At 37.1% G+C, this 144,179-nt stretch overlaps 2 long non-coding RNA genes across 4 annotated transcripts; both read left to right on the top strand.

Annotated features, from left to right (window-relative positions):
• Positions 1-47,090: 47,090 nt before the first annotated feature.
• LOC129145940 (uncharacterized) lies at positions 47,091-82,327 on the top strand. Of its 2 annotated transcripts, XR_008552160.1 has the most exons (9): positions 47,091-47,169; positions 47,475-47,620; positions 49,967-50,027; positions 50,742-50,772; positions 75,351-75,450; positions 76,030-76,137; positions 76,643-76,827; positions 77,347-77,533; positions 78,589-82,327. It is a non-coding gene; the product is annotated as an uncharacterized LOC129145940 (long non-coding RNA). The 2 variants fall into 2 exon arrangements; XR_008552161.1 differs by lacking the exons at positions 49,967-50,027; positions 50,742-50,772.
• A 14,801-nt stretch (positions 82,328-97,128) lies between these two features.
• LOC119247403 (uncharacterized) lies at positions 97,129-137,840 on the top strand. 2 transcript variants are annotated; one of them, XR_005125740.2, is made up of 6 exons: positions 97,129-97,362; positions 107,782-107,983; positions 115,011-115,109; positions 127,434-127,644; positions 135,958-136,119; positions 136,218-137,840. It is a non-coding gene; the product is annotated as an uncharacterized LOC119247403 (long non-coding RNA). The 2 variants fall into 2 exon arrangements; XR_008552159.1 differs by lacking the exon at positions 115,011-115,109.
• Positions 137,841-144,179: the final 6,339 nt, after the last annotated feature.

The raw sequence follows: 144,179 nt of genomic DNA, 5'->3' as shown, positions 1-144,179 counted from the left end.
TGCAGATGTAACCACAGCTGTCACAATGACATTAGCTTAGTAGTCACCCCACAAGGCCTTCATCCTTTTCTTTACAAAATGTACTAGTCAAGCTGGATACTTTTTTTTTTTTTTTTTTTGAGGCTGCGATTCTATTATCTGAGGCTTAAAGGGAATTCAGTCAATGAAGGGCCTCAGGAAATGTGAACAGATTAAGGCAATAGAAACACAAATCTTATCCAAAACACCACCTTCTTTCTACCTTTGATAAGTTATCAGAATCAAGCTCACTTAATGGACACAAGCAAAAAAAAAAAAAAGAAAAAAAGAAAAAGGTCGAGGGAACCATCGAGATTGCTCATGATGCTGTTCATCTGCTGCTGGTCACTTTTTCGCCTTCCTTCCTCTCCCTGTCCGTCTTTCTTATACACATCTGTACAGGAAGGCTTCACTTCAAAAGGGGAGGGAAGGTAGGGGCTGGGGTTACTGAAGAGAAAGCACACTAACTGTTGCTAGCTTTGGGTTTTCTTTCTGACAGGTGTGCACAGACACCACTGTCACTGTCAAGGGTACATTTCTATAGAAAAGAGATAGAAGAGGGACAGGATAGGGATATTATTTGTTAGGGATATTCTAAAACGAACCTGCACTAGAGTCCACTGGAGTTCACCCTTTATGAAGAAAGTCTATTTTCAACTGTTTTCAAGCAAGAACTTTTATGAAAACCAAGCCATATAAGATATCGTCCTATTTCTTGCTCATTTATAATTGATATATTCAAGCATTGTCCCTTATTTGGACAAGAGTGTCAAAGTAAAAACGTTATGTATTTGAGATTGTAGCTACCGTGGAATTATTCAGAGAAGACTTACCATGAGCCCACAGCATCCCTCCTATACCAAGGCAAACGATGCTGTGGTCTTTTAAGTCAGCCAAATCCTTTTAATTAAGGGGGGGAAATGTCTTGTGATTTATCCATTCCCAATTCTGTATTTCTTTGTATGACTTATTCATTTATTTATAAACATCATTTGCAACCATGTGTTCTGCTCCACTTGGGGAGGCCGCGTGACCGTCATCTGTTTCGCAGCTCCCTAGAAGTCATTGTTTTGATAAAATAGGACATTCTGCATATATGAGTGTCAAAAGGGACTTCAGCAAGGACTTAAAATTATACTTGCCAGCTGTGTGCTATGGGCAATAGGAACTTATGGGCCTGCCTCACTGTCCCTGAACTCGGAGAGTCTTTGCCTATGCCAGACAAGGAATTTCAATGTCTAAGTCTCTTGTTTATTGGTTTGGAAAACAGCTCTTGTGGCTCTCCAGATCAGCCATTTTTCTAAGTGGATTCCATAGCTATGTGAAGTAAAGAAGAGATATTTGGGATGAAGTGCATGCTTAGAAGCCTTTTCTGAAGGGAATACTAGGTTGCAGATCAGGGGGAAGTTGTATAACTAATCACTATTCTGGCTACCATTTCCTGTATAACTACTGTGTGCCAGACACTTGGCCAGCCATTTCCTTCATACACATGAACTAATTTGATCAGTCTCACAACTGGATACACATGCTATTGGTTCCCAGAAATGAATGACTTGGCCCGTGGGTATGTGGACTAAAAAGTTGAGTCAGAGATAGAAACCGAGTGAAAGACCATAACTTTTCTATTCTAAGACTGTGCAAATTGGAAAAAAGGTGCTCAAGGGCATGTGGCTTGGTAAGTAGACTGTGCATACCTACTAATTAGTACAAGATGTTCTTCCTGCTAGGAGAAGCAGTCCTCGTCTAGGGCACATAGCTTGGGAGTAGCACATTGACTGTAATTAAGTGTCCACTCACTACTTCAGCATAGTGCCTTTAAGAAAGGCATGCATTGAACAAATCTTCATGGCATCCCTCATGCAGACCAGATAGGCCTAACCATAGTGTGATGCTTAATTTTACATACTAGTGTGGCTGGGCCACTGTGCCTGGACATTTGGCCAAATAGTATTCTGGGTATTTCTATTAAGGTGTTTTTGTATGAGTTAACATGTAAGTCAGTAGACATTGAGTAAAGTGGATTACCCCCTATAATGTGGGTGGGCCTCATCCAATCAGTTGAAGGTATACTTGTGTATGTAAGGTTGATTCTATTTTTCTGAAGAACTCTGACTAATAATATCAGAATCTAGAATCTAGGCTCTCCTCACAGCTCAAGAGAAGTTTTTTTCTTGATATCCATGTGAAAAGATTGCCAGAGTGCAAATAAGAAAATTCTTAGCTGGTTTAACTGCTTTCCCGAAAGACTACCAATTAATAAAACTATGTCAGTGTAGAAGGAACTGTTTTGGGGACATGTTTCAGGGCTCCATACTTGGTTCTACCCTGTTCAACACTTCTGCCAGTGGCTTGTGATATAGGATCATGCAAATCCAATTTGAGAATGAAATGAAGCTGAGGGATAACTAACATGACAGATGACAGGATCAAGATTTTGACAGGCTGGGTTACTGTGCTGAAACTAACAAGAAGGATAATGGTTAAACCCTACATTTTAGATTAAAAAAATCAAGTTACACTACAGCTATAGATTTAGCTTTAGAAAGGAATATTTTAAATGGTATAGTTGAATTTTATTTTTCTTAAGTTCAGAATGAGGCAACAATATTACATGGCTCCTTTACAATAAAAATAAATAAAATTAAGATTAAAAATATAATGCATGCTATATTTCAGTCTTTCTATAATCCGCATAAGTCTAAAATCATCAGAAATACACAGTCAACTCTAAGAGGCTCCACATTTCAGCAGGAACATGGCAAAATAAAGCATTGAAGAGTAAAGGACAACTGGATAGTTTAGAAATTATTTTAACTGACAGAGTGAGTAACTGAGGATTGATATAGCAGAGGAAAATAGTATCTCAGGAAGACAACAGAAGAATCTGCAAGTCCTGGAAGGGAAAAGAAACAGTTTTCTTTTTGTGCATTTCCAAACAGAGGAACTAATGCAAAGATGGACATTTCAGATCAATAAAAGGAAGGGCTTTTGAAAAATCAGACAAGGCTGGTGAGAAATCTAGGAAAAGGGAGATCCCTGTCTGAAAGTATCCATGTCAATCTGTATGATCACTTTAACCAGTGCATTCTGAAAGGACAGAACATGTCAATAACATTCCCCTGCTCCCTCTACCTTATAGAACTAACAAAAGAATCGGGAGGTCTATCTGGGCATCACCTGTTCTTGGTGAGCTATTGCTCACTTTATGAGTCACCTGTTTCCTTTCTAACTCATCACAATTTGGTTAATTTTTCTGACTTTCTATAGATTGGTGTCAATTATTCCAATTCTTAATTTGGAACTAAATAATTGTGTTTTTTAAGCATTATTTTCCAATAAACGTGAGCACCAGTAACCATCATTGCTATTTTTGTTATCATTTCTATTGCTTTTTCAGTCCCTACAATGTTTGAAATACTTGATCTCAGTGAAACCTCACCACAGTTATCTGTAGCTCAGAGACCTTGCCTCTCTACCTTGGGACATGAGCTTGTAAACCACAAAGCTAAGATTTCATCCCAAATACATCTGATTTCAAAGTCCCTGCTCTGAATTGCTGTACTCTGAAGGCCTATCTCCACAAAGCCATACATATCCTTATTTTCCACTGTGTTTTCTTTACCTTGTCACCTACAGTGCTTTTCTACCTCTCTGTGTACCCTATAAGATTCAGTTCACTCTCATTTCAGAAATAGTCTGCCCACACTGATTAGCTCAGCCTACAATGACCTTTTCTTTCTCTATTAGATATTTCAGTTACAAGTAAGAGAAACTCAAACTGAACTACCTTATGAAAAATGAAGAATTTATTAGCTCACAAAATCAAATAGCAGAAAAGAGAGGGGTAGAAGCGCTCTCAGAAACAAAAGGAACCAGGAAGCAGAACCTGCAGACTGTCATCTCCTCGTCTCATCTTCACTCCTCTGAGAGTTAGCTTCCTCTCTCAGGCTGCCTTCTCCACCAGACCAGAACTAAGACCTCAGGCAGCTCTGGGCTTACATTCTTAACCTCAGTCCCAGCAGGCATGTTCATTTTTAATTACCTGGATTGAGATAGACTTTGTAATAAATTCACCCATGCCACATGTACATTTTAATGCATATTGACAAATACATATACCCATATGTAACCACAATTGCAGCCTTTACATAGAATATTTTTATCCACCCAGTTGAAGTTTTAGAAAACCATATGAGGGACTCTGATCAGCCCCGAGTCAATACCAGCTCTGTAAACCAACTACTAGGAGGTTGAGAACCAAGTAGGCAACCCTCCCTAAAGCCAAGTGCTTATAGTGGTGAAAGAGCAAAGGTGTACAATCTGTAGCCCAGACATGGCCCTAGGGAAGTCATTATGAGTTTGAAAGGGCAGGAATGCCCGTGTCAGTCCTGGACCAATCAGGAGCCCAGAATAATAATGTAGCTTTTTCCCTTCGGTGCTCAACTGAAGATTCTGGCGTTGCCCTGGGCCGCTATCCCACCTGGTGTTACAAGGCATTGTAGGAACAAGTGGTGCCAGTCTCCCTTCTGTGAAGGGGTCTCTGATGCCTATGTTCACAACTTTGACATGGGACAGAAGAAGGCAAAAGTGGATGAGTTCCCACTCTGTGACCACATGGTGTCACATAATTATGTGTGGCTCTCCTCGGAAGTCCTGGTGGCACCTGGCATTTGTGCCAACAAGACCTGGTGAAGGGTGCTGGTAAAGACTTCCACATCCCAGTACACTCAACCCCTTCCACATCATCCACAGGCCGACTTCCTGTGCTGGGGCTGACAGGCTCCCATAGACATGTGACTGAAAAGCAGCTCATTCCAGATGGCTGTGGGGTGAAATAAATCCTGACTTGTGACCCCCGGACAAATGTGCCCTGCACTCAGGAGAGCCTCAGAACTGCCTCCTCCTTAGTCACACCCAAAGAATGCCCAATTCTTATTTAAAAAATTACATAGGGGTTGTAATGGAAATTTTAATGTAAAAACATATTAACTATAATAAGGGTTTGTAGTAATAGGAAGTTGGGTAATAAAAAGTAAAGAGACTCTAAATAATATAAAAATAAATATTATAAGGAATAGCCATTATCCCCAGGGCTGAGATAGGGCACCCAAGAAATTGGGCTGAGATCCAGACCTTGGAGAAGACACAGTGATAGCTCATCGACTGGTAGGGTGCTGTCACACTGGTGAAATTTGCTGGAAATCCTCCCTCTGGAATGCTCTAGAAATCCATTGTCGAAGAGCTGTTTACTGAAAGGTGTCTCACTGGAGGCACTTTTTTGGAGGGATGATTTTCTGGCAGCCAGGGAACATGAACTTGGCCCTACATAGCATCTTGATCACATGCTCCTTGTTCTGCAGCTTGGTGCCAATGGACATGGTGAGGTGGCCAGTGTGGATCCTTGTGGCTGTGCCCTGTGGTTGGAAATGAATGTTAGGAAGGGGAGAGCTATATCTGCAGTCATTTCATTCACTATAGTCTTACAGCCTTCAACGCCATCCATGAGAATTGGAATCAACTTCTTCCAAAATCCCATTAACATTCTATTGTTAATAAAATGATTAACAATATTGCTAGTAAGGAATCTCTTTTATGAGTAGGTCATCTCAACAGTTGGCTTAAAATAATCAATAAACATATTGTAAACAGATGTGCTGTTAATATGGACTTAATTGATCCTTTTATAAAGCACAGGCAGTCAATTCAGCATCATTCTTTAGGGTCCCGGTATGTGGCGGGTGATCGATGGACATTGGCTTCAACTTCAAGTCACTTATTGCCTTATCCCTTAACATGAGAGTCAACCTGTCTTAGAAGCTTTGAAGCCAGTCATTGACTTCTCCTCTCTAGCTATGCAAATTATAGACAGCATCTTCCAGTAAAAGGCTGTTTTGCCTGCATTAAAAATCTGTTGCTTAGTGTAGCCACCTTCATCAATGAGCTTAGCTATATATCTTCTGGCTAATTTGCTACAACTTCTCATCAGCACATGCTGTTTCACCTTGCACTTTGATTTTAGAGACAGCTTCTCTCCTTAAACTACATGAACAACCTCTGATAGCTTCAGATTTCTGCAACTTCCTCACCTCTCTCAGTCATCAGAGAATTAGAGGGAGTTAAAGTCTGGCTATGGATTAGACTTTGGCCAAAGGCAATTTTGTGGTTGGTCTGATCTTCTAACAGACTACTGAAATTTTCCTCATATCAACAATAAAGCTGTTTAACTTTCTTATTCATATGTTTATTGGAATACCACTTTTCATTTCCTTCAAGAACTTTTTCTTTGCTTTCACACTTGGCTAACTGATACAAGAGACCTAGTTTTCAGCTTGTTTCAGACTTCCACTTGCCTTCTTCACCACACTTAATAATTTCTAGTTTTTGATCTTAAGTGAGAGATGTGAGACTCTTCCATTCACTTGAATCCTCAGAGGCCATTGTAGGATTATTAACTGGACTAATATTAATATTGTTGTGTCTCAGAAAATAGGGAGGCCTGAAGAGAAGGTGAGAGATAAGGGGGAATGGTGGAACACAGCCTGTTGGTAAATCAGTTAAAACACACACACACCATTGTCCACGAAGTTCTCTGTCTCACAGGACATGGTTGTGGCACCCACAAACAATTGTAATAATGACATCATTGCAATAGTGACAAAGATCATTGTTTATACATAACAGATATGATGTGAAGGTTTCAAATAGCTGAGAATCACCAAAATGTGACACAGAGCCATGAAGTGAGCATGTGCTGTTGGAAAAATCGAAGTGATAGACTTGCTGGACTCCAGGATGCTGCAAACCTTCCGCGTATAAAACACACACTATCTGGGAAGCTCAATAAAGCAAAGCACAATAAAGAGGGAGAGGTCTACTGTAACTTAACCACACGCAGCATGGGGAGGAAAAGAGAGTAGAGCAGAGACAGGCTGCTTTGACTTCCACTGCCTAACTCTCTGCTTAGTGACCTCATGATTTTTGGTAATTTACTCACACATTTTTAAGCCTCAGTGATTTTGTTCTTTATCTGAAAATTGGAGACAATAATGCTTACTTTTACGAGTGAGTTTTGAAAACTAAATGTGAAAATGCGTGTAAATCACCTAACACAGTTTGTGAGCCAATAGCCAGGAAGTTATTACTAGAAACTGGAATAAAGACTCTATTACTGGGCCTCCCTGGTGGCACAGCAGTTGAGCGCTAGGTTGCGGTGCAAAGCTGCCTGCAGCCTCGGCAGCGCCGGGTCGATACCCGGCCGCAGGGCGAGGGTCCCACATGGCGCGCAGACCTTTCCTGCCGCCCGCTGCTCCCCTCAGCAGTGTACTTCGTCAGTCTGTCTGCTTTTCTCTCCCCTCTGGCGCTGGTGAATTCTCTCACCCTCCCGCGCTTCTGACTGTACCCAGTGCTTGTATAAATAAATAAATCTTTAAAAATAAATAAATAGAAGACTCTATTACTGACTTCACCCTTATGCTTAGCCCCTTGCTGGTGGATGTGATGGCTAATATTTATTAAATAGATAAATGAATATGTGAATAAATGCATGATGCCTATTAAGATCCTGCCTATTATTTTACTTCTTTTTTAAGTCGTTGATTAGAAAACTCAGGAGACAAATTAAATTAGTCTCAGGTTCTGTGTTATTTTTCATGGTTGCTATAACAAAGTACCACAGAGGTGTGGCTTAAGCAATAGAAATTTATTCCTTCACCTATGTGAAGGACAGAATCTAAGATCAGGCTGTTGACAAGGTTGGTTCTTTGGGAGGGCTGTGAGAAAGGATCTGCTTCAGTCTTCTCTCCTTGCTTGTGGTGGATTCTGGCAATTTTGGGTGCTGGTTGGTGTGTAGAACATCATCTACCCTCTGACTTCATCATCACCTGATGACCTTCCCATATCTCCACATCATCTTCCCTCTGCACTTGCCTGTCCCTATGTCCAGATCACCCCCTTTTTATAAGGACAAAAGTCATATTGGATTAGGACCCACCCTAGTGAGCTCATTTAGCTAATCATCTGCAAAATTCCTACCTTCAAATAAGGTCACATTCCCACATGGTAGAGGTTTACACTTCAACATCCTTTTGCAGAACACAGTTCAACCCATACAGCTTCTAATCTCTGGAAATTATAATCTATATGAGGATACAAGACCAACATGAAAATAATGAGTGTACAAGAGTATATAATTAGGATGAATGAACCCCTAAATTTCTAAAACTCGGTAAAAATGGAGATTTTCAGGATTGAAAAAAACTTTGTGGACACAAAAATAATTTGATGGTGGCCTCTTTCCTTAAATAAATGTTATTCCTAAGTAACTATATTTTGTTCCTGGTTAACATTTTGAAACTGCTTCAGATTACTTGAGCTAATGAGACAGCTCAAACAATAGGATCAAGTTGTTAATGCAGCACACAATAAACGCGTGTTGGGAGAGAGAAGTTTCCAGGAAACAATAATTGCTATGGTAACCTGATATATCACTAAAAATGTAATGAATAAATATCATCAGGGTCTCAGATTCATTGCACAAAAAAACTTCAAGACTGGGATAACTAAGTAGTTTTCACACTGATTGCTCCATGTTTTGTAAGCTAAATCAGAGTGATTGTCCATTAGCAAAAAAGTAGTAATATTCAAATAATCTTGGACGTCACAAGGTGCATTAAAAACTCCTTCAAGTATAGCCTTTTGATTTAAATCACTACCATTTTCCTCAAAATATTAATTTTAACTGTAAGAAATAGTCATCATAATAGACTTGATTATATGCTTTTCAAAAGAAATAATATTTTGCCAACTCTTAAGAGTACAATAGACACTGTAGTATCTTGATGTTCAGTATGGTATTTGGAAGGAGAGCTTTTTCTCAGAGATGTCTCCTGCTGTTATAAGATCCACCTTTCACACCCCAGAATTTCCCCCACCCCCATTTTAATAATGCATTTCTTAAGCTGTATCTTGTTGCTTGTCCTTTCTTTAAACTGACTGTCTCTAAAGAAAGGAGCCAGATACTCTAGCATTGCAAGTGTTAAGCAAAACGCACCCTCTTGGGCAATAGACATGGAAGTCAAAACTTGGGATGAGCAATAGTGGAAAAACTTTGCAGACAAAAGCCATCCCTTCTCCTACTTCCATTAGACCTCTCTCCTGTAGCCACTTTCTAGATCTGTTACACAATATCTGTACTTTTTCCTACTTTTTTATACTCATTTCCATAACATCACCAGTGACCTTCATGCAGTTGGCATGCTCTTCCTACCACAGGACCTTTGCACAGATGATTTCCACTCTTAAACACTGTTTCTTCCCATTTTACCTAGTTAACTACCCACCTGTCCTACAGATTGCAGCTCAAGTTTTACTTTCTTAGATAATTCTTCACCTGACTGGTCAATTTCCCCTCCTGTAGCCTTTTATAGTATCTGTACCTTTAGTTCATAACAGTTGTCATCATATGACTGTTTGATTAATGGAAGCTTCATCATTGCACAGATGATGTCTATTTTTACTCTCCACTGTCTTTCTAATTCTGGCACATTGCACAGCCTCAATAAATATTTATTGAATAAATCAATGCATAGCCTGAGTTCCTTGGACCACACTTAGAATTTCTGATTTGGATATGCTTGCGTTCAAGAAGCATTCTGTTTTGGATGTGCTTGCGTTCAAGAAGCATTCTGTTTCATGTTTGCACTGGCACAGTGTGTTGGCAATTAGTGTGATGTGGTCTCACAGCCTATAGCGATACCATTAATGGTTGCTGAAAACAGAAATGCTTATTTCTGATAGTATGTTTTATAAATTGCATCACACAATTACAATATCACCATCCTTGTTGGTGTTTCTTGTTCATAATATAATGCACACAGTTGTTGATGTAATGTAGCCAGAAATTTTCTATGGAGACTATTAGATGTTAATGGTTTTTGATGTGCTGAGTGATTACCACTGTGACTGTAGCTAAAAAAATGGTAATATATATACACCGGAACACTTTGAAGTATAATTAGTTCTCTATAATTCTGAGGCTGAGTTTATAATCGACAGAAGAGAATTAATGTCATAGACCCTGTGGGTGTAAGTGGTGGAAAGTGATGGTGTATTTGCCCTCTTTAGTGTAGTATTTTAGAATCTCAGAGAAATCCCACAGAAATATAAGAAATGTTCTGTCTTCAAGAAGCTTGTGATCTAGTTGGGAAATTGTCCATACAAACATAAAGCAAATACAGGTTTCTAACAATATAGTTATCATTCTTCTGTCATCATAAGTATAAGGTAGAGACAAAGTCATCTCAGTGATCTCTAAATCATCATACAATCTGACTACCAGTTTCTCCGATTTGTCTGACTTCACCTCCTACTATTCTTTCCCTATTTCACCCCACGCTGGCTAACTTACTGTTTCTACCTTGGGGTTTTTGAATGTGCTGGTCCTGCCCCAAGAATGTTATTCCTGACTGACTTTATCCTATCTTTCAAGACTTGGCTCTATCACCTTCTTACTGAGATCTGCTTTGCAGCCTGTTTATATTGTCACCCAGTCTCTTACATTGTCTCCCAGCTATATTGTCACCCAGTCTCTCTGTCACACTCCTCTCTTTTTTTTTCCCTTCAGTGTGTTTTGCACCTTGTAATAATGTTATATATTTTACTAATTTATCATGGTTTCTTCCTTCACTAGAATGTAAACGCCTTGAAAGCAGAGGGTTTTTTTTTTTCTCACTGCTGCATCCCCAGTGCATAAAACACCTGATGCATAGAAGCTCAATAAACATTTCTTGAAAAAATAAATGCATTAGATGAAAAAGGAAAGTATGCAGGTTTCATAGATAAAGACCCTATTTCCACACTTACTTGCTGGTGAATCCTGCACTGCAACTAGCTTCTAGAACCTTATGTGTAAAATAAAATAAAATAAGGACATAAACCTTATGTCCCCTTTATTACTACCTAGTATTGTCCTCACATGTGCTGCCTCTTCCTGAATTGCAGAACTGAGATTAGTAATGTCCCTCAGTCTTTGATGGGTGCCCCTATGGGGTGGCATACAGCAAGTGACAACCTTGTGAGGAGTAGGATTTGAGAAGATAGAGATTTGAAGGAGAAGCTGAGTTTACAGAAGCAAATAAGTTACGTGTTTTGAATGCAATAATGAATATTAATTTTAAGTGCAGAGCTAGCTTGTGGTACCATGATGGGTGCCTGCAATGGAAACTTAGTACACAGTGCTGGAATATTTGCTGTGCTTATTATGTTTGAGCACAGGGCCTTCTTAGCATAGAAAGTAATGAGAATGTTAGAGTAAGCTAAAAGTCATTGAGCTTTCTAGAAGAGAGCAAATTAAAGAAGATGAGGAAAACCAAGATAATCTTAGAAGGCTGTGACATGACCAAACATTGGGTGGGGAAGATTCTTTCTTCAAGTATGAGTAGATGTTGAAATTAAGAAAGTCCAGTTACAGGGACTGGGAGGTGGTGTTGTTAGCCTTCTGGAGACATGCTCTGTATTGACCTGGCTATTGGTTACATTGTTAAATATATATGTATGTTAATTCATGAAGCTGTACTCTTTATGTTTGTTAAAATTCATCAAGCTATGTACTTCACCATATGGAATTTACATTTTAATAAAAAAGTAAACTTTTGTCTACGTATTTTCTGTATGTGTGTGTACCAGCATGTGTGTGGGGGGTGTGTCTGTGTGATCTCAAGAAAAGGCAGAGGTTCAAGCAAGAAATTGATCATTGATGAGCAGAACTCACGAGACTGTAAAGATTATGGTGCTCTTACTTGTGTTGAGGATGAAGGAAAGAGACATTGTTGTAGTGGGAAGCCAGGGAGGCTCGAGATGTTGCACTTCGTCCCCTCTGAGCTGAGTCTCCGCATGGTGAACTGTGAAGCAGCTTCAAGTAAAAATGTTCTCTTTAAAGTTAAAAAAAAGAACTGACCATTTTGCAGACCTTGAGAATTTCTGTTCCGAGTTCATGATGAGAGTTGTAAAATCTTGTGAAAGTTGGCTACATTTTAACATTACAAAGAAAGAGCTCTAGAAATCTGGCTTTCCAAAGTAAAATACATAACACCGAAGATCCATACGGAAACTTGTATGAACATTCTGAGGTTGATTTTCTTGCACAGAGTATCTGAAAAAAGTAGATTGCATTGAATAGCAGAACTTAAAAGGTTCTCAGATGCCATCTGATTCAATGGTCTCTTTTCTAGAAGAGAATTCTCAGGTGCACATAGTATGGCCTCAGTGACTCTGTTGGTTCATTTAAAACTAAAAAACTTAGATCTACCTAAAAACTTGCTTCTTAGGATTGACTTTGTTCCCTCCTGCCCTCATTCCCTTTCTCTCTCTCTCTCTCTCTCCCTCCCCAACTGCTTCCTTCCTTTTCCAAATTGAGCAGGCATGTTTTCAATCCCTTTAAGAACAGGATGAATACTTTTTAGATAGTAAGAAACTATTTATTTTAGGTCACTATAGTCAAAAAATTGTTACTGGAATCAAATCATTTAATATATTGAAATTTATTCTAAGTCCTTTATCTAATTGAAACTGTAAAGTAAAATAGCTTATTTGTTTTCTACGTAGACACTTTCTTTAAAATATGTATTAACATTGTTCTAGGGTCAATAGCACCTTCACAAAAGGAAAGCAAAAGCATTAATATTATAATCCTGGGTAAGCTGTTCCAATGAAAATAACAGCACACTTTAATTTCTTTAATTCACACTAAGTTGTTAGGAAAATTACTTGTTCACAGCATGAGTTCTTATTTCTAGGTCTGTAAAACTAAAACAAAGAGAAAAGGCATGAAAATATTGAGAGAAAAGTCAACAATTAAAATTTTCAAACTTCGCCTAGGCATCATCAAGAAAATGAGTCCATTTTTGAGGTGGATCTTAGAACAGTTTCAATTAAAAGGAGCAAATTCATTTTCCTCTTGTAATTCTATCTAAGGTGCAATTGAAATACTATAATGTTATTTTTGAATTAGCCATTGTGACTAAAATTGAATTGATCATAATGTACTCTATTACGTCTTATAATACTTTTTATTTCAAATATCAAAATATCAAAATGGTCATAATCACCTTTTAATAAAATAGAACATATTAAGGAAAATAATTAAGCACTTTTCTATCCCTGCAAGTGCATCTGGGGAAAGAATTTGAAACTACTTGTAGCTTGAGCTCATATGGAGTTTTACCCCTACATGGACTTTGCATTGCATTTGTGAGTCATTTCTGATCTGTAAATCAGGAATGAAAAGAAAAACGGGAATGGGGAGATGTGTTTTCTCTTTGATCCATTCTCTGATCATAAAGGAAACTGGGAATATGGAAATGCATTTTCTCTTTGATGCGCGTTTTGATCAGCATATTTATAAGCAGCACAGTGAGTTCTTGCAGAGAAATAGGGATGGAGAAATCTCCCACTCTGGCGTTTCTTTGGTTCCGATGTATCTGACATGATTATAGAAAAGTCAGAGGAGCTCAGCTTTCATGGTGGGGCTAAATCAAATAGTCAACAAGTATTTATAGAGCATCCACAGAGCATGTGACTTTGAACCTCACCCCAGGCGTAAACTATAACCTCTCACAACTCAGCTCTTTGGGTAGGAGATTTAAGTATGGTTAAGAGCATCATACTGGCAAACATTGCCTTATTTGTACTTAATCCAGAAACTGGCATTAAATCTGATATCACACCGTTGTTGCTGTGGTAGCATTTTCAAGGTTGGTATGGAAATCTGTCCCTATTTTGGGAAGCCCACAGCTGTGCTATCTTCTGGTCCTGGTGTGAATATTGTATTATCATTTTTGATTCTTCAATTCCTAACATGAAATGGAAATCTCACTGTACTGGAGATCCTGCTTGTGTGCTTAGACACTCAAAGTGGGCTGTGTATCAGTGACATGATAGATTTCTAATGGAATTTAGTTTCTTCACCACCTTCTACTCTTTCCCCTTTATTTTACTTTTGGTTTATTCATTTCTGCTGCTACCCTCTTCTCCAAAACAGGATTCTAAATGCTTATCCAATGTTGTGATTGTGGTTACTAACTCTCATATTCAGTTAAGTCAGGGCTCCTCCTGAGCCTTGTTGCCAGGGACGGCTGGGCTGTGACGGACGGAGGTCTGCCTTGTCTCCTCCTTGCTTCTTGCAATTCCCTGGCTGTAGCAGCAAAGCCCCAGTATTCACACAGTCTTCTCTCTGTGTGTATCTATGTCTCTACAGCCCCTTCTTTTCATGAAGACATTAGTTATGCTAAATTAGGACCCACCCTAATGATTTCATTTTAACCTGGTTACTTCTATGAAGACCAAAAAAAGATCATGTTGTGAGATACTGAGGTTGAGGGCTTCAGCATATAAATTTAGAGAGACCACAACTCAACCTGTAACACCCACAATAATAGCAGAATGCAAATGAGAAAGGGGCGCAGAGGTTCAGTGTCCCCCTCACATTCACCCCACAAACTCTTGGGATTAGGGAAGAACTATTGTGGAGTAACAGCGCCAGAGAATTTCTGTTCCCAGCTCAGGCTGATTATGCTCAGTATCATTCAAAAAACACAAATCCTTCTGTTTTGCTGACTTTTACTTCTTGGCCATCAATGAATGGAGGACTGAAACAAATGATCTTTGATGGACTGCTGGCAAGGTTTATTTCCACTGAAAATCAAGCTACCATAATTTTTTTCTAATGGCCCAACTAATCCCTGGTCAAGACCTACAAATCTAGCAGGCCTTCAGGCCTCAGAGCTTCAGGAAGACAAAAATGTCAACGATTTACTTTGTTAGGCACTTTGCCAGCACCCTGGGTCCAGGTTTTATTATGGTTTTTATCTGTGAGGTGTGGTCTGTGCATAATCGGAGAAAGACAGCTAAGTGTTGAACCACCTTGATTTAAAGCAAAATGCCATGATGGACTAACTTCCACAAATAGTAGTGAGCTCAGAGATCAGAGTGGAATGGAGCCTAGAGTGAAAAATGGTCCCGTTTTCAGCACCTTCTGTATTCACAGAACCTGCAGGGACATAGCAAATCATGCTACCAAGTAGTAAAAATCTGCATGCAGGGAGTATACAATTACTGTGAGACACTCAAAGAGAAGAATAAAAGATACTCATATTAAATCTGTCAGTGACACCTGCTTTTGTGAACAAATCAAGTTCAAGGTGACCTTGGCAATTTGGAGAGGTGAATACAAGCAAACAGGAGAGGTTTCACAGGTAATCCACATAGGATAGTTTAAGCTTTGTGAAGACAAATCACTGATGAGATTCATTTTGCAAAAGTATGGCAACTGGGTATCCTATGGGAGGCTAGCTGGGGTGGCCAGGTAAAGGTAAAGAGTGTGAAGTTGTCATAATGTGGATTAATGAGTGCAAATAGGATGGATCGAGACTAGCAGAGGGATTGTCCAACTTTATCAACAATGACTCATAGAAAAAGAAATAATTAACATCATGACCCAGTCTGTATATGCATATGTGTATAAATCTAAAACAAGAGTTTGGCAAAATAATTTTAATCCTTACTACATTTGAAACTCAATTTCTATCTGTTCTACCCCATCCCATCCCATCCCATCCAATTCTTTCTTTTGTTTCTTATCCTCACTAGTCTATTTGTCTTCATTCTTCTTTTTAAAAACTTCAATGCTGGTGTTATCTACCACATTGATTTTATGATCAACCTGTAATGGGTTGCACCTTGAAAAGGACGAGAAAATTACTACTACAGAAGTATTACTCAACAAAGTCAGTAGGCAGAGCGAGGGGGAATATTTGACAATATCAGAAATATTTTACGGTATCATGATCAGAAGAATACTACTGGAATTATTAGAGACCAAGTATTTTGCAAGACATTCCTATAATGCACAGGACAGCTCCCTACAGAAACAAAGAATTGCCTTGTCCAAAATGTCAACAGTGCTGCTTTTAAGAAACGCTGTTCTGTACTTAGCACTCTTCTAAATATTCTTTAGAGTATAATTTTCAGTCTAAGTTCCTTGGAGCCTTTGGAGTTCCGCTAAAGTGGTTCAGGGAGCAAGGGTACAGGGAAAAGGATAGGCTCCTAGGGTGCCTACACCCACCTCAGCAGCAGGAGCAGGCTTCAGCATGGCAGGTGTTAGCATGGAAGGACCACATCCCAAGAACTCTCTCAAACCAGGCATTGATCACCCCATAGTAAACTGAACAAGAGGAGTGGTCCTTGAGAAGAAAGGATTCTGTTTAAAGTAAGAGAGGCTGTTAATGCCACTGCTTTCAGAAGCACAAATCTCAAATGGGAAAATGTTGAAGAGAACTCGGAGACCTCTAAGGTATCATTTAAAAAAATGTTATTAATGGTTTGAGGAACAATTTTGCGATGAGTGATATTAAAGAACTGGGTTTTTCTCCCAGGCTGAGAACCCTGGTGAGAGTAAGAGCTTCATCACCGTCTTCACGGGAAGGAAGCAACGATGCTATTTAAAAGAACTTAAACAGCTGTTTGTGCTCTGAGAGTTGACAGGTTAAGAGGACTTCTAGTGAAATACCAAGAGGATTTCCTTATCTTTAAGAAATTTTTTGGAATGTCTCATTCTGGATTTCTTATGAGAAAAAAGATAATAATTTGCCTTTAGAAAAATACAATTTTTCCATTTGGTTACTACCTATAGTCAGGGACTTTCAGTCGTGTGACCTCTTGTTTTTCCTTCAGTCTGATTCTATGGTCTGAACCTTTATCTGGTGAGTCCCCTCGGCTAGATGCACCTTGGAATTAATGGATAAAGACATGAATCCTGTCCTCTAAGGGGTGACATTCCCCAAACAGCCAATCAAAAATCATCTGCATCTTTTTGGGTCATATCTTCTTGAAAGTGTCCCTGTAAGTATATTTTTTTCCTATTTCCTGTAAGCCAATTTATTGTGGTTACTCAGGTAGTTTCTCTCAGACCTCAGAGGTACAACTAATTAAACTTCAACAAGGTAGCTTCTGACCTCACTGCCTGACCTTCTTTCTGTGCCATTTTGTTATACTCTAGTTCAGTGTTCTCATATACCCTTAACAGAAGGTCAGCAAAATATTTCAGGGCTATAATTAATAATACAGGCTTTGTTCTTTCAGTGTTTTTAAAGGGAATAAATATTTTCCTCCAATGATTATTTGCTGTCCAGAGCTAAAATAGTTCTGTATCAAAATGGCTTCATTTGAACTTCCTTTTTCCAGAAGAGATTGTAAAGAACATTTTTCTCTTGTGAAAATGGGATGTCTACCCAAAGGTGAGGAGAAGGAAGACATTTCTATATGTAGAGTGTCTCCAATCATTTTAAAAATAGAAGCTACTTTTTCTTCCCCTGATGCTCTGAGATCCCGTGGAAAGGGTGAAAAGTTGACAAAGTCTGACTCAGGAAGTGAGAGGGTCCCTCACCAAGATGAGCATTAACTGAGCTCTGCTGCTGTTGCCTTGGCTGCTCCCTTCATGGAAACTTCCAGTAGCTGCTGATGGAGGGACACAGAGGGGCTGTGGACTCACAGAAGAGCCCTCCCACCAGTTTGTCAGGATGCTTCTAGATGTAAACAATGCATTCCTAACAAGGCGACACCTCATTTCCTTCTCTTAGGAATAAAGAGAGTCTCTTTGAAAACTCCAGGAACTGTGTCAACTGTGTTTACAGTATTTTAATTATTATAGACCAATTTGTTTAATTTAAGGGGCTGTGGATAACACTTAAATACCTGAATGTGCTAGCCTGCATTCGAAGAGTCACTGAGCTATAAAATACTCATTTGCCAAACCCTGTTGTCTTAGACCATTAGTTAGTACTGAGATCCATAATGATTTGGCTGTTTCCAGTTATAAGCAAAAGAGAAGCGGTTCATTATCTTTAGCAGACACAACCAAAATTACTTGTTGAACTCTTAAATAACTGTTTGCTAATAGCTCTTGCTAAAATCATTTTTTTTATAAAAGTCGTTTTTTTCCTCAGATGCACCTATATTTTGTCCTAGAATACGTATTATGTCCTTAGCAAAAATTGAATGTGGAAATTTTTTTCACATTTTGAATAAAATATCATTAAGCCAAGTTCTTGCTGCCTGAGTGCAAAAAGTCCCAGCGCAAATAGCATCATACAAAGTCATGGCCTTATTCCAGTTTGCTTTCCGGGTGGATCACAATGGCTCAGCACAGACATTTAAGAACCAAGTGAGAAAGCAGAGCAGAATGAAGAGAAAAGGAATGAAGTTTACATTCAGGATGGTTTTGTAATTTGCTAGGCATACTTTTTCAGATGGTGAAGGAAAATGACTTGATAAGCACCACAGAGCAAAGGGTGAGAACACAATGGCCTAGGTGGACAGGAGAGTGAAAACAAAAGAGAACTAAACAAATTTAAATACATAATAAATAAGAATAAGAGTGTGTGGAAGGAAACAGGTAAGGAGGAGGAAGAAATAGGAGAAAGGAAGTGAGGCTGGTAAAGAGTGAAGCCCTGAGTTGCAGAAATGATGGTCTTTTTGAGACCAGGAAGCTGAATATTGAATTTTGAGATTTTGTCTGTAAGCCCCTCACTCTCTCAACACATAGTAAAATCCAAAGTGACTCCAACACTCCTAATCTGCATGTCTTTTTTTTTATTTTTTTAATTTGGGTGGGTTTTTTGTTTGTTTTAGAGCTCTTATGACTTTCTGAAACTATTATAGAATCTATGTGTTTGTTTGTGGTCTAGTTTTTCCTCCTACTTGAGGAGATTTTATCTGTTTAGATTTCTATAATAGTCCAGGAACCTTAAGCAATGCCCAATTAGAGGGATCCTGATGTATTCTAGTGAATGTATATATGTGCTTTTGAAGAAATAAATGATTGAATGAGAGCTACCGCTGCCCTTAAGGCTTTCATAAAAATTGGGGTGATCCAGGGGAGGTCTGTGGCCTCTAATGTGATCTCATTTAAATTTTCTAGTGGTTACATCTGAAGTTTCCAGTTACATTAAAGTTCTAACAGTCCCAATTTTCTCTTTCCTAGTAGCCTTACTTCTACCTGTATAAATTTAGGGTCTCTTACCCTGGTGCAGGAACATGGACCAAATCACATAGTTTTGTTTTATGAAGAAAAGGATAATGCTTTTTCAGATTCTGCTAATTTATCGAGTGATGGAATTTGTTCCCTATTCTCATTAATAAATCAATTATAAATATCATTTAGTAATGATATTTTTACACTCTTGAAATGTGCATGAAATTTATCCTATACTCTCAGTACCTCAGTGAGGCTCCACATTCTGTCTTCATGTTTTCAACTCCAGACACTGAAAGCTAACAACCCAAACATTAAACTTGTTAATGGAAGGTGTTAGCAAATGGAAGCACTTTCACAGGTCCAGAATGGTGATGCAAAATAAGGAAGCTGACCCACTGGAAAATATAGGGAGAGGTGGGGTCTGCGGTAAATTGGAAAGTGCTTGCCTCATCTGAAGATATTTAAACTTATATTTTAAAAAGTATATTAACACATATTTATTGCCAGAATAGGAATGCCATTTTTACTTATCTTTTGTGAAAAAGATATATATCCACATGTACATAACATACATATACATATATATATATATGTATATAGGAAATTACAGAAAGGAAGTCACGAGTCAAACCATAGTGTTGAGTTACAGAACAAAAAAAAAAAATCAATGAATAGCAATATTCTGCCAAAGGATGAATTTGCAACCAGCAATGATGGAAAAATTATATATAAGCTGCTACCTTGTCTGTGAAATTCCTGGAGAGATCACTAGTGATAAGGCTCTTTCATTCCATATAGAAGATGATTTATTTCAACTCTCTTTGCAGTTGGTTCAGATCTCAACTTCCTTCCTTCCTGATTGTTTGACCTTGAAAAAGTCACTGCACTGCTCTGTGTTACAGTGGGAAGTTGTGAAGAATAAATGAGTTGAAGTCGTACTGAGTATACCAAGCTTTGAACAGCCACTGGCTTAGTAAGTGTATACAAATGATTATATATTTGTTATTTATTATTGTTTTATAACTTTATTGTTATTTCAAAAGGCAGGAGACTTCTACTGAATTTGGGTTATCTTTATTAGCAAGCTTCTTCTTTTCTACCCCCACACACACTTGTTTAGAGCCATTGTAATAGATTGTACTTATTAGTGGGGTTCTAGTCTTCTACATTTCACAATGGATATACCCTTTTTATACAGATGAGAACATGTGTGTTGTTGATGTATTTTAGATGGCAAATCACAGAAGAGCATGAAGTATGCTTCATCCTAGACCCAAATTTCTAAATGTCCCAGGTCTAATGTTTTGTGTAAATCTGATACCAAGTCCAATCAGCAGCATTTCCCAGTTTGGAGGAGCACATGGCCAGTTCTCCATCCAAGTCTATTGAATGTATGAGATTATCAGGCACCCACATTTCCTTTCCCCTGAAGATTTGATGAGAAAATTATGCTCTTGATGTCCTATAAGCAGCATTCCTTATGCCCATAGTTTTGAAGTCCTTCCAGAATCCTGTTCTTCAGCTTCAGACCTGATTACACCTTCCATGAGAAAGACTTAAAAGCACCCCCTTCAGCTTGTGTGTGTCAGATGTCCTGCCAATCTCTCTACCATCTGCTTCATTTCTCCCTCTCCTGGGAGTCCCAATCTCACACACACACACACACACACACACACATGCACAAACACAGATATAAAGCAAAAATAAAATCCTATTCCTTGAACCAAAACAGAATAACCCTCTGTCCTCCCCCAAGCAAACCTGTTATGCATTTCAGCACATGCTGTCAGTGCCCACCGAGGTGATTGAAAGAACAGGCCGTGAACAGCAAGATTAACCCGTCCTTCCACAATCTGACTAAATGACCCATTCTCTCTGGACCCTCAGAAAAGATGGAACTTACATCATATAGTCAGAAATGAGGCTGCCCCCACAGGCTGCCAGCCCCTGTGAGGCAAACTCAATCCCTTTCCAATCCATTTTTAGGAGTTTAATTGCATCAATAAAGTTCTAAGTGGGGCGGGGATGTATTTGAATAGGCTGCATGGGATTTGTAACTAGATTTAGCCTTCACCATTTTGACTTTTCAGCCTGTCTCTCTTATCTTCCTGAACTTTCTCTCTCTCATGGTCGAAATTGAATAATGTAGGGCCTCATCAAGCAGAGGATAGATAAAGGCAGGCAAACTATGTAAATATGCTAAGTAAATCCCTGAATTTTCTCTGCTTTTAGATGAGAAGGGGGTGACCTACAGCACCAAGGAGGTCATAACCCCACCTACATCCATTTCCTGCAGTGGCTACAAGTTCTGAAGAATAGTCCAGGCGTTGTTAACAGAGGTTAACCTTTTCATTTCTGAAGGATTTTTCCTTGAATCACATTTTTTTTTTTTTTACTCTCATGAGCATTATTCCCATGAGACCAAACTCAACTAAAAAAAAAAGTATATGTGACATTAAAAAAGTTATAAGATCATGAAATAAAGACAATTTTCAAATGTTACATAACCTTCGGGCACTAAGGAGTGATGTAGCCCTACCTAATCTCTCAAATAACAAAGATAAAGCAATCACAGACTCACAAAATGCTACTGCCAGAAGGAATTTTAAAACCTGACAATTTTTGAATGTCAAGGGACTTTTAGAGGATTCTTACCAAATATATCAACATAACTAAGATCCTAAAGAAACTTTCTAAAATTGAAGTTATTTCTCCACCCATACTTAAGAGACACAGAATTCCAGGAAGCAGCAAACCGTTCTTTTCAGGATAAACTAACATTTGAAAATAAACAATTCACCAGTTAGCATATTTTGTGTATTTACTGTGCACCAGGCACAGTTCCAAGTGCTTTCCAACATATCTAAAATTCACTTAATATAATTCACAACATATATAAGTTCACTTCATCCTTGCAACTGTTGCACACAGAACCTTGCACAGGTTCATATGGCTCGTAAGGCCTGAGCCAGGATTTCGTCAGAGGAAATCTGGTTCCAGGTGCTGCCTCCTAGTATGGGGCTACTGTGCTAACTGAAGAATCTGCCATGGGGCAGAGTTACTGTTCCAGCTCCTCCTTCTGTGGGCAACAGCACCCCAAAGTTAGCTGCTCACATTTCAATCTCAGACCACATCGCCACTTCGCAGTTAAACTTACATTCTTGTGACCATGTGCTGCCCAGTGGGATACAAGATGAAGTGTTTTGTGGGAACCCCAGGAAGGAGGTTTAAGAACTGATTTGACCAAGAAGCATGTTCTCTCTGAACTGCTTTTCCTCCTTTGGACTTGGAACTTGGATGTGATGGTTGGTACATCACGTGATGGCAGGACCTTGAGGTTGAAGCCCTGTGCTGGGATAATGAAATAGAGTGGTAAAACTCTTCACATTAGCCTTGGACTGTCTACTCCAGACTGTTCTTTTTTTTGTAATGGCCAAGAGAAGTCTTTTGTAGCCTCTTTTGTGAGGTCCCTATTGGGCCCTTGTTTGCTTAACTTTCCAAACCCTAATTATGTCTAGAATGACTTTTCCACCTTTTGCTATCTTTTCTTCCTATCTTGTCCCCTGATTTTCCTTTCTCCCTTATTCCTTTCTTTCTCTACTTCTTTTAGCACCTGTGGCTCCTTTTCTGTTATATCCACCCTAGATTACTCCATGTTCTGTCTATAGGAATTAAGAATACACATGGAAGATTATATGCAATTTTGAATCAAAATAAGATGATCATTTGCATGGCAGGATTATGAATGATTTCATTACTCCCTCATCACTAATAATACATTCTAATGTTATTTGTATTTACCAATAGAACATAATGATAAATTGCACATGTATGATTCTCTCTGAAAATCATTCTTAGTCATTTGGGGTCTATAATTTTTTTCAACAGGGAGATTTCCCTCATCATCATTAAAATGTTCAGAGGTTATTATTGATATGTGACCTGGAAAAACAAACCCATTGTAGTATTGGGGCAGGGTAAATATCATTAAAAATTAAATACATTTTTTTAAAATATGTAATACCTTTTAATCCCCCCAAACAAGGATTTGGTAATGATTTGCAGGTATGTATTATCCATGCTAGTGAACTCTTTCATAGAGGAGTTGTATTAATTGAAAATTAGCAATTGGCTCATGTAATCCTAGAAATATATTTCCTAAATATGAGTTTTGTTATAATAAAACCTGAGATTTACAGAGATTGAAGAGTATTAAATATATGAAGCAACTGTACTCTTCAATAGTGCTATCTGGGAGTTTGTGCAGAGCAAGGAGACATCGATGGGCTAAATTTCTAAGTATCTTCTTTCATATATCAGTGGACACTTCTCAGAACCTCTAAGCATTTTGTAGATTAGGGAAGGAGAAGTCAGCTTCAAGTTCTCCAATTTTGAAAACAGTAAGTTGACCAAGGGAATCTATGTTTACATAGAGACAAGCAATTTGAAGTGGTCTTTCATAAATGGCCATTTTCATTTTTTAAATAAATGTAGAAAGATAATACAATTTTCCTTTTGTTGTTGACATTATGAGGATTCTATTAGAGATCTTTGCCAAGGAAACTAGAGAAAAGGGATAAGATTTACATCTGATTCCTAAAAGGAAAACATTCCTGGCAACTAAAATAAAATGTACATTCATTCTACAACTTTTGAAGTTTGGGGAAATAGTATTCCATCATTGAGTACCTTGGGAAATTTGCATATACCTTGATAGCATCATATATCTGTATGTGTTAAATCAACAGGGATCTATTACTTTAAGAGGGAAATAAAGCATTTCCTGGGCATTTAGCTTTTTGCAAGCTTTTACAACTATTTGTGCTTTCAAGAGTGGTCTGGCAGGTATGCGGCTTCATTAAGTCCCAGGATTTCAGCTGCTTTTTTTTTTTTAACCTTTCGTGCTGGTTTCGTGCTGGTTGATTTTTCTCAATATGTTTTATTTTGTTATCAAAAGCAAAACTGGCAATTTTCATTTAGAAGAAAACGTAACCTATAGCTTCACGTCGACTGTCAAGAAATATGATAATTATGTTCTGTAGGTCATAAATTGTGTTGTCTCATTTAGGTAGCTCAGATTTTTGTTGTCTGCTCCTGTACTCTCTCTTTTCTTTTCTCTCTCCTTTTTTCTTACAATATTAAAAGCCAGTTCAATGATTCCCTTATCTGTGAGACCAGCTGTTTCCCGGAGGTTGGGGCTAGCCTCTCCTTTCTAAATCAATGTCTGTCATAGAGAGACAGAAATATGTGTATATGACTTACAGGATTTGTCTTCATAATGATGAATGTTTAGTTAGAACATTGATTATAAAAATAGAAACCAGACTTTGAAAGCAATTTAAAGCCATGGTATCTGTCTGTTACGATCATTAAAAGCTAATGAGTATATTTCTTTGGTGTAGTTAATCTTTCCACAGTCTAACAACAGTGCTAATGTGGGAAAGTTTGCATTTAGTGTATGATAAACATTTTGCTGATGAGTCCCCAAATTATATGCTAACTATTTAGCCTATTATTTAAATGTGTTATATAGTAGAATCTGTTTCTTAACTAACAATCATGTGGAAATTATCCAGATTCAGGCAGAATTGAAAGAACATTTCTGGGTTCTATACTTGAAGATGCATTACATGTGATTAAAATTTTAAATTGTTGCAGGAACAGTTGTTTTCAAAGAGATCAAAGGTTGGCTTATGCATACATCTTACTGCAGTTGGTTTATAATTATTTATCAAATGTCTGACAAGGCTAATGAGCTTTGTCTACATTTTCCATCCTTTGTATTAGAATTATAGTTTATTCTGTCTGCTTTTGAAGATTATAAATATGTATAAAACCACACAACTGATAGAATTTTCTCTTGAATTGGGGGCATTTGTCACAAAGCAAATAGCTTCATAAAACACCTGAAGCTGAAGTGTGTAACATCTAAAATTAAACAATTCCATGTAATTATAGTTGAATTTTCAAAAAGGCATAGGTTTTTAGACATGGACAGTAAGATAGAGATTGTATAATCCAATCCCCTATTTTTTCCCAAGAAGAAATATTGAAGAAAAAAATTAAATTGGAAAGTTACTCTTAGCAAACCATTGACCTAAAAACTTGGGGTTCTAACCAAGGGAAGTTTCTCTTTATAAATTCATATGCATATATGATATATACCTTTATATCTGACTCTGCGGTATAAATAACAGAAAATGTAAACTGGCGTTATCATTAAAGAAGATCTATTGACCTCTGGAATTAGAAAGTCTAAATGCATGACAGGTTCCAGGATCGATTTGTTCCAAGTGCTGGTGGATATCACAAATGTCCCATTTCTTTCCCGTCTTTACCTCTTGTCAACATCCCGAAGTTGACTTCTCCTATGCTGGCAGACTGCCTTGGCAGTTTTTGGCTTTATCATGCTTGTGAGATCAAAAGAGAACATTCTGATTTTCTCAGAAAAATAGATCACCTTCTTTTCCAGAAGCCTGCAGAAAACTGCCCCTCATGTTTAACTGGGACCAATACCACTGGCCAGAACAATGCCACAGATTAATTTGCTTGGGACTGTGTTTTTTGACAAATGCCTCACATTGTAAATAGTAAAACCATAAATTTAACTATAGTTTAAAATGAATGAGTTAGAGCCTCCCTGGTGGTTTAAAGCGTTAACCACAACACTGTGAAGCTATCAGGAGCATCTGCAGCATGAGTTCAATCCCTGGGCAGGGAGGTGACCCACATGGCCCACTACTTACCCCCACTACTGCCCCATATTGGCAAGACAGAGAACTGCAAATTCCACTGCTATTATGTATCTTTTACTTTCAGTAACCATAAAAGTAATTTATGCTCATTGTAGAAAATTTGAAAAATTACTTTAAAGATAATAAAATAATCATTCAGTTTCACTTTTGGGATTATATGGCTAGCCAAATAATAACTATGAACATTTGGCGTGCCTTGTTAAAACATACAATATTAAGATTGCATTATATCTGTGTGTCACATCTGTCTATTTATCAACCTATCTTCAATTTTAGAGCCCACTTTTTGTTTCTGCTTACACTGCTGGAATTCTTTGCCCCTACATTTAAAACCTTGGTGTGTCAAAGATAGCTGAGGAGTCACATTATAGGGGGACAAAACAGTTATAAGCTATGCCTTGTTTTCACCATGCTTTCTAAACCTTTTCAGTTTGTTAACACTATTGGACTGTAAAGGTCATTGATACTTTGCTTCATCTCTAAATGGTTCTAAAAATTGCCAGAGGTTCCAAAACTTGCGTGGCGTAGGATTGCAATAGCAGAGGTATAGAAGTTGTCAGTTGCTGGAACAGGGCTTTTTGTTGGAAAAAGCTAAAATATACTGAACTCTAGGAGACCACTGGGAACTAATTGGGCAGCAGGACACTGGGCTTTAATTTATTATCTACCGGTATCCAATGCGTGAAATGAGAAATCATTGCAAATGTGCCATCCCTCCATGTCCTAATTCCTCAAGTGGAATAAAAGTTCTATGTACCTTGTCAGAATAAAATCATATGAAGTGTAACTATGAGTTCTCATTAAATGATTTCCTAATATATATCTCAATGTCAATCTCATTTCTTTGTATTATTTTGTATTTTATCTCTTGTGAAGTATTGAGATTAACAGAGCAGATATTATTAACCCCATATGACATCTAAAAGAACATAATATGACATGATTAACATTAGAATTGCTCTGCTTATTTAAGGTATCACTTGTCTTAAAAAATGTTAGTAAATTATTTGATGATAAGACTAAGATGATGATGATGGTCTCAGTCACAAAGGTAATAGTCATTAGAAGTTAAGTAAGAATTAAGTCACTGTGAATAACATTTGTAGCATTCACTTTTTAAAAATTGGTCTTAATCATTTAGTTTTCTGTCATCCAGTGGAATTGATGAAAATTGCTTATAAAATAAATTAATTTTGCTGTTATAATTTTGAAAAAGTAACACAATTCTGCTAGCTATAGTAAAACTATGGTAACTAACACATTAAATTTTTCCCCATATTCATACATGCTAATCTTCTGGTAGTACCAAATTCTTGAAACTAGGGAAGCAATCTTAAAGAGTTCCAAAAGTGTCTCTAAAATATAATAACTAATGATATTTATTTGTTAAGTACCAACTCTGACAATATTATCTTAAGTGCTTAAAGATGTTAAATATACTCCTCTAATTATTGATAGCAATTTATAGAGTAAGTTCTAATGTCCCCATTTTACACCTGATGAAATCAACATACAGGAAGATTAACTCATTTTTCCAAGTTCATATATCCTTTACTTTAGATCACCTGGCTTCATAACCTATGTTTCAGTTTCTACTTTGTCCTGCTGACCTACAGCACACTGGAGCATCCAGGGAATGCCTCATAATCTGAAATTTTGAAATATTGAATTCTATAGTGGAAGAATTCTTGGGATCATTTTTTGGTTGTTTTGTTTCACAGTATGTGTTGAACAAGTACAGTGTCTCCAAATGCAACAGCTGGAAAACTAGTTGTGGTGAGAGCAGAGATCCTAATCTTGGCTACGTTCATTTAAGAAACTTGTGGAGCTCATCATACAACTGGACTACCAGTCTAATCCCAGGAAAGGTTAAGATGGTGCAAGGTAGGAATATTTTATAAGAACTGTTTGTAAAGTCCACCAAATAGACTCATCAGAATGATACTGATATTAGTTCCACTTGACTTCCTCAATGGATTCAGTGATGATATTTTTATTATAAATCACTTTTTGAAAACCTAAATTAAGGTTTTAATTGTTTTCTTATTTGTATTTCTTGAATTCCAAATAATATATTCATATTATAATTTTATAACTGGAAAAAAAGATGTAAGACTCTATCCCTAAAGGGTGTATAGCAGATCCTAGAATGAGACTTTCTGGCTTTTTTATGCCCAGGATCTGATACTATCTATTGTATAGACAAATTCTTTAATGTGTCTTTGCAGTTTTCTCCACAATTATAAAACGAGGAAGAGAATTTACATACCTTAACATGTGATTATGAGGATTTGCTGAATGACACATTAGTAATTGTGCTATCACACAGTGAACAATGTTAGAATGTATACTAGAAAAATAAGTGCAGACTTAATATGAACAGAAAGTCTCCAAGAGCATTGACTGCAACAGTGAGATAATTAAAATATTCATCCATAGGGACACAACTAAATAAACATTAGTACACTGCACAATGGTATATCAGATGTATCAAAACTCTTCCATTAGATTGTTTAGTCAATGAGGATAAAGTTATTGCTCATTATTTTATCCTTAAGGAGTAGGACTGGCACTTGGATAAGCTTTTCAGGATTGTTATTGAAAAAAAATAGAATGAATCTTTATGAATTCACATGGGCAAAAATCTATAATATATATTAAAAGGAAAAAAGCAGGGCCTCCCCGGTGGCGCAGCGGTTGAGTGCTGGGTTGCGAAGCTGCCCGCGGTCTCTGCGGCGCCAGTTCGATCCCCGGCTGCTCCCCGGCCACAGGAGGAGGGTCCCACATGGTGCGCAGACCTCTCCTGCCGCCCGCTGCTCCCCTCAGCAGTGTACTTCGGTCCTTCTGTCTGCTCTGCTCCCCGCTCTGGCTCTGGTGAATTCGTTCACCTTCCAGTGCTTCTGACTGTACCCAGTGCTTGCATGAATAATAAATAAATAAAATTTAAAAAAAAAAAAAAAAAAAAAAAAAAAAAAGGAAAAAAGCAACTTATTAAACTTTCCTTTTACTCTGATTACCTTTTCTTATCCTTCAGATTTTAGTTTCTCAGAGAGCATTTTCTGAATCCTTTTAACAGTGCACACTCACTCAGTATTCTCTGAGCCAACCCTGTATTTGTCCTTCTTTGGGCTGACCACAATTGAAAATTCTTTAGTTTGTATGTTAATCTGAAGCTGTTGCTTTTCTGTATTTCCCCCCTTCAATGAAATAAAATGTAACTAAAGGGATGAGCCATGTCTATTCTGTCTATTCACCACTATAACCCCAGCAGTCAAACACATAGTAGGTGCTCAATTTAAATATTTGTTGAATGAAGGACTATAACATTGTTATGGAAGGATTCACAGTAAACTGGATAGTGGTTTCTTCTAATGATGGGTGAAAGTACATAGCTGGGTAGAGGGAGTTTTTATTTTTTTCCTTCTGAATGGTTGATATTTTTAAATAGTCTGAATCATACTGATCACTAAAATATAGAACTATGCCAAAACATTCAGATTTGAGTAGGAAGAAAATAATTTTCCTTAATTTAGCTTTGCTGCAGCCATCTCTCTCAGCAGTTTCAATGGGGGCAGCACCAGTGGGAAGTCTCTGCCCCACTGCCCTCTACCTGTTCAGGAAGGTCTTCCAGGTTGGTAAGAGAAGGTGAAAGTCAAGTCCAGTGGGCCACTTTTTATGTAAGATTTCCATTGCCTTTAAACTTGTTTCTTGGTCATAATGTGTTTTGCTAATGAGTTTATTTAAAATATATTTTCTAAGAGAATCTCAAGGTATGTTGAAGTCTGGCCACAGGTGGGAAGATTATTTGCCTATTAATGGTGATGAGTACAGACATAATGCTCAGGGAGACGGAGCGGCTTAGGAGGAAATTGGTACATAGCAGCGTAGGCTTAAAGAGAGAGTCATTTCCATCTTTGTCAAATGAACAGGTGCTCGGATTGGGGATAGGACAAAACACATCACAGAGACGTGACAGTACTTCTAAAATGACAAGAGGCTAGCCCAGGCCATAGCAACCAAAAAGCTCACCTGGAGATATTTGGATGATTCATATTTGAGGATTATTTTATATGTGCTCTTAAAACCATTTTTTTCTACATAAACATCTGCTTTTCCTTCCAGAAGCACAGCCTGAAATTGCCACTAGGTGATGATGACTTGATTGTCAAAATGCTTACCTCAGACACTCTTATGAGGATGATGTTCAGCCTCAGAAAGCTGGATGCACAGTAAGTGGGGTGATGGAAGAGAACACATAGACTTTCCAAACTTCCCCCCACCGCCACACACACACAATGACAGTATATCACTGTAGCCACACAAAACAAAGCCTGGACTCCCTTTAAATCAGTTTCTTTCTCTCATCACTACTGACATTTTGTGACAAGAATTCCTTGTTACAGGAGAGTATCCTGTGCACTTGCAGGATGTTTGTCAGTGTCTGTGGTCTCTATCCGCAAGATGCCAGTCGCACCACCATCACCCCCAACTGTAACAACCAAAAATGTCTCCAAACATTGCCAGATGTCTCCTGAAGAGCAAAATCACCCCAGTGATCTAAACCACACTTTTCTAATAATGAGAGCAATTATTAGTATTACACCTTTGTTTGTCTAGCACTTCATAGTATACAAAGCCCTAAGAATATGTTTCAGAAAATCAATTTTATTGCCACCAGGGAAAACAGTATGAAAAAGTGGATGACCATGTCTGACAGTGATCTTCCACAAGCTCTTATCAGAAGAAATTGTTGGCCAGCAGGAAACTGATGAATGGAACTTTCCTCTTGGTTTTAGTTCCTTTGATGCCACCTGCAGTTTGGAATCCTGGGGCAAGTTTTTGTTCACTTTTTTTTTTTTCTTTTTAGAAAATGTCAAAAGAAATACTGGCTGTAAAGAATAAGTCATAACTTAAATTATTAACTATATTTCATTAGTTTATCTCTTATGTTCGTATTCTTCAGAGGCTTAGGGAAAAGCGTAAAGGAAATAGTCAATGAAATCTCACCCTCTCCCTGATACTCAGAAGTCTTGGTCACATTCTATAAAAGAAAATCTAAAAGGTGTTTTAAATACATTCAGTGGTTAGCATGCTGCTGGGTGCATGAAATAACCTTTAGGTCTTTAACATTGTGTGACTATTCCATTTCATGGCCGTATCAGCTTTATTCAGAGATTTTGCCCCTTTAGTTTCCCCCTCATGTGTGATCCTGTTGTCTCTTCTGTCTCTGACTCTGTCTCTCTCTTGCTCATTGAATTCTGAGACCTCAGCATCAAAGACATAGGAAGGCTGAGGCCTTTGGAGAGAGATCACCCTGAATTCAAATCTTGGTTTCAATAATTCCAACAACATTCTAACATTGGGCAAGATTTCTAGCTTTTCAGTATTTCCGGATTCTAGACTTTATGGGTCAGGGTAATGATGGCTACTCTGCCAGCATTTCTCAGTGATGAATGACATGTAACTTTACTCAAGTTGGCATCAGGAAAAAGAAAATGAGTTCTCTAATATGTCCGAAAGAGCTCATGAGTAGAGCCAGCAGAAAGACTTTGACTTAGGATTCTCTGTGCTTTCACGGATGGAATATATCCTCAGGTCAAGGTCCATTCCAGACTTACACTAAATACCTGTGCAGGAGGAGAGACCACCTGCTTCCTCAATAGATCAACCAAAATTTCTGGGTTTGAGTCTGACTGTCATTGATTAATTGCAGTTGGTTCAGAATCCGGATGTGATCCAGTAACAGTGGTGAGGAGGTTGCAATGCCCTGATTGGCTTAGCCTGTATCACATGCTCCAATCTCTCTACCTGAAGCAGGTAGTAAAAGAGATGGGAAAAGGTTCCTCAAAGTGAAAATCAAGGCTATCTCATAAGAAGGGAACTGGATGCCAAGCAAAGAAATAAGAAAAAATAAAATAGCCCAAAACTCATCAAGCCCACTAAAACCACCTTGAAATCATAAAATCCATACTAAACTATATAATAGACAAATAGGACTTACATCCTGCACCTACCTCTGTGAGATCTGCACTGTCTATGGCAGTCTCTCTCTCCATTCTCTGGTTTTAACTTCACCTGTCTCCAAATTTTCATCATGAAACAGAACTTAAATTTTATATTCATATTCATCTAATTGCTTTGAGGGGGATTTCTAATAGGATAAAAGAAAATGCTAACTTTATAGCACCATACTAAAACCTGAAATATTCCATTTAAATAGTTTTTTTTAAGATTTATTTATTTATGCATACAAGAGCTGGGGTACAGGCCAGAGATGCGAGGGGTGAGAGAATTCACCGGAGGCAGCTGGGAATAGAACAGGCAGAATGATGAAATACACTGCTGAGGGGAGCAGCGGGTGAGACAGGAGAGGTCTGCTGTGCCACGTGTGTTGCTCCCTGGCCAGCCAGGGATCGAACTTGTGCTGCAGAGGCTGCGGATTGCTTCATAGTACAGTGCTTAACCCCTTGCGCCACCAGGGAGGTCCCCTTTTAAATAGTTTTAACCCAAACATTTGCTTAAGGTATTTCAGCTCTGTCTTTTCATTTTGATCAGAAATAACCACATCTCATATAATCCTAGCTCACAGTGTATTCATTTATCAAACAGTTAATCTGATCATTTTTTTCTCACCCGATTTTAATTATCAATACATTGTGATTCTTTTCATTAATAATTAGATAAATAAAGCCAGTACCTTATAGAATCATATTTTAACTTTTATTTTAAAGGAAAAGTTAGGAATATTTCCCAAGAACTAGACAATTAAGCACTTAAATTGTTTTTTCTTTTCATAATAAAAGTAATAACATAACTAGAAATATAGTGTCATCAAACGATCAGTGTTGGAAACCCTACTGGTTTATGAGTTTGTTAGACAAAAAATATTATGGCTGCAGAATATGAGCACATAGCTAGATTAGCACCATCAGTGTATGGAATTAAATGCAATTCCACCATAATAATGAATTTTATTTGGGCAGTCACATCTAATTGGAGAGATTCTAATAGAACCCACACACATACACAAAATTACATACCTTGGAATTTAAGAAGGTATCTCTTAAAGGAATTCTCAGAAATTATATCAAAATTATAATAATAAATTCAGAAGTATAATCTTATCACATTCCCTCTCCAAACCACCCTATTTCTTACAACTCTTGAATGTTTCCCCATTCCTCTTAGAGTAAGATTTAGAACCTCTTCACCCAGCCAACCATCCTTTTGGGGGTTTGACTCTTTCCTGAATCTCCAGTTCTGTCTCTTATTATACCTCTATATTGCTTTTTCTGGGACAGAAAATCTTTATTTCCCTCAAACTCTTCATGTACTTTTCCACCCCGGGGATTTTGTATCTGCTTTTCCCTCTGCTTGCAGAAACGTGCCCATTATGTCTGCCTTTTTAACTAATACTTACCCTTCAGATCTCAGTTCAAGTAGCTCCTCTTTCAGGAAACCTTCCCTGACCTTGGCTAGCTACCCTAATATATCTTCTCACCGAATTCGTATCTTTGCTCAGCAATGTTCAGCCTCCTCCGTTTAGTGGCGAGGTCCCTGAGTATATCTGCTTTTGCACCTTATTTTAAACCCAGTGCTGTCACATGGTAGGCACTTTATAAATATTTGCTGAAAAAATTAATATATTTAACATTTATTGCATACTAACTTTTGTTAGGCTTGTGTTATCTTACCACAAAAGTCAATCTTCCTTTTTGCAAATATAAAGTTAAAGCAAAGGAAAAAGAAAGCAAGTGAATCTAATTAATTGTCCTTGAGGAAGAATTTTTGATCTTGTAAAGTTTTGCATATTTACTCCTTACATTAGTTGAATATGAAAGGTACCCAGGAGTCTAGAATTTGCATCAAAACTATCTAAACTCTTAAGCTTATAAAAAATAAGCAAGAAATCTAATGATGAGTTTTTAGAAGATATATTCGGCACTTTCTGCTTGTAATTGGATTAGAATTACAAGCAGATCAAGTTTTCCCACACATTTCTTATTTCTACCCTTGATCCTGCACTAAATCAAAAAGCCCGAGGTAGCAAAGGGGAATAATATTTTCTTAATGTATTGTAATCTAGGCCTTTGTCTTCTGGATCCTGGCGAGAAGTTGGCTCCAGGTTTTGATTTTTAATTTCTCATATTTATTCCATTTTGCAGTGTCTATTGGTTATGCCCTCATACAGAGCTACTTAAAGTTTTGGGGAAAAGAAAGTGAAGAAATTGCAAATTACAGTAGGTTGGAATTAGGATCTGTTCCACTTCTGACTTTACAGATGAAAAAACTGCCACCCAGAGGGTATGTGTGACAGAGCAGTGGTGAGAACACTAATTTCCACACCTCCTTCCAAAGTCCATTCCCAACCACATTTGGTCATGGACAAAGACTAGAGTTAGAGTCAGCATTGCACCCTCATTTTTAATCAAAACCAGTTTGTTCTCATTGATTTGACTTAAAGATAGAATGATGAAAACAGTCAGATCTTGAAAATACATGGGTTTTCTATGGATGCCATAATAATGGCATAAAAGCATTTCCACTTTCATGTCCATTTTTCTTAAACTTCACTTTTTTTTTTCAAATTTCATATAGAAGGTGCCATTTGAATTCCTACTTCATAAATGCTATGAGGAATACATGATATAACATTGTCTGTAATATAAAAAATGTGTATAAGTTTTAATTTCCCTTTTCTAAAATGGGTAGAAGCTTCTGAGGTCAGCTTGGTGAAGTTTTGCTTTTCATCCTACAGAGCCAGGCTATTTGAGATCCCTTAGGAAAGGCACTCTTGGAAATATTTTATGTCAACGTTGTCTGACATTGAATGTGTATTGAGTATTTTTTTTTGTACTCTTTAAGTGGTTTATAAAATGACCCCTAGGGTGGTTGCTGCTATAAATGACAGGAAAACATGCACTCTCTTGTGATTGAAAATCGCTGCTTACTGGCACACAAACTTTTGTTAATATATTGATGGAGAGTATTTGCATACTTGGTTTAAAGTTGTCAGTTTAATAGATTTGCCTATCAACCAGAAAATAACAGATTTTTTAGTACCAACCAGCAAGTCAAATTCAGTCTGCCTCATGAAGCAGATTAAATTCTTCAGGAGAAGGCAATTGCTCCATGACACTTGAAGAATACACCACTTTAGGTTGAAATCTTGTCTGGAATCTACAGATTCTGGCTTTTTCCACTAGGACCCTACCACCTTGGGGAAAGGGAATAGAATTTCATGGGATAATTCACCTTATCTTTTTCCAGTTTCAAGAAGAACTATGAAGAAGGAACTGAATTAGCTTTATTACCCATAGGGGCTTTGGTGTTGTTGAAAAACCATTGAAATTGAAACTCAGAATCTTGGGTTTTCTCCTAATGCTATGTGACACTGGACAAAATCACCTACTTTTTTCAGCTCTTGGTTTCCTTATTAATAAAGCCATTGATCTGGACTAGACTCTTACTAAAGGATTAAAGTTCTGAATTGCCCTACTTGAAATATTTTCCCAACAACCATAGAATTCCAGCACCTGGGATGTCTTCCTATAAGGCAGTCTATAATATGTATGCTTATGCTTTTTCTTCCTCCACATAATGCATCTTAAGCTCTTAAAAATAATACTTTGTCTCCCCACTTCCTTCCTGCTCGTCTTTTCTAGACTCATGTTCTTAATACTCTTCAAACTGATGTGGTTTCATGTTCTTCTACCAACCTCATAGACTGGCTTCCTAGACTAAACATAGTGCTCTTCCCAGGGTGGAGGACAGAAGCCAAGGTTCCTAATCTTCAGATCTATTGCAGCATTATCCTTCTTGTCCACGGAGGTCTTAAGACAACAATCTGCTACTCTGGAAAGAAGGAAATATATTTCTTTCAGGATAACTAATTTTTTCAAGAATCCAGGGGGCACTCCAGTTATCTTCATTTTCTTTGCAAATTGCTCATAATTTATCTATTCAATGATCTTTACTAGAATTTTCACCAGAAATTGGTATCACACTTATTGACTTGTAGACTCAAGAAATCCAGCCATCTCAGAAGGGTACACTGTTTACTTATGTTCCATATTCTGGATCCCCCCCATTTATACTAAGAAAAACAAAAATTGTCCTATCTGTTCATTTTAGTGAGATTTGAATTTTTTATTCAAAGTCCTAAATAGTCTTTTTTTTTTTTTTTTTTTGGTGGGACCCTCGCCGGTGGCCAGGGATTGAACTGGCGCTGCAGAGGCTGCGGGCAGCCTCGCAACCCAGCATTCAACTGCTGCGCCACATGCAGAGGCCCCTAAATAGTCTTTTAAAAATCATTTCACCTTTAAATCCCTCTAAACCAATGATGCAAAATTAGTGCTTCAGGAACTCTGAGCTTGAATGCTCTGGGGTAGAACATCCATCCTCTAGGCCCCATGGTCTCTACTAAGTTTTCTATTTTCTTAACCTGTAATGTCACACATTTTTTGCTGGACAGTTCTGTGAGTGTACTGAGTTTGCAACCCCTGTTTATTCTAACCCTTTCAACTTGAAGATTATTTTCAGAGCCTCCCTGATGGCACAAGGGGTTAAGCACTGCACTATGAAGAAATCCGCAGCCTCTGCAGCATTAGTTCAATCCCTACCCAGCCAGGGAACAACCCAAATGGTGCAGCAGACCTCTCCTGTCTCACCTGCTGCTCCCCTCAGCAGTGTATTTCAGTCAGTCTGCCTGTTCTGCTCCCCACTCTGTCTCTGGTGATTCCTCTCATCCCCCACATCTTTAGCCTGTACCCCAGCTCTTGTATGCATAAATAAATAAATCTTTAAAAAAAAAGTTTAAAAAAAAGATTATTTTCCTTAGTAGTGAAGAAGAGATCACAGTAGGAGTTGCTGCCAAAGATTTCTCTACCTTTGCATACACTGCTCTCTGTCTAGAATTTCCTTTCCTGCTTCTCCTCCTTACTGTGCAGAATTGTTCTAGCATTATATAATGGCAGCAATAGCAACAGAATTTATTGTGCACCCACTATCACCAAGGCACTGTTTTTACGGTATATGAAAAAGAATGAGGGCCTAGTTCCAGGCTCAGAACCTTGAGCAATATAAAGGGTTGATGTGTAAAGCTGCACTTAAAATAATACAGTATGTAATGCACTTTTGCACATGGACTCAGCAGCCAGACTAGGTCAGCACATAGTGACCATTTAGCCCGCAGCAACTTTTTCATTGCTCTCTGCCTTAGAGTCCTTATGCATTAACTGGAGATAATACTGGTTCCCCCTCATAGAACTGTTGCGAGAATTAAGTGAGTTAATGCATTTATGGTAGTACCTAGCACATACAACATCTCAATGAGTGTTTGCTATCATTTTTATTATTATTATAGTGCAATGAGAATACATTTTCTGACCCCCTTCCTGCCTCCTCTATTCACACCTATGTACTAGGTGTTCCTTCTCCTTGCTTTACCAGTCTGTGTATATAACAGCCAAAGCTGAAATGATATAATGTACCTCTCTCCAAGGTACTGACTAGTAATATATTGAAATCTTTCTTATTGTTATTTTAAAAAGCTGTTGCCTTGAGGGTACCTTCCCACCCAGTGTTTCCACCACTGTTTCCTTGGCAGCCCCAAGCTCCATCTCCAATGTTCTTTGGACTATCTTAAAATATAGCAACTAAAAAGTTAATTTTTGATGTGGCAATGGATCTTCAGGCTCCCACCCACTGCTGGTTTCCAGTCTTTCATTCTGATTGGCCAGCACCCCAGCTACACTGTTTTTATGTATTTTAAATTTTACCCCAGTTTTATTCCTCTGCAATTTAAAAAAATGTAGGCCCACAATTCTTTATCCATGGTTCTCAAATTAGAAAGAAGCTAAAAACACTGTTATGTTTCTGTTTGTAAACTTGTACTAAATCTCATTTGACCAAAAGATTTAACCTGAACCAAATAGAAATTAACTATCTCTATTTGTTATCCCATTACACATTTAACTAATATGATTCACTATTAATAAAATTATCATAGCTACCACTTCTTATATACTGGGGGTTATTATGAAATATAAGTATATGCACTGTCTTATATTTATAATGTCCAGAAAGTTTTCCACATTACATGACACATCTGGCTACAAGAGGTTCTGATGAGAAATCTATGAATTTTATAGGTTCCTACCTTGGATTCAAACCTTGCTCCTTCTGTTTAAATTGCATGCTATTGAACAATTTAGTGAACTTCTCTCTTCATCAGCATCTCAACACTAAAATAAAACAATATTAGTACCTACCCTTAGGGTTTCTGTAGGATTCAATAGCTAGTGTATGAAAATTGCTTAAGACGATGCCTAGTGGAAATTGCTTAAAATATGGTAAATACCCATTTATTGTAACCATTACTTTGAAATATTTTGTTGTTTGTGTATGAGGGCAAGATTTTTGTTTTCCAAATTCATGTCAGTGCAGTACTTATTTATTTTATAAGTTGTCTTTTCCAGCAAGAAATCTACAGGATGCCCCAATGGCATCATTCTTCCTTTTTTTCTCTTTCATTTTCATATGAATCCTTCCTACCTGCAGGCATCCTCTATCTTGATGTGCTGTTTTACTTCCACCACTTCCTTTAAATATTTATGCTGAACAAAGTATACTTTTTACTGTCATAGTCTAATCACACCAGAAATTAGGAATAATTCAGGATCATGCTTGCTTCCTTTGTTGAATGTTCCATCTCAATTTAGTATACAAATACATTTCATTGATTGCTTTATATTGGAAGGTACATTTATGATTTGTGACACATTTATTATTATTTGAGAACTTGTATTCAACATACACAGCTTCTTCTGTACCCACTAATGGACAATTTGGGGGTTTTATCTCCCTCCCAAATGCCATTTTTATCACTTTCATGATATGGTTAGAAAGTCTATGTTAAGTATCTTCTTATAAAACACATTGTTCTTTACCAAGAGTCCTTTAGTCACGAAATATTTACCATGTTCCAGAAAAGCAACCCTGTTTCTTGACCCCACATACCTCTCAGAGCCTTAACTTAATTAGTTATGAGAAACCTATTTCAACACTCAAGCTCAGTTATATATTCTTGTAGCCATTACCCTTGGGCATTTATGGAAACTATACTTCCTCTGGTATCTCAGTTTCAAACATCTTATTTTCAGACTGGTGTCTCCTGCTCTTCCATCTCAATTCTTCATTCAATCTTAAATTTTGTCAAGTCCTAAAATCTCTGAGCAACATCCATTCTCATTCCTGAGAGTGAGGCTTATACTCCTTCCCAAGAGAGATTCCATAGTCCATTAATATAGATAGACATGGATGAGCAAATGCTTCCCAATCATTTTATCTAACTTCCTGTACTTTTCTTGTCAAAGTCCTAGACTTGTAACTTCTCAGATCAAACACTTGAGCTTCATTGGAAAATTAAAACTTAAGCATGCATCTAGACTTTGGTTTTGCTTTAAATTCAAGATCCTAAACGCCAAACCTGTCTGACAACTCTTCAATATTTGGCTTGTATTTCCTCTCCACCACTGACAAACTCTCTCTGTATGACCAAACTCTGGACAGGCTCTGTGAGCCCATTTGTGGTCCGGCTCTGAACTTGTGCACCGTCCTGGGATTACTTAGCTCACTCCTTTTTTTCTCCTGTCTCTTCCCCGTCTCTTCTTCACACTTCTTCACCCAACATCTACCAAAGTATCTGGCATGTGATGTGTTTAGTAAGAATGTATTCAAAGACTAAATCCACACATTCTGACAAGATCTCTAATGCTCTTTTTTGACTTCTCATATGACACTCAGAAGTATGTGTCTATAGATCGGTATGATATTCTCATGTTGGGTCTTCTTACTTAAATATGCCATTGGCCAAGGTAAGTCAAGGGAATCCCTAGTCTTTGACTCCCCAAACCCCTAAATTGTCCATCAGAGGGTAGGGAAGAAGCTGTCTATATTGAATAGTAATACATTCACCTTAATGTCTATTAGAATTCTCACCTATAAGTCAACTTATATTTCTTTTATTTCAAAATTCACCTTATAGCTTATTTTCTCCATAAAAATGAAAGGGGGAAGAAGAAATTTTACTATAGTCCATAATTTTGTTCACACTGAATAGAAGGTCAGAAAGAACTACCCTGTTTAGGCTACATGTTCTTTGGAAATTAAAAGCAATATAAGATGGAATAAAGTATTTGTTGTAATAACCATAGGCAGAGCCCACAGCTCTCTATTCTTTATAGAAATTCAAAGATTTTAATGTGAAATAGTTATGAATGTATTATAATATCTTAATGTTCTTTTTCCTAAAATGGTAATTTTTTAATTTATTGCCATTTCAATAGTTTAATATATAGAGAGATACATAGAACATGAACTTTAGCAGTATTTGGTAATGGTGTTATTTTCCTCAGTCTTAAAAAAAATATTCAGAGCTAAAAGTTTACTTGTACTACATCTACAGCATCGTGACAAGAATTCAATATATTTAATAAGTATTTGTAGAACAGACATTTCTCTTAGGATTATAACAACCTATGACTTGGATTATTCAGGTGCCACCATTATTAAATAATATGAGAGTTGAAAGAAAAATCAGTACAACATTTAAAATTCATTTAAGTGCTCAATTTTAATAGGGAGAAGAAGTACATAAAACAATGAAGACTAAATTAAGGACTGAACCTTCGGTTTGTTAAGTGCTAGACAGAAATGCATGGATTTCTTCCACAGGTTTTTACTCTTTCACTATGGATGGTCTGGATTAATTTTAAAAAATGCAATTAGGCAATAACTCTTTAAAAAAAAATAAATAAATGCAATACACTTTTTCTTAACAGAAAAGAAAAAAAAATCTGAGTAAGCTAAGAGAAATGAAGGGAAGAATAAACAGCAAAATAAACAGGCAGCCGAAACTAAAGTAACTGAAGTGAAAATGTTTTCATAATGAACTTTTATGTTTAACAAGCCCAGACACTTGCAACAGTGTAAGCTATATTAAACCCTTTTATGAAAGGATTATGTTTTGTATGATGAGTGTTTTAATATAAGTGTGGTACACAACATAAAATAGAACTACACTTAACGCAAAGTAATTACAAGAATTCAAGCAAAATTATTTTCTTCTGTACTATCACATTGATACAGAAAAAATTTCTTCTGGAATCTTTCACCAACATGTCTCTGTTTCAATTATTTTTGGCAGTATATTTTGCGTCTCTGCCTCAGCTACCTTTTATATCGACAGTTGGAAGCACAAGCCTTTTAACGCACAAAGGGTAGCAGCTCTTCAGCCAATCTGTGATAAAAGGGAAAAAATGAAATCACTATGGAAACTGCAGGAAGGATCTAAAAGCTCTCTTTATAAAGTAAACGTCTGATGTTTGTGACTGCAGGGGTAAAAAATTCATAAATCTGTATGATGCTATCATTTCTGATTTGTTATCACTGCAAATGCCAACTCCAAGCAGCCTGACCTTAGCTTCATTAAGTGCTGCCTATTCAGAAATAGTTACTATTCAACAGGAGGAAGACTGGTCTGCAGAGAGGTCGGGGGCTTCAGGGGGTAGTGCGGGGACTGGGAGAAGCAACTAATTTGCTTAAAATGTTTTCTTTCTTTTCTCATTTGACTTTTTCTTATTTAAATCACAGTGACTTGAGGGCATCAGGCGCACTGAATTCTTCTGCTCAGTGCTTTCTTTTGGTTTGTTTTTTCATTCAGAAATGGGCCAAATCTTATACCCAAATTCAACTTAGAAAACTATGCCTGACATTGATCTTGAATTGGGAAAAAAAAAAAAAAACAAAACCTAACTCCATCCATCTCGTCACAAAACAGAGACCAAGGAGATGCCAGGAGATGGTGATGATGTAAGCTCAGATGAATCTGACCTGATAATGGACAGTAACAGCCACCTGTGCCATGGATGAAGTTTCAGAATATCTAGTCAGATATTCTCCAGAGTTCTCAGAAGTTAAGTGACTTGTGTGATTGTTGAAATAGGGAGCTTTTTATTTGATAATAGTTCACCTATGGAGGAGGGACTACAGGATCAGAAGAACACTGAAAATTTCTCAGATGTGAAATTCTGCAAAAACAAGAATAGTTTTAATGCAGAGGAAGCTATGAATACTCAAGTAAGTACACCTGTTTCACCATTGCATTTGCTACTTCACTTATCTCTCCCAATATTTACAGTTGAATACTACTTCATTAAATTTTTGGGCAATAGATAGCATGGAATCATTTTATTGTTTTTTTAGTTTATGGCAACTTTATTACAGTCATAATGCATTGAAATGTCAAAGATTGATATGCATGGTAATTGATTTCATATCGTCATGCTGCATTTAGACAATTATGAACATTGCTAATCTAATGTTTCAAGGTACTTATAAACAATTAGTGATTCTGCACTAGCATCTCAAAGACACTTTTAATGATAATAATTTACTGAGATAAGTTCTATAAATCCTAAATAGGGCTGTATGTAAATGATATTTTGGGGAAAAAATCTATTTTTTTTTTCCAATGAAATGATTAAAGTTTGAAAATAATGACATGAGGATTTTGGTTGTGAACACACAAAAATTCAGCACAACTAACAGGAACCATATATTGTTTTATAATAATATACTTGTTTAAAGTAAAAGAATATGACATCCATCATACTGACTTTATTGACCTTCTGTTACTACTAATGACTGACTTGACTGTGCAACCTTTACAGTTGCCAGTGCTTTCTCTTATATCAGAAGATTATTAATGATCAGTTATTCAGAATCAAATGGAGGTGTGTGATTGGGCATCCATACTTTCACAAATATCTATATGCCTCAGAAATACTGACTTCCTGATGCTTTTTTGTGCATATACACAAAATCAATTATCTGTGGAGAAAACTTGACTGGGTGGAAGGAAATTAAATTGGTTTTTAAAGACTTCCTTAAACAGCAGTAGCTAGGGAAAGGTCCAGTAGCTTTTTAACTCAGGATTGTAATGATTTTGCAATATTAATAAATCATGCTTTATCTTGACTTTTATAACAAGAACTTGGATGGAAAAGACTGTACTGTACATGACAAAAGAAGAAAGAAGAGCACTTTCAGCTGAAGCTTTGCATGTGGCAGGTGTCTGTGGAACTCTGGAAGCCCTGTTGGAGTAAGTCAGGTAGGTCCTAATTCACTCACAGAACAGGACACAGGCTAATATATGTCTATTAAGAAAAACTCACAATTTGTAATTCTTGAAGGAAATATTCATGTTCTGGAATATCCTGTGATGTTTGTAAATGCTATACCAAATAAATGTAGGGAAATCTTTACCAACTTTTCTGCCTTGTACCTTGCTGGGAGTTTCCCAACTTCTACAACATGCTTTTGTATTGAATATCAACTCCCATGAATCAGATTGAAGTTAATTTTTTTTCATTGTACTGACACTACCTAAGAGGACATTTATAGAAAGATAGAAAACATTTTGTTTCATTTACACATGCAACAACACAAGTATTTTCCCTTTGTTACTATCAAAATACTAACATGTAGTTCCCTGTGTGTATATGCTCAGAATTGACTTCCAGTAGTTATAAAATAAGAGGCAAAAAATTCTACCATTGCCTTAAAATACCTGATTTCACTAAGTTTTTCTGAAACTACACTAATTTAAACCATGTATCAGGAAGACTTTATAAAGCATATATTTATTTGCTTCAGTGAGGGGATTATTAGGGAAAGGGAATACTTTTCCTTCTATTAATTATCAAATGGCTACACTATGAAACATTGCAGCATTTGAATGGTGTAAAGTAACCCGTACTGTTTTCCATTTAATTTGCACTGATTCCTCAAAACAGAAGTAGTATTTTCACTTACAGGATTAACCTAAGTAGTATTTACCTGATTTTGAGTCTTAAATATTGGAAAGTTTTATATTATGTACTTCAAGATGTTTTCTAATCAGCCAAGGTGCATGATGAAACTTTATAAGATTTCAGGTTTAAATTAATCATGGTAATACTTTAATGTCCTACAGAAAATTAATCTCTTAAGAATGTAAAGTTCTGTGGAATAAATCACCAGGGACTTTCTTTTTAGTACTAAATACCCACCATGTAAAACAGGGTCTCAAAAGTTGTTTGTAGTTTGCATTATTTTCTTTTAATTGGAAATACTCTGGTAATGCAGCCATTAATTTCCAACTTGTGGCCATCAGAAATCTTGATTCCACCTGAGATTTCACTCCACACCGGAATTTCCTGTCTAATCTCACACCAACCAACTGGGATAAGACAACGACTTTTAATTAGAATTTTAATATGTAATCCAAGCCTTTTATAGATTATGCACAGAGGTGATCTTCTATGTGTTTAATAACTGTGTGGAGAACTCAGATAATGTTTAATTTGGTAGAGAGACTATTTTTAACTTTGCTGGAGTTGGGTTACCTGCAACATTCCCAGCAAGTCTCTTAGAAGTTAAAGCAGCGTGAGGTTTATTGTGTGAATGAGTAACTGAATGTGTCTGTAGCAAGTCCTGGGGAGAAATTATAAGAAAATTGGAATATTTTGTAATATAAAGAAGAGATTCTATGTCCCTTTCACATTTCTTCTGGGAAACCCATTTTCATGTCTTTTATATCAAGCTATGTGGAAGAAAAGAGATAAACACCCTGAAGAATGCCAGGGGGGTGAGCTTACCCCTCGCTACTGTTAGTGGTGCCCCTCACCTCATGTGTTCATCTCTAAAAACCCAGCACATGAAACACTTTTTTTTTTCCTTTCAAGAAACAATTGGCACTTTACCTTGGACTTCTGCTTGACATGAATTATTTGGCAAATGGTGGATAGAAGTGTGAATGATAAACTTAGAGCTGTGTAATAGACTTCAGGGATATTCTAGGGACAAAGACATGCAAGTAGGGAGGTAACAAAAATACCATTGAATAAAATGACCTTTCCCCTTACTTGTGAAACAAAACAAATGTGTACCTTACACGAATACTGATACCCGTTTACACACTGCGTACACACAAACACTGCAAGAGTATATCCTCTGCTTTAATTTACATATGCACGTAACTCTCATTAATGTTGATAACTCTCTGCACATGCCTGCAGAAAATAATGGACCCCAACTGTGAGAGCTGTCTGTATTCAAACATGTTAAGAGCTGAATATTTAAAATCTGTTGGCACACCAAGCTCAGTTTTCTGGAGACAACAGAAGTTGAATAGCAAGATCAAAAGAAAAAAAAAAAAAAACATAAAAGATAATGACATCTGGATGGGGTCTGGGTAATGCTCTAATTAAATGTACTTACACCTAAGTCTTCTCACATGTTTAGGAGCCAGCGCTTAGATGCCCCTTTTCGACTACAGCATTAGAGGAGGTCACGGGGCCTCGCATAGGGCTGTCACCTCTGCTGTGATCCAGCTCTGTTCTCTGCATGTACCTATAATCTATCCTACTTTCTTTCACTGGATGCATTTCTGCTATTTTGCTATTAACATAGTTATGATCAGTGAGTTTAAAAACTCCTTTGACAAAGATAGGCATATTCTTTAAAACGGATTGGAAAAACATCAGTTTATACTACTTAGAAGAATCAGACTTCAAGATTCTCTTGTTTTTGTTACTTGCTCATAGGCTAAGCTGAGCTAGAAAGAAGCCTGGTATACATTTCTCCCTTCTCAGGTGAATTCTTTTCACATGCTCTCCCTTTTCAGCACAGCAGAACTTCCTCCGGAGTACAAACCACAAGGCAGACTCTTCAGAAGTCACTGAGTCAAGGAATTTTAACTTTTACAAGAGTTTCTAAAGCTTTTATTAATTGCTTAGAGTTCCAGTTCAATTAGCATGACTGGAAATGGTTTCAGAATGCTGGGATTTAGGACAAGGGAGAGTGTGAAAGGGAAAAAAAGTATATTTTCTAGATTTTTCTTCCCTTTTTCTTTCATGGAGTCTCGAAATATCACAATGTGATCTCTTATTAGGTTTTTATATTTTTACAAATATAAGTAAAATAAACCCTACCTACTAGAAGAAGCTGCTGAGTCGTCGGCAGATACATATTGCGTATCTCATTAACATTAACAGCCACGCACAGTTAAGCCTTCCTCTACTGCGTTGAGTATTTACCCTCTGGCTTTGTAAAATGATGCTTGAATGTGGGTTTTACAAAGGAATTTCATAACCATTTTGTAGACTCTGCAGCACACCTCCCATGTCTGAATATGCACAGTGATGGGTAGATGGCCACAATTAATGAAGTTGACGTGTATTCTCAGGAAAAATTCCAAAGCATATTGCTTTGGAATATGCTTTTGGGGGAGTCTAAGTCCATCTCTTGTTTTAGCTCAATGATCAGCTACTTTTTCTTTTTCTTTGGCTTGCTTTTTTTGTTTGTTTCTTTTGTTTTTCTCTTGCCTGTCTTTTAATAGTGCTCAACAATCCAATGCAAGGCAGTTTGCCTTCTTTCACTGCTTAGAAGAAAATTATTAAATGAACACATAACGGTGGAGTTAGAAACCCACTGTAATCTAGAAAGGTCCAGGAATTTAGAGAGTGTACCCTCTGGATCTCAGGAACCATCTGGGAGAGTAGAGAACAAGTTTATTTTTCTCTGAGCTCCCTTTATTTTGTTCTGACAGGTATCAACTAGACCCTGGTGATGCTTTGGGAAAAGGGTGATGTTTTGGGTGGGTGCTTGAGAAAGCAGTGTGGTCTAGAAAGCGAGAGATTTAAAAAAAAATCCTGAAGACTCCAGCCCTTAGGAAAATAGAGGTCTACCAGGGTAGCTTTTTGTGTAGACTGTTCTAAGAGCCACACCCCTATGCAGAGAGTTGGCATCCTTTGGCTTAGGTATCCCTGTTCATTTTCTGGAGTATATGTATTTACATTCATGGTGCTTTTAATAACCCCAGTTTCAGCCTTCCTTTTCAAATTGGCTGTGCTGTTCATCTTGGATTTCAAGGTTTTCTTTTATGAGCTAAATTCTGCCCATGTAATCTCATTCTTCATTTCTTCCCAGAAAAATAAGATATTTGCATCAAATTCGGCATTTCAATAACAGTAGCGAAAAGCCCCTTTTTGTAAAAGATACAGGATTAGTTCCTGCTGTGAGCTCATCTGCATCATCTCCATTTATTTCTCTGGGTGGTGAGAAGACCTTTGCATTTGACCAAAATGCACTAGTAAATAAGGAGTTAAAATGAAGGCAGGCTCACTGGTTTGCTGAGATCTGTCAGAGTCTGACTGGCTGGCTACATATCTGTCTCTGGAACAATAGGTACCTGTATTCTGCACGGACTGCTGGGCAGCACTGACACTCTGGAGGAGACCTGCCTCTGTCTGCGCTTTCCTGGTGAGAATCCCCAATGACAGCTCCACTTTTCAGTGGAGGAGAAAAAAATATCTGTCTGCTCTCTTGATGAAGGACAGAGCTTTGATCATTTTTATTCAGGCTTGACTTGGCCGGAGGTTTTAGGTTCTTAGTCTCAAGTCAGCAGTCTCTCTCTCTTTCTCTCTCTCTCTCTCTCTCTCTCTCTCTCACACACACACACACACACACACACACATACACACACTCACAAGTGCAAACGCGCGCACGCACACACATCCACTCCCTCCCTCTCTCTCTTATTCGCTCGCTCTCATTTCCCCTCGTAGGTTCTGTGTAGGCAGATGCATGCTACAGCTGGAACTGAGGCACAGAGCAATAAACACAGTGGAGCCACTTTCCACGATGGCAGGAGGAGGACCAGAGGTGACAACAATACCAAGGACCCGAGGACCATCCTCCTGACAAGTTTTTGGTAAGAACATATTTATGCCCCGATGCTTGTATTTTTGCATCCTCGTGGTTAAGAGATGTGAGACGAGTCTGGAGAGGGAAATATTTTCGCGAGGGAATCATCTGTGCTGTCACTTGCCTGCAAACCTGCATTCTCGGGGCTTTGTGTTACTAGAATTATCGGAGGGGGTGAGGTGTGAGCCGGGCTGGGCAGAAGGTTGAGATGCTTTATTATGTCTGTCTGGTGACATTTATCATGCTGTTTAAATTCAAATCTGGAAAAAAATTCTGTTTGGTGATAGCAATGTTTTGTGCCGTGTAGAGCATATGGCTGTGTAGAATTCAAGGGATGCTCTTTCAGTCTTAATTTGTAAATTATTTTTACACTCAACTGTTCTGAGGTCAGAGTTTTAAAAATTAATGAGATTCCCCGTGGAGTTCAAATAGTAATGTCTACGTGAGCTGCTGCCAAAAGATATGGTTAAGCTAGAATATTTAAAATATATGTTTAACTCTTATTTTGAACATACTCCACGTGAATATGTGAATTGTGCACTAATGCCTAAGTATTTGGGAATATTGGACCTTAGATATTTTCAATGACCAGGAGAGATTGTGTCAAAATTGAACTGTAGAAGGTGATGCTTTATGTGGAGATATTGCTAAAACTTATTAGACATTCTTGTTATGACCATGAAGAATACCTTATACTTTCGAGGAAATGGCAAATAATGAATGAGCCACATGCTTTTCAAAAATCTGCAAATGTGCTTTTATCTTCATCTATAAAAAATAATAAGTAGAAATTCAGGAGCTGTTTAGGGTAAAACACTGCTGGCGTGAACAAAGAAGCAAATGTACACATAGATGAGAATTCTTTGTCACAAAAATGAGTCCAGGGCATGGATTTAGGAGGTTAAGTGATTTCTACATTCTCGGTGCACCACAAAAGGTTTGAATCCAGACATTTAAAAATGTACTGAAAACTTTCATTTCCCACAATTTAAAAACATTGTTTATGTTCCTGATACAACACATTGTTTAAATGAGGGGGATTGAAAAGCAGTTTGAGTATACAGTAATCGGGGCTAAAGATGCTTTTTATTCTGAGTTCCCCATTTACAAAACCCATTCTGAGCTTCCTGGGATATATTGTTATGTAAATACTGTGCAGCCAGGGAAGCAGTACTATGGAGATTCAATTTACTTTGAAAGTTGTTCATTATAGCAGGGATGAATGTTATTTATTTGATGTGATTCAGAGGCTGGAAATGACTTTTTCATTGTGGCGCCTTTTGTAATGGGTGCAGGGTGATCTAATCTTTTTAATTTTGGCTTTCACACCAGTGGAGATGAAAAGAGATCTGAACTCATTTATCGGTTGCTAGGTCCTTCTGGAGACCCAAGTCCTGTTCTTGGTTGCTATGGCCAGACTGACCTCAATCTCTGTGGTTTTGGGGGACTTAAGCAATCTTTTTTTTTTTTTTATTGAGGAGCATGTACCTTGATTTATGTCCAAAATTGTGGCTGAATGTCTTTGTCTACAAGTGATAAATGGTGTCGAACAATTCATCAGTCCTTACAAGTAAACACCGCTGTCCCACTAAAAATATGTTTTGTTCTGAGTTAATGGTATGGAACAAGGCAGCCTCCACAAACAGCTATCTTTTATTGTGGAGGGGGGCCTCTGAAACTTGGAGCAAAGTGGAGGAAATTGGCATTTTTTTTTTACACATTATCATTTCATTTGTTGTTCGTGTGATGCTACTTTAGGTGGATTGAGGGAAAAGGGGTAAACCTCCCATTTCCTTACTTTCTAGTTAGGGCTGCATGTGAAACAGGCTCTCACAGATTGCCTGAATTCTGCTGGGTCCCCTCAAAAGTCAGGAGGAGTTTCTCGATGGGATTGGCCTCCGCTTGCTTCGGAACTGCCAAGTGCTAAGGCACACGCAGGCAGATGTGCTGCAGCTCTGTCGCTTTCCGTCTCTTGCTGGTTCTTGGAGGGAAAGTTGTATCCAATATTGGTGACTCCCAGGAATGTCTGCTTGTGTGCTATTTAATGGTCCCTGGACGTCCTTGCATTCTAGAACCTCGTTAGACAGGAGCCCCTTGATTAAGAGGCTGGGGAATATACAGCCGTACTTAGCAGATGAGCCCTCATACAATCCCCCTTCCCTTAAAAACTGCTTAATTGATGCTGCAGGGAGCATACACTCTGCTGATAAGATGATGAAGACAAAATAGGTAGCAGGAAGGCATTTATTGCTTATAAGCGCCATCAGTTTCCTTCCGAGAGAAATTGCAGCTTTGTAGTTTAGTGTTTTCTTTTAATAGTAATATGCTAATGCTTTTATTCTAAATCGGCCAGCACTGACTATCTGCAGGAAAAATGGGTTCCATAAGAAGTGGCATTCTCCTCCAATTCCAAGGTAAAAAATTAAACATTTTTTAAAGTGTCATGTTTCAAATCATTTCATGTCCTTCTTGCCAGAAGCATTAGAAACCTGCTTTTTCAATAAAACTATTGAAAATTTAAACTCTGTTTTTAATAGAAAAGGTTAAAAGATGGGAATGTTTTAGGGAATTTTATTGTTACTCATTTTCTAAAGGTTGCCTAGCTTTTGTTTAAAAAAAATACCATCAGTTACTTCGTGTGTTATCTTTCGGCCCTGGATTATTATTTTTTTAGAGAAAATTATTGTTTGCAGTTCAATTAAAATGATCTTTGTCTATTTTTATGTAGATTTTATTCCTAGAACTGGTAAATAAGAACCATTATTAGGTGATGTGGAAGGTCCCTTCCAGCTTGAAAATCTTCAAAGAGGACTAGTTTCCTAAAAGGACGCATAAGAAGCCTTTACTGGTATAATTGCACTTATTCAGCTAATGTTTAGTTCTCTTTAGTTGAGCGGCAGTTAAAAGTTCCGTGCTCTGTTGTACAGGTAATAATTGTAGCTGGAAGTGATTTCCCAAAAATTAATATTTGAAGGTATTTTCTTTAAGCTGCTACTTTAGCATTTTATTAAAATTGGGGTTTTGCAAAACTCAATTGTGGCTCCTTACCTTGGGTTTCTTACTTCAGGGTTTCTTGAAAGTAATACTTTACATGAGTGGTTAATTTCACAAGAACTATTTAATTCTAGGTATCTGACGGCCAGTATCTCCTGATATGTGGTATGTATCTATGTATGTATATGAACATATTTTATTATGTCTTATAAATTTCATATAATGTTTTGCTTTGCTATTATTTCAGAAGATTTAAGTGAATGTTGGATAGTGCTCAATTTCCTGAAATGATTAAATTCAGTCTCTGAAGAATCTGGGGGAAGGACTGTAATGACATTTTGATGACTTTCATTTTAAGGTGTAATAGAAATTGAGTAAAATATTTTAATAGCTATTCTCTAATATCTCATTTCAAATACAATGTTTTTATTGCTCATTCTAGCTTACAATCTTCTGATGATAATAATGTTGCTGGTAATTGTTTCTTACATAGAAATCATTTTATCCTTATGTAAAAGTTGTTTCAGAAAAGTCTTCATGCATTTATCTCAGCTGAAGCAATTGCATTGAACTCCTGAGATAAAGCATTATTTCTGGATTCTTCCTATTTTAATTTGGTACCTCCTTACAGAATTAGGTATACATCCTAAAGGCAGGAATATTACATATGATAGTCTACAGCTTAAAGAGAAAAAACAAAGAGGCATGCAAGATAGGAAAAGACAGAAAACACAAGGAATAAATACTGTTATCACAAAATTGACTTTGCTTCCAGACACCATGTATTGCTTAAAATTTAAAAATGAACTAAGAAATAAAATATATGTATGTAAATATGCAGTTGTGATATCTATCTTTATTGAACAGGTCAAGGCTGATATATAAACTTAACAGGATTGCATCTAATGTTACTACGAACGTCTGCACTTCAATTCTTTCGGGAGATGTAGACACAAGTAAAGTTAATCACATAGCTTTTAAAGAATCAAATCTTTTGAGAGCTGGAGTTGTGACATATTAGATCAATTTTCATGTAAGTCAAAATGAAATCCTTAAATCAGTTTTTCTGTGCAAGTTACACAAAGCCATTAGCTTCTAAACTGAGTTATTCTAATCGCTAATTAGAAAAAAAATTAGGCAATTTAACTTGATTGTAGTGAATATTAAAAGTCAGATTATGATATTATTGCTGAATTAATGCACCATCAGTACAATTCTTTATAAAAGTAAAATTAAGCTCTAGTGTCTGATTATTCGCTTTCTCTAATACATCTCCTGAATTTCCCCAAGTTTGCTTTCTTTTTGTAATGAATATTTCTTCCCAAATGCTGTGTTGCAAAGCAGTTGGTTACCCTTAGTTTCTTCCTGCCCACTGTAATTCTGGTTTTTGTCTTTTGGAATGCCATTAATTTTAGCTGTCACCTAGAAGTTGTATTGACTTTGAAGCAATTTTTCTGACCTATTTGAATTGGGGGTGGGAGTGGGTGCCTAAAACTTGTTTTATTAGAAATTGTGTATAAACTGCTGAACAGTTTGAGTTGGCTTTGTGATGTTGATATTAGGGGTTTGATATTTGGATATAGGATTTTCCCAGTAGTTGCAAGTAAATTGCATAATTCAATAAAAATTTTACTTATTTTTCACAAAATTGTTTGTCAAGTGACAAACTGGGCATCATCTAGAAAAATCATTAGAGAAAAGAAATGGGCAGGGCAGGGCTCTCTTAGATTGCTAGTGAGGGTGCTGCCCTCTAAGTTGGGGTGCTGTTGTAACCTGTGGATAAAATACATGATTAAGTTCTATCTACTGGCATTTTGTATCCCTTCACCTCTGTAATCCAACAGTAGGTATGTTCAAATTATACCAGAAAGGTATAATATAAGTTATACTAAAGAGCTTCATTAGCTATTCTAGCACTCACAATAATTCATGGAAACATTTGAGAATTTGTCCCATTTGACAATGTGAAAATTGTAGTTTGCTTACTGGTATTTATAATTTTTTTACCAAAAGATGTCCTGTACAGACACATATTGACCTGGAGTTTAAAGTTGCTAGACTTTCTAATATGACACCATATAGTGAACAGAACCTTTTTATATCCTTAGTAATAACTCTAAGCCATAATTTGCGTTCTTAATGCTACTTGGCTTTATTTAAGCACGAAATACTTATGATTCATAAATCTTTGAATTTCCTGTGTTTTTCTGACAATGGAGTTCACAGTCCAAATGCAAAGACTAAAACATACCATAAGGCTAAGCATTTCTTTAGAGAAAGACAGTGGTCAGGAACAGGTGGTGTGTAGTTAATTATCACAATCGTGAGGATTTTTAACCTTGTTTACAACAAACATCTTTGAGAATATTGGCTTTTCAGAAAATATTTGAAGAATTGGATGTGCTAGAAATGTGAAACATGGAAATGAAACAAATTATTATTAAAATGTCCTCCCATATGGTTTAGAAAGAGACATCATTCTTTTGGCTATAACTTAATGCCCTATTTTATACATTATATGAGTCTGAGCAGTTCTTCATATATCATCAACTAATCTCCATATAATCCATATGATTTTGGAACTTGTATTCCTAAGTCTATTCTTTAAATGGCTTAAACTATAAGCATATATGTTAATTTAGAAGAATATATTTGTAAAGATTCAGAAGGTGTTTTAAGAAATTTTCTTATTGATACATATTTAGAAGTGTTATCAAAAAGCATCTCTTTCCCCTCACTATTCACCCCCACTGTCCACAGACACTGAATTGTTCTTATTGTTTTTACACTTCTTGCCACTGTTTCTTATACTATTTTGAGTGACCCCTAATTCTAATGATTAATGACTAACATAATTTCCATATGTCTGTCAATGTGTTTTTTTGATTTATTCCTTTCAATTATGGGAAAGATAAAGTGACTCTCCCTGCTTATAAATGAGGAACTGAAGATTTTAGAAGTTACGTTATACCCTAAAGGTCACCGAGTTAAGAAGCACCTGAGAAGACTTGAAATTCAGGTCCCTCAGACTCTATTCATTCTTCTACTCATTCAACAAATGTTATTGAGCCTCTATGATGTCCCAAGATCTTTTGAAAAAACAGTCGATCTAGCAGGCAAGTCTCTGCCTCTAGAATAGGAGCATGTGGACTTTGACTGTGTTACTACGTTTTGCATCCGTGGATTACCAAAAGCCATTAGGATAAAATTTAACAATGTCAAACTTCCTTTAGATTTCTCATCATTTGTCATCAGTCTTTCTAACTATTTCTAAAGAGGAATTTTCTACACTGGTAGGCTGATCTGTTCATTACCCCAGCCAAGTTTGATTGACATTTTCTCTGATCATTCTTGCACCTGAAATGCTTTTGTCACTGCCTCAATGCCTCCAATCCTGTAAACTCTGGGTCCAAGTTCATGGCTTCCATGAAGACTGTCGTAGAAATGAAATCCTAAAATTCTGTGTCTTTATTGATCACTTGACATGTGACACTGCAACAGGTAAAATGATTTGAAGCTAGGTAACATTTCACATATTTCTGGGTGCATGTTTGTACCTGTGCCCAACTAACATATTGGTAAAGAATTCCCAGCAGTAAATGAAGAGAAGAAAGTGAAAAAATTCGTACTGGAAGACTTGGAAGCCAGTGTCTTACTGCCTTGTACAATGCCTGCCAGAGTGTATGTACTTCATATTAGATATTTGTTTGAGTCTGGGGAGAGGAAAGCAGAGATATGAAGGAGGATAGCAGGGAAGAGAAAATAATATACCTAAATTTATAGCCCAGAGCCTTTGAATATCTTTAAATATTTATATTAGGGTCAGAGATTCTATTAAATAGTGCAGAGATAAATACAATCTTTACTTTCAAATGTAATTTTGCTTCTTACTGGAATCAATTGTTGCCCTTATCAACATGAATACATTAGATGCAGAATCAACTTTCTTGTGTTTCTACAAGAAAGTGTAGTTGTGTTACGTTTGTATGTGTTTGTCATCACTGTTCAGGCCCACAGGACAGCTGACTCTTGAGTTGGTTTTATTGACATAAGCTATAGAAGATCATTTCTCTATTTCCTGGGACATTTTTCAGTGTCATAGAAGTTGCTGATCACCCCCCCCCCAGAAGAGCCATCCCCTTAATCATCATAAAACCTTATTAGTTTATACTTCATGTTGGATTTTTTTTCAATGAAAGTTGAATTCAACATTCAAAATCCTAGTACAAATAGTCTCTATCAACAAGCAGCTCTTGTGGTTAATTTTATTTATGTTTTTATTCAACAGTATTCAAAAGTATAGCCTTGAAATCTCAAGAGAAGCATATGTCTATATTTTTATGGGCTCTCAAACCAAGTGCTTAAGGCAGACATGTTATTTCATAGTACAATCTAGGTGGATATTTCAAAGCAACTACTGCATCTCACCTCTGCTATGGAGCAATTTTACTGACTGTAAACACCATGACTTATCTATATGTAGATGTGAATATAGGTTTGCTTCAAGGAGTATTACTGATACATAATGTCTTTGTAACATGTACTAATTTACTGGAAATTAGTACAAACTAGAAAGGTTGTGTCTTGAACTCCTGAACTTGATAGCCTGGGTGTACCCTATAATCTGTAGGGGAGTAGTCTGCTTAAGCAACCCCATTCTTAAAAGTCCCTACCTCCCATTTGAGAAAAGTGACAGTGAAGCTTTGGCCAGGAGGCTTTGGTCTCTATCATGCTTTTAAGAAACAAGGAATATTTCTACAGTCTGTATTGTAACAGGAACAGTTGAGCAGCCCATGAGAGTTGCAAAAATGAAACTGTGCTCCAAATCGCCAAATACTTATCACATGCTGTGTTGATGTTGGTAAAATGCAGAGGATGAGCTTCTCTCCCCTTTAACCCTAACTTTCTATGGTTCTTTCATTTTGACACTAATTTCAGGCAAGAACCTTGGCACTCAGCTGCAGTGTGTAATTGTTGGTATCTCGCTGCCACCTGGGTACACAATGGAGAACAATATTTAGCCCCTGTGATTGCCATAAGAACACACCACATGCAGTTGCAAAGGGAAATATTTAATCAGTCAGTTTTCTCAATGCAGTCCCAATCAATTGAGCTGGTTGAAGATTTTATTTCTTCTGAATTAACTGGTTTTGTCATTATGAAGATGAAACCTTTGGCTCCCTCACAAGTCTGCATCATACAAATTTGGGGACTTTGCATATCAGTTCAAATATACCAACAATGAGAAGATATTTTAAAATATGCTGTTAATAACTCATTTTGGTCAAAAGATGTTTTTTTTGAAAAAGTTCTTGAGTCCTCTGTTTTGTTGGTTGGCTTAATATGTAAAAGGCTGTAAGTGACGCACGAATAATACCATTCCATTTTTAGTCACGTTGTATGATGATGCTGTTGATCTTTAAAGGAAATTCCATTTGGTGACATTTACAAAAATAGTTTCACGTTAGCAGCTTTTAATTTTAATTTTTAAAAAATAACGAGAAGGGTATAACTTTCAAATGACAAGAAAGTCACCTAGGAGGTGTGTGCTTACATGATGGAAACACGGAACATGCGTTGCTTTCCACCATAGGCTGTTTTTATGTTCTGTCCAGGGAAACACTTCTGATAAGTCGAAAAATAATATAAGAATAAATTATCTCTATCAACAGGCAGACTCTATAAGAATGAGATTTATTTTTTAAGCCTAGTGCTTTTAACGTGTTAGAGAGATTTGAATCCAGAGTTTAGTCCTCATTTTACTTTAATCTGCTAATACAATACAGTGTAATGCAATCCAGTCCATTTCAACTCACCTAGTTACTCATTGGATTGCTAATATTTATGAACATTTTAATTTCCTCCAGTCAATTTATTTCTTTGATGGTTTTATTTATTTTTTGGTTGTGTAAATACAATAGGAAAAGTCCATGCATGTGGTGAAGAATTCTTGGTTCTTTCCCAGAAAAAAAGTGTTTTAAAGAGTTCAGAATTTATACATGGTTATTTTTTTGGGGGTTGGGAGGCGTTAATTTTTCTATTCCACGTTAGATACAGGTTGGGATAACATATGATCTTTCTAACTAAAATCATTAACTCTTCTGTTCAAAAATCTTGATTATTATCATAAATTTGGAAAGACTTCAAATCATTTATTTACTTAATTATACAATTAAGTGTTGCTAAAGGCATTCTGGAAGATTTTACAAAAAGAGAAAATACGATCTTTCGCTCATCAGCTATAGTATAATTGGAAAGAGAAAAAGAACTTTAAAGAACTAATTGGGTAATATAATGAAATTACTCTCAGCAATCAAACTTCAATACCATGAAGGGAGAAACTATTTCCTCACAGGTAGAAAGCAGTATTAACAATCAAATACAGCTTTCTGACTCAGTCTATTGTTTCAGGTTACTTATAAGAACAATAATGAGAGCATTTTGAATAGAGGTTAGTTCTTGAGCATGGATTTTATAATTTTCCATTAATTTCATCTGCAGAAAACATTTTCACTTCATGAGGATTAAAGCAGTCAACTATGTTGCACTAATTAATTTCAAATTAATTAAGATTAAAACTTACTAATACTTTATTTTATTGTATATATATAAGAAAATGTGTGTGAAGGGAGTGACAGAATTTAACACTGCCCTAATTGTATTTCATGTGATTCTTCCAAAATTTTCACGCATCTATAAATTGAAATGTTTTCTGAATTCCTTCAACTTCCTTGCTATCTTGAGGAGTCAGGCTAACACATTTTATGCAATGGAAAACTTTTCAAAGCTGTCTTTAACAACATCCCTGGATGTGTCAAACCTTGCCCACAACTTCTTTCTCTGGCAGAAATACTACACCATTCACCCATGTAGATAAAAACATTGTTCCAGATAAAACCTAACAGTAAGCAAAGAGCTTTGGGATTGGTTCAATTCTTAGCTTCTCACTTGAACATAATATTTCAGGATTTTAAGAAAAAAACAACAACTTTGTATGCATGTGGATTACCATTTTCCAAAGCCCACGATAAGCCAGCCAAAAATTTTAAACCTTTACTTAAAAAACCATGAAGTTTTTGCCCATAGTTACTTTGTTGAACACCCCAGTGATTACTAGTTATTCTTGTGGACTTTTTATTTATTTATTTATTTTTTGTGGGACCCTCGCCGGTGGCCAGGGATCGAACTAGCGCTGCAGAGGCTGCGGGCAGCCTTGCAACCCAGCGCTCAACCGCTGCGCCACCAGGGGAGGCCCTATTCTTGTGGACTTTGTATATTGTAAACAGAGAGAAAAGCCTTGGACATTTCTGCTTTCTCTGCTCAGGGAAGGAGAGAATTGGGTCGGAAAATGCATACCCCCTTACTACCAGATATTTTCTATGGATGGTGCATGGCATCTACTAAGCAGGGGATCAGCTGTTCTATTATTCAGAGGCTAAGGGAGGATATAGCAAAAGACTAATTCTCCAGCACATCCTGCTATGTGAATGGACTTATATGAGACCCATCATGGGGAGAATCAGGCAGAAGGATACTTAATGAGCCCCACTCAGAGACTAGACAGCAGTATCCTTTCTAGCTGTTGATTCTTAGTGTCTTCGGGAAGCAGCGTTCACCATCCTGCTGTCTAAACAGATAATGAGAGTAGAGACACGACACAACTTTTCTCTATGACTCTGAATGCTTTTCAGGTGCCCCCCAAATAAGGACCTCATCCTGCTGTCTGCTCTGAGCTGCATTTCATTTTGAGAGCCATTTGCAGAAGACATTTTTGAACCCCAAGTAATGTAAGAAGAATAGTTGAGAAATTCTTCATTGAGCTTTCTCCCTACCCACCTGTGGGTGATTTGGGGCATAAAGATTAGAGCCTTATGGAGCTCCTGTACCCAGTCTACCTTTAAAACAACACATTTGGACACACACAATTTGAAGAAAAATGAAGCAGATTAAAAAAGAAGAAAAAAGCTTGAGAAAACCAAAACATTCTATATGGGGATTATGATTAAATCTGTAAATCAGTGGAGATGAAAGAAAAGATATAGAGATGAGACCAAATTTTCATTGAATTACAGTTTCATCTATTTATCTTCAGTTTCACTTTCACTTGCTATAGATCATCACGTCTCTTGTCTTTTGCAGATTTAAGCTCACACCATATCTCTCACAGTAACTGTGTGCTGACGTAGGCTTGTTTCCTCTTGGAGGGAGCACACCTTTGCCCTACATCTCCGAGGTGATTTTCTAGAACAATTTAACATTGGCATAACTTGCTCATTGTCATTCAGGTCTTACCCCTGTAAAGTAGCCAGAGTATTTCGATTAATGGTGCTTCTGATGATGACTCCAACTTCTTAGCTTTCATCTTGAATGATGATTTTTAAATATCAGCTTACATGCTACATCAATGCTCAGGAGCACAGAACCTTTTTCTTAGTGTTACGGTGAACCCCCTACCTTGTCAGTCATCAACCAACGAGGGTCAGATTTTCAGGTGTGGGTTCATTTTTTAAATTACCACGACTGGTCATGGTTTCAATCATTTTTAGATTTTACAATATAAGTGATTTGAGGGCAATGAATGTTTCATGTTTTTGAATTCTAACATTCTAATATTTGAGTCCACATTTTGAAGAGAGGGCTATTGGCATGGAGACAGCCTTGATTGATCTTGGGGATGTCTTTTGGAGAATCTTCTTAGTTGGTGTCTCCTTGTCTTGTCAGTTTAGATCTCTAAGTTAAGCAATAGCATTTGTGGCAGGAAGGGTAGAGTCTTTGGAATCAAGCCAAATTAGATTCAAACCCTAGGCCTGCTATTACCTTGGACCGATTGTTTAGCATCCTTGAAACACAGTTTCTTCCTCTGCAGTAAGGATTATAATATCCACCTTACAAACACTCCTTGACCATTCCTACATGCCAGGCCTCATACCCACATGAGCTATAAGGCAAGTACTATTATTAGTCATAGTTTACAAATTACCACACTGAAGCTTTGAGGAGGTAAAGAAACCCCCCTCTAAACACATGTAATTGTTAAGTAGTGGGACCTCTGGGTTCTTTTATTTCTATAGAATTTGTTTTTAGGAGAGGACTTGCAGGGTCACAAGCTATGTGTATTATAAATCTAGTCAGTTTCTAAGATGTTATTTAGCTTTAAGCCCTTGACTATTAGAAGCCGTATTAAAGCTGTAATTTATATTTCGCCATGTTGCTGCATTGCAGACTGATGCTGTTTGAGAGTGTGCTTTGTAAGTGGCCCTGAGAGCTATATGCTACGAGAGCTGCTTTATACTCTTCTCCTTGAAGGTGGTGATGGTGCTCTCATCTTGATGAGCACGACTCCTTTTCTGTAAAGATCCTGGATAAATGGCTCTTGCATGGAATTGAATGCTAGTCTACAAGGCAATTGTTATGACTTAGATGAAGTGTGGATGCCATTTCCAGAAAAGTTTGACATGCTCGGGGGGAGTTCTATAACCTTGAAAAATTTTATATTTGTGATTTTTATGGAATTGAAAACTCTCCTCCTGTGTGGCTTCCTCTGTTGCCCATTCTCCATTCACAAGACACTAGCTTCAACTTCTACTTCATCTGCAGGCTCTTGAAGTCTGTGGGATGCCCAAGTGTGCACAGAAACACGGAAGTAGCACAGTCCCTTTGTTTAAGAATAACATGTCAGTGTTCTTTTTTTTGCTTTTGTGTGCTCTCTGGAGCTCACCCATGCATGATGTTCCTGTTGACTTCAAAGGCAAGTCTAAGGTTGGATAAGCTCCACAGGACAGAGTAAGGTAAGAAACCCGCCTGACGCTTTCAAGGCTCACTGGGGAGCTGATTGGGCTGAGCTATGTGGTTACCAAGACAATTTGGTCATTTCTGTTCTCATGGACAGACAGGTAAACCTGCAATAATGCTTTCTATTTTATTGTCACTATTAAAATCATTGTAAAATGATGACCAGGCAGTATGTAAAAAGTTTTATTTGTAGCTATTATAATTCGTGTGCTTGAGAATTTAAAGTCTAATTAAGGAAGTATAGATATAATAAATTTAGAATGGGAGAATACCAAGTTTATGAAGGCTTGAAATATGGAAATCATTGCTAATTTTAGGTATTAAAAAGGGATGGCATGAAAAATGGGTATACACTTGAGAAAAGGCATGTTTGCTTTCCAGATAGTTCCAGCTTCTTACAGAAGGCGAGAGTGAGGCATTGCTGAGGGAAGAAAGGGAGAAGACTGGAGAAGTTGAAGACATCAGCGTAAACCAGGGACACTCCGGGAGAAGTCTTAGCAATGAAAGAGGAATGGTTAGGTAGTATGAGCACAGAGGAAGACTTGCCTGGGAAGAATAGGAAAAAGGATTAATAGACAAAACAGGTAGGGCAGGGTGAGTTGTTCACAGGAACTGTGAAGCTAGGAAAACCTACATTATAAAACATCAAGGTGAAAACCTAATGACAGAGTAGAAAAGCAGGGACATAACCCCAGCAGTCCTGCTGTGTGTTAACAATAGGCTTCTTTATGAAGTTTGGAAGCCTTATATGGGCAGAAGAAGAGGCTTCATTTTCAGAAATCAGAGAACCTGATAAAAGAGGTCACAATATCTAGGTGAACAATCACGAAATCCTGGGCTGAATCTGAAGACATGATGTGAAAAGTGGGGTTAATACAGTCATCACGAAGGAAATAGTCAAGCAAAGTAACATCCTTGACCAATTCCAACTGCATTGAAAGAGGTTTCAGAGACAGTAAAGGATATAAAGGAATTAAAAAGTGTTTGAAGATTTGCTTCTCTGCTGGAGAAATTTCAGAGAGAGCAAGGCTAAGTGAGGTAGGCAGCAAATCCTAGAATAAGGACATACTTATCGCATGCTTTCTCTTCTGTCACTAGAGTGAAGAAGAAAGAGAGGTTTATTCCATTTTGATTTATTCCACTTTCTCCCCAAGATCACACAGTATACATTAGTTAAATTTATATAAAACTAAAAACACTTTTTAATTTCCTAGACCTCCTGCCCCCTCCCCCAGAGTTCTTTGAGGTCATGTCATTTGGCGTTGTCTATGGGAGACAGTAAGGAGAGAAATTGCTGTATGTGTGGTAACCACAGCATTAGACCTTGTGTTACAGAACTTGAAATTGAATCTTGACTGTGGTTATGTTCTTCTAGTGAATAGAGCAGACACAGAAATGAATCATTTGTTTCCAGAAATTGTCATTCTGACTTTGCTTTTGGAGACACTGGCATGTGTGCTGTAGCTGAAACAATCCTGCTTTGATTTGTCATCAAACACTTGGAATTGGACTTTGAAAGGGGGGAGATAATATGGGAAGATGCAAATGAGCTTTTTCATTTGAAAAAAGAAAAGGCTATGTGTATAGCTCTCTTTTCTAATTATTACCAGTAGGTATTTCTCTCCCAGGATATAAGCCATCATTTATGACTTTGAAATTGCTCAATACTTGCTTCGGTAGCCACTAAACACATTTTGTTTGAATTTACTAAACCTTAGGAAATATAACAGGAGTTTCAGACATAGTTTTCTCATCACTGGAAGTTTGAAAAGAGGAAACCACCAGCTGGAAACCTTTCAACTCATAGTTATAATGACTGAATTTGGAGAAGGGTCTTGTTTAAAATCTAGGTTAGATAGGACAGTCAGGATAAGCTCAAATCTATTCACATTCACACGAACCTTTTTTAACTATGATATGCAGTCCCTTCCAGTGTAGGAGATTCTCTAAACTGTAGAAATTGACTACATGTATAATCCCCATTCACCAATAGAGCATATCTCATGTTTGATATCTCCCAAAGTACCCTCATATCTTCATAAAAGTGTTATTATAGAATGAAGTATAAGCACTCTATAATGATGAGAATTTTAAATAGGAGTGAAAGATTTGTAAAAAGATACTAATTATTATTTAGGAAAACATTTTTTTCTGAACATTAAATGAGATTTGATAAGGAAATCATGAAATCTGACTCCATCATATTCCACATTTTGCTTGCTAAAGAGCCCACTATCCTAGAACCAGGGCAAATTGCCCATTTTCTCAAATGTTAATGTGGTAGAACAGAAAGGACAGTTGGTCCCAGCAAGGAGGGGAACAGCCAGTGATGGGGGCAGGGTTGAGCTTGTGGTGGTCTAGGTTGGCATTTAGCCATCAATTGTCACCTGTTCAAGTGTACCCCATATGCTTTTAGAACACTTCTGTCCTAAAACCCTTCCTCTATCCTAGTTTTCATCCACCTTAATTCCAGTTTTTCTCCTCCCCATCTCATTTCAAGCATCCTGAAAATCTGGTCCGTGATTATTTTGTGTTTCACTGTCTCTACCCTACAGTCCTCAACATGTGGCATCTGCTTTCAGTTTACTACAGTTTACTACTGAATTTAGTTCTTAAATTGTTAAATCCAGTGGGGCTTAGAGTCTGTCCTGGATGTCTACATATTTGTCTCCATTGATCCATCCCTTTTGCTCAAAGTTCCTGCTGCCCTGACACCGTTCCTACTAGATTTTCCTCTAATTGTTCCTCCTCTGTCTCCATGGTGATCACTTCTTCCTCCATGGGGGTCATCCTCAGCACAATGTTCTTCTCACCCCAACCCCACACTCTCCATCCACTCTCCTTCATTATTTACAGTTGTCCTTTTGTTTTATATGTAGCTCAAATTTCTTTCCTGCAATTCAGTCTTGAATATCCAACTGCCTACCCATCAGGCACCTTCCAACACAATATGCATAAATTATCATTGTCCCCCTTTGTCTGATTTCTCATTGTGTGTGCTCTCAAAAATTCATGGCATCTTTGTCCACTCATTCACCCAAACTAGAAATATTAGGGTCATTTTTGACTTTTCTTTCCCTACTTGTGTTGTTTTCTACATCAAATCCATTACCTGGACCTGCTAATAATATTCCATCCTATACTTCTTGAATACGTCTTATAATGCCCACCATTACCCTAGCTGTAGTCACTCGGAACTACTTGCTGTCACTTGTTGTGGGTTATCTCTTGCTTGGACAGTTGCACCATTTAAATGGCCTTTTCCACTGTCCTTGTTACATTATATCTACCTTACATACATCCCAAAGTAGACATGCTTATTGCAAGCTTAAAATCCTTTTGTTTTCCTGCCCTGCTAAATAAAGTCCAAAATAGTCCCAATATAAATTCTAGTCTAAAATATGGTACTTTTTGCTTCTTTCTAGTCATAGCACTAACAAATTCATATCTTAAACTTTGCTGTACCACAATGCAACACACAACAGCTTGGATTTCTGCACATAAACCATATCATTATTTTTTCTTGTTTCCTTTACCCCTAAGTTGCTTCTCATTCCCCTTCCCTGCCTACTCTGAGTCTTCTTTTAGTCAACACAAGTGGGTCACCTCCTCCAGGAACCTCTCCTTCACGTGTCTTGGTATCCTCCATCCCACTCTCTATAGTCTTATCAATTCCCTCTGCATATGTCAGTCTTTTAATTAACTGTGTTATTTTATTATTCATGTTTATATGAGCTGAGTCATCCATTGATGGCTGTTACCTTCTTTTTTCAACTAAGTCCAAACTTTTGGGATAAGAATTTGATACAAAACAGGACAGATCTTCGTTCCAATGCTGACAATTGAATTAGGAATCTGTTTAAGGATGCTTGGTGAGCCATCTATCATCTATCATCAGATATAGATATAAACTTTAATTTTACCTTTCAATCCTTCTGAATAGTTACTGAGTCAAGTCAGATAAATATCTTTATTTTACTTTCTTCCCCAACATCCATAGTTTATCTATGTGTTACTCTCAAAGAAGCTGAAATCCTAAAAGCCTAAGTTATTGACTTGTACAAAACATCAGTTAGTTTAAAAGTGTCACCAGAATCCATTTTCTCAATTTCCGGATGATTCCCTTTACAATTTTATGACCTTGCTCTCTGTGATTTTTAAGCAGTTAAAGGTATGTTTTATGCTTCCTTTCAGTCATATACCTAAAACATGGCTTTCCAGGATGGTTACTTGCTGTGCCAGTGAAAGGATTTTAAAGCTTTATTTATTCTCATTTCATATATATTTTTTTCATACCAAGAAATAGCACACTGAGCTCTGCTGTCCTCCCAAATACTACAAATGCTATTTTGTCAGTAAAAAGAATGAGGTTTATTTTTTGTTAATGAATGTCAAACAAGCCCAGCCAACTTGCCTGGCATAATTAAATTGCAACATCTTTGGCAGTAGCTATGTAGTGTCTTCATGCAAATGTTTTGCAAAAATTTAGCTTTTTTTGGACAGATTCTTTTCAGTATAAAGTTGGGAAATTCAGGAATTGAGGTAGTTTTCACAACATGATAAACATTTTCAAAGACTGGTTAAGTAAGCTCCATTATTGTTTTAATCTTTCAGCTCAAGTCTTTCTACCTACTCCCATCTCATCCCCCATAACTTCAGCTCTTGTCCAAAATGGGTGTGAATGAAGGGTCAAGGATATTTTTAAAGGCATTGCTTATAAAATCACTCCATTTCTAATTTATACTCACTCTACTTATGTTTTACAGCAATATTCACTATCAGTTTTTCATTCTTCCCAGTATCAGAGAAGGAAGAAACATACACTCCTTGAATAACATTCTTAGAATATCACACCAAAGTAGATTTCCAACAAGAACACACCAAAATGGAAAAGTGAAAAATAGATACATTCTATTTTTTAAGTATACCACCCAGTTTTTATTAGTATCGTCTCTGTAGCAAACACTCACTGCTTCTGCTATAGCTGAAAAGCAACCATGGATAATACTTAACAGATGAGTTTGACTGTGCTCTGATGAAACTTTATTTACCCAAACCGGTGGCAAGCTGGATTTGACCTGCTGCTCACAATTGTCCAACTCCCTCATTGAACTAATCCTTCCACTAGTAATTTTGAATTTTAAAGTTGTGGAAATAAAGATTAATGTTTACTTTAAAATGAGTCAAGTTTTAGGTTATATCATAGACAAGCATAAATTCTTCAAAGGTTAGAAAAGATGAATTCTTTCTAAGATCTTGCCTATATTTGACATTGCTTCGTGTACACTTGTAAGTTTTATGGGGGGAGTAAATAGATGAGAATTTGGTTTTTGTTTCTCTCCATCACCAAAGTGTCTGGCTCCTGGTCGAAGCATATTTTCTAACAAATGGATGAATGAGGAGGGCCCTGTATACCAGCTGATAAGTCAAATGAATCACCTTGTAGACAAGATATCAACGCAGTGTTTCAACCTCTTGATTCTCTGCGCTCTGTTGTTTGAAAGGATGCCAGATAAGCTCACGGAGGAGGGATAGAGAAAGGCACTCAGAGAGTGGGAAAAAAGAGTGCTGTGTGCTTTCTCCTGAGCCCCTCTTCTGAGGTGAATGCTTGTGGGTGCTTTGATGGGAAGCATGTGTGGATAAGTTTTTAATGAGTAGGCTATGATTTTTATCTCTAGGGCTTTATATCTATCCGATAAAAGAGAAGGAAACCTCTCTTGACTCTGAATGTCAGTTGACAGGCATGATGGATTTGTTAGTATCTTCGACTCCTTAGATTGGAGATTAACATGGGCATAGTGTCCTGGGTGGAGCTTTGCAAACACTTGTGAAGGGCAAATGGCCCTCTGCCAGGAAAGGTGCTATTTCCATCAGTGAACAAAGAGCTATTCTGCAGATGTCTGCGACCAACAAGGGACGTGTTGCCTTGATCACAAAAGACCTATAATTACACTCAGAGTTTCCCGAATATAGGTGTCGTACTGCTATCTGTTGTTTCTTTAAACATTAATTATAAAAAATAATAGTAGTCATATTGAAATTTAAAGAGTAAAAACTAACTCCCCCTTCTCTTGTCCCTCTCTCCCCAGTTCTATTTCCCTTCCCAGATAGAATAACTATCAGCAAATTCATCTTTGGCTTTTCACCCCTTTTCTATTTGTATGCTAGTCTGTGTGTGAAACCTGACTGGGACCATGTTATGCTTAGTGTTTTATATCTGCTTTCTCGCTCTAATTTTCTATATAATGCAATCATTCTATGCTAACGGATATAAATTTCCCTTATTCTATTTATGAAAGTAGCCCATTATATAACCACATCCTACTTTTCTCCCCTCCCCCACCTTCACTGAGTCTGCTGTGCTTTTAGCAGTATTCCAAAGATGCTTGTATTAGTTAATTAAAGCGATGAAAACAACCCTTGCTATGGCAGGGAAATGAATAACTACTTTTATTAGCCTCGTTTTACTTTTATGTTGTTCACAGGTGACCGTTGACTGCCACGTCGAGTTTTACAGCCCTCTGCTAAATGTGGCCTTGATTCTTCCAGTGACATATTTTTGTATAATCGTGTGTATTTATAATTACACATCCATAAAGGTCCATGCCTGCACATTCATGCACTTGCACACTTGCAGACTTATTTATTTCCAGGACACAATTCAGATGGCCAAGCTCAGAGTGGAGATCAGTGTGACATGGGCCTGCCCTCCGTGACAGTGACATCTAACAAAGGGTGCAGCTGTTGAGCTTCCAGATAGGCCACGATCTGATGATAATCACTGCGTACTCTTAGCCTTACTAACAAAGAGTTCTTTAACCTTTCATGTGCAGAAACATCCTACCTTACTCTTAGAGACAGCTATTTTGAAAATTTTCAAATTCACTTGCAGCTGTATTCTCTGCTAGACCTACCCATCCATTCTGTGTCAAGCTGTGATGAAAACAGAATAAAACAAGAATAAGCCATATATGTCATTCATGTAGACTAAGAGACAAGCTCAGAAAGCAATAACTGAATGGTAGAGGAATCAATGCACCATCATTTAAAGAGTGACTCTTATATTTCAAGATATATATATAGCTTATCCATTGTAAACTCAGGCTGCTAATAATAATTGTATCAACACCTTACATTTGTCTAGTGCCATGTTGCTTACAAATCTTCCTGATATTTTAATTTTTAAAATCTTTTTGAGATTTACCCATCAATTTCTCAAGGCCAAATTTATTATTTCCTCCTTATTTCCCTGTGGTAACTTATGTTGATCTTTCAAAATCTAGTCCATTGGAGTCAGAGAAGTAGAACTCCCAGCATTGAACACTACCCTAAGGCACTATGTTTGGGCACCATGCTTGGTAACATCTTAGAATGTGGAAATTTGTGTTGTGGCTAACATCCCCTCAGAGCAAATATAAAGTACTAAAGAGCTTGGGTCAGATAACATAGATTTACGAGACAATGCTACCTTTTGGAAATAGAGTTCTTGTGCCAGTATTTAAAATATATAGCATGAATGAATTCCTAAAATGTATTCTCAGTTATGTCATAGAGTCATTTGGATTCCATCCATTTCTCTAGTAAATTAGCCACAGATAATCATAATTATGACCCTTAGGTGCGATAAGACAATGAAACGCCTCCTGATTTATTAAGAAGTGTTCATTTATATCTACTCTGTATATAGCTTCAAGTACTTTACTGCTTTATCATTGCTTGGCAATTAGTCATCTAGCATACACACCTAGATTAAATTTTAGTAACGGTAATATTTCTTTAGAAGAGAACTATTTTGAATGTTGAATAAATGTGATTATATTTCATATGGATTTCCCCCTAGATTTGCCCTTGGTCTCCAGCATCTTGACTTTTTCGCTCATTAGCCAGAGTTCATTATTTGAGAAAATGATACCAAGCACTTGTATGATGCTTTTTATGAACCAGTGCTTTCATTGTCATATACGTTGCCATTTTATTATGTGAGCCACAAAAGGTATCATTACCAACATTTTTATAAAGTAAGCCTCAGGGAGGCTAATTAGTGGTAGAGAAAGAAACTCAACCTCACCTGTCAAATTCAAGAACGTTTTCCATCAAGCCCCAGTAATCTCAGAAACTCATCTCTCAGTATTTGCTGGGAGGTTTCAACTGGTTTTGGGTCTTTTTACTTGTAAGCAAATTTGGCAGAGTTTCTTTCTAGAGTTTGTCAGAGATGATAATATCAACCAACAGACCAGAGATTCAGAAAATGTGTCAAGACCCTGATTATCCATGAAAAGAGATGATTTTCCAGTATTACATTGCATTCTGTCCCCAACCACCTGTAGAGGTACAGAGGATGTGTCATTTTGTAGAGAACTAACTATTACGCCACAATGCAACGAAGACTGTGGTAGAGCGGCACCCTTACTGAGAACTCTTTACCATATATGAGATTAGTAAACTTTGAAAAGAAATATAAGTGTGGGCAGTCTCCATTTACTTTGGATACAAACAGATTTTTTTGCCTTTGATGATAAGAACGCACAGTTCCCATTCTGAGGAGCATTCTGAACCCAAGGTTTCATTGTCTCCTCCTGCTATTTTCCCCATTATGATCATAAACCTATTTTTTAAACAAGCTGCCCTGATATTATTAAGTGACAGAAAAGTCATTGCCTTGCATACGCTCAGATGAAAATTGGAAGGAGGAGGTGAGGGCCGTTTTAGAGGAAGAGGGGCTTTCACCATTAACAGTTTTCTATAAAGAACAGATAGTGCCTGGGAGATAGGGCTGGATTTAAAGATACCATCATCTAAAACATTGGGGCAGGTCTGCTTTTCCATGAAACATTCCTGGTGCTAATGCAAATTTCCAACTAGCATAAAGCTGAGAACAAAGCCATCCTGTGCTCATCCATTCTAGAATATTAAAGAAAAAGGGCTCCTGTATTTATTATAGAATAGGAATAGAGAGAATGGTAGAACATTGGGGGGAACCTTTTCTAATGTGATGTTGGTCTTCAAAGAATTGAATAAGTGGTCCCAGAAATGATTGTGCATTAAGTGTGACACTGTGACTTGATAAATGGATAGATAAAATATTGAAAGGGATCCTGTCAACATTGAGATGAGTGGCATTTTCAACAATCAAGCATAATGGCAAGATCAAGCTGGATGTTGTGCTCTAGGACTTGTAGTTCTCTGAAATTATAAAACTTGTGAATCAAAGGAATGAGAACTATATAATGGTGAAATGAAGGTAGAGACATGGATGCTTGAGATTCCAGTGGCAGCGCCTCTGATCTTGCTAATATGCAAATGATTTCATTATGTCAAAATAACAGAGGTAAATCAATCCAGAGTTCCTCAGAAAAGACTGTCCAATTTCACTACAGAAAATACAGAAAAACATAAGTTTTCATTTGGAATGTCCAGGAGCATCTGAAATATTTTCTTATTAAAATTTATGATCACAATGTTTTCACTTTCATTTCATTAAGGACCAAATCACCTGGCTTGAAATTGTGTGGGAAATCATAAAAGTGGGATAATGAGAAGTGACAGCAGGTCTGTGGGGTTGCAGTGAGAATCACTTGCAGGTCTGATCTTTTCCCCTGTTTTTCTTCTTAACTTTCTGTTTGATATTTGAGATTTTTTGGTGTTTGGAAGCCAACGGCATTTGTTGACCTTTGTATAAGCTATAAAATAAATAGACTCCTTTTTAATATCACTTAGGATTTAAATGGTATTAATGAAAACTCAAACATGTGTCAATAAGGAAAAAGTGAGACTGTACCCCCCCAAAAAAATAAGAATTTTGTTTTGAGGATAATTGTGCACCTGGTGCATGCTTAATTGACTTAACAATGCTTTTGGATAGAAAGCTTAAGTATCTAGCATTTAACTAGACATATTGTGGTGAACATTTCACACTCTATGTAGATATTAAATCAATAATTTGTAAATCTGAAGCTGATAGAATATTATTGTTAATTATACCTCTACAAAATAAAGTCAAGCAAGCAAGCAAGCAAGCAAGCAAGAAAGAAAGAAAGAAAGAAAGAAAGAAAGAAAGAGAATCTGAAAACTTTCTGTCAAAGTTTCTAGAACATTCCATTTCCTTTGCAGCAGATGGCTCCTCATCTCAAATAACCCCATCCCACCACATGGCTCCTCACTGTTGCCCATCTCCACATCTGCCCAGTTGCAGAACCCCTAATACCAGTGTCTCTGCCTCAGGTGCCTGTGATCTGGGTAGGTGATTCTCTGTCATGAATTCTTGTATTGTCTCTTGCCAGTAGCAGTGGTGATATTTCCTGGCTTGGCCATTTTCTTTCTAATAATTGAATTGCTACCAAGAAAATGTTTTCTTTGCTAACATTTGCACCACCGTCTTCTTCCTTCCTAGGACTGCCCTCACTAGATAATGCTTTAGGTACTGTTTCAGGTATACACCATCCTCAACTAGAGCACTGGAGGGTGATGATTGTTAAAATCTCATTTCAACTGTTAGTCTGTTGGTCCAAGTTTCTGAGTCTGTACTTTCTGAATATTGAGGGTGGGGGGCTCTGACAGGGGTAGATGTTGGATTAAAATCGAGACCTGTGTGCTTTGATTCACCATTGCTTTTTCTGTCTGCTCTCTTTATTATTTTTTTCAAGATTTATTTATTTATGCATACAAGAACTGGGGTACAGGCCAGAGGTGTGGGGGGTGAGAGGAATCACCAGAGACAGAGTGGGCAACAGAATAGGCAGATTGACTGAAATACACCTTTTTTTTTAAAGATAGATTTATTTATTTATTTATTTATTTATTTATTTATTTATTTATACACGCACTGGGTACAGTCAGAAGCGTGGGAGGGTGAGAGAATTCACCAGAGCCAGAGCGGGGAGCAGAGCAGGCAGAAGGACCGAAGTACACTGCTGAGGGGAGCAGCGGGCAGCAGGAGAGGTCTGCGCGCCATGTGGGACCCTCCTCTGGTGGCCGGGGAGCAGCCGGAGAGCAGCCGGGGATCGAACTGGCGCTGCAGAGGCTGTGGGCAGCTTCGCAACCCAACGCTCAACCGCTGCGCCACCAGGGAGGCCCTGACATACACTTTTGAAGGGAGCAGAGGGCGAGACAGGAGAGGTCTGCCGCGCCATATGGGTAACTCCCTGGCCAGGCTGTAGATAACTTCATAGGTTGCATCTTAACGCCTTGCGCTACCAGGGAGGCCCTGTCTGCTCTCTTTAGACTGGTTGTGGCAGAACACAAACCTCTTTCTTCAAAACTTTAATTCTTGACTTGAGTACTGCTTTAGACGACAATAGTGACTTCACTTCAAGATTGCCAATGAACAGGCTTTTCCTGAGGCACTGGGAAATAAGGAAAAGGCTCCCCTCCTCCTTACAGGCCCCTGGGGACCAGCAAGTACTTCTCAAGTCCCAGAGCACCCAGACGGCAAAAATACGGTTCAGTGCATCCTGGGAATATCCAGGCAAAAGTGTGAGCTTTACCTAGAATAGCTTCTCGGTGATTCTCCTGCTGGGCCTCCCGGCTTTTCACGCTCTCTCTCTCTCTCTCTCTCTCTCTCTCTCTCTCTCTCTCTCTCCTCTCTCCTCTCTCTGGCAACTGTATCCTTTTTAGAACTGAAAAGAAAAAAAGCTTTCAATCTGTTCCTTTTTCTTTGTATAACACTTACCAAACAGCTCAGTGCAAGTGGGCATTCAGCAAGGCATTTTCTTCTAGTACTTGCTACTCTCTCTTTGCAATGGAAATTTCTATTTCAGGTTCCTAAACAGACATTTCTAAGTCACCCATGTGGTTTCAAAGAGTTGGGCCTATTAAGCCTTACCCTTCAGCTTTCAGAATGCTAGAAAAGAGAGGGGAACAAATTAAAAAACAGACAGGCATTATATATGGATAGTTTTACTCCTGTTGAATTGAACGATTGTTAAAATTGCATCCCCTGCTGTCCAGGTCAATTTCACCTCAGTTACTCTGCGTAGAAATGTGGTTTATGGTATAAAGGCAAACAATTAAGCAAACAATACTTTAATGTTGTTTAAAACCTTACCATGTAGAGAAACTTATTTTGGTTCTTTGGGGAAGTGTCTGACAATATTGTAAGCACTGATGACTTTGTAGGTAGTTCTGGGCTATTAGGTGACCTGCCCATGTTCTTGCAAAACAAAGGAAAATTCAATTATTTGGGCAGATGTGTCACAGTGAACCGTTAAATCCAAACTGTCCCCGGGCTGAAAGGGTTTCCTGTGACCATAGTTGACTTTCCTGAAATCTGTATTAATATTTTCAAATACTTTGTCATGAAATGGCAAAACTTTTAATCGTTAGTGCTTGGTTGCAGCCGAAGACTACTCTAAACTAAGTGTGACAGTAATAACCGTGTACATTCATTGAGTGCTTACTACCTGCCATTATACATGGTTAAGTTTATTTAATCCTCACAGCAGTAAGTGGTGATACTTATTTATTCCCTCTTATAGATGAGAAAACTTAATCTTAAAAGATAAAATTATTGTCCAACTTACAATACATAGTGTCAGGATTGGACCTCGGAGGCCCAGCTCCGTGAGGCTGAAATTAGGTCCATGTCTATTTTGTAGACCCATTTAATAATTTTTATTCTTACATTTCTTATAATTTACATATTCAGTAAACATCTTTCAGAATTTAAATTTTAAAGGAGTAAATAATATCTTGAAACGATGATCAGTGAGAATCAATTTTGCTTCTGAGTTTATCTAACTTATTCTGAAAAAAGATGCTGGCTCTATTTGAAAGAAAATGCCTGTGAGTAAGCAGCAGATGAAAATAAGCCTCATGGCCAGATCCATTTCATTGAATAAAGCTTTAGTTCCAGACATATTAATTCCACTTATATAAGAAAGAGTGAGCCAATGTAAAGAAATCACCTTTTGATATAAATCTCTATCCATAAAACACATCAGTTTGGTTACCCTGACTGGGCCAAGAAAGGGAAATAAACATAAAACTATACACTCTTGAATGAACTTGCCTGGATTCAAATCTTAGCTCTGTAATTATGTGATTTGGGACAAGTTATTTGCTGCTGCTGTGACTCTTGATTTCTTATCTGTAAAAGAGAGATAGTAGTAGCTACTTTAGAGACTTGTCATGAGAATTAAATGAGTTTGTGTACATAAAACATTTAGAACAGCATCTAGCACACAGTAGGTACCATAGGGTGTTTGCTGTATGTGCTCAAACACAGTATGGAGAAGTTATCACTAGTTGTTGTGTATTTAGACACTCAGGGCTTTCATATAGGAAAAGAATTCTAGATTTATCTTAGACAGAGTTTGCTAAATTGATTCTTAGATTATCCCGATTAATTTTGATTTTAGAATTTGAGTGCAATTTTTAAATCAGTCAGCTAATACATTGCCATCACTCAGACTGAAGGTGAAATTTCACAACCAGGCACAGAATACTTAGCATCTCAATTGCTTCATTAACAAGTAGAGAAAAAGAGACTGACCACTATGGAACATATGAAGATGGGAGCAGAAAAAAATAAGATACCCTTGTCTGGGCTGTCCCAATGTTTAGAGAAATTGGGGTTTAGACTTTTGTGTACAAATTTATTTTGGGGTAAAATTGGTGAAGTGTAACATATAGTCATCATTCTAATAGATTCTCACACATTTAAATTTCACTCCTGCATTGAAATGGTTGCTCCCTGACACCCTATAAGGGCACCCACACAAGGGAGTGTGAAAGGTTTTATTCTTTCAAGACAGGTCACCAATGAGGAGAAACCTGAAGAAATTCCAAAGGTCATTAGACCCGTGTCTATTATTTCACAGGGTGGATGGAGGAAGAAGGCCATAATTTCATAGCTATTAGTAGAACCTCTCCACCAAACCTCTTTTTATTCTAAAAATTCATGGAAGAATCTCAGTGTTCAAGATGACGGTATTGTACTGGCCCCAAATAGAATACACCCACAGTTGTTACTAAATCTTGATGGTGCATCTTGGAAGAGTGTAAATATTTCCTCCAAAATGCAGATTACCATTTGACCCATTTTTCTTGTGTGCATGAGAGCAAAATCATCTTTTCAGTTATTGGAACTCTGAGGACTTTTCCCCATGAATATAAAACCAGAGTTGTTAGCTTCACTTATGAAAGAGTATTGCATTTTAACATTACACCACCACTATCTTGTTTAAAGAGAATATGATCTGGATGAAACTAAAGGATGAATTATCAGCTCTTCCAATGCCTGTGTTCACTGTTGCCTGTAAAGTGTAAGCATCTTCTATTTTTTATAGGTATTTTGAATTGACTACCATGCAATCTGATTGACTACCATGCAGATAAATCATGGATCGTTTACATCAAATGTTTAGTCATCCCATTGCATTTTGTGTAATTAGGTGAAGAAGTCCTGCCCGAACATCCATGGGTCAGCTATGTGGACTCTAGCTGCCAAAGGCGCTTCTCCTTCTGAACAGAGCGCTTTGCTCAGCCAGTGTAGACATGGCCTGATAAACAATGGAACCTCTCCTTTGAGAACTGCAGTTTGGATTGATCTAATTTTTTAACTCAAAAATGCACACAGGTTTGATGAGCGGTAAAATACCTGCACTTTAGTGAAACGAAAACTGAAATTGACAGTAATGTGAAGAATGCCGTCATTTATAATGAACTTGAAAAGCAGTAGCACTCATTGTTGAGCAAGCTAATCAAGGGACGATCAAACCACAGTTTTAACATGAGCTTCCTCAACTGTGTCCGGGAGGCAGTTCTTGCAAGTTTCTTTCTACCTGTAAGGTCTTAACCCTATACCTGCCAGAGTGCAGCATGGCCACATCACTAGCCAAGGTGTCACATGCATTGTGGGAAACAATCTGCTTTGTGTTTTCTTCTCTAGGATTTTACTGGAAAAGCAGAGGTAAAAGGAAAACCAAATTTTAACACTATATTTTATTTTGCAGATCCCCAGGCTGATGGAGTGACTGTCTGCAGGGACTATATTCAGAAATGCCCCATGGAGTCTGCCCAGGGGGAAGCAAATACCTATGAGGTTTAAACCAGGTGTGTGAAGAATGCTGGGCACGTGACTATTGGTTGTTTTTTTTTTTTATCTTTTTTGCATTTATGTTTATCAAGGCAAGTGGGAAGGTTGGTGGCTCATGCCTGTTCATCAACACCTTCAGTTCTTTACAATACACTCAACTGTTTCACCCCTCACCTTTTTCCTAGGACTTGATGTGCCTTACTCCACTGTCTCGAAGAGTTCTCTATCTTATCTGAACTTAGATTTTAAAGTCATGATTGTAGTTTTTCATATCTAAAAAGACTTGATTTTGGAGATACTTTTAAATTGGGCACTGAAGTTTGATAAGCGTTGTCATTTTATTGCCTTAGAAAGTAAATGCTATTTTTCATATGTAATGCATGCTAGCTATAAGAAACCTAAGAAAACTCAAATTATCTTAAAAATATGTATTCACATTCATTTTAAAAAGTTGTTAAACAGCTCAGAAAAATCAAGCACTAGTAATGTATTTTAGAAAATGCAAACCACATTTCCTTACAGGATGAAGTTGTGCTTAATAGCTTCTGTTTAATTCATTTAGAAACTATACAATTTTTGTTGCTATATTTTGTTAGAAGGAAGCAGAGGCTGTTTCTACAGGTGTCACAGAAAAATCATTACTGACCCACGGATTATTGGATCGTATAGAACCATGGAGACTTGGTGGTGAAATTCTTCTAGAGGTGAGTGGGAACATTGATTTTCCTTCTCATGCCTGAAGAAATATGACACAAGGAATTGAGGTTAAATTTAGACTGGAAACAAGTCTAATTTTAAGCTATACCTTTAAAAAATTAGTGATAGCTTTTTTTAAAAAATGAGTAAATTGAATGAGAATTTGATCATAAAAAATTTTCTTAATTCATTTATTTCCTTTATTCCTTTGAGTGCTTTTGAAATAAATAAGATTGACTTTTTGACTAACATTTACTTTAATTCAGATTGAGTCATTTCCTTTTGGGATAATTCTGTTAGACAATATAAAATAGTTTTCTTTAAACCTATAACCGAGAATGCAACAGTTCTTCAGCTTCTAAGAAAAGGCATATTACTTATGTAACCATATTTAAAAATATGAGCCCATCACAGTCCTCTTTATTTAAACTGTGTATTTTTCTTGCTGATCTGTATCATGATTTTAAGACACACACTTGCTTATTTGTTTACTTATTTTACGGTTTCTTCTAGATTTCGCAAAAATGAAAAGCTATACATAACACATTGGTTGTTTTACCACATTGCTTAGCATTCCACCCATGCAGGCAGATGTGTTCCTAGGTTGGGAAGTGTAAATCCCAGGGGAAGCAAGCTGAAGAGTATTTTATGCACTATTCATCCTATTATGAGGCTGCTCTGTGCCATCTCTCTACAAGGTAAGAGATTTATTGTGAGCTGGCTTCCACCAGTAGAAAATGACATATGCTAATGACTCTTCTTTCAAGGTGTATGTTTTTGGAACTGATCATGGGGACTACAGAAAATGTTTGATAATCAAAAAAATAATTGGAACAATTTCAGTTACTCACACACGTATGTCCCCAGGTAGCATTTGGTGGTTCTACTGTGGGAGCCACATTGTATAGTATTGTCTTCTCCTGTGAAGTGAGGTGGTAAATTGGTCATTTTTATAATGAATTTGAGCACAGGAGATGATCAGGGAGATAATTCTGGCCTCAAAGTAGAAAATTGCCACATTACCACTTTGCTAGGTCTGGGGTAGATGTAACTTGAGTTCTCTTGTTTTGTGGGGTCAAAAATAGATTATAAGAAAGTTAAAATATAATTTAATGCAAGTTTTGTTACCAATGTGAAGTAATACCTCTGTATTAATTTTTTCTTTTTGCTGGCCAGTGGAAAATTCTTATTCTTTATTTCTTATCCTGCACTTTCAGACTGACTGAACCAACAATAAAATCATTAACAATTTGCACTCTAACTTTGGATCATCTAGTTAACCCTCTGACTCTGATTACCCAAAAGACAATGTTCTGTAAGAAAAACTATCTGTTAGAAGCTGCTATTGCATTATTAATAAAATTACAGGAAAAATGCAACATTCTGGATATCCCATCTGATGAGGTAAGATTTTATCATATTCCATAAAATGAGGTTATATTTGATTTTATTTATCATATTCCAAACCCAAGAAAGTTCGTTTTTATCTATTAAACACAGAGACAGATAATATAAAACTTTTGTCCCCAGTGTGACAAATATGAAGCACCTAAAGCCATTTAATGTATTTTATTTATGTGTAAATTACATTATTTTTATTTTTTCATCCTTTCCAGCTTAGAAAAGTATAACTCATTGTATCATGCAACATATTTAACTGAAAAATAAATTATGTACATTGTAATTCTTATGGGGGAAAAAGGATACTATTCTCTAACCTTTCATGAGGTCTAACTTTTGATGTGTGAATTCTTAAATGTGAACAAAGCAAAGAGTGGCATTCCTTGAAGTGTTCTAAAGTTAAAATGGGAAATAACGATTTTATGGTAAGTGGAAGTCTTGTGTTTATTGCTTAATGATATAATGTCTGCATGAGAAGAACAAAAGACAATGGACACATGATGGTGGAACTGGACATACGCAAAGCTGAGGTGTCTGTAGATACAATATAGAAATGTAGTGTAGAATCTCTGTAGATAAAATATAGAAAGATACTCCAATACATTGCCCTCTTTATTTGATATACATGCTCTAATCCATCAAAGTGGTGAAGTGCTTTTTTTGTGGTCCAAAAAGATTAGTGTTTTCAACATTGCTATCCTTTATATTTATATCAAAATCTCACTAAATATATAAAACGAATCTTATTTGTTTCTGGGCAACACAACAATAGACATTTTCTCCATGGGCTAAAAGTACATCAGGAATTTTCCTAAAATTGCAAAGATGAATGTTTACTAGATAACTTGTGGGTTGTAAAATATTATAAATTTCTGAAGGGAAACCTGACCATTAATTGAAGCATAATTATCTTCAAGGTGAAAATACTCAGGGATGCCAACTTTGAGGAACATAATGCCTTTGACTCATTATCATTTTCTTGCTTGCTTTATTGTTATCCTTCTGGTTCTTTGTGGATTCATCTCTTGCTGCCCCTTAACTCTTCTATTGTATTCCAGTTGGCAGTTAAGGAACAAAAACAGAGCAATAAGACTGCATGGCCACCTTTTCCCAGTGCCACCAACTGGGAGTTAAGCTGACTAACATTTTGAAAGCCCAGCCCATTTCGTTCACAGCAGGCATGGAAGGTAAAAGCATTTTTATATTAAAGAACAGACTTTGTTTCTTCAGGTTCTTGGTCTAGTTTCTCTTGCTTGCCAGTTGGGGAGGAAAAACGAAAGTAGGTTGGGGAACAAATACCTGGGGTATTTAATCAAATACCCAGCAACTCTTTGATGCAGAAATTTCACTTTCGAGGATTAACTATGGTGGATTTTTGTCAATCCAAATGGATATTCCCTTCAACCCAGCCTGCTATTGGGCTACATCCTTCCCCTGCCTAAGTAAGATTCAGCGGAAGAATTCCAAAGAGTTTTAATAATAGCTCCTGGGTTACCAGAAACTAAAGATGTAGCATGAAAATTTCCATCAAATATAGATATTTATGAAGTTCCTCAAACAACACATTTTACAAGCTCTTTTTTGCTTCTGTTAGAACAAGAAATTGAGAATTGATTTCACTGTGTTCTGTTAATTTGCTTACTATTTTCTAAGTGGTAAGTATAAACCTCCTTAATTATTTTATGAAACTTAAGTTAATTCACAAATATCCTAAAGTACATCCCTATATTGATCCTTGACTTTTTGACCTGTTACTCTACCAGATTGGATGCCTTTTTCTCACGTTCTTTCCAAGGAGAGCTTAGGGAACAGAAAGAGAGAAATCAAGATGAATAATGTAATAATAACAGTTTGCATTCCTATTGAATGTATTTTAAAGTAAGCTTAAGATTACTATACAAGAGTCAATTAAGAGCAATGAATGTTATAAATATTTAATATTACAAGACTAAATTTCTAAGAAGTGTCAGATTATTGAAAAATTCAAAATATTCTTCAGTTAGTGCCCATATGCCATATGTTGAAATTAATTTTTATAAAGCCTCTTATTTCACTGGAGTTGGAACCTAAATGCACACTATCTTACCATAGAATGTAACTTTATAGTTTGTTTTGTGTTAATTAATATGGCATTCTCTGGATATTTTTATCAAACAGGATCAAAAGCTGATAAACAATAGAAAATAAAATAACATTTTCTTTGAAGTTTTAGCAAAATGTATAACAAACACAAATAACTAAAAGCCAGTGAATGCCTGTGCCCTGTCTGTATATAGAACCTTTTTAAAAGTATGAGGTTCCCTGTTATTTTAACAGTTAGACAAATTCTTTAGCCAATGTAGTTTCAAGTTGACGAAGATTTTCTACTTATAAATGTCCCGTGGGGCCCATGAGGAATCTCAGATACTCATTTCTTTTCTCAAGAAAGTTTCAGAGTCAATAAGTCCAAAATTTTTCAGTTACCTGGACTTCTCTGCTTGACTCAAGCAGCACTGCTGTGGATACAGCCAGATTCTTTCAAAAGCTCGACACGGCTGATCTCCATTGCACTTAAGAGCACTACAAGACCTGGTTTCTACTAGCACAGACCTTACCTGTTTAATTAGCATTTTTTGATTTTCAAAACCCTTCTGCAGGTTAATAGTGGTTGGAGGAAGGAGCAAAAGTGTGAGGGATGAGGACTATTTTGTGTGTCTCTTTTCCTAAGTTGGTAAATGAAAAAATGTTGGCAAATAAAATGTCTTTGTTGTTGGATTCAATAATTGCATGAACTGTGAGTTGCAATATATTGTCACAGGAAGGACAGAGGGAAGAAGGAAGTTATCCTTCAGCCATTGTGAGTTTTAGGGGTCTCCAATGTTGTCTGTTAATAGACTAAAGAGAAGAATACACCATTTCTCGCTAATACAACAAAAAGAATTCATTTTTAAATATGAATGTTGATGATCCATGATCTCGTTTAATGGGTACAAACACATATTCATAGGCATAGACTTGTCCAGACCTTTAAACTGAGTAATAAAAATGGTAGCGATGAGAAAAAGGACACCCCAAGCCGTCTGAGGTGGGAGCGGCTGTTGCCAAAACAGGTATCAAGGCAAGTGCATTTTTAATTCGAAGTTTTGAGTTGAGCTTAGAAATTCACACACATTTTACATTCAGTTCCAATATGTATCATACTTAGTTCATTATTGAAAGAGTTTTAATTTGCTTACCTTTGAGTACAACTGCTGTTTGAGATGGGTGTGCCACCTTTGCCATTTATGGCTCAGAGCATTCATTCCTAAGTAACACCAGCTCAGAGAATTTCTTAAGCTTCTACCAGGATTACTTACTACTCATCCCAGTGCTCTCACATGTTCTGGATCCTCCTATTCAAGTTTGAAAAGCACAGAAATAGGGAAATGTAAGGGGAGCTAGATGAACTGGCACTCTACAGGTGACCTGTAAATTACCATAATTATTTGATATCTTCATATTTGAAGGACTAGATGTTGACCATCATTGTCAGAATTTAGCAAAAAGCCCCATCAAATTTGTTAATTTTTCTGACCCTCTAAGCAAGTCTTTAAATTTTAGAAAGTTTCATTTTCTTTGTTTTCAGAGATATAGAAGATTTGTCTTTGTTTTCCATTTCTACTTTTGCCTGAGGCTCCCCCCATTAAGATTTAAACCCTTTCCCTCCTTGGCTCCCATCTTTTCTGAGCATAAGCCTACTGTCTTTTTTCCTTCTCAGCCCTGTTTTTATGTATGTGGTGTTAGTTAAGTCAGAAGATTAACAGCTCAGAGGCTAAGGAGCTCTAATTTCTTTGCTACAGGGTCTAGAATATTGGTGTGTGTGTGTGTGATGAAAACATTGCAGCTTAAGTATAGTGTGCGCACGTAGTGATTAAGCTGGAATTGGATTGACTGGTTTCAATTTCTGCTCCCCCACTTACTAACTGCATAAACCGTTTCTATCCCTCATCTTTCGCTATAAAATGTGGAAAGCAATCATACCCACTCCCAATGGGTTGCTGTAAAGATGAAACAGAGAAATGAGTATAAAGCTGGGGGGGGGCGGGTGGAGGCTTGGCATATGCTAAGAGACCAGTAAATATTACCAGTGATCTTTAGCATTACAATTATTTATTACAGGTCAGAGCAATACTTACATGCCCCATATACACAGTTTTTCCATATGATGCATGATTCAGAGAAATACGGCTAAACTTGGGCACAATTGTAAAAGGGCAATATCTGCTCTCAGCATTGCCAGCTTTTATTGAGAATTTGCACATTCTCTTTTTACTCCCATTGAATGCATAGGAGCCTGCCTCTCTTCTTCCCTTGGCTGGTTCAACCAGCTTTCAAGAAGGACCTGAAATTTATCCACACGAAGTTCTGAGTGACTGAGAACATTTTGGGGTGTTGTTCTTGTAAAGGTCACTGACCTCTTATCCAGGGTCAAATACTGAACTGATGAGATTTAAGCATCCCCAAAGCAGCTGGAGAAATTTGAGTGTGATCCGCCCCTTATCTTCTGTGGCTGTCCCCAGAGTGGGAATGGTTAACTGGGCCAAGGGTAAGGTTAGTTCTGCTGAAGCTGCCTGCTGGGGCTCTCCTGGGGGTTGTCTGACATCCTCAAAGGCTTCCTCTCTCTCTAAGCCTAGAGCCATTTGGGAATGTCTGTCAGCTTTTCCATTTTCTTGCCCACATGTCTGTGAGTCTTGAATATAGTTTGCATTAAACCACAAGCTGTAGCCCTTTGAACATTGTTTCCTAATATTCTTCCTTATTTTTGGATATACATCCATTTTTTTAATCCATATCCCATCCATATTTTCATTCTTGGTTGCCCATTGTATTTCCTTCACAAAGGCCTTTATTCATGATTTGAAGTTTTTCAGACATCAAATTATTATTCTGACACAGTCTCCTAAAATATTCCTCTTTTTGTGTAACTCTACCTGTATTTTGCTGTGCACAGACTTCAGGATTTCAAGGACTGGATTCAAGTTTAAGATATGCCTCCACTAGCAATGTATACTTGGAAAGTCATTCAATACCTGAGTTTGTCAATGAAGTGGAATAGGAGTGTCTGCTGTAGTGGTGTGAGAAGCCAGTCAAAGTGTTTTGTAAACTCAAAAATGGCGTACACGTTTTTTTGTCTTCTTTTTTGTATTATAACTACCACATTTTAAAAGCAATTTTAAAAGGAGGGCATGAAGAGACATATTATGTTTAGTATTTTTCTAAAAGAAGAGAGTAAATGATCGCCTTTTGACATCCCCCTCCCCATGACCTGCAATAGATCTTCTTTGCATTCTTGGGATATCACTGTTAGTTGCCTTCTGCCAGCATTACATCATTTACTGCAGACACAGCCCAGAAAAGAATATTCCTAGATGAAAATATAGGAGGAGAAATGTCCGCTGGAAAACAGAAGGGGCCCCAACTGATGGGGTAGATCCATGTGCTGTCAGAGGATCCAGACATTCTCTAGAGCACCTGTATATAGCAAGGTCAGGTTGAGGTGCCCTCAGGTGATTCAGATATATGGGTGGAGGCTGAGAGACATAGCATTTTCAGGCTCTTCTACACAAGTGAGAAAAAAGACCTAATATCTATTGAGTACCTACTATGTGCAAAACACTTTCATAGCAACTGCTAACTTTGCGTTTTGCTAAACATGGAATAGGCACCGGGCTACCCCCTTTACCCTGTTACCTGATCCTTACAGCAACCTTGTGACACTAGTCTTACCTCCTTATCATTGTTGAAGAAACTCATTGCATCCCATGCTATCAGGTTACCTGACCCCGCACACAAGGCTACACTGCGTTGCTCAGTGCTCCCCTCCAAAAGGACACCCCTGCTCCTAAATTACAATCTGTTGTGGATTGATCCTTTCATAAAAGAGAGTAAAATTGAATTACTGGAAAAATAAAATTAAAAAAGACATGCAAAACACAAACTCAATTCTTTATTATTAGATTCCACAAATATGAAATGACCCTGTCACATTGCTGCAGGCACTTCTGCACACTGGCTCCCAGTTTCTGCTTTATCTCACGGTAGCCACATAACAAAGCTGCTGTCTCCCAGCCGGTGCTTCCAGGAGCACCACTCCAGCTCTGGGATGCAAAGAGAGCTGCAGACCAGGCTGTCCTCACTCATGAACAGACATCTTGCGGCCATACATTTAAAAGATTTAATTTCAGTATTTACCAGTGAGACCTTGCTCAATACTCAGGTTGGAAATATGTTAAAACACAGAAAAAGTTAAAAGTCATAGCCCTCTTTTTCAGTGTATTTTTTAATCTCACCAAAGTTAAATAGAATGTCTTAACAATATCCCCATAGGAATCAAATTAATTTTGTATGGAATACTTGTATTATTTGAAAGCCTATCCTTGCTTAACCTACATAGCCAAGAAATGTAGACCACTGGAAATGAGCTTATTTGATATAATAGAGATAGTACCATACTGCAGGTATATGGCTCTCTCTCTCTCTGGAGGACAGTCTCATTGTTGTGTTTATTAATTAAAATTCTCTCCTGCTGCATCCAAGTAGGTTAAAGAAATTAAAAGAAACTTGATAACAAAGCCAGCCAAGCAAACATGCCTGGTTAGTTTCCACAGTACTAGAGAAATGCTTTTCACCTGCTTCTTCTGGCTGGGCAGAGCAGTGAGCTTAACAGCAGTCACTATTTCAGTGTTCCTGAAAGCAATTCTGGAAATAGAATGGCATGAAAAACAGCGAGCACATGTTTCCCAGGGGAGAACAGGGTCTGCACAGGTGCCTATCTCTGAGTCCATCTGCAGAAGTGTCTGCAGGAAATAGATGAGAGAGAAAGGCTTAATAAACAAAATGTCAAGGTTGCCATTTTTGATGTTTATTTAACAACATCATATTCCAAATTGAATTTCAACACAAAACTTCATTTTTGCCTCATTCCTGATCCCCCACACACATCAGTGCTGTTTAGAATAGAGCATCCCCAGTTAGGATTAGTCCCAGTTAGGTTAATCTTGATTGCACTTTTCAAGGAAGAGATGCTGGATTAAAGGCTCTGTTTGGACCAATCATTGCATTGTAACTGTTATAACTATGTCAATGTAGAACCTTTTCTGCATTTAGTAGAGAATGTGAAATAATGGCAGAAAGTACAGAGACTCCTTTGTCCTTGTTATGCATCCTTTTGCAGAACATAACATTGGTGACCTTAGAACCCTGAACTTCAAATGAAGCTCCATTCTTGTTGTAAGCAATATCCTGCTTTGATGTACTAATCTGTTCTTCAAATTTAATGTAATTGTTGATGTTTGGATATTCATGGTGTGGGAAATCCCACCTTAAAAATAAGATTATGAAGACTTAGTTCCGCCTCCAAAGTTTCTAGTCTGGTCTTGGAGACACAGGGATGGAGAGAGAGATTGAAAACATTGTAACAAACAAAGGACCAATAATGTAGGAAGTCAGGAATTGCTTCACAAAACAGGTGACATTATCCTAGAACTGGAAAAATAAATGAGAGTTTTAAATTTAGTAAAAGTAAGACGTATACCAATATGTTTACACAATGTGGCTTTTCTTTTTTCATTGTGACCTGTTTTCTTGGAATTCCCTCTCAGCCTTTCTGTGGAACTACAGTTTTTGTGGAATTTTTTATATTGTTTCCTTGCTTCGCCACATCTTGTTCCTTATATATGACAGTAGCTAAAAGTTAAAAGTGGCTAAAAGCAAAATTTGATTGATGCTTTCCAGTTCTCCCCACTATCTTTGCCATGTTTATTGCCAGTAGCTTCCTTCTAGTTTCAGAAACTCAACATCTGCTGATTATTTTTATTTCCTTCTTTCCCTATAACGAAATCCACCAGTAGCTAATGAACTAATTATTAAATAGGACTTTAGCCTTGCCTTTAAGGGCCTATAAAACAAACCAGACACAGTTAAAATAGCATTTTATTTTTAAAAATAAAGTTATATTCTATTTTAGCTGTGAGGCATTAACAAAATGGAGGCTTTTGTTTAAAAAAAATGAAAATGAGAAAGAAATCTGAAAGGATGTTAGAGGATGTTTTGAAATATCACTTTTAAAGAATCCAGGTAAAAAGTGAGCTTATAAAAAATAAATTAGAGAAATTTGAGTGATAAAGGCTGTACCTACACATTGCTAACTGGCAAACTAGACAAGATCAACAACGAAAAAGAGTTAACAGTGGAGGAGAGAAAACACCACCCAAATGAGCCAAATAGGCTCCTGATCATGCTTGGCTGCAAGAGAGACATGGGGAGAGGCCAGACAAGATTTAAGGGTCATTGGTAAGGTAGACCCAAACAATGGAAAATGTCAGCTAAAGTGTGAAGGTAGCATTTCCTTACATATATGTATGTCATGAAAGCAACAAATTTAAGTCTCAGTCTTCTATTTTTTGTAAAGACATGATCCCCATCCAGAGTCCTATAGTTTTGACATGAATAAAGACATCTGAATGTCTAGCTGAAGATGTGGCCCATAGTGCTGCATAAATACCAGCCACTGTTTTTTGTTTTTTTTCCAAATTAATATAGATGGATACAATTAAAACACTGCTTTTACAAACAAAGCCAAAACCTTGGCATTACACTTTGACATGTTCTTACAAAGATTAGAAACAGCAGTGAAGGAGAATCACTTATTTCCTATCCTGTAGCACCTGTGATCCAGACAGAGAAGACAATTCATCTAGTGTTAAGCATGTGACAAAATGAGTAGAGAGTGGAACTGGTGGAACTGATATGGAGCTCTCCCCAAGTCTTGGGGCCTATCTGAGAGTTTCCTTCAGATGTGGATTTTCAGCTGGGAGCTAAAGAATCAATTGAAGGTGGCCAGCGGGTAGGGAGGTGGGTAGGGGTGGGCTGAGCTTGGAGGGGCAGAGTTTAGTGTCCAGGGATAGTATGAAGTGGGAAAAAAATGCTAAGCAAATATGAGAGACAGGATTGGAAGTCTTAAGAGAGTAAACCTATTTGCCAAATTCCAGAATATAAGAATTGGGTGTGACCCTGTAGTTTGGACAAGTTGGACAATCAGTTATCAGAAGACATCTATAAAATGGTACAAATGATATATACCTTTCTCTCATCTATAAAATGGTACAAATGATATATACCTTTCCTAGCACATAATATAACTGGATGGATGGGCTGTATGAAAATGAAAATTCTTTGTGAGTATTAAAACATGTGAAGATGGGCTTTATTTATTGGTAATTTATATGGTAGGGAAACCATTTGGAAAAACTATCTAAAAAAAAATAATCCATTTTGAAAGATTTAGATCCAAGATTGTGAATTCACATGAGCCAGGCAGACTGTATTAAAAGTGAAGGGAGCTTAATCAGAACTATGATATAGAATAGTAGGGTCTGTGGCAAATTGGAAAATTCATTCTCTGTCTGAAAATCAAGATATGTGCTGTTCCCTAAGAATGTAAGTATAGCAATGTCAGGTCTTCTCATTTAAGCTTACTTTCTTTAAAGAGCTTCTAATTTTAAAGCTTAAAACTCAGATGCTTATATGAAGCTGGTTCTGGTTGGTAATTAGTTCAAATATTCAGCAGGGACAGTGTGTGAGTCAATTTGAAACCACCCCCTTATCCCCAAGAGCTGTGAATTCTGACCCATGGCCTATAACATCAGGTTCAGGTGAATAATGGAGAGAAAAATACATCTCTAATCATTTGTAATTAATGTCATATAAACAGGCCATATTCTTTGGTGCACAGACAGACTATTACTAAGTTAAAATATGGAATTATGTAAATGGCAGACTTTAAGTTCCTTGTCTCTAGAGTGCTAGGACATCTTGCTTACTCTTTCATCTTTTTCCCTTTCTGCACAGCTCAGTGTAGCCTCCAAAGTCCCATTTGCTGAGTGCTATATTGAGTGGGTCACTCCCTTGCTCACGAACTTCCATTTTTTTCTTTATTTCTTTCTCTGTTTCAATCAGTAACCTAAACTCTGAAAAAGAATAAAGGAAAAAATACCAACTCTGTAGATAGCTTCAGAGTTTACTTTTATAATAAAAACTGTTTGAATTAGACCTTTACATTCCTACAGATAAAATAAACCTCTTATCTTGCTCAATAAAATTTTCAGAAGATAAAATTGGTAAAGATGATATAAAATTTAATCTTTTGGTACTGATGTTGTCTACTGTTTTACTTAACATTTTGAGAAGTAACAGCTTCTGACTTGAACTCAAGAAAACACTTTTTTGTTGATAGTGTAATCGGTTTTTGCAATGGTGTCAGCAAATGTAGAGCTGCTAATTTTTATTTTCAAGAAAGATCATTTGGTAGCTTCCATCACATACCTCAGATTCAAAATCTAAACCTCTGCTTACTTCCTCTTATATTGTCTTCCTCTTCAGTCATCCCACAGAAATGATTTCTTTGTATTCTTCTCTTTATTCTCTACATCTAGTTCTTTGCTTTTTTTCCATGTAAACTGAGTTTTCTGAACTTATTTGATTGGCTATCAACTTTCCAAGTTCTTTGAAACCACAAATAAGCAGTTGTAGAGATGGTAGTTATTTTTTTAATAGACTCTCAGAAATTTTCATAAACTCAGCAACAATGGTGGATCTTGCTAATCATTTATTATTATGACTTTGTTTTATTAAACTATATTAAATCTCAAGTCAATTGAAAGTAGATGTAAATACCTGATGGAGTACCTAGACACACACTTTAATGAATAGATTTAATCCAAATGTGAATGACTATGTTTCATACAATTTATTTATTATTTCATATTAACATTTTAATCGTAATATTAAAATATTGCCCTAAAAGTATTATTATCACAATAACCTGCAGCTGTAATGGATGTAATATAATAAAACCTAGTTTTCATCTTTGGCTTTTCTATTACCAATAAAGGAGAACTCTTAGTATTGTGTTTCTTTTTAGAAACACAGAGGAAAATAAGAAGTTCTTGGAAAAAGATTATTTTTTAAAAGGGGTCACTTTTTTATTTTTATACTTATTTTCACCAGGTCTTGGTTATCCAAATGTATATAGTTTTAGATTTAATTGCTTTATATATAGGATATGAAGAGAGGGTAATTTCTTTTTCACTTAATTACTATACTGCATTCTACGTTTTAGAAACATGGAAAATTATTCTCAGATTTATGATCTGATATTAGGGAAGGAAATGGTAAAGGAGTAATATGAGGAGGATTACCTTCCTGGAAACCTTAGTAACCCCTGTGTGAGAACCCCTCATTTTTTTTAAAGATTTATTTATTTATTTATACAAGCACTGGGTACAGTCAGAAGCGCAGGAGGGTGAGAGAATTCACCAGAGTCAGACCTGGGAGCAGAGCAGGCAGAAGGACCGAAGTACACTGCTGAGGGGAGCAGCGGGCGGCAGGAGAGGTCTGTGCGCCATGTGGGACCCTCCTCCAGTGGCCGGGGAGCAGCGGGGATCGAACCCGCACTGCAGAGGCTGCGGGCAGCTTCGCAACCCAGCGCTCAACTGCTGCACCACTGGGGAGGCCCGAGAACCCCTCATTTTTAACCTCCATATTGTGTTCATTTTCATTTCACTTTGTTATTGATGGCTTCTGACAATTTTAATTGGAAAATACTTAGTTCTCGTTTCTTCTTTGGAATTTTTATTTTGAAATAGGTAAAATGTAGTTGTCTGATGTGTGCAAATTATTTAATGGTATCTAAGGAAAAATTAATTGAATGGCTCCCGTATGGTATTCACACAATTTGAAAAAATATTAATACTTAACTCTTATTATTATGCTTACATAATTACAAATGAACATAAAAACAGTTTTAAGTTATGAGTGCCTAGGTGATCTGTGATGAATGCAAAGCTTCAGTGAATGACTACTTGTAAAAATGTGAGATTTGAGAAAAGATTAAACAAAAATTGACAGCTGCATAGGATGATGTTTAGATTTCTTCTACTCTAGTAGAGCATATGCTTGGATATGACAACAAAGACTGAAAAGGTTTATAGTGAAAACTAACTGAGAGTAACTCTTGTCTTCTGCAGTAATGACTATCTCAAATATCTTGCTGTCAATTACACGTGGTTTCTTTCATGCAAAATATAAATATAAATGGGGACATAAATATAAATGGGGCAATGGCAGGTATTACTAACTTTGCCATTCTTATCCATTAACTAAGAAAATGTACATAGTTGCTGTTACATGTTGGTAATGGAATGGATAATACACAGATGGCTTCTGTTTTACTACGACCACTTACTTTTATTCACCTAGGGTTTTCAGTATAATCTAAAGATAATTTTCAGAGTTGGTTTTAAATTTTGATATCACTGCCATGCCAGCATATTTAAAGTGAATTTAAGAAAACTTCTACATATAAATCTCATTGCACAAAAAAATTCAAAATTTGATTTTAGGTTTTCAGATATGATAGAAATAAAATATAGATCTTTGTGTCTGAAAAGCAGTTTATTTTCTTATACATTGCCACAAGGATATATATACAATACATTTAAATGGTCTGAACCGTTTAAATATTTATTAACCTTTGAATATGTGAAGTCATTTATTATTGAAAAGCTGTTTGCTTTAATAAAAGTAGCCATCCCAACAAGTTCAGTGACACTTTCTAGGTTAGTAGTATTGGTGTTAGTGATCAATTGTATGTGATGGGGGAGAGAAAGGAAGGAGTTAGGGACGGCACCAAATGCCCTGGTTTGAAGACAGTAATGCATGATGATGCCATTGTGATTAATTCTAGAAGTAGGATAATATCCTGAGGCTAGAGATGGAGAGTATATATTAAGTTTGAAATACTTGAAAGAACTTCTAGTAGAGATCTCCAAAACTTATTAATATGGATGCGGAATTAGAAAGAGTGGTGACTTTCATTTTTATTTGTACCTCTTGAGACAGGTAAGAATTTGTTGAATGGAGGAGGTTGTATTTATGTAACAATGGAACATATTTTGCCTCAAACACTAATCTAAGAAAATAAGTGAAAGTACTACAGGTGGAAACTTGGCAAACTAACACACAGTTAAAGGTTAATAAAATGTAAGAGTCTTTCAAAAAAGACCAATGAAGCAAGAGAAACAAAGAAAAAGGACACATTGAAGTCAAGGCAAACATGAGTTTTTGGCAGAAGAGAGGTCTATTGGTGCCAAATTCACTAAGTTGCTAAGAATTGTGAAGACCTCAGCATCAGCCTTTCGTTGGAAATAAGGAAGCTTATAGTCATTGTAGAAAGGATAAATTGGTGGAAATGTAAGCCACGTAATGAATAAAATGATATGACTAAAGGAAGTTAAGTGTCAGTAGTGGTAGGGAGGCTATATTTTCTCCACATTTGCTGTTAAGGGAAAGGAGGGAGATAGAATGACAGCTACAGCAATGGTAGCATCAAAGGAAGACTTGAGAAGGTAAGAAACTTGAGCACATTTCTAGAGAGAAATGTTTATAATGAAAGAGAGAAGCACATCACTCAATGGAGCAACTACTGGAGGTAGGGCAAGAGGGTATCATCCAGGATCCAGGAAGAGACATTGGGAAGAAAAACGTATACCTTCTTCCTCCAGAAGAGGAGGAACTAAGTTAAGAATGATTGTCAACTGGTAAAATAAAGACATTTTCTTCTTTTAGATTCTTTTGTTCTTTAGAAGTCAGAGGCAAGGTAATTAGCTAAAAGTTGACAAGAGTAGTGAAGAATTGTATTAGCTGCTTTGAGGACAAGGATAGAGAGCTAAGTGGGGGCTAGTGAGTTTCTGAGTTATCCCTTTATCGTGGCATCAATCTTCCCAGTGGTGTAAGTTCTTTTCAGCATCATTGAGTAGGTTTGGGGAAGGAATAGAGAAGATCTATTAGTTTAATTACCCAGAATTATAGAATGATTCAGAGATATGACAGAAAGACAGTAGAATAAGATATAAAGATGTAAGATGTAAAAGTCTGAAAGTGGTGATGTGGTGATATAAGAGCCTGAATAATCAAGACTTCTAACATTGCTTTTAATTTTCACTACAATCTTAGAGGTTTAGGCAGAAAGACTTAATTTATTCTAAGGCATATTTAAAAGAAGACAAATATTTAGACAGGAATCAGCTTCGCTTCTTTAGTAGTTTCATTGTTGTGTAAGGTGGCATAAATGGAGGAAACCTAGACTCACTGGCATAATTTTCTTGAATTTTTGTAGTAAAATATATTCTCAGAAAGTTCATCTTTGAATAGAATTTTAACCAGGAGACCATCATTACTTTGTCTCAACAGTTATCTTTGTAATTGCTGGAATTCTTACTTGCATTCTAGTTAGTAAGGGGTAATAAAGATAGACCTTTGAGAAGGGATAATTATAAATTTATTTATAAAGATCCCATTGTAGGCGTACAGCTGATACTAGAATTCCTCTACTCTGTTGGTGTCTTAAGTTAAACCTTTAATTTACTGTCAATGAGATTTGTTGAAGTCTGCCTTCAAGTATAAAAAGCTTTTTCATTAATATCTTCTCTGGGTTGTGACACAGTGGACTACATATCGAAGGTCTGGTTCTGCACTCAACCACTTAAATCCAAATATGTCACTTTATATCTTAGGGCTTCAATGTAATCACCACACAAAGAACTGTGCTTTCCTCAAAGGTTGAGGCTGAGAGCCTGTCATGTAAGATAAATCGCCTTATAAGAAAATCCTTTTAGATGGACAATTAAGATGATTCTTCCCTATTTCATTCCCCACCCTTTCTCCCTTCCTTTCTCTCTCTCCCATATTGAATGAGACCATACAATTCTGGAAATAAATATAAATAAAGTGAACCACATCTTTATCTATCACTCTGGTCCTCAGCATAAATGCCCTAGTTTGATATAGGTGTGGCTCTTTATTTTTTTGTTCTAGCACAATTGTGATTCATTCAATTTTTCATCAGGTCATAAATAGCTTGTCTTATCTTACCCATAGACTGTACCTATCTAAAGAAATGGATTCCCTCACATCTCCATAATCTAACACACTCTTTAATACATAGTGGATGGTCAATAAAGCTTTGTTGAGTAAGTTAATTAGCTAATAGATGAGTTAAGATAAACACATTTGTTTTCTGAGATTTATAATGGAGGAAACATATTTACGAAAGACAGTATAACCACCTCTTAAAATGTAGTGATCTGTCCTGTTAGACAAAAAGGAATACATTTAATTAACTTGACTCATTTACTATTCTCAGCAATGAAGCAACTGTAATTTTGCTGAAAATTATAGTTAAACTGCTATGAGAGGCATTTTTTGAGAGTGCCTAAAACAAGAGATGAAGACATTAAAAATATCATATTCATAAAAACCAGAGATGGGGCAGGTTAAATTTACAGAGAAAATAACATCTTTGTTTTGTTGACATCTAATGGCATGTGATTTCTGTGATTCACTCATTTGAGTCATAGAATGAATAGAATTGAGTCATAGAATGAATTGAGCATCCAGATTTGTTGTACATGAAGATGAGCCATCATGAGCTTTAATAAGAAACTGAATTGTCAAGATAGTTTTAAAAATCGGTATGGGGCCTCCCTGGTGGCTTGACGAGGAGTTAAGTCTCAGCACTATCAAGCTATCAGCAGCCACTGCAGCATGAGTTCGATCCCCAGCCAGGGAGCTAACTGACCCACATGGTGCAGCAGACCTCTCCGATCTTGCCCGCTTCTCCCCTCAGCAGTGTATTTCAGTAGAGCCACCTGCTCTGCTGCCTGCTCTGTCTCTGATGAATCCTCTTACCCTCTCGCCTGCACCCCCTACATTCTTGTATGCATAAATAAATAAAAATAAATCTTAAAAAAATCAGGGCCTTCCTGCTGGTGCAAGGGGTTGGGATGCATCCTATGAGGCTGTCCATAGCCACGGCAGCATGAGTTCGATCCCTGGCCAGGGAGCTACCCACATGGCGCAGCAGACCTCTCCTGACTTACCCACAGCTCCCCTCAGCAGTGTATTTCAGTCAATCTGCCTGCTGTGCCTCCCACTCTGTCTCTGGTGAATCCTCTCACCGGCCACACCTCTGGCCTGTTATATGCATTATATAGTCATATCATTATATGGTCATTATATGCATTATATGGTCATTATATGGTCATACCATTATTCAAACAAGTGATTTCATAACTTGTCTCAGTAGAGTGTTAGTAGAATGAGAGGAATAATTTCACTAAATTAGCTGTTGCTCGAATCTTGCCTTGGTCTTTTACCATGTAGGTAGTTACTTCTGGAACCACAGGTGACACCATATTTATTGTGCATGTTCACTTTATGTGACATCCACCAAAATGGTTAAACTTGGTACTTTGGTGATGGGCATGGTGCAGTAATACACATCTAAAGAAGTGTGAACTTACACTCCTTGATCCTATGCAATGTTGTAAACCAGTGTTTCCTCAGTTTTAAAAATTGATACAATTAAAATATTAAAATCTATTTTAAAACAAAATTTTTAAAAAATTCAATTTATCACTAGCCTGTTTTGTCTCATTTCCACCAAAACAAGTAAATGTGCTGAATTTTTTTCACATGCACAGTTTTTATTTTTATTTTAATAATTGTACATTGTACAGTTTTTTCCGTGATTGGGATCTTATTTCTACTCTCCTGACATTTTTTACTTCCTACCTCCACCACCCTCTTTAATTACAGGAATCAAAATTAAAAATTTGACTTAACTGTTAAAATTGAAATTTCTTTTAATATTTTGATCTGCAGTGTTTGAGACTATAGAGCAGAGAGGGGCAATTACCTTGAGGAGAATGGTTTCTAGTGGAAATTTATAACAATCTCTTTTGGGAAATTGCACTTTATCAGGGAGATAGAAATTAATTCAGGGTGTCTCTCTTCAGAAATTCTTTGCCATTACTTTCCCTTTCTTATTATCTCTGCTTTTCTGAAAAAGAGAGCATGGAATAGTGAATGGAATATAGGTTTTGGGTTCTGAAATGCCAGGATTTGAATTTTGACCCTGGAACAGACTTAGGGTGTATGAGTCAGGACAAATTTTATTCTTCCTGGGCCTCACTTATTTCATGTAGGAAATGATTAGTGTCATTTTGAAGAGCAAATGAAATAACTAATTACAGCAGGATTAAAAGTGGAATGAATTAACCCATAAGGAGATGTTTACTTTGTAGTTGAAGACTATAGGGTGTGACAATGATGAAGTGACTTTGAATCCATTAAGTCTCTTAGGCTAAAGAAATCCATTGCTTTATAATCACCTCTAGTTTTCGTATATGCATTTGGATATAGTTTTAGCTGTTGCAAACACTTGATCTAATTCAACAAGACAATATTCAGCAGATACAAAACCCTGTAATTAAATTTTTTAAAATCAGTTTCATGAGTATAAAATGGAAGGCTTGTCAACAGTGCAAATAAGCAAAGATCTGGAAGTTTTAGATGATGTTGTATTTCTGTATTTATCTACCAAATATATATTTTCGGTGCACGTTATGCCTTTATATTCAGTGTTGAAGATGGAGCAGTAAACAAAACAGGCCGGAATTCCTACCTTCATAAAATTTATTTTTTTAAGGTTCATTTTTTTATTTATTTATGCGGCGGGGGTGGGGGTCGTGGTGGTAAGAGGATTCATTAGAGACAGATTGGAGAACACAACAGGCAGATCTACTGGAAACACGCTGCTGAGGGGAGCAGCGGATGAGACAGAAGAGGTCTGCTGCACTATGTAGGTTAGCTCCCTGGCCGAGGATGGCCATAGCTTGATAGATAACTGATAGATAACTTGATAACTGCAGTGGCTGGTCATAGCTTGATCGAGCTGAGACTAAAACCCCTGCGCCACCAGGGAGGCCCCATAGAACCTCTTTTCTAACTGGTCATAAACTCAGTTCACAACCAATCCAATGAAATTGAGAGGAAGGACAAATTCCCTTTTATGTTGCAGTTTCCATCTATTATACATCAAGGCACCTATGGATTTAAGCTGATTGAACTCATTTCCTTTCTTATGGTTATTTTTGGTGCTATAAATTAAAAGGGATGTTGATAAGTTGGACTGTTTTGGGAAGACAATGCCATGAGTTTTATGAAACCATGATGTGTCATGAGAAAGAGGGAAGGAATTAATTGGTTATGTCTAGTGAACTAAAGAGTAGAGGAAATGATAGCTGATCTCAAGCATTTGATGGACTGTTTCAAAGGAGAGGCGAACTGACTCTACATGGTTTCAAATGTAGGTCTGCCTAGCCAAAGAGCAGCTGCATTTTAAGTAGATTTCAGTTCAAATTCAGAGCAGAGAATTTTTTAATTACAGGAGTTATTTTGTGGACAAGAGGTTATCAAGATACAAGAGGTCACCAACTTCCTTCTTGCTGAAGGTAACTCAGCAGAAGTCGGTAGAACAGTGTCAGGATCTTTGCCCAGTGGCAGAAAGTGATTTGGTTTTTCAACTCTGTGTTATTTTTGCTCTATAGTTAACCCTTGCAAGAATTTATAGTCAAATAAGCCCAAAGCCTATATATTTCTAGTGACAATATCTCTATGGGTTTCTGTCCTTTGAAGTTTTTTATAATTTTGTAAACATGCGCTGTAATGAGGTCTTTCTTAATTATTAGCCATCTTTAAGAAACATTTACTTAGTATATGGATTTCACTTTTTTTTTAAATGGTGATTCCTTGGAGATTTGCCTGTATAAATCTATTTTCTTGTCAGGATTGGAGATGACAGGTTATTTTAATGTCCAAATATTCATTTCTATGGCATATCTATATATTTCATCAGTCAACCCTCTGTGAATTTTCCAGATTTCGATTAGCTTGTCCTAAACCCCTGGCAAGCTAAATTTCTCTAACAGTCTTCAATGCGTTGCATTAAATGCCTGTTCAGCCTTGGAAGATATATTGATTTTTTTCACAGCAAAGTGACAAATACCATTTTCATGACTATAATAGAGATTGATTACGTTTTATGGAACACAGAGGGAGAGCTGATCATAGTGAGACAACCTTGGGGCTTACAAACTTGAAAAAAAATCATTTGAATTAATAATGAAATTAATGAATTCATCTGTTGCTGATGAAGTAGAAGTATTTTAAGAAAAAAAAATGAAAAGTTCTTTAGCTACACAAGCACTCTGAATTAAGACTAATTTCAATATGTTGGAGGTGCTGGTTTTATAAAACCTTTTAAAAAGTTAATAGTAATTGTTTTCAAAGCTAATACTGTCACATTAACTCTGACACAGCCTACGTGGTAGGTGATAATAATTAGACTGAAAGATGTTTTTCAATTAAATCAGGACAAATCTTAATCATGATTGATGTCAACTAAATCTGAAATATTAAGAAGTCTATGGGGAGCAGCCTGGATTCTGATATGATTTATGTAGTCTAAATTTAAAGTTGAATTGGTTTCTTTTTCATTCTAAACATTTTACAGCTGGGCCTAAACTAGAATACTTAATGTTATATGCTTTTATTATTCTGCCTTGCTTTGGAATAATAACTTTTACCATATATAATCTAAAAGGTATTTTATTTTATTTTTTTTTAAGTTTTTTTTTTTTTTTTTTTTTAATTTATACATACAAGCACTGGGTACAGTCAGAAGCGCAGGAGGGTGAGAGAATTCACCAGAGCCAGAGCGGGGAGCAGAGCAGGCAGAAGGACTGAAGTACACTGCTGAGGGGAGCAGCGGGTGGCAGGAGAGATCTGCTCGCCATGTGGGACCCTCCTCAGGTGGCTGGGGAGCAGCCGGGGATCGAACCGGTGCTGCAGAGGCTGCGGGCAGCTTAGCAACCCAGCGCTCAACCGCTGCGCCACCCGGGAGGCCCTAAAAGGTATTTTAACAGGCAACAAAGAAACATATACATGTCACAAACTTAATGTGCCAATAAAGACTCATAATTCTTTCTTATCTTTTTAGCCTTACCTACCTCTCTTTAAGCTCTAGTCAAGTCATTGTTGAATCACATGTTCTCTCAAATTAGGTTGTAGATTCTTCTATTTCCATACTTTCCACCTGGAAAACCAATTCATTCCTCTCCATCTCTATCTTTATCTTATCTCTGTTATCCTAAGTCAATCCTCCCTCTTAAATAAAGACTTCTATATCTTCATCCTACAGTGCTCCACTTATGCAGCATTATTCACGTTAGGTGTTTGGCACTTATGGTTTAGTGCTGTTGCTTATGTTTCTTGTGTAATTCTTCTGTGTCTCGCCGAGAGCCTTCCACTTAATCAACACCGTAAAAATGTGTTGGTTGGTTGGTTGGTTGAGTGAGTGAGTGAGTGAGTGAGTGATAATGTAATTAGACTACCAGGGAGCAGGTCAAACACTGTACTTCAACCCCATGAAGCCACTTCTTGACATTTTATAACTTGTTCTGGTCCTGAGAGTCTCTCACTTCAAATTGAATTGCTTGTTTGGTGCATAAAACAAAAGCTAAAGCTTACCATATTGGGTCTATTAAGTGCATATTTAAATCACTCCACATGAAGTGCTTGAGAAAGTTCATCTGTATCAAAGTTAGAGATTTAAAATTTTTATTTGAAAAATCTAATAACGCCATACATTTTTCTCCCCAGTAGTTCTTTATATCGCTAAAGGTCCAGCTTGCTCAGCTTTCTTAAATGGGTTTGGTTTTCTTAAAAGAAAAATGTTTTTAAGGTCAAAATAATTTCTTATCAGTAGCTACAACATAACATTGTAGTGAGATCATAGAATAAATGTAGCATTTGTCACAGGTGCAGAACCTTAAGTACATTGATTACTGTGCTATATAGAAGCCAATTAGCTGGAGTATAAGCTGGCACTATGTTCATATAAATTGAGACATACTTCATGCTACTAAAAATGAGAATTTACTGAGAATGAAAACTGGAACTAACTTATTTGCCAATGTTATTCAAGATAGTTTCAAGAACTCCTGGTTTGAAAAAAAAAATACATCTAACCCTATTCGATGACAAAAGTAAACTTACATTATTTTGATGTTTTTTTAAGTTTGAAAAGCAAGTGCTTGGTAAGTCACCTTGGAAAAATCGAGGTGATTAATTGGTCATTTTCCTGGACTAAAAACATCTTGACAAATAAAAAGACGGACATATAGTCCTTTCTGTTAAAACCACAGTTTAGGGCATTAGTGGACTGTCTTTGGCCAGGCTGGTCCCCTGTGGGTTTGACTGTGGTGGAGCAGGTGTGCGCTTCCAAAGTGTCTTCACAAGTGTCTCAGTGGGGCTCTCCTCCCACGCCTCCACGGGAGACAGCTCATCTGTTTAATCCTTATGTTTTAGTCAACCTTTCTTATTATGCAGACAGGGCTCTGCAGCTCAGCTGGATTTTGACTCTCCGAATGAATTGATGGGGTTCTTTGATCTTAACTGTGTATCGCATCTGTTTCATCTTTCCCTTCATGCATGGTGTTCCAAACTCCAATTCTAGTTGGTGTTCTTAAAATGGTTAATTATAAAAACAAATAAAAATTGTTATTTAAGGCTCAGATACAAACTCCACTTTTCATCTTTGACTTCTTTTTCAGTCATAGCAAACTTTCTTCAATTGAATTATGTCACCCTGTAAGGGACCACAAGCCTGGATATTATTTAACCATGTGTACGATTGTGTGTGTGTTTTGTTGGATCAGATTTGTAAAGAAAATAAGAATGATTTATCTTTACATCTCAATAATTGTATGAAAGCATAACATCTTGTTAACAGATCATATCAAAACAAAAGGCATACAGACCTACCTAGAAAAATTATCCTTGGACCATACAGATCTTGTTAAACAATATTCCTCTTTTTGATGGAGTGAAAACTGATCTATGCAGATAACCTAGCATTCTTGGTTGTAGGATGCTAAAATAGCATTATTGCTTTTGTGCATATCTTTACAATGAAATACACGTGTTCTGGTATGAGATGGGAGTGGAGAGGTATTGAAGGAACAGCAGGGATTGTTTGCTTATCCACATTAGAGCATATAAAGTTATGATTAATTGAACCAGAAAATATCAAGTTTTTATCTGAGTAACCTTTGATATTCTAATCTGGTATTTTGAAGTCTTGTATTAATTCCATTTATTTTTAATTCCTCATGAATCTTCATTTATCTTTAAGTATACCATGACCCAGTGATGATAATGTCATGTCGAAGCTGTCAGAATAATTTCAGCTGAGCAAAATTCTGATGTTTCCTAAGAGCCAGAGGCATTTGAGAGCGTTATGAAAAGATATTTCTCCAAGAAGAGGAGTATTGTGGTATTGACTTAATGGTCTGTTAAACATACACCTTATCTTGACATATGTGTCCATGCATATGTATACATGTATATATATGTGTGTATGCATGTAAGTTATTATAGTGTATATACATACATCATGTGTATGCATTTATGTGTATACACTAAATATACTAATAACTTAATTATCAGCATATACATTTTCCAAGCTCGCACATGGCACTGACCTCTGAACCAGGGAAATTGTTATCACTAATTTGTGCTTCCTATATGGAATCTGAGAATAACTGCAGGAAGGAAGTAGGAAAGGTTACCAGCCCTTCTCCTGTGTAACTGGACCTGTGCAATCTAGACCCCTGTGTTGTTGAGGGTCAGCTATTCTTCATTTATGTCACATGACTTTATTTGCTTTAGTTTCTTATCAAACACACCTAATTGCTATGTTGCTTCTATAAAATTAAAATAAAAATGCCTACACCTTTAACCTGATCCTGTGCTGCTTGAACTTCTAAAATGTAGGATTTAGCCTTGCCTACAAGAAAAGGATCAACACAAATGAAAACTCTCACTTTATTTCTACGCTTTTCTGTGATTTACAAATATTTAAAAGTTCCACTTTACATTAAAATAATATTCCTCTGGTTCACTGATGTAACCCCCCAATGCAATGCTGCTTCCTATGTAAGAATGTCTTTAAAAGATATTAACTTGCTACCTGCCTGTTTCCTTGCATTCATCAATTCTGACCCATATTCATCCTTCACTTATTTTTTGATTATTTCCTAATAGTAATTGGGTAATTAATCTGACCTCAATTATTTCACCTGGATGTGAAAGGTGATCTTTCATTATCCCCAGAGAAGGAAGGGGAAAAGACATTTATATTGGGTGTGGAGATGGAAATATGATTTCTAACTGTTAACTGCCTCTGAAATGTGCTTGTACCCTTTGCTCTATGATCACCACAGGGTAGGCTCAATTCTTGAACATCTCTTGCTCACATAGACTTCCAAAGAACCAGCCTAAGCTCCCAGAAGTAGCCAAAGACTGAGTTACATTCAACTCAAAGGTTTGGATGACCCATTAGTGGATCATTGTACCAACTTAATAGAACACAACCAGCATTCAAAGGGGGAAAAAAAGCAAGAGAATAGAAAATATCAGAGTACATTACAACATCCGTGAACAATCTTTTTAAGAAATTGAGTTTGAGTACTTGGTTATACTGTGAATATTTACTTTGAATCTCAGTCAAAAAGAAAAATAGAGTGCAAAATGAAATGAATTGGGGCAAATCATTTCTAGTAACTTTTTGCTTGGATGATAGATTTTAGAAATTAAAGTTTTATTTTATCATTTTCAAATTCTATTATTTTTCCCACCAACTGTCCTCAAATAACCACAGAAATGAGCTCTTAGCAATAGAAATAATGGAAGCTTAGCAGATGTTTCCAGAATTGTTAAGAGCTGGGTGGTATTAGCTTACTGCGGGTATAATATGCTTTCTGTGGGTATAATATGCTTTCTGATTAAGCTAGTTAGCTTTAAGCAGTTGTTTTAGAAACAGATGTGAATATTTAGTTACACTAGAGAAGCAAAGAGATGATAAAGGATCTTGGTCAATACCTTACTTTGGGCCAAGCAGAATGATTATAAACCGTAACTATGTAATTGCATTATGGCAAGAAAGGAAATAATAGTCATTATGCTTTTAAAATATCTCAAGGTCAAAATCTTTGCTTTCTACATAAAAAAATTTTTGTAAGTGTGATCCTTCCTTCCATTGTGAATGAGATAATTGGATTTTTTCCCTTGCCTTTATATCTACCAGGAGTTAACATAGGGAGGAAAGTAGTCATTCTTTTATTGTACCCTTGCATTTTATTTCAGGACTGAGAAATGTTTAAGTGCTATTCATCATGATACTCACGAGAAAGAGAGAAGGACAAAACTGATAACTGGTTTGTACATGTAATTCTATAATTTGATATTCACTGTGGTCCTTACCAAGCATCTCATTCTTACCTGCTGTTACGTTCACGGCGGTGTGTGACCTTGGTACCCCGCCACCAGCAACAGCACTTCAGATCTTGTTATAAATGTGCAATATCATGTTCCACCCCAGACCTCCTGTATCAAAATATGCTTTTTAACAAGATTCCCCAAGTGATTTCCATGAACATCAACATTTAAGAAGTACTGGCCTAGCAGATAAGCATTACTGTCTGCTGTATGGACCTGTAGCCATTTCATGGATAGCATTTGCCCTGGAAAACAAAAATTAGCAAGGGGGAAGGACCAACCACTTTTCAGACCTCATTCACTGTGATTGACCATTTAATGGTGTTTAAAATTAATGATGATACTGATGCTGAGAGCATCAAGACAAGAGCGCCCTTATCAAGTGCTTCCAAGCTTTGGCCATTGTATCTAGTACCTCTACCAACCCACTTAACAATCATCTTTCCCTATGAGTTCCATGCTATTTTACAGACTGGAAATAGAGACTTTGGATTGCCAAAGATCAGCCCATTGTCAATCCAGGCATTCTGATGCATAACATCTGCAATGGGCAGTTGTACCTGTTAAAAGTAAGAAAGACAGTTTGTTTCAAATAGGGAGAAAATATAAAAATTACTAAGAAAGTATCAATGCACATTTGCCTAGATAATGTTGTGATTAACAATGAGCTCGCAGATTTGCAATTTTGAAAAGGCAATAAAGACATTGAATTTTAAACCCACATCAAACTTTAAAGCCATCAGTCACAATTTATTATGTATTAGGAGTGTCTACCATGACTCTAGAATTGTATAGAATGGAGGAATGCAGTGTGTCTCTCTCCTTATAAAACCTTGATAAAGAAGATAACCTTTGAGACAGGAGACGCTGCAGTCATACCAACATTTGGGCATTTATTGGGTGAGGAAATGAATTTATGCAACAAATGTTATTGGAAATAGCAAAAAGAGATTTGGAAGCAAAGGGCAGTGTGGTCATATTATGGTGCAAAAATACAGCTGTATGTCCTCTGGATCAACCAGGCAGTCATAAGCTGGTGAGCCATGTCCATGAGCATGGAGACTTTTTAAAGAACCTGAGATTGCACGTTCGAGTAGGAATAATGAATTTTTATATAGCTGTTAAATTTGTTAATGTTTAAATATATATAACATAAATTCATACTCTGCTCTACTATGGAAAGGTCTTCCTTCACTTCTCCCCAAGCCCAGATTTCCCACTGAAGCAATCACAGTTAGCAATTTCTTGTATTTTTTTTTAGAGAATCTCTAACTAAGCTTCACATTCAAAATTCATATTACACAAAATACACACGACTCTTCATGGTTCTTTCCTTTTCAATTTATCATAGGTGTAACTTCATATTAATGCTTCTTCATTTGTTTTAATGGGTACCTGGCATTCCACAGTGTTAAGAGTCTACATTTAACTAATTCCCTTTGTGACTTTTTAGAATTTTCTCAGTTTGGCTATTACAAATTGTACTGCAGTGAGGATCCTTGTTCATCAAGTGTATGTGAATATTTGTATCCGTAGGTCTTCACAAAGTCCTGGTTTATTTTTATTTTATATTTACTATACAGTTAAGTAATAGGAAGAGCTAAGCAATTAGAGTCATAGGCAGAGTAATGCTAATAGTTGCAAACATTGTTTACTATGTGCCAACTACTTGATAGTAGTTGTTTAGTTCTTGCAATTCCACAAGGGTGTTATAGTTACTATTACTGTTGTTATTAATTAAAGTAAGAAAGCCAGGGTCTGGATTCTCCCAAAAAGCTTGGTTCTAGATCTCTTATTTTCACTGTTTCCTAGAGATTCTATTACCACTTCGACAATTACAGAGCATTCATTGGATACCTACTATATGTGAAGCAACTGACATATTTTATTTAGTCTTCACAATAGCATTAAAAGATGGTGCTGCTTTTTTAAACAGAATTTAAATGAGGTTTAATAGCTTGTACGAAGTCCCAGAGTTAGGAAGTGAGGATCAGGGAATGGAATGGAAGCAGGATGTCTGACACCTGAGACCACAGCATGACAGAGAAGGAAAGTTAAGTTAAGCATTTGATTCTACATCCAGCTGCTCAAAGTCAGACATAAAATGAATATACAGACATAAGTCATGAAACATCCAAGTGATGGGAGGGGTTAGGAAGGGCCATTGGACGAGCCAGTGGCTCACAGGTAAAGGTACCTGTAGTGGTCAGAATGGATCCACCTGGATACTTCTCCATGGTTCTCCATGCACAGTGTCTGGAGTGCTTTGTTCTCACTGACTGTTTCCATCTCTGTGGAATTCCACACCTGTGCATTGTAATTGTATATTAAAGAGCAGCCTTAGATGAGTCTACTCTGAGATGGAATTTGTGGCCACAGGGAGCAGAAATTCAGCAAACATCCACATCGGAAAATAAAAGGAAGAGTAGTGAGCTTCCTCAAAGTGTCAGTTCCTCCAGGCCAATTTCTTCCTATTTCAACTTCAGCTTTCCTAGCAGCACTGCTTCTTTAGAGGCATGTCATAAGCCACCATAAAGTATTCACATTTGGTCTTACAAAATTATAAAGATCTTGCAGCTATAATGCAAATTGTAACTTGTAAACTAAGTCACAGATATCTGTCGTCATTATTTGATGTCTGTTAGACTATCTAGGCCGTGATTCTATGCCTGTTCCTATGTTTAAAACACTGAGTTTTTCTTGTTTCACATTACCTCATTCAGGTTAGTGAGTTTTTGGTAATGTTTCATGGAAAAAAATAAAAGTGTGATATAAACATATCAGGTGATTATAGTAAAGATAACTAAGATATGTAATGAGTGTGTATAGCAGATCAGTAAAGTTTGATATACATCATTTGGCTTATATAAAAAGCCCATTAAGAGGGTTATTCCAGTTTACAGAAGGGATCATTTAATCATACTTTTTGGGACTAATTTTTAGAATGGTGTTACAGCAAATCTTTTTAAAAAAGAAACACTTTCCAATCCTACAGAACCTATATCTTATTTTGGCATTTCTCTTTCAATCTCTATCCAGATGTACAAGGTAATCAATATACATACAACCCTGCATTCTGCTTTGACATGCAGGATAGCCACGAGAAATTGGTTTATTCAAGTTAAAGAGTGAAGACCTTTTTAACTCATTCTTATATTCTCAGTTAAAATTATCTTTATGTGGTATATATACACAATGGAATATTACTCAGCAATCAAAAAAGATAAACTCATGCAATTTGTAGCAACATGGATGGAGTTGGATGGGATCATGCTCAGCAAAATAAGCCAGAAAGAAAAAGAAAAATACCGGATGGACTCACTCATAGCAGGAATTTAGAAAACCTAAATAAGGGACCAGGAAAAAGACTAATTGCAATAAAGTAAAAATCAAAATCAACAAGCAACTATAGACCAGAGACACACTACAGTGGGACTGTGGGGGGAGGAGAGAAGGGATTAGGGTAAGAAAAAGAGGGTGGGAATTGTATGGGGAATATAACCAAAATGAAAATGCATACATTATGCAAACATGAAAAATGATGTAAGAATTATATAAAATAAAATAATTTATAAAAACAAAATAAAATGTTGCAAAAAATTTATCTTTATAGGATCAAATATTGAAATAGGAGCAAATATAGGAGCAAATATTGAGCCTTATTGAAAAGCCTACTATGGAATCTTAAGAGAAACATCTATTTTGAACTCCTTTTAGATATAAACTATTTTATTTTTTTAAAAGAGCATCAGATAGGCAAGCTTTTATGACATAACCTTCACAACAGTTATTTGTAAGTTCAGTACTGAAAATGTAATCTTTCCTTATTCCTTCTGTCTTGATAAATACACAAAGTTGTTATAAAAATCATGTATATGTAGGAATGTTTGCAATGTATAAATCAATCCATTATAGGCCTCTGACATATGACCAGTGCCCCCTCACCCCACATCCAAAAAAAACTGGCAATTTAAGAACTGCTTTTAAGATATAATTTGAATTACTGTATGAGTAATGGATAATTAATATTTGGCAATCCACATAAGGCCTAAAGAGTGACATTTTTACATTATTTAATTTCAAAGCAGATATATTGCACTTTGCTGAGGATGGTGTATGCAACAAAATATTCATTTATCATCAACATGTTTTCCTTAAGAAATTACCATGTGCCTTGAACCTGATGGTTGCCAAAGCCACAGAGGTAAATGGGATGAACACAGTTCAGTTCCTAGTGGGTCATTACTAAAAATCAGATCTAAGATATTTTTGTTCTTGACATTGTGTCCTCTAACATTTCCAGCTTCTCTGTTCTTTTGCTTTTTGGAATCTGACTCACTTTTTACATCAGCCCAAGAGAAAATATGAAGGATAAAGAATTCTTACTCTCAGATGTGTATGTGCGGACACACACACACACACACACACACACACACACACACACCCCAGACCACATAGAAATTATCAGTATTCCTGAAGTCATATTTTCCCCTCTTCATCTCTGTTCTGTGGGATTTAAGAAACCCTTTCATCTTTCTAGGATGAAAGTATCTTGCTCTGTAGTTTTGGGTATCCCTAAATCATCTTATTCCCATGGCATATATTTTAGATTGCATCTAAATACTTTATCTTTCAGGACTTCAGGCTAAATAAGCCAAGTATGTGACAGGAATTTTGGACCTTCCCTTACAGGAACATCTTTGTCTAAAAATAATATGCAACTTTATGGTACATGATTTAATTTATTAATGCAATACACTATAACTGCAATTTTTCCCAGGTAAAGACAACTATTTTGGTTCATTTAGGGTGCCAAATGTGTAGAATTCTTACATAAAATAAACATTATGTGTTTTAGCTTTTCACCAATTCTTTTGTCCTGAAATTTGTTGATAATATGTAACTATCATATTGTATATAACTTTTTCTTAACCTTTACAGTGTAAACTGTTTACTTCACCATTGCTTAAGCAGTTCCATGGGAAAAAATAATTCTTTAGTAAATATGACCTAGCCATGCAGATCAAGTTCTTAACTGATCAACTGAATGCTTCACTTTCAAAAATATTGTACTATCATTATATAGGAATGGTATGCATATTCTAAATATATATGTAAATTCATTCTATATATGTTTATGTTTTTGGACCTATCAGTCAGACAATGGATAGATATACACATCTCTGTGATTTCAGTAGACTGAGTTTTTGAAGGGACAATTTGTATTAGGATGTATAGATGTCTATCTCTTGATCCAAAATTGTATAAATTATTCTTAGCTGAGATGCCCAATCAGCTTTTTATAGTATTCCCTATAATATAATATGAACTATACAGGTTCCAGGAATTGTAATTTATAGAGTACTCTTCTTGTTGAAAAAGGGATGGGTGGATACAACTTCAGTGTCAGAACACCACCCCATGGGTTGACTCAAGGCTGCATAGACAAAAAGCTGGTTCCACTGGGTAACTATCTGCCAATAGACATTACCAGGCAGAACAGCAGTGGAAAAGAAAATACAGAGACATCTGGGGGAAAAAAAAAACACAAATCTGATAGATTTTTTTAACAATCCTCCAATTTCTATATCCCATATCTTTAATATTGGGATCAAAGTCATATTGCAATGTTTCATTTACCCTAGTGTTTGAACTCACAACCCTAGGAAGTACATGTCTGAGATCTGAGTGTATTCTTGGTCCCAAATCAATCTTGTCATTCCTCGGAAAGCAATGCAAGATAATAAGTCGTATTCACCTGATCGCTTTCCTGCTCTGAGACAGCTGCTGACGTGTGTCTTCCTGATAACCAGGAGTTTCAGATCTAAGGCAAGGATAAAGGGAAGCTGGGAGCTCGCAGAATCTAAATTTGACAGTCAATGGCTGAGGAGAGGGTCAGAAGGGATAGAATCTGTGACACGTATGAGAAAGGAACAAAATTTATCTGCTTTGGTTGCAATGATTAGATGTCTCTTTGTCTGGCTTTCTTACAGCGGTTGACTATACTCCGCCAGCTGGCTAATATCATAATTAACGAAGTTGCTACTACATCTGCAAAGTTTAATCGAAAAATTTGCCAGTGATGTGATAGCATTGTCACCAAGATCATAAGGGACACGGATTCGACTTTTACTCAAGGTGGAACGGCAGTGCTGTGTAGGCAAGATGAGAAATCCTGAACTAGTTCAACCAAAGGTATGTGTCTTTCATAATTCCAAATCCAGAGCTTTCATATAAAGATTTTTGTTTGTTAGTTGTTGGGTTTACTGTTTCATTACAAAAGTGATTCATAGAAAGATGCATATGCTTCTTGAGCATTTACAGCATATTTTCTGGAAGCTTTGTTTTTTTTTTCCTCCAAATCTGGAAATTCAGAAATACAGTGAAATAGGTTTGGATACTTAGGATGGAATATAAAGCAATGGTTTGCCTGTTTTTGTGACTAGCTCATCTTGATCAGTTTTCAGAATACCTTTTTGGTAACAAATATCAATTGAACATTTGTATTACATAGTGTTGGATTTATTTTGTTCAAAATGTAAAAGCTATTACTCTGATTTATTCTATTGTGCCAACCTAGTTATAGAAGCAAAGGGGGTAAAGCAAGCATGGTTATAAAATATGTAGAGGTGCTGTTTTCGTTTCGAGAATTGCTAAAGTGAGGGGAAGAAGGATCAAGGTCTTGGTTTTAGTCAAACAAAGTAATTGGGTTTTTTTTACAACATTTAGACAGACCAGTATTTCTTGAAACTATGTACTATTCCCCAGTGTCAGTCTGGCGATTAACTGTTATACCTGTATTTTGTTTTTACTGTGATTTGCTTTGCTTGATTAAATATTAGAGCTCTGGGGAGTTTCCTAAATTATAGCCTTCACATATTGCTAATTAATGCATGTGAATATTGATAAGGAGGGGCCTATGTCTCTGTGTATGTGCTGTATGCTTCCTCTGAGTACAGAGAGAGAAGAAGGCATCTCAAAAAATATGCAGAAGTTTGGGTTATTTATGCTTTGTCACACCACTGCTATAATACAAGGCAATCAATTTGCAATATAATTGGGGACATGCGTTAAGATTCTTTTATTTTCCCTCTGCGATCATCCAGGCCACTATATCATGGCAAAAAAAGAAAAAGCAGAAATTTTTCTTTGCCCGTTGCTTTTTGTCTTTTCTTTTAATAGCAGTTTTTTTAACATCCTGAAATAACACTTTGGAAACAAATTAATGTACAGTGTCTATTTTTTAACAAGTGCTTTTAAATTTTCTCATGGTTTTATTTCTGACTGTAGGACACTATATATTCTGATATACTCATTTTAAATTTGAAAATCAAATTTCATGTTCTTAAAAATGAATTATTTTATGGGACTATGAATTTTCAAAGCTTTCAGTGTCTCGCTCACTTAAAAAAATGTTCTTTGAAATTTTGGTTAAAATTGGACTTAGCACATTTCTAATCTTTACTAAAATTTAATGGCATTGATAAGAAAAGCTGAAAGTAGAGGTTTAAATCATCATTTTATTACACGCTGAGCATTGTTTTTAGAAAAGAATGTTATTCTCATGTTACTCTGATTTTCCTTTGCCATCACTCCCCTCCTACTACCTGGCATTCAATAGGCACTCAATTTACATATATCAGGTGAAATATTCAAATTAATGAAGCTAAGTCTTTCTACTGTTTTTCAAATATGGTTAATATTAAATCAATAACTTTTGTACGCGGTAAATATTATTATGGACACATAGAAGTAGATGAATGGCATCATCACCGACAATAGGGAAGATTAAGTTTCTAAAATAATATAATGTTGTTTTAACCTTAAACCTCCATAGTATTTTGTGTAATTGAAATTTACTACTGTAAGAACTCTGCTGAAGTAGCGAAGGTCTATGAGGATTAGAAAGAGCCAGAAAAGTAGTTCAGAGCTGATGCACACGTTCTTTTAAACAGGATTATCTCCCGAGATGTGTAGAAATGAACTCTTGTCAGAGTTTCAAAGGAATTAATATTTTTGGTAAAATGTGCTAATGTAAAGCGTTGGAGATTAGTGATGCATAATGAAAGCCTTGCATTCTTTCGCATGGAAATAAGAATATAATAAATGTCCTGTCGGTGATTGGAGCTGTAGCAATTTTATTGAAGATTAAAGTTTGATTGACCTTTGTTAGGCCTATTAACCCTTTTAAAATTAAAAGCCGGAGCTGAATTATTCTGGTCAATTTAAATGCAAACATCGAGCAGGTCATATGTCATTCATATAACAATAATAATAAAAAAAAACCCTCCTGTTTCAATTTTCGTTTTTCCACGTCTGAACAGGGTTCTACTTTGGAAGGATCATAGCTCCCAAGTCCCTCCCAGTGACAGGGAATATAGAATAATGTATAGATAAATTAAGAGCCTGTGGGAAGAGTCCCAGGGATCACTCTCCCTGTTCATAACACCAAACCTACCAGCCCAATAAAAGCAGAGAGCCTGAAGGCAGTTTCCAAACACTGAAAATGCACTCTCTCATAGGAAAACCATCTAGGAATATCCTGGATTGGAGAAGAATAGGTTAGGATTCAAAACCAGACATCTCTACTCTAATCTAATGCCCACCACCCAAACTGCATATTATATCCGTGTTAAATCTATATGCTCCTGAAAATTGAAGCTTTTTGGTATGTTTACTTATGAAGCTTTCATAAAAGTTGATTGTTTCTAATATCTGCGATTTCATTCCTCATGATATCTGATATGAAATGCTGAATTGAAAATTTAGCAATTAAGTTCAGAAATATCCTAAGAGGAGAAAACTCTCATTTTTCAAATCCATTTAATGGTTTAATTTTATTTTTCTTTGTAAAAATTTTTTGAAGGCTTTGTGAAAGCCGGCACATTCGTGTTGCTTCAAAAACTGTTTCCATTTTTCATATCATATTAAATTTTTTTATTATCAAGTCTGAATATTTTTAGTTTTAGGTCCCACCTCATAGTGAATGCTTCTTCCTTTTATGTGTCTGTGGACTATTAAAATGATAATAAAAGTTCTCTTCATTCCATATGTAATTTATTTCTCTCTCTTTTCATCAAAGCATTTCCTTTGAATGTGTCAAGGCAGAAAAGTCCAAGGCACTATCGTGTAAAAATTAAGAAGCCTGAGGTGCTATAGTTTATTTTTGCACAAGCTTTTCATGTACTTTCTTCATCCCCTTCAGAAAGCTGGTTTCTATTCCAGGCCTATGAAGAAAGTCAAAGATGAAAAACTTGTGATAGAGTGACTGAGATTATTCAGTGAGCAAAGTGACTCTGGCATCCTCCAGAGATCTGGGTAATGCCTTGCAGCATAGACTCATAATATGTTTAACCGAGATCTGTTTGCTATGAGGATAATTTCCTAATTCTTAATCGTGGAACTAGTATTCAACCATAAATTGTAAACAAATATTGTGTTCTGTACCTTGCCTGATAAAATACAGATTATCAGCTTTAGCTTTGTTACACTGGATTGTCAAACTTAAAAAGAAATCCATTTGCTTCATGATAATACTTGTTTTCTTATTAAAGGTAATTTTCGCGAAAAGAAAAAAAAAATACTATCGCTAAATTAAATCCCCAGAATAAGCACGATTAATTCTTCAGTCATAACTCAGCAGTCTTCTCTAATTTGATTATTCTTGTTTTACCTCTTACCAGAACCAAATGAAAATACCTTTGCATTAAAATTTATTGCAAATGCAACATTCCCTAAGCACAGAAATCTAATGTGCCAAACTACTGATAGCATCTCTCTCTGTGTTGCCATTAATTATTAGCAATCTTTTTCATCAAAGAAAATCATGACTTGAGAAAGTGAAATTCATATTATCTTAGTATAGAAAAAAGAATTGGTGAAAGAGCAAAGGCAAATAAGATTATTTTGTTAAATCCCAAATCCAATCATTTGTTTTGCTTCAGTGTGCTAAGAAGAGATTTTTATTTCTTTGTTGCCTTTGTTTCTGGCAATCTGTTCCCCTCTAATCCATCCAGTCCCAGACCTGACATTTTCTCTTATAGTTGTGAAATAACATTCGTTGCCATTAACAAGCCAAAATTAATCTGTTTGATATTTTCATGCACCACATATTTTAGTTGGCGTCCTTCTGTTTAAAAAGTGACCAGTGGTGTCATTTATTCACTGCCTATTGTTTGTGAGTCAACAATTTAATTTAATTCCACAAAAATTTAGAGCAAGGATGCCATGAGCAATTTTATTGTACTGAGCTAAAAGAGCGCTAACAAGTAGCAAACTATAGGATTTTCAGGATTTTAAATCAATAATTGTCAAGAAGTCACCTATGAATTTTTTTAAAGCTGTCATTCTCCTTAACAGACAGTAATTCTAGAATAAAATTATCTGGTTAATAAAATTGGTCAAGTGAATTCTTTCTTATAATTTGTTTGATAAAATAATAAAAATACTCTGGTGACCATAAATGCTCTGATGCTGACTTTCCAGCTAATTAAAAGGGTTAGTTTCCTAGCATTCATCTCAAGTGAATAGGAAGGCTACCTAATGTACTGTAGTGGCATGTGGCCTATTGATGCTTTCCTTGCTTTTCATATTATGATTATCACCCCATCTCCATATATTACTTTGGAAACTAGAGAACTGCCTTAATAGGTAACTGTGATGGAAATGGTCTGGAACCATCGCTGACTCAGTTTCAACAAGTGTTTATTGAGCATCTCCTGTATGCCAGGTACTCCCTGCAACCAACACAAAGAGGTGAGTCTAGGAGCCTCATTTTATGAACCAAAAACTGGATGCAGAGCAGAGAGTGATTTGCCTGGAATCAGACAGCTAGTCCATGGCACAGGCTGAGCTGGAAGTCAGTGCCATATGCCAACATCTTCGCCAGAGCTGTTATTGCAATATCTATGGCATTCCATTTTGTTAAAACTTGGTGACTCTGAGCACAGGATTTCCAGATGAACACTTCCCCCAGATGAAGTAACTTACTGAAATGCAGAAACTACAATGAAAGTACTAATTCTTTCATGACTCACTTCTGAGAAAGAGGAAGAGGTAGTTTAGAATGCAGAATTGATTCACTGGCACTTTCACACAGGCCATGAACTTCACTTAGTTGTCTTGTTTCATGGAGACCGGAAATTCTGCTCCCCAAATATTTGTCATTTAGTTGATTGAAAACTATTTGTTAGGCTCATTTAAAAATTGTTTTTAAAATAGTAGTGCTTACCAATCTTTTATTCACAATTTGTAAATAATTCTGCTTACTAGAGTTTAAGTCAGGGGTGCCAAAGTCCCAACGCATACACTTTCATTGGTTGAGTATTTTGAACATACTCCGAAGAATGTGCCTCTGTATTTTATCATTCCTGTTCTTGAAACAGGAGATGAGCACAGAGTCTGTTATATTTCTGTTCCATGGGGGATTGTCCAATTGTTTATGCCAAATGCATTTAAAGGAATATGTGGGAAAAAATGTTATTGATAAATATAAACAAAGTAAACATACAAATTACTTGGGATTGCTGCAGTAGGAAAAAAATGGCCATCATGCTACTTGGAAAAAACAATTTTGGTTCTCATTTCCAAATATATTATGAGAACAAAAGAATTAGCCCAGTGAGACCAAAATTAAACCTCTATAAAACTTGCCCAGGAGGTCCCAAGCATTCGCAAGTGACAGATTTTTACCTGGAGGTTTAGTCCACCTTGTACAAGTTGATTCTTTTGGTCTGTGAACCCTCTTAGCTTGACTCAGAGGAAGGTGCTAGATCTAAATCCACCTCTTTGTCCACAAGACCTAGAAGAGTGACTGAGAGATGGTCGGTCCTGAGAAAATGTTTGTTAAATTGGATTCAAAGTGACTATTACCATCAAAATAAAGCCAGAGACCCTGCAGTCAATATTTTATTATAAAGGACTGGTGTTTCTGCTCAGAAATAAATCTAAGCTTCAAAGTGTGAAAAGAGAAAGAAGCTGAGATGATAGACAGGTAGGTAGATCAAGTGATCAATAGGTGATATATTTCTATATATATAATTCAGAATGCTTTAGAAATGGCCCAATTTTATGTATTACTTTACTTTTAATTAACTTTCAATCTCCTACCACCCCATATTAAGTCACTAGTCAGATATTACCAACAATTAATAACTAGTTTTTCTGAGATGATTATTTAATGAAAATTATCAAATTGCTTTTTTTATATGAAAACAGAAAAAATAATTCACAGTGTTCATTTCAAAAATGAATGAAAAAGCTACTAAAAGGTATTGTGTAGAATTAGGGTAATGTTTAAGAATATTTGTAGGAAAATAAGAAACTGCTATTGTGACTCTAACTGTAAATGAAAGTACTTTGCAGTAGAGAAAGTGAAAATGTGTAAGAAAATAAGAAAAACTAAGAACATCTTCCCTCAGTGGCATTAGGCAAGATGGAAGAGCAAGTTTGACCAACATCTCAATTATATAAATACTTGAGAATTCATTAACCATTTGAATCCTGCTGGATGATGATTAAACCCTTAGGCAGATGTAAATCAACTTTACTATGTGGAAACATTGAGGAAAACATTTATGAAAAATATGATCCAATTTCTGAAAATACAGACCAATTAAAATTTGAGATTTAATTTAAGAATTTTTACTCTGTCTGCATGATGTATATATTAATGATGATTTCTCTCCCCTCATTCTTCATCTTCATAAGCAAAAGGAGATTTTTACTTATTGACATATTACTGAAAAATCTAGCTTTTCTCCAAAATTACACATTTTTTTGCATAAATGTGCCTAATTACCTGAATTCAGTTTTGATTAGCAGTGTTAATTGATGCAGCTGTGGATGGTATCTGTTTACCTAAATTACCATGTGCAAACAGCAATATGTCTGGAAGTGAATATGCTAAACTGAAAATACTAATTAGCTAAGACAGATTGTTATTCAAGTCACATCGAAGAGCTTTCTAATGAAAGCCTGGATGTGTCAGGGTTTTATGATATTCAGACAGAAATGTCTATATTACATATGATTTCTAAATTTAATTCATAAGAACAGATGGGATGTCAGCCAGGGTTCTGCTTTATTCCAGTATTAATGTGAATATTTTACTCAACTGGAGATATATTCATGTTTTTTTTTGTAAGAAATGCATTGTGTGCTTTGACGATGTGCCAGCTCTACATCTCCAGACTCATCTATTTCTTGACCAATGTATTCCCAGATTTTATCCACCTACTGTACAGAAGATGAAGATAAATAAACCACCTTGCAAGTTTAATCACATCAACTGGCTAATTTAATGAAATCAAATAGCAGAAAGGTTAGTTAAACAGACAACTTACTCTGCAGTACTTTAGAGATATTTTCTCTTTGCATCCCCAGTAAATAATAATATTGTTTGATTATAGTATTCTTAAGAGTCAGTGAGCAATTTCCAGGGCTGAAAGGTGAGTTCTTATTGCTTCATCTTTAATCATTTAAAAATGGACAGCAAAGAAGTGCTTATTTTTAAGTGCCCAGTTTTAAAGTGTTCTAGCCTTTTCTGTATATTCTGTGCCCATTACATTTGTCCTAAAGCATGACCTGCTTTGCTTAAGGTTTCCCTCCCCAAAAAGCTGCTATTACCATCTGCTGTGGCACTAAGCATTCATTAATGGCTGTCTAACTTAGAGCTACCCAAAGATTATGGCACAAATCCCACACATCATATATTGAAGAAATAATGGACCCATCTTGCCTTTCCCCAAGAGGTGGAATAACTGTGCTTAATGCATAATAGGTCTCTTCTTCCCAAAGGCTGTAAAAATAAGGTCTCTTGACTAAAACTGAAGAGTTTAAGATCCCTTATTAGATATTTTAAGATGCCACGAGCAAAATGGGGATAATTTCATGATGCAAATTTGAACATAATTATAGTTTGGCATATTTAATTTAGGCTTAAGTGAGAATTATAATTACCAAAAATTGAATTATTTCAATTATGCTAATTTCTATCCCCAAAGTTTTGTGTGATTTGGGTTATCTAAGATAGGTTTAGATCCAGCAAAATTACAATGGAATCTTTTACTAAAAATAAGGAATTTGTGAAAATGACTCTATATATCTTAGCTGCAAAATGTTGTTTTGATACAACTGCCCAGGTCAACATGAAGTGCTTGAAATAACTTAAGTCATAGTGAATAAAAAGGACACTAAGGACTGCTTGGGTCATTATTGTTCTAATTTCTATTTCAATACATATGATAGCATGTTATTGATATTTGCTGTCTATTCAGTGAAGCTAATCCTAGTATTTTTTAAATAAAATTTGTGTTATAGTGATGATTATTTAATAGCACACTTTGTAGTCATCTTAAGGTGTACTTTGCCTTTGATTATCATTTTAGCTTTAGTTCTTTCAAAGATGAATAATGCAATATACCTTTTTCTTAAAAACTTGCAAGATTTTCTTCCCCTAGTGACAAAAGGTAGTTTGCTGAGATTGTCAATCCAAAAGAGTTCATTGTTATAGAACCACAGCTTGTGTGTGTGTGTGCAATTCATAAAATCAAATAGGCAAAGAACTGAATTTATTTTTATTTGTGTATTTGTTTATTTTCAATTAAAGATTTGTTTTATTCAAATATCTGAAGACATCCTACAGTGGAAACTTCAAGATGCTGCTTGTGCTGGGCCAAGGACCACACACCTACTATTTCCACAAAACTTGAAATGCCACTGGTAGTTTAAAAATTGCACCCCTGATAGAGTTGAATTTAGACACTAGAGTTAACCAACCCATTTGATTTTGCTTGTTGCATGCATTTACTTTCTATCTTTTTTTTTAAGATTTTTAAATTTATTTATTTATACAAGCACTGGGTACAGTCAGAAGCGTGGGAGGGTGAGAGAATTCACCAGAGCCAGAGTGGGGAACAGAACAGGCAGACTGACGAAGTACACTGCTGAGGGGAGCAGCGGGTGGCAGGAGAGGTCTGCAGGCCATGCGGGACCCTCCTCCGGTGGCTGGGAAGCAGCCGGGGACTGAACCAGCGCTGCAGAGGCTGCAGGCAGCTTCGCAACCCAGCAGTCAACTGCTGCGCCACCTGGGAGGCCCTCTATATATTTCTTTCACTGCAACGACTGAATAAGCACAAGTCAGCTGTCAGAGAATAGATAAAAGAAGAAAAGAGCTATCTTTAAATTTCAGTTATATATTCTGTTCAAAGCTTTTGGGGTCTCTCTTTGCTCATCTTGAAATTCTCTAAATATTTTAGTTAAGTGTTTTGTTTTGTTCTGTTTGGCTCCATGTGTAAATGTGAACTTGTTTAATGTGAGAATCTTTCCTGTGGTCTCTGTTGACATGAACATTCCTACACAGGAGTCAGAGAGAGAGAGGTCAGTGATGTGAGGTATGCAATGGAGTTGTGGGGTTTTATCACAAATTTCAATGAATTGTCTTTAGGCAAATCACTTAACCTCAGTGTGCAAATTAGTTAATTTTAAGAATAAATATAGCTATCTTTCTGACTTATTAAGGATTTATCATTTGTGCCCAAGGTTCAATGGATCTGTAAATGAGGTGTATGAATCTTTCCTTTGAACTCTAATTGGCATGTGAGGGGAAGCAGGTCAGACTGAGTTAAAGGCTGAGGGACTTAATCCTTTGAAGAAATTTTGATTTAGCTTTATTACTTCTAAGTATTGCTAATGTATTCTAAGATTAATCTGACTCTTTGGTTGCTTCATACATGCTGGCTTCTTTTTGAAAGGATAGATTGTAGGTTCCCTGAGGGGTATCTTTTACATCTCTGTAAACCCTCCTCACGGCCTTCACGTGGTTTCATCACTTAAGACATGATATACACATAGTAGGATCACTCAAAATATTCCTTATGTGAACTCTGGTTACTAGTGAGTAAAATTCATGGCCATTGGCCCTGCTGCAACTCTTAGTAACCTATAGTAGAAGATACTATGTATCATATGACCCAGGGTTTATAAACCTCCTAAGACATCACACATACACACACACACATACACACACTAAAGCTACTGGCTATTTTGAAAAAAAAAAAATGTACATTTTTGATCAGTTTAGGTCAAAGGAACTCTAATATTTCACAAAGGATGAAATTCATTTGAACTTTATACCTGAAAAGTATGATATATGCTGCACTTGAATTAACACAAATTTCAAATGAATGAGATTTGAATTGGTAAGCAAAGTTTTGTAGATGGGCAGAACTAAATGCAGAATTTGCCACTGTCATTGCCAGCAGTATTACCTTGGGGCACTTTCCTAGTTCCTTTGGGCCTTAGTTTATCTATATGGAAAAGATACAGTATTACCTACCTATGTGGTATTGTGATGAATAGACTGCATAATGTATATGAACACCATAACCCAATGCCTACTATCAAGTTGACACTCAAATAATAAGTATAATTGCTCTATAAAATACAATAGCTCTGAATCAAAAAACAATCGAGGCAATTAGAGAACATATTTTAATGTGCATCATTAACTCTTTAAAGTTTTATGCAGTAAAGTGATTCATACATCCAGCCATGTATATACATGCCAATTTTGCCCAGGTGTATATATATGCGTGTGTGAATGTACATATGCATATTAACTGCAAAAGAACAAAATTATAAATACTTCTCAAGTATGTCTTATCAAATCTGTTTTCCTTCTTTTCTAATAATTTATAATGGTATAACACTTCATTGCTCAAAAATAATTCTGTATACATTATCACATATAATCTTCACATTAAAAGATAGGGAAAGTGACATTACATGCTTCTTTATAAATGTGATATGTAGAGATGGTAAGTGACCTTATTAATATCTCTCATTGGTAACAATCACCTACAAACTCAGGTAATCAGGGACAATGTGTAGAATGTAATGGCTGGTAAATCTTTAGAATAATTACACAGCTTTCTTTTGCTGCAGTGAGAGACAATGAAGACATGAAGGTAGGGGATATATTCACAGTCCTTTTATGGACTCTTTGGGGAAAAAAAGAAGCTAATATTGCTGTTTCTCTATGCCACTCTTTGCACAGTAATGTCCTAAGTGGCAATGACTACATTTAATGAAAGGGCCCATCAAGAAGTATGTTATGAAATTCGGGACATTCAAGTTTTCACAGGTTGGAGTGGGATTTATTTCACCTCAACATGTATTTATTAAGATGTTGACTCATTATATTTTTGACAATACTTAGACATTATCATTTGCACTGTTATTACTAGGATTTATATGTATATGGAGTGGACCATATTTGGAAAAGCTGGGAGCTAGAATTTAGATCTCTCTGTAGTATGAACCAACCACATGTTTGGAGGTTTCTTAAGAAATTAGTACTTGGAGCCAAAAATTGCTTACCAATTCAAATCCCATTCATTTTGAAATTTGCGTTAATTCAAATTTCAAAAAAAAAATCTTCTTTCATAAAAGGAACTTGCCACAGAAGAAAGAAAATGACCCCAGGAAGCCATTACATCCATTTATAGTTTGTTATGTTGAATTAAAATATTTCCTGATTCAACAAATATCTTACAAATGCCTTGTATTTGTGCGGCATTGCAAAAGGTACTGTAGCTATAAAGTACAAGATATGATGCCTTCAAGATTTTAAATAACTGTGCTATCATTTATAGACCTGCTGTTGTAGCAGAGATATAGTTTAAGTGGCAAATTCTGCCTTCTTTAATGCTAAGGATTTAATTCATGCATTCATTTATTCATGTAGTGAAATTCATGAGTGAATTTCTCCCTGAAATTAGAATTCAAGTAGACCTAGCTATTGATCATTGGTTCTACACTAATTAAAGGCAGGCAAATGATTTGAATCCTCAGCTTACTTATCTATAAAATTGGGCTGATCATAGTAAGGTTGCTATGTGGATTTGACAATATTTGTAAGGTACTTCCCTCTGTAAGAGACACACTTCAGTGCTTTTATTCATGAAAGTGAATGTTCTTCTGCTCAAGGAGAGTAAAAGTAGTTGGAGTGGAAATACACATTCTTAGAGCAATTAGATATTCTAACAAAACAGCAGCAAAAATGGTTTCAGGACAGTGTGGTGTCTAGAGTATAGCCATGCATTTGTCTAGTTTGTGCTGCTGATGAACATTTCCCTGGAGATCACTGTTAGTTTAGGAACCTACATCTGTGCAATTGAAATAGGACCAGAGTCCAAACCCAAAAGCACATACAACACAATTTCCTGTTCATTGTGGTTGATTAGCATAACATCCATCTTTGGAGCTTGACTCATGAACTACATGAACCTGTTTGACATGGGTCACTGCCTTTTCCGAGAGCATGCATAGTGGGGTTTTGGTGTATTTTGACTTGTTCAGGGTTCTTATGTCCAGTAACTCCAAATTAGATTTTTGTCATTAGCTTGTCAAGCTTCTGTTAAGCCCATTTAATGAGGTTTGCCTGTGGAATGTCTTTTATGTCCTGTGGCCTTTATGCTTAGTCTCAGCTACTCTCAATGGTGGCTGAAAAGTAAATGAAGTTACCGCAGTGCTCGCTGGTCTGATGATTTTGAAAACACACCTCGTATGTGTTTGGGTATTTAAATTCTGTTTTCTAGCTTTTAGGGTTTATATCCTCGTGATGCATTCGAGTGCTATGGAAATAAGACCAGATGGATGTGACAACCAGCCATTCGGGAAATTACACACACATTACATTTTAGAAAACCAGGGTGCATATGTCTATCTGGATGTGTTCATATGCTGGATTATTTTTGTGGCTTCCAAATGGGATGTCAATGAAGCAGTTACCTAGAATGTCGACTTGACAGTTCCTTTTGAGGAAAAGCCTGGTCTTCAGTGAGCCTTTGTCAAACATTACTGAATGCGAGGGCAGAGGGAAGACCACATTGCATTCCACTTCCTTTGCTTCTCCCCATCATGCTCATCACTAAGACATTATATTATAAATTTGCTTATTTTCTGTCCACTCTCTGGAAGATAAACTCTATGAGGAAAGGAAATTTTCAGCCCTGTTTATTGCTATAGAGCTTGGCATACACATAGTAAGCGCTCTACATCCTAATGAGTAGATTGGCCACCACTGAAACAATGGAATGGTCTTTAGTTCCCCCTTGTGCTAAAGCCAGTATAACTGGAAAGGGTGTTTTTGTCTTGTAAGTGTAACATATGATTATGAATAATGATAATCCCAATCACGATCATACCTAACACTTAAGTAATGTTAAGTAAGTGCCTTAACACCAACCTTTCAGGGGTATATTATTTTCCAGATGTTATTGATGGGAAATCTGAAGCACAAACACTACAATGTGACTAAGCCAAGACACAAACCCATAATCCTGCTGTGCTACTTCTCAGATGTTGTTAATTGTGGCTTCCAGGGTTTGAAAATAAGTCATTTCAGGAATTTATCCACCGTTTCAATTAGCAATAATCATCACATGACTGTGATCTATTATTTTGATGCTGTTCTTACATATGCTATTCAGTTCATATGCTATTCAACCCAGTGATGCAAGGAGAATTATTCTTGTACTCTAAGAAGTAGAAATATGTACTTTTGATTTTTTGATTTGCTTGCCTACTTGCTCTCCTATGGAAAAAGGAAAAGAAAAGGAGAGTAGATGGGCCTCCCCGGTGGCGCAGCGGTTGAGCTCTGGGTTGCGAAGCTGCCCGCAGCCTCTGCAGCGCTGGTTCGATCCCTGGCTGCTCCCTGGCCACCGGAGGAGGGTCCCACATGGCACGCAGACCTTTCCTGCCGCCCGCTGCTCCCCTCAGCAGTGTACTTCGGTCCTTCTGCCTGCTCTGCTCCCCGCTCTGGCTCTGGTGAATTCTCTCACCCTCCCACGCTTCTGACTGTACCCAGTGCTTGTATAAATAAATATATAAATCTTTAAAAAAAAGAAAAAAAAAAGAAAAAAAAAGGAGAGTAGATGATAAATGCTATAAATAAATACCTCAGGTGTCTGTACTGGCTAAAATGCAGCATTAACCAGCATATTGTCACGCTTAGAGGAAAGGTTAGTATTAGTGATTCTACCCTGGCTCACTCATGGTTACTCGAATTTTATTTTTATTGACACAAATGATAGAATAATCAAATTTAAGTTAAAAATCTATACATATTATAGAACTTTTAGCAGCAAGCGTGCCTGCCCAGTGGAGTTTTGTTAGGCTGATGTTAAAGATTAATTTGTATATCTCCCATATAGGTATAGGTGTTGTCTGCCCATATAGGTATAGGTGTTGTCTCAGACCTGCCCATATAGGTATAGGTGTCGTCTCAGGTGAGTGAAAGAAATGAAGAAGCCAAAATAAAATTGGAAATTCCTTTCAAATTTGTGAAATTCACCACCCCCCCCCATACATAGGTAATCAGGGAGTGGACTGCATGTAGAATGTAATAACTGCTAAATCTTCAGAAATTTAACACAGCTTTCAAGGATGCCTTTCTATATTGAAAGCGTTCCATAGTCAAAGGGGAGGGATCTTATCTTTACTGGAATTGGGAATTATGTAAATTACCTGTATATTTCCCTGAAAGCTTGCCTATTATCCATGTCATTTCCCTGACACCTCCTCCAGTCAGTGTAGATGTTCCCATCAGTCTTCTCTAGAAATAATCGATTTCATAAAAATCCCATTCAAAAATGAAATAGTTGTATTTTGGGTTTATATAATCCTATTGATTCCTCCAATATGAATTTCTATGTTATACAATTCTGATGCTACCTAATATGGTAGGGTATCAATTCCTTCCCTAAGTTCTCAGTTACAAACCCCAATACGTGGCATTTATTATGAGGCATCTATTACTTGTAAACATATTCAAATACTTTTAGAGAACTGGAGAAATCCATTTTACGTAAAACCTTTTGGATGAGGCATGATTGTTCCCATTCAGGGCAAATGGACAAAATATGTTTATATTAAATTACTCTCTTAAACTTTATCATCATACTTTCTGTAGTCTGCTTCATCTTATCTTTCCTTTTATATAGTATGATGTGAACTAGTCCTCATCTAACAATCATCACCATCTCCATAATAACTGTATCTCCAAAGAACATTAACGATACTTACAGAGTACTTGATAGTTTATAAGGCACCACCCGTTATACTTTCTTTTTTCCACTCATCCTGTGTTGACATAATAAGAACAGAGGAAACATCAAGTTCCTATTGTTGGATAGATCTAAGATTCAGAGACCGATTCTCAGATTGTACATCACAGTGATAAATGGGAGATGTAAGCAATTACTAGTACTGCACATAATTTTTAATAACACTTACAGGCATAGTCCGCTTTGAGAAAACAGATTTTGGAAATAACGTTTTTTTTAAACTGGCCAATTATTGAACCTGACCTTATTGAATGAAGATAGGCAGTCATTCCTGTGTCTCTTCCCTTACCACCTCCAGCAAGTAACTTTGGAATAGTTTCCCAATGTTGACAGGAGTCCCATCTTTTTTTTTTCCCCTTTAATGATTTATTTCTATTTATTTATGTATATGAGAACTGGGGTATAGGCCAGAGGTGTGGGGAGTAAGAGGATTCTCCAGAGACAGAGTGGGAAGCAGAACAGACAGACCTACTGAAATACACTGCTGTGGGGAGCAGCAGGCGAGACAGGAGAGATATGCTTTGCCATGTGGGTTAGCTCCCTGGCCGGGGATCAAATTCATGCCACAGTGGCTGCCAATAACTTGATAGCACTGAGACTTTAACCCCTGTGCCACCAGAGGCCCATGTCCCATCTTTCTAACAGGCAGAAAGTCAAGCAGGTGATCGGAATATAGTGATAGGGATATTTGCATCTTCATCAGGATTGTAATATTGCAAGGTCAGAAATACGGCAGGTCATGGTATTTTTAAGACTTTCTAAAAAGTAATTTTAACTTTACAACAAAATTGAGAGGAAGGTGTAGAATATCCCATATACCCCACCTTCACACTGCATAGCCTCTTCCATTATCAATATCACTCAACAGAATGATACATATTTTTTTTTACCAAGGATGAGCATATTGACATATAATTATCATACAAAGTCCTTAGTTAACCTGAAGGTTTATTCTTGGTGTGGTATAGTATATGGGTTTGGACAGATGTATAATGACATATGCATCATGATACATGGAGTGTTTTTACTGTCTGAAAAAATTGTGTGTTCAGACTGTTCATCTCTCCCTACCAAGCCCTCCCATAGCAACCATTAATCTTTTTTTCTGTGTCCATATTTTGCCTTTTCCAGCATGTGATAGAGTTGACATCAAGCAATACATCTTTTTCAGCTTTATTTCTCTCTTAATAATATGCATTTGTTTCCTCCATGTTTTCTCATGACTTTATAACTCATGTCTTTTTAGCACAGAGTAATACTTCGTTGTTTAGCTATCCCACAGTTTCTTTATCTGCAGAATGTCATCTTGGTTGATTAGTTTATGGTTAGTTTATTAGTTTAGTTAGAGTTTGATGCAGGAAAATCCTGGGGATGAACAAGTTGTGCTCATAGAAACACAGCAATGTTACCTATGACTCAACATAAATATGTTTAATTACTTTGGAGCAGGAGAAGAGATGATTGGAGCATGACTTTTACAAATTATTTTTCATTGGGTAGGATGAGTAATGGAAATGTGCCATTATCTTATTTAAGCAATAGTTTACCAGGTGTTGAACTTTCCAGATAACAGGAAGGACTGACTTATCTGTGGGTGCAATGCTTGGTGCTTAGTCATTGCAGGCACTGGATGAAGGGGAACACTAGAAGCTAATAATATAATTAGAACTGAAGGCAATGTGCCTCAGTCATTATTATCAACTACTTTTACTTTTCCATCATATGTCTCAGTCTTTATCCTTGAAGGGTTTATATCTGAATGAATAATGCTATTTTATTGACTTACTTTTCCAATCATTGAGAATATTTGGAAAATACTAATTATTTTTGGTGATGAGGGATTTTTCACATTATGTTTTATCAAGGAAATATTTTTGTCATAGTAAACTTTTATGACTTTGACTATTGTGGTTGATCATACATAAAGCAGATGAAGAAAAGTCTGCTAACTGAATTTTTAAAACAACAAATAAAGTTGATGTGAAAGTTTTATTTTTGTTCTATCAAGCTCTAGCAGATGTTAATGTTTGAAAGTGGGAACTTTGGGAAGAATGATTTGGGGACATTGAAAAAAACAGAGAAAAGACAGGCCTGAACATTCCCTGCTATTCACCTCCAATGGTTTTAAAGTTTTTAAAAAGGCTGTAGAACAAATACATCTGTACATCAAGAGCATTAAAACGAGGCCCTGTAAGAAGCTGACCTATCCATAAGGTGAAAAATCAATAGAGATTCCTATTCTTTTTGGACTGCAAAAAAGAGAATTTCTGTATAACTGGAGAAGCATCTTATGTACTTATTGATTTGTGTAATAGTCCAGAGGACCCATTCTCAGAGGGCATAAAGTCAATCAAAATGCTTTCAAATCCTTAAAGCTAAAAAGACGCTAATTTTTTATTTCTCTCCTGGGGTGCGTCTTTCCAAACATTTTCTTTCTTAACTTGGCTATAGTGGGCAAAAACCTCAGTCTCATTAGGTACCAGTAGATTAAAAAAAAAAAGGTATGGATTAAAAGGCATCAGATAATGCCTGGCTCAGAATATAAGGTCTATGGAATGAGTTTAAACAGCAAAGAAGAGCATAGGACCATTACTCCATGTTCAAAAAATTGAAGGTTATCTTTTCCTGGAAATATAACTGTTGATGTAAAAGCAGGTATTAGGTAATAAAGGCTAGGTTCCAGGCCTTTGCTCCACAGAAAGAATAAAGTGACATAAACCAAGTTTAATTTTGACATCTGTAAAATTCAGTATTTTGTAATGAATGTTTCCTTTCCCCTTTTCTATGCCAGGAGACCAAAACACTATGCTAGTTAAGTAATTAGAGTCAATTCAAAGTTCGAAGTTGAAAACAAATTGAAATAATCAAATGGTATTATTGGCAAAGGACTCGCTCAGTGTTCCCAACAGTGTGCTGACAATCAGTACAAATACTAAATAGGAAAAAGACTGAAATAACTTAGATGGGTTGAAATTTGGGGACATGACTGCCCAGATATGACTGGGTTTTGATGATCCAAAATGGCGCATATTCAGGGAATTCACCTGATAGTACAGGGAATTGTCAGATGATTTAAGATGTGCTAAGTACACCTTTACTTCCTTTGAGCCTCATAAAATATTTATGAGACTCTATCAGTTGTTGTAAAGTTAAGTTGAAAGACCTGATCTTGATTTCATGAGATAAAATATTTCTGTAGCGTCTTTGTATTCTTTGCCTTATTATTTCCAGTTCACTTTTTACTATCACCTTCATCACCCCATCCACCTTGGATCCAGAGCAAAACACACCTGTTTTGTGGCATCTCTCCTTAACATATGTCTTTAGATCATACATGTATCCAATGCATGTAAAGTTGCAGTGGGAAAACAAAATTCCAGAATCCCCAATTTGTGGATTTTCATTAAGCCATTGAGAAAGGTGAATTGAGGTACCTTTATTGAGCACCTACAATATTCCAGGTAGTTTACCTACATAACCTTTAATTGTCACAAACCCCCAGAAAGTTGACAACACTATCACTTTTGTAAAAGGGGAAAGAGGAATTATGTTTTCTGAACTTTGCCAAGCTTGCCCTGATCAGATTTTTAAATGGTCAACCTCCAAAGACTGTATTCTTCCTGTCACACTATAATATACTATTTTCCTACTTGAGAGGCTGTACCACTTTGAGATATAAAAAGAATCAATAGTGGGGGACTGTCTGGTGGCTCAGGGTGTTACGACACAGCAATATGAAGCTATCCACAGCCACTGCAGCACGAGTTCGATCTCCAGCCAGGGAGGTGACCCACATGGTGCAGCAGACCTCTCCTGTCTTACCCGCTGCTCCCCTCACAGTGTATTTCAGTCAGTCTGCCTGTTCTGCTCCCCACTCTGTCTCTGGTGAATCCTCTCACCCCCTTCCCACATCTCTGGCCTGTACCCCAGCTCTTGTATGCATAAATAAATAAATCTTCTAAAAAAAGAATCAATGGTGTTCGTGATTTGTTGTTAATAAACATTAAACCATATCTCACTTTTCAACTGAGGCTGAAAACTCAGCCTGTCAGTAACTGAGTTACCTACTAAGTTCAGCACTTTTTATGCCATCAAGGGAAAGATAGAAAAGTAGCTAAAGCAGGGAGAAAAAATAAGGAAAAAAGAATATTACATCTGTGTACTTGGTGGTGGCTCTTAGTGGAAGTAAAAGGAAGATATTTCTAATTTTTTGTTAGTGTTTAAGAGAGAAAAGGGTGGCATAAGCAAAGGAAAGACTATTAGTGGGGTGACAGTGAGCAAAGGAGAGTTGTTTTGGGGCCTATTTCTCCATTTCCATGGGTATTCCACTCTTCACTGAATAAGAATATTCTGTAGGTTTCAGGCTGGGGTTGTCATGCAAGGAGTGTACATTAACTTCATATTTTCTCATAACTTTCTTTTGGGGATAGGCATTTTGGTTTTCTGCTGTTTATTATTTCAAAGGCATCTATATGCTAATGTGTTTTATGCTAATTATTTTCATGTTTCCCCCTTAGGTTATGCTTCATATCACCCACCAGGGAGGATCATCTCTCATGAAAACTTTCAAATTTGATTTTGAAAATTATTCAGAAAAATTTAAGTCTTGCTATCTCCCAATGTAGAAAAGAATATGCTCTGGAGATTCCTGTAATTCAAAGAAAATGGACTGAGATAACAACATTTGGGTTGTCATGCTATCAAAATCCTCTTGAGAAGGATGGCCAGGTACACAAAGCATTTAGCATTGTGACATTGAAATGTTGGAAGAATAATTAAAATAAAATTCTAATAATGCATTTTTAGAAATTGCTAAATGCCTGCATTTGATCCAGGAAGGAGAAAGAAAAGGTTGTTTTCACCCTCTACAGCACCAGAGATGTGTTAACTACTCCAATTGCTATAAATACTGTATTTTAATTGTATGTCATCATTCCTCCTTAACATCATTTCTAGAAAGTTAATTCTAATGATACTAATGCCTGAAGCTGAGTTTGTGCTTACAGAAAGAATCAGGTAAAAGAAGAATTTCATATAATAAGCTAGCTTGATGTTTCATCAAGGTTTCTTATTACAGAGTTTTTAATGAAATTGTAATTAGTTTTGAGAGTAGGTTGCAGTTTTTTAAAAACCATAGAAATTAACCAATTAACCTGTCTTAAAAATATCTTTTCAGGCAGCTTCTTTGGAAGATAACCAAGGTTTAAATGCTGATTTCTTTGCATGAGATATTAAACTAGAGGGTATTTGGGGGAGGATATTTTACACTTCTCCTTTGGTTAGGGATTGACTCCTTTCATTCCCAAGACCTTTAGGGGTACAGTGAAGGCCCTCACTTCACAGTCCTCTGTATTCTTCTCTCCCTGCTCCGTGCTTAAGAAAAGCAAGAAATAAGAAGTTTTCTGGACTCATCCTCCAGGATGAGTTCCTTTTGTGTGCCTGCCTCCTCTTTTTTTTACTCCCCTCTCCACCTCTCAAGAGCAGTATCACATTTTATTTTTATTTTTTAACATGCTTTCACGTTTAGACTTCCATAGTGACTTCATTCTGTGAGAAGGGCAGTCCAGCAATTCTGCTATGACTCCTTTTGGCGCATTTGAATTCCTCTTGAACTCCACGACAACTTTTCAGCAGGAGTGCTCCCTTTCAGGCTTGGGAGAAAGGTCTCTTCTGAAAGGGGGCCTCACAAATGAAGTAGCCTAGACAGACAAGGCTCAGAGTGAGCTCACCAGAGACAGGCACCTGGAGAGTGTGTACTGGGAAGGCCAACCAGCTTTGCATCCTTTACCATCCTAACCTCTATACAAGTAGGAAGGCTCCTGGCTGGGTATACATTTGGTAAATTGGCTAGGAAAGAAATGATTATCCATTACAGATAAACTAATCATTTTGTCAAAGCCTGGTTATGTTTGGTAGATTCTTTTGAAATAAAAAAAAAAAAACCCTGCAATAATTTATGTGCTAGACCTTTGTGACCCATCTTATTTTCTTTCCGTTCATACCTACTTGCTCTGATGATAACAGAATAGCCATCCATTTTCCCTTTGGAAGTTGTGTTTGGGGAGGGATTCATTGAACGAACACATTAGATCTCAATGCAGCCCCAGTTAAGAAACTTTCTCTTGTTGCTCTGTTCTGATCGTGATTCAAAGATAATTCAAATAGAAAAGCAATTTGTGTGCAATTAGACTCCAATATTTATTAGGTGTAGGTGAACCATGCAATCCGATTAAGAAGGCCGCTGTGAGTGTATCATTCTCTTCATGCACTAAATTCCACGAGGACAGCAATAATGTCTGTCAACAATTCTCAGCCCATAGTTCTAGAAGGTGACTGCAGTTTGCGGGCTTTCAGCAAATGTTCAGGGGGCATGAAATTTGGTTCAGCAGAGCTCCAGAAATGCTGTGTGATCGGGGAGGAGTGGCCCTCCTGGGTCTCATCATGCCCATGGAGTGTGCTTAATTAAATGCACAGCTTTGTAATAATAGGGACTAGAGTCAGGTTAGCCTGGATTTGAGTTTCACATCAGTACCTACTAGTTTTCTGAATGAAACAAGTTCCTTGGCTCCCTAAGCCTCATTCTCCCCCAGGGTAATATGAGAGGTAATATCACGTCTATGTTATTTAAGTTGGTTGTGAAGATTAATTGAGATGCTATGTTCACTAGGCCCCACACCTAATAAATACCCAATTGGTGGCCGCTACTTCCATTGTCCTTTTTATCTTCACTAGTAACAGTTCTTACAAGATTGTTATTATCATTAATGGTTGTGTGAATGCTTCAAATGTTTTCCTTATGGAGAAATTTAGAGATGTGTCTTAGGTAGTCTTTCTGCTTGTAAAATGCCTATGAAGTGAAGATGTGGAAAAGCTTGAGTTTTAACTGTGATTCACTGGAGACTATACATCACAAAGTTTCAGTAAACGATTTTTTTGTTATTAAACCAAAGACGTGACACAAGAACACTTTAAAGAAAAAAATCACCAAAGTATTTTGTTGTATGTAAGTAATGCCAAATATTCAAGAAAGGAAAATAAAGGTCAACTTCAACTTAGATATTTTTACCCCCACTGCCAAGAATTTTGCTTTCTAGATAATGAGCTGGCTTTTCATTTTTCTTTTGGTTTCACTCAAAGCAGGAATTTAGAAAACCTAAATAAGGGACCAGGAAAAAAACTAATTATAGTAAAGTAAAAATCAAAATCAACAAGCAACTATAAACCAGAGACATACTATGGTGGGGGGCGGGGAGAAAAGGGAGTAGGATCAAAACAAGGGGGGGTAGGAATTGAATGGGGGCTATAACCAAGATGAAAATGCATACATTGTGAAAAATGAAAAATGATGTAAAAAATATATAAAATTTTAAAAATTTTTAAAAAGAAAAGAAAAGCCACTTGGTGATTGTCTCCTTGTGTGGCGGGCCACGATGGCCTTTTTTTGTTAATTACAAGGGTCCACCTCCAGGATCTCATGAGATGTGGTATGGATCAGAATGAAGGGGTTCTATGGGAAAAGTCATCTCGCTGGTTGAAAGTCTGTGTCAACTGCCAGCAATTTTCATGGAGCCAAGAGCACCATAGGAAAGCATGCAGGCTCGAGGTCATTAAAAAGTTTCAGCCTTGCTGCTAAACAAGAGAAGAGTAAATAGTCTTGTGTTTGCCTCCAGAGCACATGGCTCCTCACTGAAAAGTCAGATGTTAATTAAACCTTTGCAGGGTTAGACTGGATCATGCCATTCTGTATGGAAAAGTCAGCTTTGACTTTTAATCGCGTGCCAAATTTTTTTTTAAAAAAATAGTCACAAAATGCATTTTCCAACAAAGGTTCTTATTGTGCACAAAACTCACTTAAAGTAAAAAGAGAAATCCCCTTCCTTTGTGTTTGGAATGGCTTTAACCACAGTGGCGCCTTTATTAAAACAGTTATCTTGAGTGTATATTTCTATGTTTCATTTAATTTCTATGTTTCATTTAATTTTCATCTTCTGCTATGGATTTCCCTTTTTTCATGAAGCTGCCCCTAAAGGAAATGCTGACAATATATTAACATCCAGACCCCAGTGTATTTTATGGTGTTTCATTTTAAATAGTCACCCTTGGATTCAAGTGCAGCATCGCTTACATTTCACAATGCATTGCTCACAGCAGAAGTTAAACAAATAGCAATTAGAAGAAAATAGTCTTACTAGAATTATAGCAGTACTTTCTTAGATTCATTTCCATCTGTCATTCTTCTGTGAAGTTGGTGTAAATTGTTCTCACATGGCCAAGATTTGGGATTATTCACAGTCACAAGTTAGAGAACAAAATAAGAGAGATTTTCATTTATAAGATTGCCTTTCTCTTATCTATTGGTCTTGCCTCCCAGACTGTCTGTCTGTCTCTAGAAAGCAAAGTCAATAAAAATGATTAGAGCTGGCATCTCACAAATGTACACCCTTAAACCATGAAGCAGTAATGCTGTGCAGGAAATATTTTTCTGACCTTTTCAAATTGCATCCAACTGTCTCGGGAATTTCTCAGTGACTAGAGGTAATAAGGTTCAATCCATTTTACTGGCTGACTTCAAATTTAGTTCCTCCGAATCTCTAACTTATCTATTCTTTGCATCTTGGTGCTGGCATCCATTCAGCACAGAAATCCATGCATCTAATCTCTTTTCACCTTCTCAGGTTTTGCTAAAGGATCACACTGTGGAATCTACAACCGTGACAACTCTCCATTTATTGCCATTTCAAAAATAAAATCTTAGCACGGGGAGGTTAGTGGGTATGTTGTCTTTTGAGAAACCCTTGTTGAATTTAATTAGCTTTTAGATTTCATCTCTGTCTTACATCTCAGTTTTTACCTATGTGATTTATGCCTCAGTAATCCTCATTATAGAAAACTTTTTCAACTTAACTCTGCCATCGGCTCGCTGTAGAATATTAAAGAGGCAAAAAAATATGTGAATTTCCTTTGTGTTAAATGGATTTTGATTTTTCTTCTGTGAGTCCAAATGCAGTGGACACCCCCCTCCACATACACACACATACACACACAGGGAGGAAGTCATCCAAGTGTGACGTGCCAAAAGGCAGCTGGGCGGCCCCAGCCTGCACCGTGTTCCCTGAAGGAGAACAGAAAACAGAAGCTGGGAACACATTTCTTGACCTCGAGAAAGTGTTTGATGTCAGGAAGCCTTGACAGGGAGTTAAAAAGCTTGTCTTACTTTTCATATTTGAGCACATCCATGCTAAATGTGGTTCTGGGGAGATATCAATGTTGCCTCATGTGTAAGACTCCCTGAATTCTGCACATTCTCAGTTTTTCAGTCTCGGCTTTGTGCCGCCTTCTGCAGAGGTGATCAGAAACTCAGCTGGGCGTTCCCCTGGTCAGTGGAGCTTGGCGTCTCTTTGTGGAGTCACCAGGAGGAGGAAATCTGTTTGAAGTTTTGCCCTTCTGAGAATTTGTATTTGCTTGTATGATAATTATCAAGTTTGATCATCTTGATATTTGACTCTACAAATGAGATCATTTCAATCAACTATATTCAGGGGGACGGGAGCATTAACAGAATTTTTTATTCTTTTTTTTTCCTTAAACTCAGTGTACTTTTGCCAAAGTTTGTCTTCAGAATATAGCTTGTGTTTTCCATTTTAATAAACAAAAAATAATGGCGTTGGTCAAAGTTAAAGGAAATACACAAAGGATGTTTAAGAATATGAAGGTTATTTTGATGTTGCTGTTTTCATCAGAAGTTCATTCCTTCTTCATAGTAGAACCGTACTCCAGGTTTGCCCCCTTATGACTTGGGCATGGTTAGCTGGTATTTTCTTAGATAGAGAAGCATTTTGGCAATTTTGCAAAATCAACTTTGCTCAGAACGCACAATGCATAGTAGTGTTGTATCACTAGCTGGGAAGCGTGAAAACTTTCAAGGTGTGTATATGCCTGCACATATGCATGCACCCAGGTAGAGGTGGACGGATTAACTTAAATCTGGGCAACAACCCCCAAATCCAATGCATTCTAATTTCTCCCTGGGGATGGGCGAGTCAGAAACTTGGCTCTACCTATCAGCTCTTTCAGAACAGAGTCTTACTTAGCCAATGGGCTCTGGTTATGACGTACTTCATGTCTCTTCCATGTCTAAGATGTTCCACCTTTCTTGCCCTTTAGGATCTGGAGGTAGAGTTTGGTGAAAGAAAGGAATGAGGCACAGCCAGAGTCCATTTGTAATGAGTTATTTTGTTTGTGGGTGTTCTTAGAGTCTGGGGGCTGGTAGAGAGCAACTTCCAGGTACAGAGGCACAAGAGGAATGAGCTGCTGAATTAGCAGTGCGGTGACTGCTAATAGTTGCTCCATATTGGGTAACTGCTATTCACCAGGTGTATGTGTCCTAGATAATTCATGTAACCTCACTTAATCTGCACAGGACCCCATTAAGATAGGCATGATATCCTCAATTTACAGTGGCGCTCAAGAAGCTAAAAATGAAGGCGCTTGTTTGTGGCAGGACATTTTGTGAAGAGAATTATTTTTATATGAAAAGGAAGTAATAGTACATTTGTTGTATTCGGTGGATTTTTGATATTTCTTCCTCTTATTTCTCCTCCATCATTGCTCTTCCTTTCTTCCTTTGCTTCTCCTTCTTTTCATTTCTCAAAGGGAGAATGAAATGTCCAGTTGTGACAGTGCTGGGCCACCATGTTTTCTGAAACAAGCAGCCACTCTTCTCACCCATCATTACAGAGTTGTTTTCAGTATAGCTCCTTATTTCATTGTCTTTGTAGTTTTAAAAAGGCCAAAAATTCTGGCAGGTGGCTCAGATTATCTTCACCTAAAGTCATTTTTACTACCCTAAATAATAAAACAGGTGAAAGAAGGTGACAATTATATGCTGTCCTCTCAAGCTCACATTCAACCCTGCCTGCTCTGTCTGCTGTCTGTGTTAACAGTTTACCAGAGGGGAGGAATGGATGGATCCAGGCAAGTAGATGTTCAGAGGTATCTTTGCAGATAACCCAGTAACACCTATTCTATAGAGTGTTTCTAAATCAGGCTATCTAGGAAATTAAGTGACTTCAAATATACACCTAAGATCTTTTTACTTCTTCTGTTTGCCTTCGCATGTCAGTATTACAAAACTAAAAATTCTCAGTTGCCAAAACAGGCTTGTTATGGTTGGCCTGAGCTCAATGGGGATATCGATGCATAAGGATTCAATTTCACTCTTATAGAGATGCCTAATACACTTCAATTTGTTTCTCAGGGAAGGACTTGGTTATTTATTCCAGGGAAACAGGTCTTCTTGCTTTGCCACAGCATCACTTAGTCTCTGAGGTCAAGGCCAGCAACCTGACGGGGCCTCATTTGTTCCCAGGCATATCAGAAGACAGAAAATTGATTCAAATCTAAGCAGAGTAGTAGACTCCCAAAGCTCTGTCACCACAGTGCGCTGTAAGCATAGCTCTTCCTAGAATGGGTGTTCTAAAAATTTGGTCTGCAGCTCACTGGCAATAAATATCCACCTTTTAAAAATTTCCAATGTAACTACACTGGAAAGTCAGCATGGCTAGAAGGTAAGAAGATTTCCAGGTCTCCCTCTCGCTTTCTTACATTCCTTAAGTCCGAGGGTCTCTTGAATCTGTGTGTGATTCCACTGCAGCATCTCCCAGGAAAGTCTTTAGGTTTTGCACAAAACCCATTCGATTTCCACGATTGCCCTTATTGGAAACAAATTCAAAACAATATAAACAAACAAGAATCAATTGTTCTGAAACTGCCACACACAGTTCATCCTCAGCAACCTGCTTTCCAATACTGCTGAAGGCAGAGAAATGACAGCCTCGGCTTTAAATCTGTAGATCTCATCGTGGGCACCTGCCTGTGCGTCTGTGATGTGCTGGCAATCTCCACTTACTGTCAGGGCTGCAGCAGTATTTATTTTTCCTTAATTGGAACCCCGCTGATACCCTGTGGGATTTCCTCTCCTCGGCCAAGCAATATATCCATAAGACGTGGAGCATAACCACCGTGGTCTATTGTAATATTATAGTCAGAAATATCAACATTGGGATCAGAATTAAACCAACACCTGGGCTAATGTTGTTTCTAGACTGCCTTTTGAACAGAACACCATTTTTCTCCTTGTTTGTCTTTGGAGTTAAAGCGATGTCAGCAGAAATTCAAATTGAATATGCTTGATCACAGGACTTCTCTTGTGTTTTAATTCTTCACTGCATTGCTTTGTGAAGTGAGAGGATGACAGATAAAATGACCACTCAGACCCACAGTGAACAGATAAACCCCGAGCACAGGAGGTTTGTCACGTGATATAGAAATGTTACTGCTTTGTTATATCTTCTTCCTTTTTAGATAAATAAATCCAGTGAGATCAACTTTATGAAAATGCCTGGAAAGTCTTAATTTTCCAAAAATTAAGTTAATTAAAATGAAATTAATAAGTAAAGCCCCTCTGTCTTAACTCGTAGTGCTGCCCAAGCAGGATTCGTTGTCTTGGACATCAGAGGCCCACCTTATTGTCTTTATTTATGGTTCCAGCATTTGCATTTACTTCTCCCTCGTGCTATTTTTGTTTTTGTCATTGGAGTTCATGAAGACTTAATCATCAGTTCTCTAATTTTCCAGAAAAAAAAAAAATGTTGATTTATTGAACTGGCTGCAGAAAATGAAGAAGAAGATCAATCTGACATTGTAGGTTAATAGCAGGGAACAAAACACATTCATAATTAGAAGAGAAAAGGACTTTCCTTGTTCATTCCAGTTTATAATAAAAAGCCCCTCGCCAAAGTGTCTTAGAAAATAATGCATTCAGACTGAGTCGAATTACCGCCTAGCAGATTCTATTTATCTGTAGCTTAAAAAGCAGCTGCGTTTTTGTAAAAAGCAATGAATGTGGCAGTCCTACTTAAAGGTAGAAGAAAAAGAACACCCCTTGTTTTGTAATAAGGGGATTTTCAATTTAAAAGAGAGAGCGAGCCTGTTGTGTGAAGTAGGGTTATTACATTCACTGTATTCTATCTCACCCACCAGGAGGCTAATAATGAAGGGCCGGGAAGGAGGCCAGTGCTACCAGGGTTATCTCAAAGCCTCAGATGCTGGATAAGTCGAAGGAGGCAGAATCGCTTTGGGATGACATTCAGAAAGGCTGGAGTGATTATTTGAAAGAGAAAAGCCTCCTTATTCTTTTCCAAGGTAAACAGTTCATTTCATCTGTCAGTTGCATGTTTCAGCATAAAAATATGTTTATATAAAGGTATCGATGAAGTTTGCCTTTAAAAATATCATTTTAGGTGTGTGAATATGCCCCGGCCTGTCCCTCCACTGATGAATTATTAGCAACCTGCCTTAGACAAAGGCTGCACTCGGAGCCCCACCACACCTAAAACCAGGCTTTGAAGGATCTGCCAAGCTCACTTTTAATCATGGAAAGAAATTACCCACATGGAGTCAGCAGAAAATGAGAAAGTGGAGCTCGTGCTGCGAATAATTCCAGCAAGTGCCAAGGGGCTAGTTGAGGAATGACTTCATGAGGTGAATATCTTTAGCTTGTACTTAGGGTTTGGTTAGCGTATAATCATTTTCTCTTTTAGGGGCGATGACTATCACCAGTGGATTTTGTAAGGAAAGAGTGCTCCGAGCATTTGTCAGGCTGTTGACAGATTTAATATCACTCTCGTCCTTGTTGTTATTTACTATGACTAATTTTACATTTGCAAATATGCAAAACTCCATTTAGGCGGAAAGCCTCTCCGAGCCAGTGACTCTTAAGCGCTGTATGTATTTATGTGCATCGCTGCTGTGAGTGCATGTCCGGTTATTTCTGTCTCTGTGTACGTATGTGCCCTCGTTCTTGTCTTCTCTCTGTCGTGCACGTAGGTTGGGAGGCTGGACCAACCAATGGGTTCTCAGATGTGGTCCAAGGCTTTCATTTGATTTTTGGACCAGGAAAAAAGGAACGTGTCACATCATGATTAATGGTCAATCTGAATTTCCAATTCATATGAAAGGAGAAGCAGGAGGAGGCAATAACCCGGTGATGAGACTAACCTTTTCCCTTTGGGGAGAGCATGATTCAAATTAAACATCACTTTCAGTGTGAAATTAGTTTGAAGGCCTTTTTTTTTTTTTCCTTGGTTCCTGGTTTAACTCCTTGATGGCTGCCCTTTCAGAGAGGACCTCTGTGCCTGAGTCTATTCCAGACAGCCCAAGAGCCAGCGTCCCTTTTTTTTTTTTTGCATTTTTCTAAAGATCAGGTCCTCAAAACCAAGAAAAGGGAATATTGTACCTCTTTCGAAGCTTCGTGATTCACAAGATCACATTCTCCTTAGTTTGTGCACCTAACGAGTGTCTCAAATAAATAATATCTTCTTTAAGGATAATTTTGCCAGGGAGGGGGGAGAGGAGAGCGAGGTATTCTTTCAAAGGACATTCTGAGTGCTTGTGCTTTGTGTCACTTTCTGCTGATTGAGGGAGCGCCAGAGGAAGAAAAGCAACAAAACAAATCCCAAGTTTTCTTTTGATTCTCTAGGTTTCTCTATGTGACTCATCTATAGGTCACAGGATCCCCATGCCAACATGCAGAAACATTGCTGTCAGGCAAACTCATGCCTGGACACTTTGAAACTGCCCTCAGCACTTACTGGCTAAAGGACTCAGGCCCAAATTTGTAGAAAGAGCCCCTACTCGTGAAACACTAGCTGCTTGTCCATGCGCATATCCTGGATGCCATAGTTAGAACACATCACGATTTCACCATGAGGTTGAGCTGACTTTTGAAGTTTGATGGCGCATATTGCAAGGCACATATTGAAAAACTGAAGGGACGTGTTTATTCTTCCAGTGTGTTTTCAAAAGGAAAATGCTAGAGCACTTTAATTCCTTCCTGAAAGGATGGAGAGGTGTGGTGGAGGAGGTGAGCCAGCTGGGGTGGGTGGGGTGGAGGAGGTGAGCCAGCTGGGGTGGAGGTAGAGGTGAAGTGGGGGAGGTGGAAGGTGGAGGAAGATGAGCAGCTGTGTTTATTTTAATACATATCATTTAACCCTCACCTAAAAACAAATTGGAGAGGTTTGGGAGTGCATTAATCTGGACCCAATTAGCATGTCTTTCTCCTTCAAAAGTGCAACCTGAGATTAATGAATATAAACTAGAGTTTCAGATGCAGTGCTTAAATCATTTGCATGTTTCATGCATGATAATTGAATTTATGTATGCACTTCCTTTCATTTAACTATTTCCAGTATCCTCCCTGTGATTCGCATAAACCAAGACTTCATTTTAGTAACCTCTAGATGGAAATAGACCTTACTCCTAATGAGAAACTAAAGTTCTTGGTTTTTGTTTTTTTGTTTTTAATTTCAATTTGAATACTGCAGTATTTTTTTTTCCATTAAAGCAGAGGGCAGGGCTGAAGAGTCTGGGATGGTGTTTCAGGAGTTGGTCAATAGGCACTCCAAGTTTATTTTTTAAAGGCCAGGAAATCCATGGGAACTTAACCACATGGAGTTTTCAGTGGTCCCGTAGAATTAGGTTTCAGTGTGGCCACTTTTAAGTGTATTAATACTTCCAAGAACAATGTCACTTCAGTGTAGCATAAAGAATGTTCTTGGACTCTGGACCATTGGTTTCTTAGATCACTGAGGGATTTAGGGCACAGTCTGTTTCTGGCATAGTTAGATAAGTGCTTCTGTGCATGGGGAGTGGGGATGGTGTCAGCCTCCAGGAATGTCTGTCAATGAGCAGTTAACACTCATGGTCCCTCAGCTTGCTCCAGGGTTGTCTTCTTCTTTTTCCTTTCTTTAATGATATTTAAGTGTAAATGCTTAGTGGTGACAGTGCAAGCAGGTCTTAAGGTCCCTCTCCCTACCTGCTCCAAAATGAAATGCCTAAAAAGTTGGCAGTGGGCATTTAAGAAAGCTTCCTGGGCAAGAAGTTGAGGCAAGAGGCTTGAAATAATTCCCCTGGTTTCAGTTTGTATCAATGATCTGTCTGTCTTCTGTCTTTCCTCATGTGTTTCCAAGTCCAATGTCAAAGTGATGAGCTTTTCTCCAGGAGTTTTCCCCAGTGTCCTTTGTTATTGGTGACTTCACTGGTTGAGTGTTGCTGAGTGTCTCCTGCTCTTGTTTCCTGGTCTTCGTAGCCAAGAATGTCGTTGCAGGATAAAATCTTGTTAATTTGTGATGTCACAATTTAAGTGTGCTTCCTGTCACTTATGTGTAGTTTAAAATGTTTCTTAATGTAGCATGAAATGATTGGTTAGCTTTGAAATGGTTGTGAAGTCATGTGAAGAAAATAAGTTTTGCATCCGACCGAGATAAATTCACTCTAGTGCTTTATGGCTTTTTATTCCTATGTGATAGTAATAAAGTCTCATGTAGGGATGGAAGCCATGAAATACATTGTGAAAAATCATCAACTAAGAAGGGGCCATCAGTATAGAAAACATTAGCCTGTGGAGCTGTGAACATGATGGAGAAATAATTTAGTGTATAGCTGTGCTACCTACTTGGTGTTTCTTTGGGTTTCTTTATCCTTAGATTTTGACAGCTAAGGAATCTAGGTTACAAGAGTTGATTCATCTTCGTAATCATGAATTTACATGCACATTTGGATTTGCACATTTCTGTTTATCATGCATTTTCCTCTGTTTTCTATGAATGAACATGTTCTGGGGGATTCTTATTAGCCCTCCCTTCTGGTAGGTGGCATTCAGCCCTCTTAGACTTTCTTTCTCCTTGTGGTCTTTCTTCTAAAACAAAGAAGAAATAATCCCATCAGACTTGCCCTCTTGGAAACGTGGTCCAGATTGCTCTACTCCCAAGCTCCAAATGTCCATTGGATGGGCTGCATCAGCCCTGCCCCAGATTCCTAAGTCCACCAAGAGTTGTTTCCCACTTAAAGTGCAGCGTGACAGCTAAATACCAGGTGCCAGAGCAAAGGAGGGCTTCGAGTGGAGTTGGGTTCTAGTCTCTCTGACACTTGAGCTGCTTGACCTGGGGCAAGTCATCTAAATTCTGCGAAGTCTGTGAATCTTTTTAGCTTTCGAATGAATAGGAGAAATACACCTTGCAAAGATGTCGTAAAGATGAAAGAAGCAATGCATACAGTGTGGAACAAAATATTTAGCATGTTAAAGCTCACAAAATATCAGCTTTTCTCCCTTCCTCTCCTTCTTTCCATTTCCTACTACTCTCCCTTCAGATATTAGCCTCAACACAGCACGTTTGAGAAAGAAAAGATATTTCCAGAATGCCTAGCTGCACCTCCTCTTCATAGGTGGCTCAAATGTCTAGGGTGGATCAATAGTTTAATTTTCTTGCTTGAACTGTTTTTTAATGTTGACAATTCACCTGTATTCACTTTTACTGTTTTCTGTATATTTTTACTGCAACTGTTTTAATACTGAATATTGACTTATACTTATTTTTACTGGCTTCCTGTACTTTTTTCAATGAGAATTCTAATAAAAATTATTTTTGTTATCTTTTGCCTCTCCATTTCCTCCACACAATGGGATTTTTGGTTGGTGCTCTGAGACTGTCCTGGCTGCCCCAGTAAGATAAATGATGCCTTTTGCTTAGAAACTTCCCACTGGTGGTGCCAAAAGAACTCTATCCTCTCTGCATTTGCATATCAATGTGCTTGGGGAAATTCATCAATTTAGTTGTAACTTTGATGCTAGTTCAACTTTTACACATATAGGCATTATAATTTGACCTTGTCACTAAAGTCTGTAGGATTAGAAAAAGGACTTTGCAAATATACAACTGCTGAAACTTTAAAAAATTACCAGATGTTCATTTATTTGCTATAAAAAATAGAAAATAGTGGGAAAATGTCACATAATATTTGTATCCAGAGTTCTTTCAGTAAAACTGAGTTTGTTCTTTAACTCCCATGCTTATTCCTCTATATCAAATCCTAATAATTTTGCAGATATATAGCAGGTATTCAAATATTTATGGATAACTAAACAGGAAAGGAGGGAGAGAGGTGACAGGATAAAAGAATAATATTTCATATAACCAGAAGGAAGGAAGGAAGGAAGGAGATGGGGAATAAAGAAGTAATATGTCCTATAACTATAAAATTCTGTTACACAGGGCCTCCCTGGTGGTGCAGTGGTTGAGTGCTGGGCTGTGAAGCTGCCCGCAGCCTCTGCAGCACCGGTTCGATCCCCGGCCACCGGTGAGGGTCCCACATGGTGCGCAGACCTCTCCTGCCATGCCCACTGCTCCCCTCAGCAGTGTACTTCATCAATCTGCCTGTTCTGTTCCCCACTCTGGCTCTGGTGAATCCTCTCACTCTCCTGTGCTTCTGACTGTACCCAATGCTTGTGTAAATAAATAAATAATCTTAAAAAAAAATTTTTTTACACGGTTAGGAAGTAGGGTGGGCACACATGTACAGTTAAAGGTCTGCCTCCAGAGTGAGGAATGTTTCAGTTGTAGCAGAGTAGATACTTCTAGACCATCCAAGATAAAATATGGCATGAATGGCATCAACTAAATTATGATAAGGATCTAGAACAAAGTTCCCTAGAATCGGAGAAAGGCACATGTCAAAATTTAAAATATCAGCCCAAATTCCATAGGCAAGAGTCAAGGATTTAAAAATTAATATATCAAAAAACTCATGAAAAGCACAAGTAAGTGGTTCTTGAAGATTCCTCCAGTATACAAAGTATTCTACTCTGGAGAACATATTTATTTCTAAATGTCATCACAAGTACCATTAGAAGCAGATAGTAGTCTTGAATGGACATACTGGCTTAGATTAATTAATTGCTACTGAGTCTTTGTGGGCTGAATTAACTATTACCCATGTGGAATAGGATAAACTGAGCTGACAGTATGCCTGTAATTTCAAGAATGGCCATGTGTTTGCCCAGTTTCTCTCTGCCTTTGCTGTGTGGTTATATTTAAACTCTAATACTTGTTATCAGTATGAGGCAACTTGTACAGAAGTGTTATTTCAAGGAGGGCTTAATGTCTCCAGCTCTGGACTTTGACTCTGTCACCAGACATTGGTCTTTTCATTGTTATTAGTTAACAGTAAATCTCACAGTATGTTCTCATGTAAAGTCATATAAATGCGTTGGCCAGTGATACAGAATGCTACAATTAAAAGTGACGTCACTCAGCAAATGAATGAGAACATCTCTGTCTTATCAGTGGTCATGGCAAAAGCAGGAGACAGGGCCTCCCCGGTAGCGCAGCCGTTGAGCGCTGGGTTGCGAAGCTGCCCGCAGCCTCTGCAGCGCTTGCTCGATCCCCGGCTGCTCCCCGGCCACTGGAGGAGGGTCCCACATGGCGCGCAGACCTCTCCTGCCGCCCGCTGCTCCCTTCAGCAGTGTACTTCGGTCCTTCTGCCTGCTCTGCTCCCCGCTCTGGCTCTGGTGAATTCTCTCACCCTCCCGTGCTTCTGACTGTACCCAGTGCATGTATAAATAAATAAATAAATAAATAAACAAATGAATAAATCTTTAAAAAAAAAAAAAAAGCAGGAGACATAAGCATCAGAAAAGAATGAGAATATGAATATGGGACAGACCACTCCTTCTCATTTTGTTTCTCTTCCAAGGCCTCATCAGAAGTTTCACTTGATTGGAGGTTTTACCAAAAATTTAACTTAATAATTAGGATACGGGCCTCCCCTGGTGGTGCAGTGGTTGAGCGCTGGGCTGCGAAGCTGCCCGCAGCTTCTGCAGCACCAGTTCAATCCCCGGCCTCTGGTGAGAGTCCCACATGGCACGACAGACCTCTCCTGCTGTGCCCACTGCCCACCTCAGCAGTGTGTTTCGTCAGTCTGCTTGTTCTGTTCCCTGCTCTGGCTCTGATGAATTCTCTCACCCTCCCACACTTCTGACTGTACCCAGTGCTTGCATAAATAAATAAATAAATAAATAAATCTTTAAAAAAAAATTAGGATACAATTTATGGGATCTGGGTTTGGGCAGCTTTAGAAAAGCTACACTTTGTCCTACACATTCAAATCCCAAAATGGCGCTGTGTAATTGTGAGATCTCCTAAGAAAGTGAAATAAAGAGTTCAGAGTTCTCTTATTCTTTGGTTGATCTCAGGCACTCCGAGTCCATGGATCAAATAGAAAAGCCTACTATTTTTCAGTTACAATTTGCATCTTGTGAAATTTGAACCTCTCACTTGTATTTGTGTGATTGGAGATGGGTTCTTGTTGGCCCAACAATCACTTGCCTACCTTTCTTGCCAAAATCACTCATGCTTGCATATATTACACAGCTTATGGGAGGGACCATCTGTAGCTCTAGATCAGAGTGGGGTCTGCCCAGGAAAGCAGAGCCTCAAACCTCAGTGAGTATGAAATAACATGACCCTTTTGGTCATGAGCTTCGGATTTTCCATCTAAACCAGTTTTTGGAATCAGATCTTCTAAGAGTAGCTAGTCCACAAAGAGCTATTCCCGCCCCTGTTCTTATAGATTGAACTATACTTGGACTTGAAATGCTAATTTCAGAGTCAAAGGGCAGAGGAATGGGGTTTGAGAAAAGTCTCTCCTAATTCTACAGGATGACCTTCTAGCCTTTCTTATGAGATGCCCCAAATCCATTAACACTAGGCCTCCTTATCTTTCTTTCATCTTTAGTCTTTCAGATGAATATAAAATAAAGTAGTTGGCTTAAGATGATAAGATTAGGCCTCAGAGTTCATTCTTTCCTTCCATTCACTTTTCTCTTTCATGTTTAATTGGGCGTTAAGAAAGAAACTTTCTAGTCAAGAGATTAAATATATTCTAGGAACATGTCTTAGCAGGAACACATAAGCAACTTATTGATTACATAAAATAGGTTACATGAGGGTTCAATAAATATTGATGACTTAATTTCTTCTTTAATTAAATTCAAAGTCCTTACAGTGACTCACAAGACCCCACTTGGCCTGTACTAGTTCCCTCTCTCCAACTTCAACGCCTACCCCTAGGTTAGTTCAGTCTTGCCAACTTTGTGGTATTCTATAAATATAGCAAGTGTGCTTTCATTTAAGTGTCTTTGAAATTTCCATTTCCTCTACTAGAATACTCTCCCTAATATTTAAATAAATCACCCTCTCTTAACCTCAAGTCTCTACTGCCAATGAGAACTGCTATGACAGTTCTCAAACTTCCTATAACAAGAAGTCCCCTCTACTGCCAGCTTCCTATCACCTAAGAGATTCATTCTCTTTAGATTACACTTTTTGTCGTCTGATCCACTACAAACTTGCATGCTCTTTAAAAAT

Source organism: Talpa occidentalis, unplaced genomic scaffold, assembly GCF_014898055.3.
Source record: "Talpa occidentalis isolate TD23 unplaced genomic scaffold, MPIMG_talOcc4v2.1 talOcc4.16, whole genome shotgun sequence".
NCBI classification, from domain to species: domain Eukaryota; kingdom Metazoa; phylum Chordata; class Mammalia; order Eulipotyphla; family Talpidae; genus Talpa; species Talpa occidentalis.
This window is presented reverse-complemented; position numbering and strand designations above follow the sequence as displayed.